Below are 143,698 nucleotides of genomic sequence, written 5' to 3'. Positions count from 1 at the left end.
AATCCACTCTCTTGTGCATTCTGTACTTGCCCTAAAACCAATATTGAGAAACAGATCAGTTGGGTTACACATTAGTTTAAATGGCTTTGAACATAGTCAGCAATACATTGTTTCATTTACCGTCTTCTAAAAGACTGAATGGATCTGAAAACAATGTGAAGATTGCCTTTTTGTGCCACTGCTCAGCCTTTTCACACTGTCCATAGTGATTGCATGGTGGTTAGAAAAGATTGATGTCTTAACCATGAGGTTCCACTGAAAACCAACAGCTGCCATGCTGGAAAATACAGTCTATTTCAGTGCAAAAGATATATCAGAATCTGAAGGAACAGACTTTAATTTTCAAACACTATACTCATGAAACTAAAATAAATGAATGAAAAAACAACTCTAAAAAAAAAAAAAACAGGCTTCATTTTTTGGTGCAAACCCACATTTCTAAAAATGGCTCTGTCCTGGCCTCATATAAATAGGAATTTTAAGCAAGCCATGACAGTACTTTAATTAGTGATCTGTGAGATCACTGAGGGCATACAATAAAGTTTATGAGACTTGCTGCGCATTCGGGAATATCCTGTTTTTCACTGACACTGAGGTGTGTGAGCAGAAGGTTGGCCAAGCAGAGGGACACTTACTCAAGTTGCCTGCAGCTTCTATCGAGGCAAAATACGGGTGACTGCTGCCTAGAAGAGAGACTCAGAGTCAGGCTTAAACGGGTCTTCAGCTATTTATGAAAGCGAGAAGGCCCTGCCTAGGGGAGGGTCCTCTTCATCCACTTATATGGGCACTCATATAATGTAACCTGTAATGTAACCGGCAAAGTTTCTCATAAGATACTGACATGAGCTGCTAGATATTTGATGCTGTACAGGGAGCACAATGATTCAGATGTCACTGTAATTATTTGCAGCCCTTGTGAATCACAGCCATTCTACACTCATGCCATGGCCCAGTCGAAACCTGTGTCTCTCTGCTTCCACTGAAGCGCCTGTGAAAAGTTGCTCCTCTGGACCTACCAGCATCCCTGACTTTGTACACCGCAGCATGAGGGTTGGCGGTGGGGGGCGGGAAGGTAGTGGATCTAGACACCGTGGTGGTCAGCTCTGGGGTGGTTGTGGTTGGCTCCGGGGTGGTTGTGGTTGGCAAGGGGGCCGCTGTCGTTGGCCTGATGGTGGTGGCCCAGGGGGCCCCGGTTTCTCTGTGATCTGCGTAAGGGAAGAAGAAGGAGGAGACAGCACATGACCCTCACAGAGGCTCTAGCATTTTACTGCATTCCTCGGCTGGGCGGCTGCAGATGTGTTGGACTATCTTAAGAGAGAAAACCACTGTGGTGCACACACTACAATCAAGAATAATGCTTAACTACGGGCAGGAAGAATACAGTCAGGCTACAATGTAGACACACATGACAGGCAAATGAGTATGACAATGATCAAAATACAAAATGTGGAAGAGAAGCGTTTGCTCAAAAGGCCATGATGATATATACAAAAAATGAAGAGCACAGCTGACACACAGTACATGCAATAGCTGCACATTTATAGTGGACTGTACAGACACAAAGTTTTCCCTCATGTCAAACTGTGAAAAATATTACTCTAGCTGTATACATAAGCAAAAAAGCTGATACATTTTCAAATATTACTTAAACTACTGCAGGCACTGGAAAATGTTAAATATGACAGCGCTATTGGTGTGCTTGTGCACTAACAATCAAATATTTATGAGTAAATGACAAAGACTGGTTGTCTGCTTCTGTGAATGGATTTTGAGAAACATTTGACTTCAAAGCAAGGTTTTCTGGTGAAGCGCCAATGTTCTTCACACTTTTTTACTGCATTTCTTCAAAACATCACATGAAAGCAAAAAAAAAGTGAAACTTGCCCCTTGCAGGTGGAATCACCAGAACCACCAAAGTGAATTTACTGTCAGCAGTGATGCCCTAGATAAGCATCTGTATTCTCACCCATTTTAAAAGGGGGACGTGTAGGAGTGTAGTCTAGCGTGGAGGGGTAAAGCACGCCCTTCTTCGGCTTTCCCACTGTGAAAGACAACCACAAGCAGGAAAACAACAGTCAGCGAAAAAACCAAAGTCTTTTACAGATGGCAGTCCCTCCAAATCAGCTTGCCAATAAATGCGCTTTTTTTGGAACATATCTTGACCACAGGAAGAGAGGCTGACCTGAGACGATGAAGGATTCCCTCCATTTGGGCAGAGAAAGGGAGCGCACTCCATGGGAGTAACTGCCCTTATAAGAAGACTGCCCCGCTGTTTTGCTCACGATCACCCTCCCCCCTGCATTGGTGATGATCCCACTGCAAAGCAATGCACCAGTGCTTGTTATTGAACTTCAGAGAGGGCCAGGCAGAGCTTAACCACCACAGCCTGTACACCGCCCTCTAGTGCTTCAAGTGATATGAAGCACTGTGAAAGCAGAACCTTCTCAAAACGTCACCACAATGTTACATAAATGTGGTCACAACATTTCAGCAAAATTGTAAGAATTCTTAGTGTGTACATACATTAATTGATGGGGTGACGCCGTCCATTTACACAAAGCATCCATGTGCTATCGTACACTAGAAGATGGGGACGGTCCATCTGCGAACCCATAGTGACTGAGAACTTAAGAACTCCTGAAGCCACTGAACGTGTGACTCAGCAGCGCCCCCTGCCCTCACCTGTGGATAGCAGCGTTGCAAATGCTGGAGATGGAGGCAAAGACACGCGAACCGTACACAGGCTGCTTGGTCTCCCTGCAGTTGGCAGGGCACTTTGCTATGAACTCCGGGAGGTTGATCTTCCCTGCTCGGACATCGCAATCTATGGGCGGCACAACTGTACGACAGGAGAGAAGGGAGAGCCGTCAGCAAGTGCAAAAAAAGCCGGTGTGCTTGAAGAATGCGTCACTAAAAACGGAAATGACTGGTCCCTGTGCTGTTCTCTGCTCACCTTGCTTTGGCTTCTTGTGGTGCTGAGTCTCGCCGTCCCTCACAAGCAGCAGAACTGGAGGAAAAGCGACAAAGTCCAAAGCCCAGAGGCATATTTAACACATATAATTATCTGGAACAGAGATTTTTCATTCATGTCACTTATTATTACTGGGCAAGCAGATTTCTATTGCATGTGCATGAGTCACTACAACCAGCAGAAGGTGTTAATTCACCAAGGAAGAAATCTGTGTCTCAATAAAGGTCAACAGCCATTGCTCGATCTCTCAAATTTTGGGATGCGCTGGCATCATGGATTGCAAGTGGGCTTTGCTGCATTTTTAGTTATGCCTGCACCAACGTCATATATCAGTCTACAGGTTCAGCTGCAGTTCAGTAACCGCTGCCGGCAAGATCCCTCCAATATTAGGCCTATTCCTCTATTCCCTGTCACCTATCAGCAGCTAAACAGCCACACAAACAGGCATCAGACCCCACCCTGAGAATCGACTCGCTCTAGATTTCAATTTGATAGATACATGTGGGAGGAAACACATTTTGCTTCATGGTTTCTTGTGAACGGATGCAGCCAGCATGTATATCCACACAGGTCACTGTTGCAGGATTGCTGACAAATGGGTTTTTACTATACTTGAAGACAAACAAAATGAACAAGGAAACTATGTGAGAAATGGCTAACGCCTTCGCATTTCTCAGGCAACACAGTTGCTTTCAGTGAGCAAATCCACAGCAAATCCCAGGATTGTGATTGCCATAAACCCTGTTGATAAGTCATTCTGCCTTGGTTGTTTAAATGACGCACACTGCCTCAAGATGCAGCGTGAAAACCTACCAACACAGACAGCAGTGACTGATGCTCTGTTCATATTGGGGATCTGGCTGTTCCAGCACTTCGGTCAGATGTCCACCCAGTCCTCCACAGTCACACCAGCTGGAAACAGGGACACACACACACCTGTAAGTCTTCTGACTGACCGCCATCCGCACTGAAGTCACTCTTCCTTCCCTAATGCCACATCATGTGACTCACTTCAGGCAACCTGACAATTTTGAAAACGCTCAAGCCTTACCATTTAACACTATAAAATGAGTCTCCCAAAAAGGTATTGAGGCTAAAAGCATCTTTTGAAAATCATTTCCAGTCATAATGAAGATAAGGATAATGGGGAAATAACGGGGATATTCAACATTTTGGATTAGTAAAGTATTTAATAAGCATGCTGATAAGGATTAAAGCCTCTGTATCAATACAAACACGATGTCAGAGATAATATTACATTTAAGACAGTTATGTCATTAGAAATGTCTGGCTTGCTTCAGACTGCATGGATCATGGGAGCATTGTAGTTATTTTTAATGAGGATCTTGAGCTGCAGGTGATCTTTTGGTTATGAGAAAGATATTATAAGATAAATTTCCCAGTGGGAACCACCACTGAGTCAAGTGTTGCTGTACACCTAATTGTAATTCTGCAAAGTAGAAGGGCAGTGTCTCATCACATGAAAAACAGAAGACTACAATCAGCCTGAAATCCCTACAGGGTCTAATTTTAATTTAAATCTCAACACATTTCCACTCGTATGTGAGTACGCTATATAGCAAAATGAGCTGTTAACATTCACAGGCAAGTGCTTCCCTTTTTGAATAATTATGGAGCAGCTCTCAATTCCAAATGGCCGACATGGTGAGTGAGGATTTTCTGGACTGTCTGTGGCGTACACACTGGGGTTCCTTTAATGGTTAGTCGGATGTTGCCTCCCCTCTCAGCCGTACAGACTGAAGGTTCAAGGCGAAGTTTGGAAAGGGCAAATCAGGGCCTGCAGTTGGGTGCCCAGTCAAAGTGTTCTCATAGATGAAGGTAACCGGAGGCATCATGTGCCAATCTTAATTATATTTTTGTCCTTGTCCAACACTTGCAGACCTCTCCCTTTCCCGCATTTCCAGAAATGCGACGCAACATGTTGTGTTTAGCAGAAGGTAAATCTATACATGCAGGAGCTGTACAGAACACTGTCTAGACAAGGGAAGCTCATCTCTGAGACTGATCCAGCATCTCAACATCTCAACAAAAGGGGAGTCTGGGGTGACGGCCATAATGGCTGTGCATTTTGGTGGAGTTTTGCCTGTCTGTGAGCTTCCTTGCTCGGCGTCTAATGTAACCTGTTGTGGCCTAGACAGAGAGAGGCTCATTCAGAGACCTTTGTCTTTAACCTTAGAGCCCCAAGGGCTTTAAGCTGAAAAACATATACAAAGAGGAACATTTTTTGTTAACTCAGTGTGACTTCAAAGTAAAAGGTTAACACACAGACAAAACAGCAACCAAAACACTCACATATGTCTAAAAATGCAATGCAACCATGACTCACAATTAATGAGTGCTCCTTATGTTATCTGACATGTATGTTAATCATTTGAATGTGATTAATCTTTTTTTAACAGGTTTTAACCATTCATCCATAAGCTATCATCTCCAAACCCATAAGCACAGTAAAAGTAATTACAGCAAATGGGATTCCTTGGAAATACAATGCATTAAACAACACACATAAAGAATATGACAAACGCCTCTTTGCAGAAAATATTTTATCATGGCTAAAAGACAAACACTGAAATTCACGGCTGTTGGGTAACTTGCTCCTAAAAGCACTGATCTGCTGTCATAACTGGCCTTTCACCATTCATTACTCATAGGATTACCCTTGCTTAGGTATACAAGCATACAGGAAGCCATCAAAGGCTGCAGATTCTGTACTTACTTGTAGCCTAACAAAGCAGCAACATTACTTTTCTCCATCAGTAAAGTAGGGCGGTGCGTCATTTCCTAATGGTTTCTATCCTTTGAATGGATAAAAGAACTGGGAGGAGAAAACTATGCATGTTTTGCAAGATTCAGTCAATAACAATGTCCACAAACATCGCTATAAAAGTACATACATCTATGAAAGAGCACTATATATATAAACATATATATGGGAAAATATTAAATATTAAATTCAAAATATGATGAAAGCAATTTCAATACATTTATGTAACCTGTATTCCAACTATATGAGTACTACTATATAGTACTACTTTATATAGTATATAGTACTACTTTCATGTATTCTTACAACATATCCAAAAATGTTTGCAAAAAAAGTGACATTTAAATACATGTAACCTGCGTAGTTAAACAACAGAAGAGTATACAGTATACAGTGTACACTTGTGATAACCACAATGCAGATCTGTTCCACATTATTCTTTATTTAATCCTTTGATGCAAATATTACTGCAGCAGCTGCATTAGCATTGCAGAGGACAGCATGAGTGTGACATAAAACATAATCTGTCACTCATGCACACTTGCTCAGCAGGGAGTTCAGGCAAGTCTTTGCTGCTGTGCAAGGGTTTCTTGTGTTTCCTAAACCTGGCCCCCGCGCTTGACATTTCCCTTAAAGGAACTAGCCTAGCCCCAGATCAAGCTGGTAACTTGTTGCTCATGTGTTCCACTGAATTCTGTTAAAAGGCAACACTTCTCCTGCCTTGGCTGTCAGTGCCTGTTGTTCATTCAGTTCTGAAGAAGGATTCCTGAGGCTCTCTCCCACAGACAAGCCCGGGAGAGCGTGACTGTAGCTGGTACTCATGCCAGCTTTAGCTGTACCACGCCACCACCCAGGAAGGCATCGGCTTTCATCCAGCTCAGTACAAAATGCCAACGCTTTGATAACAGAAGTGTGCTGACAGGTTGCTGCCAGGAGAGAAAGGTTGGGATTAAGCAGCAGTCTGGGACAGTTCAGGATGTCGGTTTCCCCTTTCTGGATCATTTCCGAAATGCCAGAGGTGGATCACGCAACAGAAGTGAGAAAACCATCTTTAATTTGCACGTAGTGAATTTTAAAATTAAGATATGGCAGACACTGTGGAATGTATTCAGTCTGTCAGTGGACCAGTGGTTGGAGCACAATAGCAGAACATTCTATTATTTTGTGTCGGTCTACTCAATGTGGTTACCTAGGGGGCCCTTCACCTGAACTGCAGGTAAAGCCTTCCATACGAGGGGAAAATAGTTGCTCATTTTTCAGCCAACTTCCATCCTAAAAAACAGTCTTGGATGAAAGTAGTACATTTCTGTGGCCACAGCGGTTTCAGTAGTGGGGAAATTTAAGTTTTAGTGTTCTACAAAAAATGTATCAAAACAAAGCAACCCTTGTGCTTACATTTTCAACTCTTATACTGTGTGTATAATACAATATTCATTCTGCACACTCTCAGTTATTAAGACACAGAGTAAGTGCTGATTGAGGATGAAGGGATCTGAGCCAAAAGAAATCAAACAATAACAAAAAGCCCTGAAAATCGGAACCTTTTAGCTTGTATGATTAATTAAAGAATCATTGATTGACAGTGCGGGAGGGGTAGCAGGCAGTTTCGACCAGTTGTGACCTGACAACTCACAATAATACAATTACTTTATCAGCCTAGACAAGGCATTTTAGAAAGACCAGGGAAGGAAATTTTGTTATAAATAAAGCTTAACATTTCCACTAGTTCATGGCAAGCCATGCCAAGTAGTTTGCATTTCATCCTTCGTACCAGTGACAGCATGCTGATATTTGTGTACAGCAGACACATTCTAATATCGTATCTTTTTTATAACAAGTCTGCTCAAGTTCAGTCTCTTACACAGGCATGGCTTGACTGACATGCTGTGAGTAGAAAAGGCGTTTACATTTATTAAGGACGAAGAGCGGGGTAAATAAATCGATACAATAATTTCACAGCCTTTCAATTCACAGTAGACTATTCAATACACCACCTCAAAACGACAAATGAATCAAATATTTTTTTTTTGTCCTCTCATACCTATGAACCAAAAAGTTTCTGTTCCACTCGTTGTGTCCGTTACTATCTGAAGGGGGTGCGATTTCCATAAAGTTAGTTTGGAAAAACCCAAGGAGAAGTACTAACGGTGTTAAATCCGATGCTTTGGGCCATCGAATCAAGTCTGTACTAGTCTGAACGGAGTACTTGTACAGATTTACCGTCCTGTAGAATTAAGTCAGGATCATAAATCCTACAGAGTTCCTAAAACACACACACAAAAGCATTTTCATGTCAGTGCTATAAAGACGCTACGAGCTTAAAAAGAGTTTCAACTCGTTTCAATTGATATCTGAAAAAAAGAATAAAACGTGTTTATTGGGGTCGTTTTTTGTATTCTTTACTATTTTTTACTCGAGTCAAGAATGAACCACAGGGTTAGTCATTTAAAGAGAATTTAAATAGGCTTTGTCCTGTCAATAACTCCAGTAATATCTCTTTTTTTCCTGTCCTGATTACAATATCTTTTGAAACAACAAGATACACAACTTTACCAATAACTTCACCAATGACAAAGACATACACAACTAAACACACATTTCTCACTTAAAAATTTGCGACAAAATGCACAGTAGCCCAAGGTTTTTGGTAATTGCACCCAACTGAATGCAACAACAAAAAACAAAAAACTTCACGTGCATTGAAAATGGGTACAGTGAGATAAACTTACTGTTCTTGGTCCTTCGGCTTTCGGGGGTATTAAAGTCCCTGAGGCTCAAATTCTCAGGGTCATGACTGGCCGTAAAATCCAAGTGGATGTGAGCAATAAGTGAACGATGTCCCCTCAACCGGTGCGGAACGGCTTCCCCAGAATGTTCACCTCTAGCGCTGCGTCTGAAAGCGCGGAGTTGCAGGGGAACGCACGCCGACTCCTCTGTGTCCGTCCCTCCCATTTACGAGGTACAAGTACATTTGTTTACTGTTTTAGGTTCAATACGCACAGAGTGTAATCACCAAGTGGATCACGTGGAAGGATGCCAGTGCGAACAGCTCTTTCAGATCAGAAGACTGGAACCGTTTAAGAGCGTTAAAGAATCTCTGAATTGTGTTTTTAGAGGAAAACTTAAAAATGATGTCAAACATGCGATTTTTATTGAGCAACGTATATGTACGTATACCGTAATATTTCTGTACATTTCACAATATTTAATACGCTTCTCTTTGCAAATGCATGCGTAGCTTATCAGCGTCCTCAGTCTTTAGTGGTTTTGACTTTGGCTTGAATACAGATCTTTATTGCAATACACTTCAACACACAGAGTAATTGTAATATTTATATGAATAACTTTTTCACATAAATATAGACATATGTAATTGCAGATTACGTCATATCTTCATATGATTGATTCTATTCTTTAAGGTTTTGTTACCAAAGGGACAATGGTAGTTTTTACAGCTGGCTGAAACAGAGACTGAACAATGAATAAAGCTCATTTCACAGGAGACCCAATGCGCCAAAGCCTATTGGAGGAAAGTGCAGTGGGAGGACCACTGTCTCCACCCCCTCCGTCTTTACAGTGGGTACACCATGTACTCTCATTCATTTCATCTTACACCAAGCTAACAAAGAATCCAGGTTATTGCTCCCAGGTGCAAGGGTAGCACCCCAATTATTGTTCCCAATCACAAAGGGTGTTGTGGAGGTGTGCACAAGCATGTGTGTTTTCTGAAAGATCACACACAACTGTGAGCAGCACAAATAAACCCCAGCACCTATGTGAAAAATCGAGGGTATTCATGCTGGCTTCTGCAGTTCTGGGAGGGAGCATACAGCTTAGACACAAGGTGGGATCCGTGCTTTCCCCCTCAGTCACCCATCTCTTTTGTCCAAAAATACTGTAGAATTGTCCCTGACATTCTAGAGCATGTCAGGGGGTGCAGTGAGGTAAGGTAACAAGAGGGAATTTTCAAGACTGTGTTGGACCTATTGGGCATTTTGACTGAATGAACCAAAGCATTTCTGAGAAATGACTAATGGCACCTTGGTTATGGTCTTTGCAGGAGAGATGCCACTTTCTTTAAAGCTTGACAGCATGCTTTTAAACTTTGAGCGATTACCCTCCTTCTGATTGAAAAATACAGTAGGTGCCACACCAACCTCATAGTTCCACAGTTGACAGTCAGCAGCTCAACATTAAAGAGCCCTTTAATTCTGTTTTTGTCTGCATTTGAGATTCAGTCTCACATTTTAAGGCTTTTAGGGAAGGAAAGGCTGTCATTTTCCTTGGTCAGGTTTTTTTCCCACCATGTTTTCAGTAAATGACACACTCCCCTCTCCCAGGGTGCCTGCAAGAGAAATATGGATTGAGGCATAATTGATAAAAAAATACCACGGAGCTGAAGTCAGTCATACGACCTTTTCTTTGATATTAGGTCATGAGAAAATGTTGCTTGTCTGTTTCGTGATTGGACAATATTCTTCTTTGTAGGAATATAATGTTGTTACCAAGACTTGCATTTGTATTCTTTATCATGACCGTATGCCCTCCTCCAGTCTGTATTTGTCTTGGTGTGCATTGGCATGTGTCGGTGTTTATTGTTGGTATGGGGGTGTGAGTGCCCAGGGTGTCAGGATGGACTTTCTGGCCATGTGACTACGGCTGTTTAACTTACAACAGAAATGAAAAGCATTGCTCTGGCAGCATAAGGGAGAATGGGGCTGGTGGCACAGCTGGAACCTGACTGGGACTGTTTGAAATCCAGCTGAGAGAAGCAGTCTATCCTAAGACAACCAACTGTTGTTGTGAGTGAATAGCACTTTCAGAAGGTCCCAGTTGTATGGGTGTGCACTGGACCTTTAAGCATTGGTCCATCGTTCCCGAGAGGTGAGATAAACTATAACTCATAATCACTTTGCACTAAATCAGGGTTCAATATTACATGTTTGAGTTGATGTGCCAGCATGTATGTAATGTTTGTCTGTATTCACTAAGCCAACATTGGGATCTATATGACACTTAAGAGAGTGTTGTGACTTGTTACCCTGTCACCATTAGCATTAGCTTGCAGTCTAAGAGATGATGATGGATACAGAATACATGATGTTTATTCTTGTATTTTACATATGTTACATACATATGCAAATTCTAAACAGTGACTAAACATCACACACAAGTGGAATTGGTATAACGGTAAGGAGCAGTGCAATGGTTGCCAGTTTGATTCCTTTGAGAGGCACTATTGTTGTCCCTTTCTACAAGGGTCTTAACCTGGATTTCCAGTAAATATCAGGCTCTCTAAATGGATTACATGCAAAAATGTAAGCACCAAACAATTTGGTGCAGATAATATTGTCTGTAAGTGGAATGTATAGCTCCACTATAAGTGGAATTTACAAGCTTCATTAATTCACTTGACTGTTTGTACAGAGAAATGTAGATATATAAATAAGTTTTATTCACATTGACCCACGCAAATCATCAATAAATCACCAAAGCACAAAATTAAATACACATATTCATCAAATGCAAAAAAGAACAAAACCGTACCTGTCCGTCTGTTTGCATGCATATTTGTCTAAAACTCACGTTGTCATTTTATTCATGTAATATCCCATTTACATTCACGGGAAGACAGAAGCCCCCTCATAGTCTGTCACATTCATACCCTGACCCTTCGGAGGGGAGGGGCACAGGGAGGAAGAAGACTTCTTTGTTGACTGGAGGAGGCGTGCCGGGCGGGCTTCCCACCCCGGAGTCAGGACTAGGGGAGGGCTTCACAGGCCGCTGCTGCTGCTGCTGCTGCTGCTGTTCTGCCTTGTACTTCTGCTCCTTGTGGTGGAGGGGCAGCCTGGGGCACGCCTGTGCAGGGGGCGCGGCCTCGGCCTTGGGCTTGAAGCGCTTGAGGCGGACGGTGTCCTTGCCCTCGCGGGTGCAAGGCAGCAGCACACTCACGTCCTTGCGGAACTTGGAGCTCAGACCGAAGTAGATAAGCGGGTTGTAGAAGCTGGCCGACTTGGCGAAGAGGCGGGTGAAGATGCTGGTCAGGCCCGGCACGTGGAAGCCCCAAGCCGACCACATGGACACCACGGCGTAGGGCGACCAGGCCAGGATGAAGGCCGTGCAGATAACAATGGACACCTGTGGGGTGGATACACAACCCCGGGATCAGGCGGCTGACATGCTTTAATTCACCAGGAGACGTTGTCATTGAGATTGTAACCTCACTAAACGTGATTTACGAGATCGGGGGGTCGGAAATGCAAACTGAATCACCAGCATTACATTATCATAATAACACAATAAATTTGACTTGAAAGGAACAAAGAGCAGAAGCATCTCCACCCCCTGTGGTGTATCCCTGCACTACATCACTCTGGCTTCATTCACTCAGTAGATCTTGTAATACATCTCGTGTAAAGGAAAAATCTATCGTTACCATATAAAATAGAAGGTATACTTTAATTTGATAATTTAGCTTCTAGTTATCTTAGAAGCTATCACTGGCTATCATAACAAATTTCCCGAAATACACTGATATAATCTTGTGTGTGCGTGTCTAATTTTACCTCTAATTGTTTTGTTTTGTTTTCAGTAGTTAAGAATACAATTTGAAGGCATTCAGAAAAGAATTTCATGGAATACCCAAGTTAGTCCAGAAAGCTGCCACACAGCAGTTATGGCCTCCTCCGTTATTGTTGGAGTTCATTATCTAATCCTGTGCTCAGTACTCCTGAGCAATGGAATTTGAAGGTTAACCGTCATGAATTGTTGTAAAGATGCATTATGATCTGAGGCATTATGACACTATAATTTGAAATTCTTCCAAATGGCCCTGCAATAAGCACTTTCTGGCAGGGCCGTTTGCCAGCTTGCAGACTTTTTAGCTAATGTTTTGGTTAATCCAGAGGGGTCAGTATGGGAATTGAAACTTAACTGGGGACTGAATTGGATAATGACAAGAAAATATGATGAAAGATCAAATGTAAAAAACTCCAAGAAGAGAGCTCTGGTTTTTATAGCACCACAGCTATGTCTGCACACACTTGCATGTGTAGTTGTGAGAAAATATGAAGAAGTCAGGCAATAGGGCCTACTGTGGAACAAATTCCCCACACTGTACACACGCCGCCCAACACTCACAACGGTGACGTCCCTCTCCATCTTCCTCTGCCTGTCCGTCAGGTCCCCCTCGGCTGACATGGCGTTGCCCCTCTTCACCGTGTTGATGATGGACACGTAAGAGAAGAGCATGACCAGCACGGGGATGAAGAAGCAGAAGATGAGGATGAGGATAATGTAGGACTTGTAGATGGTGGAGTAATTGGCTTTGGCCCAGTCCACTTCGCAGGTCCCATACCCACGGTCTAACGAGAATGAGAGACATAGTGCAGAGATTGGTACCAATACTGACTACATCAGCAGCTGTGCTGAGCATGTGGCAGTGTGGAGCTGTGGTTAATGAATGAGGCTTGTGGGCAGAGAGTTGATGGTTCAACTCCCTGCTGGGAAACCCCTGCTGTGCCCTTGAACATGCTACTTGGAAGGTGAATTTCTTTGGTAATATATCCAGCAGTGCACGGAATTTCTCCTAAATTGTTGTTGTATACAAAATAGATTTGCATCACTTTAAAGTATATGTAATCTCTGATGGTGATGGTGTAACTCAGTGTGACTTGGAAAGGTTCTTTCGTTCTTGTGTCTGACCTGTGTAACTTCCCCAGCCCAACAGCGGAGCTCCAGCCCAGAATATCGCCGTGACCCAGATGAAGATCACACATATGGTGATGGCGCTATTGGTGATGCGGTGGGCTGCAGACAAAACACATAATGATGAGCGTAGACACGACCCCTGTATGGATGAGGGAATTAGGAGCTCAATATCCATCATGGTTCCTTTCACCTCTTATTTCCTTCACACAAATATTTTTTCTCCTGTGTTGTAATGAACCGCAAAGGTGTGAACGGCACACTCTCGGATTTCCACTTTGCAGCTGTGTAGACTGTGAAATTGGCGTTGTCAGGAAAACAGAATGATTTTGTTTTCATTGATTGAATTGCAAAGGTGGAGACACAATAAATAAATTCTTTCTCCTGTGATGGTTTAACTTTGTGGATTTTACTCATCTGCAGCAAATACAGTATATGGGGAGGGCAATACAAAGGGTATTCTTTTGTGATTTATGAATGTTGGATTGTAACATTTTGTAAAAAATTATTTTTTAGCAAAGCTGGTGTTTTGTAGACCAGGAAATAACTTACATAACCTCTGTAGAATTGATGCACAACTACAGAACTCTTGCGCTCTAACACGATATAAGCTTGGTCATAAAGAAATTTTATCTGTTCATCAGTGCTATCATACAGCAAACACCATCTGTTTTTAAGATATACACAGCCTCTTGATAATATTGCACCTTTTGTGTTATTGCAAATAATACAATGGAAATAATACAATGCAATATTATTGTAATAATACAATAATACAATATTATTGTAATATTGCTATATTGCTATCTGTTAAGAAATTTAATAAAACATATATTTTTTGGGTAATGTTCTATATCTTTTTTCTCTTAATTTTCTTATAAGTTTCTGTCTTATACACAGGGAATGCCATGGGAATTGTTAGGGGATAATCATAAACATAAGTGGAAGATCTCGAGATTAAATCAAATATGCTGTGGAACTGTAAAAAACTAAAAAAAATCAAAGGTTGTTATTATGAGGATTATATAATGCAACCTCCTTGTAGACAAGTTGAGCTTGGTGTAATTAATTGTTGAACTAAATCCCTTAAAGCTGAAACATTACCACAGATTAGATGTTAATTACACATTCTTGAGTGGACTCTAAACTACAGCAAAAAGCAACCAGCACAGCTCAGTGACACACCACCATATGATCCTTTAAACAAGGCCTTTGTTGTTAACTGTGTCATGTCATAAAAATGAAATGGACATCAGCTCTCTCACTTGTCCTTCCCAGAGATAAGAGGTACAGAATTTAAATACTTCAGATTGTTCCCATATTATGATGTCCTTCATAGCAGACCACTGACTAAAGCAGAATAAGTTGGGTAAAGAAATTTTAACACAACATGCGGTTGAATGCAATGAAATTAAATGACAGGCAGCTATAGGTCCTGCCTTACCTTTGTTGGGATGACATCCCTTTATGTACCTGGTGACGCTGATGACAGTCAAGGTGTTAATGCTGGCCAGGCCAAAGAGCAAGGTGCAAAAGCCATCCACCTGAGGACAGAGAACATTGCTGTCAAGACTGGATCTTACACGGTGCGCTCACTTTTCACTGAGCGGCTACTGTCACCCAGGGGAGAGGATCAATCATTCACATGTTTACACAGCCTTCTCCCCCCCACCCCCACCCCCAACTTCCACCCACACACACACACTAAGGGGCCTCCCTTGACCTCCTCTTTGCGTGATAGGATCACTCCTGCATAGCCCAGGTGACAACATCATGCCTCAACTAGTATACCAGAATGGGAAGATCCTTCTGGCTGACGTCAGGGCTGTATGTTGAAAAGAGCTTTACTCAGTCTAGGACAACTGCTGAGTTGTCATGAGGAATGGTTGGTAAACCAAAATGCAAGCCCTGTCCAATTGGTATCTGCGCTGAAGGTCATAGGCAAGCTATAGGTGGGGCTACCCCGGTGACACTCTAATCTCCCCGGCCCCCCATGGTGGACTACATGGATAGATTCAGTTGCGCTGTCCACTCTTGTCCATTCTGTTCTGTCAGATTCAAGATCACACCTGATCTCCTTTGGATTATCTCATTATTGGACCTAATCCTGCCTCCATCTCACATTCTAGGTCTCCAAGCCTGGTCAATGCTTCCCTTCCAGGCAAAACACCAGTGGGTTAACAGCCATTAGTCATTATTTTTCTGACATTTATTCAAGATTTAAATGCTAATAGGTCGATGCCAAGTGTTCATGTCTCACGAGCTGTGATTGGCTAGACAGTGCTAGTCGATCACCTGAGCATTGCTGGGTAATTCCCCGCCAAAATATCCCTTCAGGGACACAATGCTCTAGCCTGACATGTCAGACAGTTCCATGGGTATGAGTGGGAATACTTTCTGCACATTATGGCCACTTTCCAAATTGAGCAGAGCCATTGGGGTGATGAGCATCACAAATTATACAGAGAAATATGCATGATTCCATAAGAGAGAGAAAGAGATGAGAGTGGGAAAATACAGGGCCCAGTGTGAATGACCCTCATGACCCACTCATCATTAAAACTCTCGACTGACTGAACTCTTCATTTAGATTCAGAGGACTCATCCGGGGTTGCGGTGGGATCAAAAGCAAATCTGCATTTATCACTGAGTGGCAGGGCAGGGTCGAGGGCCATGCATTCCAGCGCTGTGCACATAACCCAGGTGCACCTCTTTCACTTACGGGAGGGGAATGGTTCAGAAAAGTAATAATGGCATTGCAAGTGGCTGGGCCTGTGTTCCAGCATTTTCTTGAAGCTAAAGGCATGGGAGATAGCATTAATGAGATAGACATTTAACTGTGTCTGTTGTTGGTACGTTCCAGGGAAATAAGAGCTGAACTTTTCAATCGATTATTATGATTTTTTGTAGTTACAAATTGTCATGCAGGTGGTTGTAGGTAGGAGATTGGTTGTGAGATAAATAAATGAAATGAAATAATTCAGTGGCAGTGTAGCATAGTGGTTAAGGAGCAGGACCGAAAGGTTGCCGGTTCGATCCCCGCTGGGACACTGCTGCTGTACCCTTGGGCAAGGTACTTAACCCACAGTTGCCTCAGTAAATATCCAGCTGTATAAATGGATAACATTGTAAAGAACTGTAACCTATGTACGTCGCTTTGGATAAAAGCGTCTGCTAAATGAATAAATGTAAAATGTAAATGTAAAACACTAAGTATTTCGAGAGCCCTCTGAATAATAGTGTTGCATGCTGACCCAGGTATGAGTATTCTTCAGTCTAAGACCTGTCTGTAAAAATGAACAGAGAAAAAGAAGATTTCAGCCTAAAAAAAAAACCTTTAAAAAAAAAACCTTTAAAAGATAATGGTTAGTTTCTCCTATACATTTACTATCTACCTGTTTGAGCAACCCACAGGACTCCTCAATGTAAAAAAAAAACAACTTTTTTCCCTAAAAAGCAGACATTTTTCATTTCACGTGAGCTGTGAAGAACATATGTTTCCCTTAGTAGGATACTGTTTCTGGACCAAGGCCAAGTTCCCCCCTGTTTCCTTACCCCATCAATGTAGCTGCAAGCGAGAAAGAGTGTCCCGTTCCATCCCCTCCCACCCCTTGGAGCCCATTGAGAAGCTGGTGGAGCCTGCGGGCGTGTGGGCTCCCATGGACCACTGCAAGTCCTATCACGCCAGCGCTATAATCTGTGAAGATGTCTCGTATACCTGCAGTGCTCTCACAACCCCCAGAGCCTGGGGAATGTGACCCGGTCTGTCTCTTCCTCTCTGTCTCCTGACAGGAAAATGGCTGAACACACTTCCAGTGATGGAAAGAATGGCGTGCAATCACTTTTTCCATGCAGAATGCGGGGTTACTGGGGAGGAGGCTACGCTATACAAGTGATTTTATTGAAAAATGTGTTTAAGACAAACCCCTGTAAAAATTGCACACTAATTTGATTCTGGGTATCTTGGGCATATCTAGGTAAGTATGGTTAGTATCTACTCCCCAGGCTTGCTTGATAACATAACACTGTTATTTTCCTTGGTAACGTGAACACTTTTATATACACACTTAAGCTAATGAATATTTAAACGTTCAGCATATGCATGGATTACCAATGTTACAGTCCTGAAGTTTAACATTCTACTCCAGAAGTATTTTTAAAGTTTTTTTAGCCAATAATATTCTTGTTTATCCATCAGAACATGAATACTACCTGAATATATTAAAATATATTTGGTGCCAATATTTTGACCAGAAGAAAGAAAATGGGGCAAAATTGCACTGGAGTCCACATTTAAATGGGACTGGCAGTGCTATCTCTTGACTTTTCTGTGGTTTCAAAGAGCCTCCACAGTACAGCTGCATATCAACACATGCATATCAACACATGCAGCCTGAGACAAGATAATAAGCAAGGAATTACTCTTACAAAACACCCAGGGAAATAACATCAGTTTTATAGCAATGGAAAACACCCACATTGAAAGGTAATCATATTTACATCACAGAAACAATACTGAAAGAGGCCTTTACAACAATGTTTTCACAAAGGGTTTTGGTAACTAAATAAAAGACATTCTTGGGATGTTAAAGCACTGCACAAACCCCTCCAGGTATGGAGGCCGCATCTTGAGCCATCTCAGCCCAACAGGAACGGTGAGACAGTGATAAATGTCTTGTAGAAGTGATACCATGGAATGCAAATGATGAGCTGTGTGTCAGAAAGTGAAAATAAACCCCATGCGCCCCATGGACACCAAAGACACTAGTACAATGAGAGAGGGTACAACTGCAGCGCGGTAAGATGTCCACATTTGGCTGGCAGAATAGCTTTTCAACATGAGCAAGTGCAGATTCTCACACGCACCGCAGAGGGTATCAACGCTGGTGCCTGCGTGCAGGGGTCAACCTCAGGCCACGGCTCACTCGGCAGCCGTTGAATAGGCAGTTAGTCCTATAAGAAGGTAACTACAGGCTACGGCTCATTCTGGCCAGAGTGTTACTGCATTGTCTCTTATGCTACGCGATCAGGTTTCACACTGTATTATAACACTAGACTGCAGATTTTAATGCACAATGTTCTCCTATTATATTGTTTACACGGTAAACCCAGGCCCACAGCAATCATTTCATATCGCAACCAAAATGCCAGCCTTTGTGCTTTTTGTGGAATAGATCAAAAAGAGTGATGAGGTATTGCTCACCTGGAGCTCAATAGAGCTTGGTTTTCAGATATTGCTGATCTTGAAAGGTTCTACTGCTCTAATCTGATTACAAATGAACTTTCAGCCCCCTGTCAGTGCATGTGTAATCTTTCAAATCACTGCAAAACACCGCTCACTTCCTGGAAACTCTTATATTATCAACTGTGTAAAAGTAGAAAACAACTTGTTTTATTTAAAAAATATATTTTATTTAAAAAATAATCAAATGGCAGTGCATGTTGGTGTTTGTTGACTCTGAGTTGTCATTCTGTTTGGTATTGTGTTCTAACTGATAATTATGTTTTATTCAGATGTGTAACTGAATATTGATCTTTATTCAAAGCCTCTTTATTGAATATGTCATACAATCTTTGTGACAGAAATCTGCACTCGTTTGCAAGTTCTTTTATAAAGTTGTTCATGCAACTGTTTTGTTGTTAATATCTGCCACTTGTACAAATTTGAACATGTCCATTCAATGAATTGTTCTTGGCCTCAATGAAAAAGACATTGCTCTCAGTCATTAAAGCTGAATATTGCATTTTTTTATTTTTCAACTGGTTAAGATAAACAGGAAAATCCTATAAATGTATGCATTTTCTTGTGTCTTTTTGTAAGAGAAAACACAGTTGCAACAACCCAAACCTGTAACAGAGAACTACCAAGCAATATTTGTTAAGTGATGTCAGCTATCTGAATCAGTATTCAATCAGCAGTTCAATCAACCATAGTTAAATAAGAGTTTGGCTAGATCGATAGCCAGAGTATTTGGTGGGTCACCCAGGGCCTGGTTTGAGAAATACTGTTCTAGATTGCATCAAGGAGGTATGAAAAGTAACAAATCATTTTATTTTATTCTGTATTTCACAAGAATGGTCTTATTCGCTGTACTGTTCTCATGCTAGGTTACAGTTAGCGTAGCTGTTTTGTGACCCAGTGGAAATTGTGTTGTGTATTGTTGTGTATTCAGCTTTAACAGTACACAGAGGTAATTTTACTAATGCATTGATTTTATGTAATTTAACAAAAATACTGGTAGACTCTGACTGTGGTCGAGTTGAATGCATATAATCAAGCCTGCCATCCGCCCATTCCCCCTTCCTTCAAAGAAATCTAAATTAAGAGTTTTCTTCAAGCAGGATCAGTGGCTTGAAGATGGGACACGTGAATGTGGAGTGCTCACAAGTAGCCATGAATTAAAAGATTTAATCAAGCTATTTTTAGGAAGTCTTAGCCTTCATTATATTGAGCTTGTTCTTTCTTTTTTTGTGAATTGAGCAAGAATACTTCAAAACTGAGAAAGGTAAAAAAAAAAAACATAGTGGTACCTTACCTGGCACGTCCAGACTGAGGTGATTATGTATCCATTGTCACGGAAGATGTTGAAGATCTCTATGATCCCGCGGGAGTATCCAAACACTGATATGCTGGCGTCGGAAATGGCCAGGTTGAAGGTGAGATAGTCGGTGGGTTGGAGGCTGGCCCTCTGCTTGTAGAGGACGAAGATCACCACGCTGTTCCCGAACCAGGAGAGCCAGCCTGCGGCAGGAGACATGGGCCGCTGAGATCTGTCAGGTAATCCTAACTCCATTCAGACGCACTGGACTCCATTCAGACCTTTTTCCAGCGGCATCAGTCTCAAATTCTTTAGCTTTGCTGAGGACACATTACAGCACAGGGCCACCCAGCCATTGAGAGGCCCCATGAAACAGACCTTTGTGCTGAAGGCTCAAATCTTGAGCACAGGGCCAGACGAGCCTAACCACACCACTGCAGTAAACTAGTAAAGACGGAGCCAAGCCGAGCCAGAGGCCTGACACATTCGGTTTTGAATGATAAAATTAAATATCGGAGCAAATTGAGCGTGTCTGTAACTTGCCAAAAGGCTAAGCATCTTTTGACACCACATGCTGGCATGCAAAGTGTTGATTGACAAATTAATTCATACAGTAAGCTCTTTGCCTCTTTGTGGGAGGGGATATTGTCCAAGGGTGAACTGGCATGGGTTCAACTTGTCCTGGACATGTGCTCCTTTATCACAGCTTAGACAGGATTTGAATGGAAGGGATCCCTCTTATCTGAGCCATCCCAGTCTTCTTTTAGAGGTAATGTAAATCTTGGTGTGCAGCTGAGCCAACGTGTGCACACAGTTTGCTTGGTGCATAGATGGCAACATCTCTCGCCAACAGCTTTCACTTACCCAGTATATGCTTCTCTATTATGTGCTTGACTGAGTGCTAGAAGTTGCAACAGAATTCTTTGTTTTATCCTCTGCCTAATCAAGCCTATGGTGCCCAGCTCAGGGTGAGCAACATGTTCACCCTTGAAAATTACATTTACAATTATTCACTTTTATTCCCTTTTTTATCCAAAGCGACTTACAAGTGAGCCAGAGTACAAAGAACATAAAAGCATTAAAGCACTTCATGGCCTTTGCAGCGTTAACCTCATTCATCAGAATCAGGTGATGCTGTTTTCTTTACACAGTCTCAGTTTACATAATTCTGTAATTCTGTTCAGCCACAATGTCAATATGTCATATATTTCTCCAGACATTCAGTTCTATTCTCAGTTCCTGATTGCCAGGTATTGAACAGACTGTTGTAATACTTCCCATTCAGATGTTTACTATTCTGAATGCAATAAGGACCCCTTCCCTGCATCTGTCCAGTTGTTTTAAATGTCAGCTTGGAAACCTCATTCATACCAAGAATCAGAAATCATCACTGAAATCTAGAAATTTGTATATTGATTGATCATAACTTTCAAACACTTGAACACAGTGTACACAGCATTACAATGAGCAAAATATGGTTGTCATAACTTTTCAGTCACAGAAATGGTCAAACCTGAAAGATTCTTTGATGGGTTTTCCTTGAGCGCAATTTATTGATCGTTTCATTTGCTCCCTAAAGCACTAAGAACCCAGAAATAGTTATGGAAATGTTTTCCTCAAATACGACCCCAGGTCTCTGCCTTCCTGTCCTTTTTCTCTTTTTCTTAAGATTTTTAGTGGCTTTGTATAAGTCTTTGAATTTGTTATAAATGGAAGAGATATTTTTGGAAGAGAGTATTTCCAGAGCCATTGCAATAGCTTTACAATGCCTCTTCAAAACCAAGCACCAGTATTGACATACTGTGATCATTTTCTCTGCAGCAAGATGACAATGAACAACAAAATTACATTTTCAAGATATGATACAGTCAGTTGAACTCAGTGATACCGGGTTCATTGAACATTGCTGTACTTAACTGAATACAAATATCCCTGTCTTGTAGTTAGTTAATAGTTATCCAGGTAACGGCCAAAAACATTTGATAGAATAAAAAAGTATGCATCAAGGAAAGACTCTGACTGACAAGTGTGAAATATTTCGTCTCCTGTAGTCAGAGTTGCAAAAGTGATCACAGAATAGAATTCCTTTAATATTCTACTACAGTACAGACAGGAATCGCAATACATTCACGCTCTTGTAATGGATATTTTGAAAATGAATAATGACTACATTTCATACGTTTTTCTGCAACGGGAATGCAAGTCACTGTTCGTTCCTATGAGAGCACACACATGAAAAGTAAGTTCCTTAAAAGGGTACCCACCTAATACCAACAGGTATACTCCTATGATGGTCTCGCCTTGATCCGACAAAGGAGGGTCTTTATTTAAAAGGCTGAAATTGTTGTTCCTCCATGGAATGTTGACTACCTGAAGATTATTCAGTGACATTTCTTTTCACTAATGTTATCGGTAAGGCATGAATCGGCGTTAGTCACCTCTAGAAGTATTCGTAGACGCTCGGTTCCGACAAGACACGCATGTGACTCCGTCACACAGGGAAACTCTTGACCGGCTCTTAAGGCTAAATCCAGTCTAAAAATACTCATCGCGATTCTACTTGCTGTACGCGAGGGTGACGTGTTTGTGTGTAATCCAATTTTTGCTTCGATGGTAAAACCAACGGAGACTGTATGAGACTGTGGGAAACTTGGTGTTAGATTGTTTTGACGTCCAAGGAGCTCATGTCAGAGTAAAATTTACACCTGGGGTCCACATACACATTTTGTGACTGATTATAGTTTAATGAACGAAATTTCAATAAAACGTTAGCGTATTTTACACACCCTTTGTTACAGCCTTACTGATTTTGAAAGAAGAACTGCTGTGCTGTAATCGTCCGTATCGTTTCCACTGTGGTGTAGGTGCGCGATGCGTGGTCGTTTGAGAGCCTATTTGTGTTTAAAATGTCATATGTGGACGAAGTTATTATTTGATGTGTTAGGTCATTTTCATGGCTACTGTAACTAAATGTAGTTTAAGTCATTCTTATGGACCAAAAGAAAGATAATGGGGGGAGGGGTGGCGGGCTCAGTTTTAAAAAGGGGGGGGGGGGGGGGGGGGCAGGGAAAAAACCGTCCTCAAGTATGTTTTAATGATTAAAATCATTTAACATTTATTTCATCGATTGCAGCATTAATAACGTGAACGTACCAGAGTATCTCTCTAATGCATGCTGTCATTCTTGAATTATGAATCTGCGACCAAGATAAACCATGCATTATGCATGTTTATAAAATATTCACTTACTGCCACAAACAACTTTAGCACATATTAGTTCTAGTACGAATAGTAGCCTACGAATTCACAATGTAAACAAATAAAACAACAGAAGAGCAGTTGTCACATAATCCACTACAGTACTTATGACAACACTTCTAGCGTCGATCTCCTCGGCTTTTTTCGTTGGACTGTCCAAGGTGCTGAAATGTGGGCGTATGAAACCATGACCAGATGGGCTGAGAATCAGTTAATTCGGTTTTCACAATATTATTGTTGTTAATATCAGATCCTAAAAAAACTTATAAGTGTTTATGCCTGCAGCCAGAAAGATTTTTTCTATTATTATTTAAAATAAAAGAGAACATAGTGTTTCCTGTTGGGATGTCTATAGTCTCATACCATTATAATAGTTGTACCCCTTTGAGGGTATGGAGGCTGGTATTCCAAGAGTCATGCACTATACTTTCTGATTATCTTGTTAAAGAGCAAAGATGTTTTCACTAAAAAGTTATTAAAGTGGACCTATAACTAACCATGGGACAAACAATGCTTTATACCTGCTTTTCTACACCAGCACCACATGGGCCATTATGCACACTCTATGGAGCCAGTCATGAGGAATAAATTCCAGGTCCTCTGGACTGTGCATCCCGCATCCAAAGAACAGCAGCCTAAAAGTCTATGGCTCTGGGCTTATTTGTGTACATATGTATACATATAAACCAGATCCTTTTTCTTAAGTGATCCCTTCACATTTTTATATGTTAAGCTATTGTAACGGATTTAATCAAAATCTATTTTGGAAAATAATATTTGGTGACATACTGAAAGTCAATATTGAGTAATTTTGTGTACAAAATGACAGTGAATACACTAGGAGCAATCACTAGCTTTAACATATACATTATTAAACAGTGACAGTTATATGTATGACCGTTTATTTTATGCACTCCCCTATATCCAGTCTTATAAAGGCTGGTCACTTGAATTGTACTTGCGTCCATCAAATTCGATACAATATTTTGATTAAATCATCATTGCAAGTTTCCAGGAAAAAAAAAAAATCTTGTCCTAAAGCATTTCAGAACAGCTTGCAATCACATAAAGGAATATTTTACTACTTAAATAAGTTGCTCCTTGATACATACATGAAAAAGAAACAACCATATTTACATAAGGAGACAGCAGATCAGCTGCAGCCAAGGAAAACACCACCACGGAGAGGGACAGCAGAAGTGAAAGTTGTGTACAGGTGGACAGCTTCATTGAGGCAGACTCGTTGTTGTGGCTGGCATGAAGACAGGAAGAGTTATCAGTTGGATTATTGGATTGCAACGCTAATGTGCCAAAGGCCTTGAGCAGCAGAGCTTGATCATCCGTTAGATAATCTGAGACCTTGTATCTAGGAAGGCGATGGGTCCCTTGGCACAAAAACGGGTGGAAAGACAGGAGTTGTGATGCAAGATAGCACACACATTAAGAAATCTCTGTAAGCGAAAGAGATGAGAGAGTAGGCAGTGCATCACTGCTGCAGACAGCTGCAGCAAATATGTCTGCTTGAAATAAGGGCACATAAAGACCTTACTGAGTCATGCTAAATGAGTATTTTTCGATTTTCATGTCCAGGTCTCTGATGGCGGACAGTGGTATTTTTAGAACTGTGTTTTAATATCAGAGTGCTTATGACTAACCACTTACCTGAGTAATGACTGCTCTTTTAATACTCCTTTCAGTGGTCTTTCATCGGTAATTTCCTTCATTTATGAAAATGTCACAATTTGTAAATCAGTTTAACATTAAATCTCACAAGAACACAATTGTTCAGAAGAATATAGCAGACAGTTGGCACTATAGTAATGGCAAAGGTAAATATTTGATCCATGACAACAATTTAGGAAACTAAACAAATTTCACAATTTTGATTTTTTTTTTTTTTTGAATCTTTAAGAGGATATTCCAATGTTTTTCAGAAATGCTTCTCTGTGTGAAGCAGCCAATCTGTATCTAATGAAAGGGAATATCAACATGCTGTGGACTGATATAAGAAGAAGCTAATTTGTTAACCATCATTTGACCAGGAAGGTCAACAGAGAGCTCACTTCTCTTTCAGCAGTAATGATGTTAGGAAAACAAGACAAATAGGTGTGCAAGGGATTGTAAAACCAATTTGAGCAGAGCACAGGTGTTAAAGTCCCTACTCTTTTTATTATTGCCATACAATCCTCAGTGACCACAGTGAGTCAGGACCCTGGTTTAATGTTTTATCCTATAGCACAATGTTTCTCAATCCTACTCCTGGAGGCCCCCTGCTCTCCACATTTTCCATCTTTCCCTGCTCTACCTACCTGACTGAACTCTTGAGTGGCACTTTTGATTAGCTAAGCACACCTGATTTAATCAAGCAGCAAGGATAGATAGAAGATATGCAGGACAGGGGGCCTCCAGGAGTTGGATTGAGAAACACTGCTATAGCACTATGTCCCCATCACCTCAGTATGTAAGGAATTTGCGATTGAGCTGTAAAATCACCTTCCAGAACTATCTGAAGGTCAAGGCTGAAAACCCAGACATGGAACAGCACTGGGACTCCATAAAAACAACATATGTTGAGTCAGCTAAGAAAATCGTGGGTACTAAGAATAATAATGAAAAAGAATGGATAACATCTAGCATGTGGCAAAAAAATCAACAAGCAAAAAGAGCTGAAAGCCAAGATTCTAAGTGTTAAGTCAACCAGGATCAGCGCCCACCTACAGAATGCATACAACTCCAAGGACAAAGAAGTAAAGAAAAGACAAAAGATCCTACACTAATGCATTAGCTAAGGAAGCCGTAGAAGCCACTGCTTGGGGAATAAACCTTCTGTCCCCATCAGAAGTAAATCTGCAAAGAAAATTACATCACATGAAGGAGAGGCTGCACGCTGGGTGAAGCACTTCCAGGGAGTTCTAAATCTTCCCAGGCCAGATGAACCAGCTCACACTTCTGACCCAACAGCCATATTGGACATAAACATCCATCCACCAACACTGAAAGAGGTTAAAGATGAAGTCATCAAGCTATGAAGAACAGCAAAGCAGCTGGCATTGATCTTACACATGCAGAAATGCCCAAAGTAGACCTTTGAACCATCCCTGAAAACTGGTGCAATGGTCTAATTATCAATATCCCTAACAAAAGGCAACCTCCAGGAATGCAATAATGGTGTGGAATCACACTGCTGTCTATACCAAGCAAAGTCTTTTGTAGAGTTATATTGGGTTGAATAGATTCAGTTATTAACAAGAAACTCCGTCAAGAACAAGCTGGATTCCATAACAGTAGATGGTGTATAGACCAAATCTTTGCATTGATGAGCATCATTGAACAATGCATTGAATGGAATGTCCCCTCCTTGTCAACTGCTGTCAGGGATCTGAGAGAAGGATCCAGATGCAGACCAGACTAGTGAAAAGTTTGTGTTTAATGAGGGTTTGGAGCCAAAATCGAGGTCGCAAACAGTCCAAGGTCAAAAGCCAAGAGGGTCAGAACACACACAACCAATCCAAAAAAAAAGTGAGGCAAAATCAGAGTCCTAGTACAGGCAGAGTTTGTCAACAAGGGATCAGATAGGCAGACAGGAACAAAGGCTGGAACAAAACAGGCAAAAACACTGGGACAACCTGACAAAGAACTGGGAAAACAGGGCGGTTTCAATACACAGACTAATAACGACAGAACAGGAATCAGGTGAGTGGAATGAGCTTCAGGTGGTGGGTGTGGCAGGAGGGCAGACCAGCAGGACAGAAGGCGGGATGATGGAACACATGACGTCCGTAAAACAAAAGCACATGCAAGACAATAACAAAAACAAAAACAAAGACACACCCACTAAGACAGACAGGGGAAAACACATAGAACAGGAGGAGCTCAGGCGGAGGTCCTGACAACTACATCAACTTCAAAGAAGCCTTCCACAGGATACACCGTGAAACCTTAGAGAAGATTTTGCAATTTTATGGCATTCCTCATAAAATCATAAGTATAATAGGGCTCTTTCACAAACACGTCTGATGCAGTGTTGTTATTGACACTAACTGGTCACCTTGGGAATCTGACACATCTGGAGTGTGCCAAGGCTGTATCCCATCCCCCATTCTCTTCTTGGTGGTTATAGACTAGATCATGAGGAAAACAACATCTGTTAAACCCCGTGGCATCCAGTGAACCCCATTCTCTTAGCTTGAGGACCTCGACTTTGCTGATGATCTAGCTGTCCTGTCTGCTACTCAACAACACCTGCTAAAGAAGACAGACAGACCAACCAAGTTTGCACAACAAAAGTGATGTACATCAATTCCACTGTTAGCACACCCACCACCATCAATGCTGAGCCACTTGACATCGTTTATGGCTTTGTTTATTTGGGAAGACTATGGAGCCCATAAAGACATCCACCAAAGACTGGAAAAGGTGCGCTCAACATTCCCACAGCTGCATAACATCTGAAGTTCTCTTAGTAAAACCAGTTCTCCGATATGGTACTGAGCGCTGGCAAGTGGCCAAGTGTGATCGTGGCTTTCTACCACAGCTGCCTGAGGAGGATCTGCAGAATCTTTTGGCTTAGCAAAAGAGCTCTGGGAATAGAAAAAATGCCTTAGTGTGATTCAAGAGATCAAGCGCCACCACCTAAGATGGCTTGGCCATGTTTTGAGGTTGCGACGAAACCCGAGGTTGCTTTAAAATGGACTCCCCATGGTAAAATACGAAGAAGATGCCCCGAGACAACTGTGCGGAGGACCAAGAACTGAAAGAACTGAATCTGTAGTGGGGAGAGGCACAAAGAGATGCAAAAGAAAAGCAGCGTTGGATGCCTTATGCTCCACAAGGAGCAAAGAGAATGAATGAATGAATGAATGAATAAATGAATGAATGACAATGTCCCCATCACTGCACTGGGGTGTTGTTTTTTGCTCTTGGTGTCTCTTTATCAAAGTACAGCTGCCCCTGCTTTCCTACCGACAATACATCAACATGAATCACCACTTGGTGTTGCAAGGTAGAGGATTTCCTTTTTTCAGACTTCACACGTCCCAACATTTTTCCCCAATGCAGATCACCTTGGTTGCGCCCTCTGAGCAGCTGTCTTGATCCATATTTCATAAGTTAATCACGAGAAGCTTTGGTCAGCAAATTTAAAATTAGTACTCTTCTAATTTTATCTTAAAAGTTGGTTAGGACATTGTTATTTAATTATGGCAAATCAAAAATGGAAGAGGTACTAAGACAATCTTCCTAAATTCAATTTATCAGAATGGCACATCCATGTGAGAAATAAGATCACTCTACTGAATGTTCAGATGAGACACAGACACGTATCATTCCTGATTTCAGTACACAACTGAATGAGAGAATAGATCAGTTGCAGCTTTAGAGAGCTGACAGACATGATTACTATGTCAGCAGGAACGAAATTTCCAATAGCCTCACACCACAAAATATCAGCACAATCATCCAATGAATTTAGACCAACGTACATGTTGTCAGTGTACTGTTCAGAAATCATGGTGGGGTGTTTGTGTTATCCATTTCCCATTACTTTTTCCATGAATTCTTAGATTAAGAACCATAAAGGCCTGCAGTAGTGACTCCATTACCCATTACCATTATGTTCTATTGAACAATACATTTCATTATTAGGTAAAATGCCTTCCCATTTAAATCGAACTACATTTACATTTACATTTATTCATTTGGCAGATGCTTTTATCCAAAGCAATTTACAAGTGAAGTAGAGTACAACACAAGCACAAAACCATAAGGAGTCAACAATATTAGAAACGCTGCATGACCAGGTTTCTGTGGTTGGCCAGACAAGATACAAGCTAGCTGGTAGAGGCAACGAGTGCATTACACCATTAGATTACTTTTTTTTTCATAGTTTAGTAGGAAACTGTTTTGAGACATGAGTAATTTCTTTAGTTGTTGTTCAGGTGGGAGCGGAAGAGCTGTGTCTTCAGATGTTTCTTGAAGACAGAGAGAGACTCGGCAGAATGGATGAACAAATAATAAATATTCTGTAACAAATTACTGGTTTTCCCTTGATTGGCATTTTTACTTCCACTCTATTCGCTTCATAACAGTGGGGAGTATTTTTAAGAGGTGAAAAGAAGTGCTCTGGGTTGACACATCCCAGGCGTTCACTCATGGGAGCTTTGTGTCTCAATCTTTGCTGCTCTTTTCTAGCATGTTCTCCCCACCTCCTGTTCCATTCTCTTTGACAGCCCTGCTTTTCTGCACCCAGGAAGGCATTTCCGCCCCAGGTCTGGAGCGACAGCAACAGGAAAGCGATGTCTCGGCCTCCCCACGGTGTGTATTTCCCCTGATGTCATTGTCGAACCCCTCCTTCCCTCCGGGCGGGTCGCAGCTGGTGGCTGTTTGGCCCGGGCGGGCAGCGATAACAGCATGCCAGGTGCACGCGTGAGAAGTGAATAGGGAGAGGAAGGGCTTTGATGATTTCAGCTTGTGAACAGCGGTGTGTCACTCGCGACGTGTCCAGATCGAGTGAAAAACGCAGCTGGTTGGCAGGTGATGAAAGCTGGGTGTTCACAGACCTGGTGGTGGGACAGTGAGACACAGGAGGAGTGCCACGTTGGCCACCACCGTGAGTCATTGTTGATATGGAGGGATCAAAACTGTTTTGGCAGGGCAGAAAAAATGTGTCACTACATTAATTTGGATCATGCTTTAAAACAAAAAAGTAGTAGAAGATACAGCCTACAGGAAACTTCTGTATCTACTCAGGGAAGAGTTTGCAGTATTGCAAAAAAAAAATTTTGGAAGCATATATCAAAAGGACATATAGGAAAACAACAAAAGGAAATATATGGTTGATCACCTTGTTTTTAGTGATCAAGTGTTAGCTGGTTAGACCAGCTCTCCCCTTTGCTCCCCACTTTCAATATACAAATTATAAGACACACTCTCCAGTGAAAGATGAAGTACTGAGGCACCATAATTCCTTAGAGAAACCAGAGTCTGGCTGATTGAGTGGACTGAGGGGACTGAACAACATGATGAGTCTCAGGTCCTCCACCAGGCGAAGATGGGCAAGTCAACTGCTGATGATGTGAGACCGTTTTAGCACGGAGACATATATAGCACCATGAAGCAGTGCAGTAGGGGATGGATTGTACTGTCTGGACACAAGCTCTCTCAGAACTTACCTTAGCAGCAGATGTGACATGATCATTATGGTGTTGACTGGCTCTGAGGTGTGGCAGGACCACAGAATCTACAGCACTGCCCCTCATTTGCCAGATGAGGAAACGGGATAATTAGGCAGAGCAATTGTTTACAGCAAGAGTTGTTCAGGCCTCTAATGGGTTCCCCATGAAAAACACCCCTCACAAGTCTGTTTTCATGCGGCAGCAAAAGCGCTATGTACTTTTATATTTTTTCTCAGAAGTGAAATGGAACTTTGGAACACAGAGGTTCTCTGTGTCCTTGTCTCCCCCAGAAGATGCATAGCACAGAGTGCAGAACTGGGCCACTTGCAGCTCCGTCTTAATGAAAGTGTAGTGGAAATAATAGATGACTTCATCCCATCTGATTATTTCCTCTTCTGTGTTAATGGGGAAAAGGTGTCGGGCAGCAGATATTGAATCTGTTATATGATTTAGCATTTCTTTGAAACAGCCCATTCTTTCTTTTGTACTCTCACCGTAAGGAGCACAAAGGAATATGCTTTCATTCAAGCGTTAAGGGTTCAGCCTTTTTTGTTATCAGTATAAAAAACTACTGTGGTAATTATAACAGCATGTTCAGGAAGCAAGATAGTATGTTTTATGTTTCATATAAAATGTTGTAGTTCTATCTGTTTACTTTACTATTTATTATAGAACAAATATTTAATAAGGAAAATGATTGATTTCTCCCAAATGGCTATGTAGGTATGTAGCTCATAGATGTATGAGTAGATGAGATCATAGCTCATAGACTTATTAAGTTATTAAGGTACCTTCAGCTCAATAACCTCTGATTGCATTCAGGGGCAAGGATAATACTTATTGAACTTACGGATGTTTTCCAGATATAAAATTCTATTGTATCCATGGCAACAACAACAATGCTTCCTTTTAGTACATCATATTGGATTGGATAGCACATTGCACATTGAACAGAATCTATATGGATCTAATAAGTCTGCATCTATGCTGTGTCTCCTGTTTTTTGGGCCAAGCTTCTTGCCAGGGTGTTTGGAATGGTATCTTGGTTTAGGTCTGCTTTCCTCTTTTCTTGACTTAAATGGACCACCCTCTACTTCTATCTACCCAGGCTACGATGGGGATTACTGACACCCTCCTATTCTCTATTCTCTACTATTGTTGTTCCTTTAATTCCGGTAGTCCAGAACAAGGGGAGCAAGATATTGAAGAAAAGCAAACTTGAAGCACATGCACATGATTCATGCACAGTCTATGCATATGCACCGAATTAATGACTCACAGGGCTTGACTGCTCTAATATGTCAATGTTGAAAGAACTCTTGCATAATGCAGTGACAACTTTCCTAAAATATGTGCAGGTATTTTTCTATGGCTACGCAGGATTCAGAAGTGGATCTGGACCTGAGTAATTCTGGACTTGTTGACCTACTGTCTGGCTTTATTAGCAATCCTTAAATCCATATCTTCATAAACATGAGATTTAAGTACCCATTTAAATGCAAATAGTTTCTCAAATTGTGTACATTATGTTGTGAGGCAGAGGCGTGTTTTTGCAGAAATAACAATTTGGCCATAATTAAGGTTCATGTTTTGTAATAAATAAAACTCACCATTGGTGTTTTGAAATGACCTAGTTTCAGAGTCATGACCAACATTTAGTCAATTTCCAGATGCTTGGTTTTGTGCACTGTAACTACGGTCACTTTGAGATGTTATGCCTCACAATATAATTCAAACGCACAGTTTTCAGCATTGAAGGTAACTCTTCTCTCTGTGTCAAAGGAAAGTGTTTGGATTCTTTCTCAGTTCCACCCATAGCTGCATGCTTTCGGAATGAGTAATCTACAGGATGACAAGTTGCCATGGATCAACGGATATGTCATCCGCAAAGGTTTATATCTTAGCAGTCAGCAGCAGAAAACAGCAGATCCCTAGACAGGGCAGTGTTACACATTCCTCACCAATCTCCTTTGTTAATGTTATTACAGTCGTAAAGGTGTTCCTTCATTTCATTTCAACATTGTCTCCCGTTGAGAACTGAAACACTTTGAAAATATGTCGGGGAACCCCATCCACTCCCCCCAAGCCCATTGTTGGACCTAATCCAATGGATGCTTTGAGGTGGGCCTCATAAACCTTCAAAGACTGGCTGCCATTGCTTTTCAAAGCAGGTTCTGCTCTTGCACTGCATTAAAACAAAGACATCACAGACACATGATGGTGTAATGTCACTCACTGAGTGCATAGGGATCATTAATAAGTTACACAGTGCTGTGAATTATTGATTGCCACTTTCAAATCCGTTGTACATCGTACATCAACGCCACAGACAATCTCAGTGCTGACATGAGGCTAAGAGTGAGTCAGCTCATTGAATTACTGTGCCTTTGGCTTTCATAGTATTGCAAGAGATGGGGCCACACAGTGACTTCAACACATAAAATTTACTGGTTGCTTAAGGCGGAATTTTGTCACTGATCTTTAGATCAGGGACCCTTGATTATTATCAATAGCTCTGAATATATGTGCATGCATAATTCACAAATGGCTTCTGATATCTTTCTATGACAAACTTAAAATACTGCACTGAAGGGCTGGACACCATTGGACAGGATTCTCTGGGATTAAACAGCAAGTCCTTAATGGACTGAAATCTTTTGGATTTCCAAAATGCCAGCAGCTGGATCCAAGATGGACATTTACGACTTCCTTGTTGCATCTCTTTTATGATATACTTGTTTGGATCTTTTTCCAAATCATGTCCACCTGTATGCATTTGTGTGCGTTCCATTAAAATGAAAACAAATCATGGAAATGTCTTCACCATTTTGCTAGCAAGGTCTGTGCTGAAACTAATCTCTTACAATGGTTGTCTCGGTCTTTAATGTGATTGGAAATAAGTTGGGCATTAACAAACAGGTAAATTACTGAGCCCCTCAGAAACCTTGAGAGTTGAAACAGTATCAAAAAAGCAACTGTTATAATAAAAATCAAATATGCTTGTGTACTTCCAGATATTCCTATTTACTGTTCAGATCAATTCAGACAGTGGAGTTGTGATCAAATACATAAACCTTTTCAAAGTAATTGTATTCTAGCAGATTTCGTATTCTGACCAACTGCAATGTGATCTCTAATGTGCGCCCATTTCTTTATCCAAGCGAAAGCATTTGAAGATAAATGTCAAAAATAGGGTAATTCATCAAAGCAAGGTGAAGGACCAGGAAATGTTACGTGAGCTCTGTCGCAGACTGATGCAAATTTCTGGCTGCTGTATTATGGATGGGTCCCAACCCTCAACTCTCAGGTTAAACAATTCTGCGCTGCAAAGCTAGACATCCCTCATTACTGCTACCTGCACTGCTTTAACCTGACTGAATGTGGGGCCCTGGCCCAATCCAAGTAAACTTGAGTAACCCTGTTGTGATGACATTTGACCATATGCCCCCCCTGGTCCTGCCTTTGTAAAGATGCAAAGGGAAGCAGTGGCTGTCTGCTGTCCGGCAGAGAGACGCAGAGCCAGATCTCCCAAGTGGGGTTTAATTAAGCAGGATATTCGCGTTTCAGGGACACGTCACCCATAACTGATTGTCCACCCTGCCCTCCCCTGCCCGTGTACAGGCTCTGCCGCAGTGTCTGCCAAGAGAGGAGTGGCGGAGGACGACAGAGTCTCTCCTCTACCCCGCTTCGCTCACAGGAATGCGTGCGCCCGCGGGACCGGCGTCTAGGATATCACCCACCCATGCCCCCGAGGCAGCAAAGGGCAGAGTGATTTGTCTCCCTCTGCTCAAACAAGCGCAGCTCTGCCAGGGGAGCAGTCAGAGGGCTGTTACTGGAGACCTGAGCCTCTCTCCCCCCGTTTAATCGTGAGCGCACCCCAACAAACGATCCGTGCGTTTGTCGCACACCTCAGTCTGTCTCCGCTGCTTCTCACTTTGGCAGAGCACACGCCCCCTGTTGTGCGCAGAGACGCCCCTCACTGTCCCTGTGCCCCATTGTCGTCCGTGTCCTCCCTCAGCATCGCGTCTCATGCACCGGGCCTCTAAAACGGGTCAACTGTTTTCCTAGGTGCCAGGGTGGCACAGGTGTCCTACCAATGCAAATAACGGCGGCCTGAACTTTAAATAATGAGCGCACTTTGTGGGAGTTCTAGTGAAACTTTACAGGAACGGGAGCGGAGGACATTTGGCAGCGTGTTGTCCTTTCCTCTCATATCTGACGCCAACTGTACCCTTTGTGCTTGAGTTTGTTATTCTGGAGAGCATTGCTTTAATTTAAGAGAAATCTGGGGGGGCTTAGACAATCAGACTTGAAAGATTCGAGCGACCTCCCCCCCAGGCCAAGTGCAATGAAACCCTCCCTTCAATTCAAACAGCAGGTCTATGCTGCAGCTGCCTGGGGTCAGATTACAGTCAGAGGGAGCTGATCCCCTTCTCTGATTATGGCTAGGTGGAGGATTTTGAAGGTGTGGCTTCATGTTGGACTCCCTTCCTGGGTCAGTAATACAGTTCACATGTCACGCAATGCGAAGGAGATCTGCCTGTGTCACTTGGCGAGGGGGCGTGTTCTAACAGAGGCTTACGTGCGTTGACCTGCTGACCTGAAGCATGCATGGATCTGCTCCAGGAAACTAGAGTCCAAGATTTAAAACTCACTCCACAAGCCCTTGGAAGGGTAAGAGCTGTTATCCACTCTGCTACTTTTCGTGTATGATGAGGGTCAGTCTATTCATGTGTGATAGGGTAACTTTTGGTGGCTTGGTGGCTAATCCCTCTTGCTCCTCAAAAGAGGACAAGGAAAGAGCAGGGAGCCGTACTACCAGGCCGGACACTGATTTAATCACAAGAGTGAGATCCAAGTTAACACAGGTGAATGGACATTTAAATGTCTCATTGCATCTGCGAACGGATACCACTTCGACTTTTAACTCTCACACAGGCATGTCAGGACGTGTATGGAGTGATGCTTTTTAGTTAAATACATCACTTTGTTTCCCACCATTGGTCTCTCAGTATGCCACATTTCCCAAGATCAGAATCATTGGTCTTGCTTTTACCATCCACCAGGGAATATGAGTCATCTCACCTTTCAAGAGTTAAACTACCCTCTCCTCTTGATGGATGACAGCTCTGTAGACATCACATAGCTGGGTATATCTGTGCACAGCTGGGCATAGCTGCTGCTTTGCACAGCACAGTCCTCTGACCACGTCCAGCCAGCACCCTTCCTGAATGTGGGATGCTGAACAGGGGTCACAGCAGAGGCACAGAGCCACACTGCTGCCCTAAATTCACCTTGCAGATGTGCTGCTGGCTCTGATCGTGACCACACATCGCAGGAGCTCAGTTTAATTGAACAGCTTATTTGCTGTCAGTGACAGCGCAAGCAAAATCAACCAAAAGGATACGCTCTTAAAGACTCACTCCTCCTGCGGCACTGCACTGCCCAGGGTGATGTTGGGCTGCAGGAATCCACCGTGCTGCCTCCGCTGGATGTAACATCCCCACACGGGGAGGAGTGGCTGTAGAGGGAGAGAGAGAGACAGAGAGAGAGAGAGAGAGAGAGGGAGAGAGAGAAGAGACAGAGTTTATTCAGCTTCATTCACTGAATGACTGTTTTTTTATCTTTGCAATAATTATACTATATATACATGTGTGTTTGTTGTATATATACACATAAAATCAACAGGTTAAAGGGTTAAAAATAACAAAATAGCACAATTCAGGTGCAGATAATAATACAAGTTCCATTGGTATTTTACATCAATATTAAGGGCTTGAGTAAATTTGACAGGATAAACATGGATGTAGGCAAATTGTACTACTTACAGCTGAGGGATCATGCCTCTGCCAACACACATTCAATTCAGCTTAGTACATTTTTTTCTCGCGGCTGATCTTTCTCTCCTGTAATTATTAGGTGATTTGCACAGGAAGCAGAAAATGTGTGTTGTTAAGTGTGCCTGGTGGTTGAAAGCTTTAATTTGGTATGCTGTACATGCCATACACTACAGGTTTCTTACAACTCAAATTGCTAGGACAAGAAACTAAACATAACATGTTCAGTGTGGAGGGAAATACCTGTTAATTATACTTATCAAACATCTTTACGAGGCAATTGAATATTGTACATGGAGCAGCTATGTAGAAGGGCTGCTATGTTTAATTGTTTCCTACTATTCTGTGCATTTGTGTCTATGTTGATTTATGAAAGACATTTCTCTTAGTGAACAACATTTAACAATATTGTTTTTCAGGTATAAATTTAAAGTTTTCACTAGCTCTTCATAAAATTAATGTTCTTTATCAGGCCATGTTGGTCATCACAATGTTGCTTTAGGCCAAGGTCTTTCACTGGTAGCAGGATGATGTCATTGTCAGCAGGGCAATCTGAAAGAACCACTACTTCCAAAAAAGACACGATTCAGAATGTCTTTTTAGGGGTAGGAAAGTTACAACCAAGCAAAATAAGTAAATTAAAAAATAAAAGTAGGGCCTACCCTGCAGGTGTCACCTGGACAGATGATAAGTATTGTAAAACTGAAAGGCACCAAGTATTTTTCCTGAACAAGGCTCCAAAAATTTTGAAGTTGCAATATAAATATTTATATATATATATATATATATATATATTCGTTCTCTGCTGTTTGGAATGTGATCTTTCAGCACTTCAGAGAGGCCTGACATGTCTTTGGGAAGATGGGTAAATTACACTCATAATCTGTCAGACTTATATGAACATGTAACAAAGGTAATATGCAGGTAGGAATTTATTTTGGTCAACATAAATCATCAATATTTTGGTGTTTATTCACGGCACATCATTTTTATGGCATGGCTCATTGCCCCTGGCCATTTAACTAGGCAGGTATTTATAGTTATAGGCTGAGGCTTGTTTCATTTGTGGCACCTCACCTGTGACCTTTTTCATGTCTCCTTAAAAATGATTATTTTTGCCATGAAGTTATGAATAACCTCAATCACCACCGAAGTCAAGCCAAAGATATTAGCTGTATGAACATCTTGTAATAAATTATCACCTGAATGTGTTGGCCATAGCTTGTTAATCTAACATGGACCCAATTATGATTTTTTTTTTTGTAACCACATGAAATAAATAACCAATGAAAACAGTTGTGGTTTCCTCCCTGTGCTTCTAAGGTATGCCTGGGAGTCCATGTGGTTCTATGTGATTATACTGGGATGTGAGAAATACTTATTCTAATTGACTGTTTGCTTATGTTGTTCCAGTCCAAACTGTGTACTGCTCAGATCCCCCTCAAAGGCACCCCCACTTATCAAGTCTAAAGCAGCCTGTAACAGTTGCAGCTGTAGCAATAATCATTATATTATTTGCCTGGCAGATGCTTTATCCAGAGAAATTTTCTCTGTTTACATATCATCCTTGTATACTTTATGTTGCTCAAAGGAACAACGATGGTGCCCAAAATGGGGATCACCAGCAACCTTTGGGTTACTTAGTCCTGCTCCTCATCACTTTGCACAGTCGGCAGAGGATGGAGCTGACTCTGACATATTTCAGACCAAGATGGTCAGATGGAGCATGGCTGTCTTGAAGAGTGTGAAACGATTGTTAACCGTTTTGTGACTTCTCACCTTAGGACTTCTGTCGTCATAGAGTTACAGCTCTTTTAAAGAAGTGCCCCTCTTTTTAGTGCACTCTATGAACATTAAAATGTCCAAGGAGCTCTAGTTTTGGCCAAGGTCAGGATGCATATTCTTGCACATTTCAAAGGAGGAGTGTCAGCCAAGAGGTCAGAGGTCATGGTGATTAGTGAGCCGGTGTTTTGTAATTACTGCCTAATTATCCCACCCTAGATGCGGGGTGAAACTCTGGGCCTGCTGGTTTTAATCAATCCCTGCATTCTGGGGCAAGAGTGCCTCACCAGAGTGTTTCTTTCTTGCGTTGAAGACTTATGTGCTTGTAAAAGTACAGGAATGTACAGGACGGGGGCCCAACACCCTGTCCTTACCCTGAGCACCGGCTTGTCCGGACCAGTCTGCTCGGCATGCCGCCCTTCACCCAGGAAGAATGCGCACCTTGACCAAACTGAAAAACCTCAATGTGATGGGGCAACCTGTCTCTCACAAGTACCATTTTGGACTCATGCTGTGAAGGGACGGGGGCCCTGGGCACTTTGTGCCGGTAGGAGAGGGTGTCATTCAAACCCAGCCAGTGCTGTACATACCTTATGGACACCTGAAACTGAAACTGCATTTCACATCCCAGTGCTCTATTGTGCTGAGGAGTACAGGAGAATAATCTCCCACAGTATGCTGTACACCAACTGTGTGTAAGGATGTGGCAGCAAAAGCAGCAGGCGTTTCCTTCTGGCTTTTATCTTTCAAAAAGTGACAGAAACAAGCTTATTCATGAGCAAGCAATAAAACAGTATTTTCAAACCTGACTATTTTCTCGACCCAAATGAAATGACTACATGATCTCCCCTCATTCTCCCGGTGAACTTACCACTTTTCTGCGTGTCCCCTCTCTCTCCCTCATCCCCTCTCTCATCTCCTTGGCAGTCTACTTTCCCTGCATTGTGGGCCTGAAGAGTCCTCCCAGCGTTCTGAAGACAAGCACCTCTGTCTGCCAAGTTCAGACACGACCGAACGGCTGTTTTTCTTTTCACTTCTTTTTTTGCCCTTTTGATTTATGATTCCGTGGCTATGGGGCATGGTGTTCCAGAGACTACCATAATGTAACATCAAAAGAGATACAAATCAACCGCCATTGGGTGGGGGATCATACTGACACAGTCAGTAACACCTTTATTGGGTTGCACGTCACCGTATTTGCATCTTGCATCTTGTTTGATCTGCACCAGTGGCAAGGTCTGAGGGATTTACTTTAGTGAATTTCAAGATGAACCAGAAGGAATGCATTGGGTGCAAAATAATAGCGCAAGGTGTTTAATCCCTGCATGAAGAAGCCCCACTGTTCACAATGAGGTAATATTATTAGCTTTGAGATAGCTGCTCATTTGCAGGTCGTAGATGGAGAGCTTTGGCTTTTATATGATCAGACCCAAATTTACTCCCCTCCAATGTATGCATCTAGAGTCATTTGGAGCCTGCCACTCAATGCACCAGAGATATGGGGGTCGAGCAGAATGATTTTCCAGCTGACCTTTTGAGAACAGAGTGTGTATGACTTCACCATGAAAAGTTGCTCTTCTCTTTGTTGAGTGGATAAAAAGAAAAAAATGCCCTCTGCACTCAGTCTATTTACACCTTCCAAATTGTTTTCTCTGCAATGCAAGCAATTCTATTATGGTTCAGAGGCCCCACTACTTAAAATTCAACCGCCTTTGAAAAGCAAAAGGTAAATTCTCCCAGTTATGTAAGGTAGGATACAGATGAGTTGCATGGCTCCAAATACATGTTTGCCCACCTCTCTAAGCTAGAAACTTCACAGGTTTCCCTTCCATGGGGTCTCTATTCTTGCGTATCTGTTGCCTCTGGAGTGTTCACCGGGGAAATTAGTGGCTTCATTCAAACTGGCATTAATTTTTTGGTCCCTACCTGCACCAAATGCAGGACCTATGCAGGGAGCTGATCTACAGGGACTAATTTGCAGTAATTCAGTGGCATGTTTCAAAACAGACTTTAAAGTGAATTTAAATGAGCCTCTTTTATAATTTAACAGTTTTTAACATTTCCTCATATATATATATATATATATTTTTTTTGTTAAAGCCCTGTTTATATTATTTCATTCAGTCTGTTTTCACCTTTTCATTTTGACAATATCTACATATTTCAGCTTGAAATTCAGAATAGAAAAGCTTTTTGGTGTTAACCAAGTTATGATTGTGGTTATTTTTGAAGTTCTTCTCTCCCTTTCCTACCATTTTCTGTTTTAAATGTGTATTCTACCATTTCATTATACAAGCCACAACTGGTAGAAATGAACAAGGAATAGGCCATAGGCATGCCAATGGCAGGACCCCTACTACTTTAATGGAGGACAAACACAATGTTGAAAAAACACTTTAATATCATACATCCATTACCACTTTTGCTTTTGTTCATGTGCGGCCAAAGTAAGCAGCTGTCTTGAAACAGGGTATGAGTGATATTTTAGTAATGAATAAAATATCCATAAAGTTGTGTATTCTCACTGATGATGGGAAGAAATATTCCACACAACAAAACAGCAATACCTGCATTCAGGATACAACAAAATATTTGGTATCAGTTCGTAGGCTTGGCTGTTAGTGAACAAGATGCACAATCAAGTACAAACAAGCAGAGCCCTGGCGCCAGAAGGCCACTGCTCCTACAGGCTTACACCCAACCGTCCCATTCAACCAATCAAGATTAGTGAAGAGAGCCAAAAAACATGGCGGCTGGACGTGCTCCAGAGCTGAGCAGTGCTGGTCCACTGTAACAATGCCAGACAGAAAACTCTGTCTCAGCACATTGGGGCGGACAGCTCATGTTGGTACGGAGTGTACAGAGTTGGTGTCTGGAGCAATTCTTCCACCTTTTGGTGGGACGGCATGGCGCAAACTCTAATTGCTAATGTTAACTCTTCACACTGAAGAATCTGTAAAGATGCTTCAGATTAATGAAGTCGCACTGCAACGTGCTTTGTCTGTACGAGTCACTAAATTTTTACCCTCGAATCGTTCTCATAAGCAATTAGTCATGTGACTGACCTGGGAAAATATAACAATGTTGGGAAGAGCTGTGTGAACTTATGGATGGACTTTATGGAGATTACTTTGCTGCTGGACAAGATAAGAAGAAGAAGTCAGCAATTAATCAGATAAAAGATAATGGGAAATGTGAAGGGAGAGCTGATATTTTTCAGCTAAAACAAAGAGAGTGCCACCCAGCTGTAGTCCCTAATGAAGACTTGTTTCATGGATAGTTGATGTGAATGACAGAACACTATGGATGAGATTAAACCTGACAGGTGAGGAGAACAGCACACTGTTCACAGGTACTCTCAAAGGCCTCCCTAAACAGAGGCGCAGAGTTTGACAGAAAGCACGATCTCCCAAATACAGGTTCTTTCTGTTTTTGAGGAACAAGCTCTCCATTTTCTTTCCCTCTGCCTGGGTGTGGAAAAGGCCAAAGTCTTACTGAACAGGATAAAACTCCACACAAACAGGCCTGAAAGCCTGCTATTTTACACATTCCAAGATAGCAATTTCATCATGATTTATGGGTCGCATAGCCTGCTGTTTGGACTGTGCCATCAGGACATCAGCAAGGGAAAGTGACTTGTCTTCTTTCACTGGGGGCCTGACCTGTGCCGAAACAAGCACATGTAGTACCGCTCTGCACAAGACAACATTCACAGAGAGGCTCAGAGACTGCTCACATTCATGGAAAACAAGACACAGACACTCATCTTACAGCGTGAACTTACCGTTAAATAACTACGAAGCATTCTTAAGGAGGCGGACCGGTGTTTCAGCCTCTGTCACAGTGAAAACTTATAGAGTGTTTACACATTTAAAAATCTTCCTAACCAGCACACACACACACACACAATACAGAATGGTAGTTATATTTTCCTGTTAGATATTATATATAGCTTATTCATAGATAAATGCCATGCCATCAATGGAACAATGCAGGGCAAGTGGACCCAGAGGAAAAAATCTAACAGACAAAACAAAACAAAAAAAAAAAACATTTGCAACAAATACACATTCCTAATGTTGGATCTCACATGATTTAAATGTGCACACATACCAGTAATGCATACGCAGAAAGCTAGTGAGTGTGTAGGAGAGACACTAGGATTATACCTTCCAGCCATTTGAATACCATGTCCACATGGGTATGTTACTGTTTTATTTCCTGATTTGAAATAATGAAATTACATTTTCTATTAGTCATTACTTGACTCAAGCATGAATACTCCACATTTACAAATAACCAAAATGCTTTTTTTTTTTTGAAAGCACAGATCAATCAGCTGCAGCACATGTCAAATTAGCTACATGTGCTGACACTGCGGAGAATGTTTTGGAAATCGCTAAGGCAAAGAGGATACTCAACACAGCCATTATACAGCGTTCATGTCGATTTGCGTTTAATACAAAATGTCAGTAAACAGGTGTACACCATGTCCCCCTGAAATACCTCCCTTGAATCACACCTCAACACAATGTTCATAAACAGCATAGAAAAAAACAAATCCAGCATAAATAGGTTTATTAGAATCACGCACGCGAACACGCACACACACACACCAAATCTTCCACAGGTCAGTCCAGTTCTTTCCTTTTTTATGATCAACACACATCTACTCAAAGAACACACTCTTCACAAAAAACAGTCAGAAAGAAAAAGTGAACACCAAGTACCAGACAGACACAGCATGTGCAATTCTGAATCAGCTACTGGCAAAATGAATTCACTTCTTTCTTGCAACTCATTTACAGTAGTATGTTTAGTGACCAATAGTTACAGAATATCCCGTAGAGCAGATTAAAAAAAAAAAAAAAAAAACAAGCAATGCTTGCATTGAGTAGGCCCAAACCTTTGAGCCATTATCAGAGGTGTCATTGGTGTGCATGGAAGAATTACTCCACTGAAAAGGGTTAAAAAGTGAAATAAGCCACAGTAAGTTATTGTACCCTGAATTTCATTTGTTATTTAGGTGTTTGCACAAACCACTGCTAAGCTACAATATGTTAAGAAACATTTTTTCAATGAAAAGTCTAATTTTCCTCATATTTACATGTACAAAAAGTGAGACATCTAACCAGTAATGGTTAATTTCTCAACCAGAAAATCTGAGACAGTGGACAGATCACAATCATTTCACTGTATAATATCTTACCCCTGTCACCCGCTGCCTTTGGAGTGGTGGGCTTCAAATTTAACAGCAGAGAATCACTACCAGTGCTTCCTAACACCAGCAATTCAATTATTTAATCTATATACTGAATTTAATCATTCAAAATATTACACCAACTACGGCGTAACCAGACTTAAGGCAGACCCACTGCCGTTTCTCCTCTTTACTGCACTCCAGTGGCTAGACAGCAAACCGTATGTTTTGACATTAGAAGGCTTGCTGCTTACTTCCTAAATGAGAGTGCTAATCTCTAAGGGTTAAATGCACCAAATACCCAACACATGCAACCTTTGTAAAAAGAAGTGAGAGAAGCAGAGGAACTCTACTGCAATGCATGTTTTTCTTTCTTTTGAATTCTTTTCAGGTATATTTTGTAGGGTTTTTCCATAGCTTTTCCTCTCCTCATTATTTCTGGAACTACGTGGCTAACATTTACAACGCAATTTCACCTCAACAAGAAAGACATAAGAAAAAAAAAAATACATAAGTGCACAGGTCATTTTTTTTAAACTGTAGTAGAAAAAGCCCTGATTTTTTTCATCCTGTCATTTTGAAAAACATTCCAAAAAAAATAGTTGTGTTTAACTACATGTCCACCCTCGGGGAACAGAATAAAAGTATACAGGAACTTCCTTTGGTACGATACCCTCTTGTGTCTAAAAGATAAGGCAGAATTTGCTTTTAAAAACTTGTGAGATTACTGAAAGAAGCAGGACACCATTAAAGGAAAGCAACTTGTCTCTCCAGGTTAAGGCACGAATCCTCCTACAGCCATGCAGATGTAAACGCCTATCTTACTTGAAGCGGGTTCGTGCAGGAACACTACTGTATGTACAAGGATCATTCAGCATTGCCACGGTTTCCTCACCTATACCAGATACTGTGGTCTGGAGGATTTCAAATCTTATATGGCTTACACTTAAATATGCTGACAGGATTTAAACCGATCGCTTTAGATTAACTCAGCAATATCTGCTATTGAGATCCTCTCAATAGAATGACTTAATGTAAATACAATGACGGGTTGTTCAATTGCTTGTTTGTTTAAAAAAAAAAAAAAAAAAAAAAAAATCTAACGGAAGACTAGATTGATCTCTACACAGCATAGTCCTCTTCAGGGCACAACACCTATTTTCAGTGTCCTTTTATTAAACAAAGGCACAGTTCATAATCACATCTTCACAACCTAATTAATGAAACATCAATCATCACCACTGTTCACTGGCGCACACAAGCCAGGCAAGGCTTGAAGATGTATTGTCTCAAACCCTTTAAACCTTCACATATTGTTCTTCACTACCAATATTAGGGCAGCGGTGTTATGTAGTGAATTCTGCACTCGACTCCAGACCTCAGTTACAAATTATAAAAATCCAGCTGTGTAAGTGAATTACAGAATGGGTGAAATGTAATTACTTCTTGTCACCCTGGAGTGAGACAACTACAGAGTTGTCTGTAGAATTTACATAAATTTCACCAAAGCCTTCCACTATTCTCCGTATTCTGTGCCCAGTCTGTAAGCGCCAAGGAGACCTGTGGCTGCCAATTGCTGAAGAATGCATCCAATATCATAAACAATGGGGATTATTCTGTGCATTAATGCAGATGTTAGAAGCACACATTGCAGGATAAAGAGGACAGACTTTTAAAAGTAAAGGGTAACCTTGTATGGTCTGTTGGTGCTTTATCCTTCTTTGAAGGAAAACCACAAAAAGAGAGCAGAGGAATCCTCAACATCCTCTTCTGCACTCTGTCCTCTTCTTCCTCCCCCATTTCAGCGTCTGTGAGCTTCCACGCAGGAGGGGGCGCTGTTTTACACCCCAGTGGTGTCCCCGTACTCTTTGTTCCACCGCACGTACAGGTCCAGAGTCTGTGGGCTGACGCTGCGCTTTATTTTTTTCAACGACTCCACAAAATCACTGAACTTAATGTTCCGCATCTGCAACATACAGAAATGGGGGACGGTTGGGAATTAACCAAGAGCCCAAACTACAGTTCACAGACAACATGTTGATAAAGAAATAAGGTGTAAATCTACATTTTAAAAACACAGCTCACCCCATATTTGTAGACAAGTGAAAATTCCTAACTCTAATGCTAAGGGGTGAAAGGTGCGGCCGCTGACCAAAGCAACGGCAATGGTCATTCAGCAGTTATGGTATGTAGCCATCTTAGCGGCAATTCAATGGATAAGCATACCTGAAGTGACCATGGCCTAAAAGAGTGGGTCAGATTTTGGCCGAACATCCCACAGATGATGCCAATTTCACTGTCATGGTAATTAATGACGCAGAAGCATTAGACAACTGTTGTGCTGCTAAAAAATGCCACTGGTGATGAGATGATGGTGCGGGAGGAAAGAGCACTTTGAATGCCAATTCTCTAAGGAGATCATGTCATGGACTTAACCCTGACAGGTTTGCAGATAGACAAGAAAGTTTTTAAATTTATGATCTAGAAACACCAAAAAAATTCAAACCCTTTTATTGGATTAATAACCAAAGCACTGTTGGAATGCTGCTACCTTACCTAGAAAATGCTTACTTTTCCCCATTAATTGCTTTGTTGTACTGAAGTTTTTGGGTTGGATGAGGTTTTTTTAACATTTAAAAATCTCCTCTTTATAAAGGGGACACCCTATAATAAGAACCACCTTAGCCAATGCAGTTCATTTAAAACAAAGCAAGATAATACCAATCTAACTTAAGACTGTTAAAGCATAACTGAAAATGCTATGTAACAACACATCCTAGAGACATTGTTCTAAGGGTAGCACTTACCTCATTTGCTGCCATGTTCTTCACCTGTTCTGGTTTTAGTTCTGTAGCAACACAAGATGAAAGCCATTGTATTCACGGATTTGTCACTGTAATGCAAATGAATTAGTCCAGACATTTCAGTGCTACTGAGCAGACAACTGGTGCTCAGAATGAGTTACTGATGCAAGCTACAGTGACTTCTTAAAGAAACAGCTAAAATGACAGTTGTGACGGACATACTTTACAAAGTACATGTCTTTAGTGTTTAAAACGTGCACCTCACCAAGCCACATATCCAACCATAAGGAAGGACAGTGGGTGCCACTAAATGAAAACTAAATGAACGACATTATCTAATCCTCACCTCTGATAGGTCCCAGAGCAGCATCTTTTGCCAAGGAAGTCAGGTCACTACCTGAGTAACCCTCTGTCAGTCTGAAATCAAGAGATTTTCAACAGTTAAATGCAGAAACAATTTTACAGGTTTCCACATACTTATACTTATTGACATATTTATATGGATATCTGGAGAGTAGTTTTAAGGGGGCGTTAAGAGTTTTTATCTTGTACGTGGTGCCAAAAGATGACAGTGAAATTAGCAAGATGCAGAACATTAAAATGGTGCACAAGTAAAACCTAAAACATGGAGTCTACTCTTTCAGGACACCAGACTGTCACAATTCTGTCTCTGACCAAGTACATCCTTCATATATCATTTGTATCGATAGTGTATTAATGTGAACTAATATGGCAACAATTGATCCAATAATGTCACCAAAGGTTTACATGGAGTAAAAACGCATTGCTTGCACTCCAGGTCCGGGACTACTTGCCCCTGCAGTCTGCACTATGTGAAAATGGCCTTACCTGGCAAGCTTGGCCAGCTCTTTTTGGTTTAGTGGGTTTCCATGCTTCCCCAAGAGATTCTTCAACAGTTTGAATCGTGTCTAAAACACATGGTACAAACAAATGGTATATTAGAGGTTAGTACCTGAGAGTTTAAGTGATTGCTAATGTGAAAGTGTATTTCCTGAAGTACTACTGTCAGTGATTGACATGGACAAGGCTGCCACTTGTAAGTATATATATGCAGCTGCGTACAAAGACATTTTGTTGAAATTTGTTGAAAACGAGCATTGTCAAATTGGATTCAACATACCTCTTCTGTTGGTAGAGCCACATAGACCCGTTTTGCGAATCGCCTGCACAAATGGCATCACAGATTATTATTGTGAAAAGGACTGTCTGTTCAAAATGGAAAAGTACAATCTGCATTCATGTGACATAAGGCTTTACACAGCAATTAAAACTTCTGTCTCTTCATCAGACCCAAAGAACCCAGAGGTTATCCTCTAGGGAGATGGTGACCTGTTTTCATAAGGCACACTGACACCGTGAAGGGCTTGACTGCCCTGCAGAGAGTAAAGGTGAGACAGGTGTCCCTCCTTACCTCAGCACAGCCTCATCCAGCTCCTGAGGCCTGTTGGTGGCCCCCATTACCAGCACCCTGTCGTCCCCTCCAGACTGGACCTGCACATAAACGGGGAAAAAAAATATGAAACCGCAGGAGCTGCACATCCCACATGCACGTCCACCCAGGATATGACAGGCGGCTGCGGTCCATTTTCAGTTCTCAGAGACAGACTTATCTGAAATCAGTTACTGCGTATCCTTCTTGCCATGATGCAAATGCATGAGTTCAGAGAATTGAGCGGCCGTGTATGAACTTGTCCTTTGTACAGTCTGCACTAAACTCTGCTTGTCTGTGGCTTTTGTCTTACCCCGTCAAACTCGATTAAGAACTCAGTCTTCAGTCGCCGGCTGGCGTCGTGTTCTCCCTCTCTCCTCTCGCAGAGGAGGCTGTCAATTTCATCTACGGTAAAGGAACAGTCAGTAAAAATAAAGGGGACTCGTTGCGGAGGTGCAGCTTTGACACGAAATCGCTCACAGGGGTTTTGTGTGGAAAAAAAAACGTCTCTCACCAATGAAAATGATGGAAGGCTGCAGCTCTCTCGCAACGGCAAACAGGGCCCTGACAAGCTTCTCGCCCTCTCCCACCTACAGGGGACAGAATATAGGGAGTCCATTAGCTTTTTTGCACCGCTGCGCATTGAGGGATGAATGAGAGTTTGCTTCTTCAATTCACTTACATATTTAGAGGTCAAGCTGGCTGCACTTATGTTGAAGAAGGTCGCGTTGGATTCCATGGCAACGGCTTTGGCCTGTTCATGAAAGATGACAAGAACATCAATATGGTTCAAACTGAATTCATTTGCGTCGACGCCTTTTAATTTAGCACTATAGACCTCTGTGGAACTAAAAGCCTTCAGGGTGCTCTCTGTAGGTGGTAAGGACAAGCTAAAAATACAGCGACAACATTCAGTCCTATTGATCACTTTATAACAGTGTATGTCCTGATCGAAGTTCATCAGAATTATTTTGCCAGTTTGATACAGCAGCTATCACAAATAATGCACAGTTTCTGACAAACTAATAGCAACCTGACACACCACGAGTGTGAAAATGATGTAATGTCATCAGTCACAACTGTATATAATTCTATGAAACCACACAGTTCTACCTGAATGAGTTTACTAAAAACTGAACCACTGGGGAAATTAGCTAATACTTGGGTCAACGGTTAATCCTTCAGGGTTTAACTACATGACAATAATTTAATGATAAAAACAATAAATGTAGATATTTAAAAGGCTATTTAATCTCACGTGTTTCAAGCCATAATCTGAATATCTGGAGAACTGTGTGCAGACTACTGAATGTCATGCCAGAACCTTAACAATAATAAAACAAGAGACTAACTATTGATTGAAATGCGTATTATTGACTGAGCTGAATATGGTTCTGCATCTATACAATAGTGTTTCAGTCAAATGGTTCTGCATGTATTCAATAGTGTTTCAGTCATATGGTTCTGCATGTATACAAGAGTGTTTCAGTCATATGGTTCTGCATGTATACAAGTGGTTCAGTCAAATGGTTCTGCATGTATACAATAGTGTTTCAGTCATATGGTTCTGCATGTATACAATAGTGTTTCAGTCATATGGTTCTGCATGTATACAAGTGGTTCAGTCAAATGGCTCTGCATGTATACAAGAGTGTTTCAGTCAAATGGTTCTGCATGTATACAATAGTGTTTCAGTCAAATGCAGGTGATTACAGAAAACAGGACAGAACAGAGACACCTTTAAATACCTGATTCAGAACTAACCAACTAAGTATGAAGGTAGAATTGTGCCTTAAATATGAAGAAGCGCAGAGTAAGATTTGCGCTTGTAAACGGCGAACTGTAAAAGCGAAACACTGATCGCAATTGCAATTCACAACTTATGAAACCGCATTTTGGAGTTTGCGACTGTAACTTCTGATCTGCAAAACTGCAGAAAACAAATTGCAATCGTAACTTCATACTTGCAAAACTGTACCAAGGGATTTGCGTTTTGTAACTTCCCGTCTGAGCGCTCTGGAGCGCGATCTTATCACGCGATTTTTGGCCATTTTCTCTCGCAAGTCTGTGTGCCAAAAATGAAAGAAGCGCGACTCACGATTTGCAACTTACAACTTGCTTTCAAGAAATAATGTAGCAACTGCCTTTCAGATTACTCTGGTATCTGCATTCTGAGAAACAGATTTGCATTTAAATGCTGTGGTTATATGACGCTTGCAAGGTTCCTGGCCAATCAATCGAGTATACTGCCACCTACTGGATGCTTGTGTTAGAACAGCCACAGCTTACTGTAACTATGAATTCAGTTTTCTCTTCAGCTATACATAGAAACTACTGCCAATATACCTGGCAGGCTAAGTGCTTCTGATGAAGTAAATATTCACCAAGGCGATTCAGCTATATGTGGTGAGAATTGTTCACAGAGATAACATCATTATTAATGTCATTAATTGGTTATTCTAACATTTAAAATCCATTGATCTGCATACTAGCGTGCATCTTGCCATCTTAAAAAGGTATAGTAAAACACATATGATCCATAAACTTATTCCAGTGACTCTTCTTCATGGTTTGGTACATAACCAAAATGCCCGGTGTCAATAAAATGTCTTGCACAAAGTCTTGTAGAATGTGCAGGAAATTACTGGAAACGGTCTGCCTACATGACTGCTTTATGAGAGAACTGTCTACTCAAAGCCTTACGGTCCCTCCCAACCCCACTCTCCTCCTCTGACTCACCAGCATGGTCTTCCCATTCCCTGGCGGGCCAAAGAGAAGCAGGCCTCTCGCAGGCGCCCGGAGGCCTGTAAACAGCTGAGGGGAAAATCAACACAGGCCACGTTCAAACTCGTGCTCTGACTCAGCCTACGTTCTTGTCTGATGCAGCTTCATATTTACCATCAACAGAACCATGTAGAGATAGGATACGTCTCCAGGCTATGCACCATAAGAAAATGTAGCCTGAGGAAACCCTTTGTTTCAGTCTGGTAATTAGTCTGGTAAGGGCCATTGAGATGGTGTATGCCTGAAAACCAATTACATGCATTTTAAAAATCCTTCTTCACAGAAAACTTTGTATCAAATTATAGCTCCTGTGTTGAAATACGATGTCATTCAGAGAACAATCCTCTGTGGCTAAACATGGCCAGACACGTGGCCTTTTCTTCCTTGGTTTCTCGCTAGGGACTCACTTCTGGCCTAAGGGCAGGCAGGATGACGATCTCCTGGAGGGCCTGCTTGGCAAGATCCTGCCCAGCGACATCCTCAAACCGCACTGCCGACCCACTGCTAGAGGCAAGACGACATCGGTGTTATCACAGGTTCCCTCTCGGCCAGCGACCAGGCTACACGGTCTGCTCATGGCCTGCCCCCACCTGTCCACAATCTCGTTCAGGATGAGATTGGCCAGCTTGCTGTCCACGTTCTTGAAGTTCTTCATGTCCCTCTTTTTGAACGGGGTCCCCGTGGGCGTGGTGGGCTTGCTGTTCTGCCGGTTGCCAGCTTTAGCAGGGCCCTTCAATGGGAAACAATGAGGTCACCAACATGGGTATGCCTCAAGCTTGTGGAGTGTTTGTGTCTCAGTTTAGTTTTTCAGCGCTGACTTTCTCAACAAAACATCCTACGAGAAGACCGGAGCTGAATCATGTAGCCATTTTTAGGATGTTGATAATGATGTATCCTATCTTTGGCTAGGCACTGCAGATAAAGTAGAACCACCTCATGACAGTTTCCTGACTACTGTGAACTTCTCATTCATTAGATATGCTTCAACATTAACAAATCAAGCCTGGTGCCTACAGATTAGGTGGATGAACGGGTGTCAGGCTCCTACGTGACGGGGTCTGGGTGTAGACAGGAGAAACTGGGGCCTCACCTTGTTACCGTGGGAGGGCTGGGAGGTAGTTCTGGCAGCGCTAGAGCCGGGGGGCCCACTGTAACTGGGGGAGCGCTGGTGCCCGTGGGGTCCCATCGGGGGGGTTTTGGGTACATGCTTTGATCGTGGTAGAGAGTGACTAGAGTGTGTCAGGGGATCCTTCCTTTTGGGCACCGCCCCACTCACTGCCAAGAACAGGAGAAAGGCTATTGATTTTTCCGCTTTCCCGTTCAGATGGTGATGTCACTTCCAATGCTGCAGCAATGTGATCGTCGTTTCTCAAGAGGCCGCTGAGTTTGACCAACAGGCCGAAAGGCTTTCTTCCACACCCCCTGTGCTGTGGTATAATCAGCCAACCCTGCCTTCAACCAAGTCAGCAGACCTCCATCATTAAACGGGAAAACTCAGAAAGCATAACGTTTGTCATAGTATAAAGTAGATGACATTGTAAATCCCTTATCAAGAGAAATCACTTTAGGTTTGTTTTAGTACTGCTGTCAACAGGATTAACAAGCGCATTCCTCGTCCAATGACAAGGGAGACTAAAATAAATACATCTCAGAGACATGGAATTTGATTCTGGCAAGCATCGGTAAATAATGATGACACCTCGAGCGGTGTTCTCAGGACACCTGAATCAGTCACTACGATTAAAAAAAAAAAGCATCTACTGTACAAGTCCCAACAAAGACATCCTCAAATCAGACTTTGGGAACTTCTGAATAACAAATGGGGGAAACATTCTCCTTTATCAAGTCTTGTTTATTTGTTCAATTTCTCAGGCCTTCCAGACTCTGCCACAGCAATCACTTCGAAATACTTCCTGCAAGGCCTGCCACACTTAATTATCTGCACCTAAAAAACAATACATAAGATTGATTATGTGGGCAGGCAACTGCTGCAGAGGTGGTGTGTGACAGGAATCTTGACTGGCTTCTAGCCCCAACCCTTGCAGCTTGGCAGACTTGGGCAGATGGTGCCCTGCTTGTCTTCTGAGAGCCATTTTGCATTCTTACTTATACAAATCTCTCATAATAATATAAAAAAAAAAAAGATTCATGCATTTCCAATGATTTCTTCTTTGACACTGCACATAGCAAGTATTCATATGTGGTATCAATATATATATTCTGAAACAGACACAAAGTGGTGATCACATAAGCTCGGATCTACTTTCTGGTAGTAAGTATGATATTCATATGACATTCTCAGGGAAACTGCCGCAGTACCAAATTTGAGAGAAAACCCAAAAGGACAGGAATCTACAAATTGTGCTGTGTGTTAATGTTTACAGCAGTCAGTTGAGCACAATGCACTCAAAACCCGAGTGCTGTGGTTTGCATACATTATGCATTATGTACTCCAATAAGGGCACAGAGCTGCTGATAGCTTCGTCTTTCATTCAGAAGGCTCAATTTTATTTCTGCCCATGTGATAAAAGTTCAGCTCAACTGAACAAAGGTAAGTCCAAAATGAAAATATCCTCAGAACTACATAAGAGGTGCAGTCAGGTGGGAATAGCTTTTGTAAGTGAGGAGAATTCTTTGAGTCAATCATATTTCCTCGGGACAAAATTTATATGAAAGACTAATGAAGACTGCACAACATTGTGTTTTTGATGAATTATATAAGTGTTCCCTTAGGTAGTACAAATGCTTTTGGATTAAAATGAAAACATTTCCCCATATTACTGATTGAATGCTCGTAACTCACAAGAGAGGCAAGTCCATCAGATATTTATTTCTTTTTACATTTAGGGAATGAAAAAACTGATGTTATTCAGAACCAACATCAATTCCAATATGTACTTCTCAGCACCAGAGCACATTCACTTTGAGAAAATGTCTGCGTTTCAACCCATTGAAAATTCCTCATTTAAATTCAAATATTAATTCCAGTCCAACGTATTTCCCCTTTCTTTAGAGGTACATTAATTCCGCTCTGGAAATACCAATTCACCATGCCTGTGAAGATTACTAAAAAATATGCACACGCGCTACAATTTGGTTTAAGACACTGAATAAAATGACATTTCCATAGCTAAACCTCAGGTCCCTTATGAGATTAGCAATAATTGAACCACAATTGAATCTCCACAGGGTTTTAGCAAGTGCTAATTGTAATTCATTGTACGCACAGCAATGCAATCTCAAAAATGATCTTCAGATACAACCATTGCACCAAGTCAGTTTATCTCAAAATGAACTTGGTGGCAAGAAGAAGCTCATACACCATGTCCGTTTTGCACGAATGAAGGAGCCTCGGCACCCACCTGAACGGAGATGGCCATTATGGTAGGGCTGGTTTGTGCTTTCTGTATAGATGTCTCTCTGAGCTGAACCTGGGGGAAGTTTTGCTACATAATTGGGAAACAAACAAAAAAAAAAACAAATATCGGGGTTTGGGAGGGTGGAGAACATAAAATCAAATCAACTTAAAATACTCAGGACAGAAGAATAACCAAACAAAAATAAGGGCCTTCTGGCTTGGTGACAGCCATGATATAATGATGATAATACGGAGGGTGGGGCTGACAATGGGACTGAGATGTGGTGACAGCCAGCATGCCATTCCGTTTGTCTCACACCAAGTCCAACTCTCCAACAAAACACAGCACACGTCCTTGAGGAACGAACACCTTGTTCATACTGGGTGATATTACTAATAAATACACTTGTTTGCTAAAAAAAAAAGTTTCATGACATAATTGGAATCAATTTTAGGCTTATGGGCTCACAAATGTAACAGTAAATTTCATTTCATTCCAAAAATAACACTGAATAACAAAAAAATAACACTGCAAACCCTGATGTACTAATAAGTACAGTTCTAAGCTCTGAACTGCAGAATACGAAAAAGTCAATGTGAGCAGTATCCAAATGCACCAGCAACTGGACAAAACCAATTGAGTAAATCTGGTTGCCTTCACACACAATGACAGACAATGACTCCTGTAAGAGCGAGCGCTGTGCAAGTGTTGGAACCGTGGCCGTGCTTTGCAAGGAGCGGCAGTGCAGTGGGATGTGTCTTTGCATCCACATGTGGCGCTGAAAGCCTGGGCAGCGAACCATTTCTATTCTTATGCTAATCGGCATACTCATACACACAGCAGTTGCACTAAACCAGAATAATGGTTTGAAGGCAAATTGCTGTAAGCTAGGAATGAACAAGACCTTGTGGTATTGCTCTGTCACCAGAGGGCAGATTTTCACATCCAGTCATTGTTTTGCTCACAATGCTTTCATTTGTGGATTTGAAATAAAAACTAAAAAAAAAAAAAAAACTCATTTTTATTTTGGCAATTTTTTAAATACAAAAAGCCAGTTCACAGACATCAATGTGAGCATATCCTTTTATTCATTAATATCCTGTTTATCGTGCAAATCTGCATCACCATCATAATCAATGACTCATTAAATCAGCCATAAAAGGCCATAAAAAAGCATGTGAACATGGTATTACAGGATACCGATGAGATGCATGAAATGTCCAGCACTTAATGCATCTGTACAGTTGACCCACTCACCTAAAAGCTCTAGTCGATCCTTAGCCATTATGAGATTGGTGGTCATCTTGGCCTGGAGACGCTTTGCTCGTTCAAACTTCTCCCCTGACAAGGGAAGGAGCCGCAGAGGAAATTAAGAAGAGGACAAAACTAAAGTCACTACAGAGATGACAACTGGCATAAAGAGGAGTGGAGAAGACAAAAAGTATAAAATAAAGGGTACGTGGGACTGGTTTACATACTAAGCACACATCAAGGCAAAGATCCTTAGAGGGATGATACATGAATGCTTGCAACATCCATCCTGCCTCTTTCCACAAGCTTTCCTTACTCAATCCATCCTAACTGTTTTTTAAACATTAACAGACTACGGCAAATGAACCGTAAGTATTTGACCATGATAAAGCTCATAAACAAGTCCTGGCAGAACCAAAAACGTTGGTTCAACAGCGAGTGCCAACCAAATGCAAAACTCACCTTGTCCTGCAATCTCGATGGCGATGCCCTTCTCCAACTCCGCAATTCCCTTCTTGTACCACTGCACTGCCTGCTCTTTATGACCTGGAAACACACAAAAGAACACAGGGGTCAGCACAGACATTCAAGCATGAACACGTTCAAGGAGCTTTTGAAACCACGGCTTTACGTGCCCTCACGTCATCTGATGCGTTCACGTGCGATTTTAGGTCTTTTAAAAACGTACAGAGCCTCCCAGTTCTATCTCGGCCATACCAGTTCTCCAGTGCGGAAAATTAGGGTTTCCCCTTCATTAAGCAAGAACTACAAAAACACCCTATAAAGGAATTCCAGTTTGCTGGTGACAGTCACGTGCTCACTGAGCTAAGAGCAGCTAACCAGTTCCACTTACCAAAATGGACATAGTGTTGAACTTCATATACAATGACAGCCAAGAACACTTTTATTTCCATTGAATATCTATTTCCTTTGTACTGGATGGAGCCTCATTCTTTCATAAAAAAAAAAGCACATTTATGCTCAAGCGTAATGACATAAATGAAACACCCACCAGTGTAAATACCTGTTGTCTCGCTCCTCTCTTTAATCTGCATGCAGTAAAAACATGCAAAGAAACTGAAACCCGAATTTCATCAAAAAAAGATTGATTTCTTGAAATAAACTTAAAGCAGACACAGGAGCAAACCTGACAAAAACAGAATCTGCTGAACAGCAGCAATTTCAATGTCATTTCAAGACGTGAGAGGCTTTGAGGTCTTACAATGTTATAAGTTACAATGAAAGGCCATAGATGAGAGGACGTGGAAGAAGCCAGTGAAATACCCAGCTGGCATGTAAGCAGTAGCCTGAATTGAGGGAGGAAGACAAGATCCAAGACCCCAGCCCTCTGTTTCAAAGAAAGAAAGAAAAAAAAAAACACCGTCTAAACTGCAGACACGAGCCACAACCCAGTCAAACGTCCTTGGCTTCAGAAGACTAGAGTACTCAAGGAGTCAAAAACCCAGAGCATCATATTCATGAAGGTCCACTTGATAAGAGGAATTTTCTCTCTGTTGCAAGGTAACACAAAGATAGGCAAACAGATGTGAAGCATGATACGCTAAAACTAACGTTTTTTTGCATCAATATCCTGAGGCGTGCTTGTCTCCTTTCACTGTTTTAATAATTCAGTAAGCTTCACCACAACGCTTTTAATCAAAACAGGTATTGGATTATATGTTCCCCTCCAGTCTCTCAAACTGTGGACACTCGTGGGCATGCCCCTGTTACCAGGCCATCATTAACCGTGTCACTACCAGGCCTCTCTTTACAAGGCTCTTCATATCCAAAATATCTGGAGCAGTTGGACTGTCACTACACATGTAGTAGTGATAAGACCAGGCATCAGAGTCAGTGACTGCTATCCGTCCCTATGTTATATCAAAATACTAATGTCATACTGCCACCGTTCATCACTGAGAATGAAATACTGTCAAGGCCAGCGTACGGAGAGGGATTTTCAACACGACGCTTCTGTATTCCCCGGGGAAGGACGAGCCGACAGCTCCAAACAAGGGAGTCAGAGATGCTAAATGAATCAGGTCCTTTGTTCCGGCGTATCATAGTCGGTTTTCCCACTGCTGAAACAACGGGGCTACACAGGGAGACTTGGAGTCCAACATAAGTGCTGGCCTGGTGAAACAGGAGTGGCTTCCTGCAGCTTGGAGGAAAGGCTAATTGCACAAATCTCAGGAATTATTCACTCCATTCCACGCTCGGCGAATGGGTGGCTGCACGTTTCATTTCTGAAGCAGGACAATAAATAGCTATGCTAGATATGCATAACCTTATTCACCAAGTAACCTTATTAACCCTACGTTAACCCCAGCCATTACAACCAGCGGCATGTATGTGTATTGAGCAGGCTGTTCATGTTTTAGGCTGTTCCTGAAGGTTACCCACAAAATCCTTTAACTTCTGCCTGCTCATAAAAAGATGGTGGAACGGATGAAAACTTCATTTAAATTATTCGTTCTAATCAAAGCACGCACATCTGGGTGACAGCCATAGCAACAGACAGGACATTACAGTAATTTTCAACTCAGAGGACCTCAATGTGGCAAAGGAGGACATGGGCGGGGATAACCTGCTTGCCTCTGCGCTTTGACCATTTCATACCGCATCAGCTGGTGTCTTGCGGCACTGTACTCTTTCGTTAGGATAAATATGACATGAGGACAAAAGTCACACTCAAACGGTTTAGACAGCAGTTCCTGCCAGCATGCGCAGTCCCCGGCCTGGGGGACAGAGCAGCGGCCACTGCGGCATCAGCTGAGCACAAAAAAACGAGAACAAAGCCGTGTGGCCTCCGCGTCCACTGTAGCATCACCACCAGGCACACGTGGCTGCACAAAGACTACACAGCGAAAGTGACTGCCTTCGAAAGGGGACGCAAAATTCAAATCTGATGTGGAAATTCAAAAAAAAAAAAAAAAAAAACAGAAGAGAATATGTTTCTCTCCGGAGTGTAGTAACCACAGGCTGTCTGAGAGAGAAAGTACAGCACAAAATCAGCCTTATTTCATAAAGGCTGAACTTTCAACAAGCTTAAACGGTGACAGTCTATTGTGCTGGAGATGCTGGGCAGGGACTGACCTCTTCCATGGGGGGGAAAAAACATCATCAGACAGCAGTTAATTGAATTTGGTGGGACTTGCATTGATTTGACTCCCGTTCCACATACATGCCTTTGGGGAGACCATGATTAAAAAAAAAAAAAAAAAAAACATGTAACATCCCTCCACTGACAGTATAATCCAAGGACAAACCGCATTACATAAATAATTGATGCTAATCCATGACAATGAAAGAAATGGGAAATGAGAAAAAAAGCCCAATCATCTCAGGGGAAATTGTTATGGAAATCAATAGAGCCAGTGACCCACAGGGCCATGCCAGTTTCTCAACACAGTGCATGGAAGGGGGAAGCAAAATTGGATAAAGACAACAGCAAGCACACAGCTTGTGCGGCCAGCCTATCTTCAGACTCAGACAACACTGAATATGCACTATTCTGGGTCCAGTTGCAGGAGGAGGTGCATGTTCCATCTGCATCCATTATTTTGCTACCGCAGGACAAGCTGAGCTTCTCTTTTTGATGCTCTCAAACTGGACACTCACACTGGACAGATACGACCTCTGCCTTCACTTACTACACCAACCCAACTTATATTAGGGCAACCCACTTATTATCACCAATTCTACCCAACAGACCACTGGCATATCACCATAGTTCTCTAGTCAGTCAATTCAACTGCAATACGTTTCTGTGATCAGCTAACCCATCTGATGCGACAACCTCCTTAATGGCACCTGCAGAGAGATGGGATACGCACAGCAATATAATTCAGTGACATCAATCACCTCGTCTGAGACAAAAACACAACCGGCAGTCAGTCTCTGAGAGTGGAAGAGGCTACCGGCATAGCCTTGCAGCGCAGGCGTTTCCACCCACGTATTGAGGTCTCCTCGGACAGGGGCGGCCTGTTTCCACGCCGCTAATGACGGCCACTACCGTCACGCAGCATCGCGCGCGGTAACGTTTGCTTGTTCGCTTGTGGCGATCAGGGCTCTACGTGTGTGTGCCCCAGGTGGCTGCCCTGCCCATTCGCCTCCTGTCCGCAGGGAAACGTCAAAGAGGCGCCGACGGGGAGGGGCCCGTCAAGGATAATTTCTCACACTCGAGCAGCATCCTGCGGTGCACAGAAGGGTAACTGATGCCACTTTTCGAGACTCAAATTCTAGTCTTTGGTAGAGGATGCTCTGTTGTAGCAATAAAGTGGGTAATGCCACTGTTAGAAAAAAACAGAAGAACAAAGAAAAAACAAAATATGGTCAAGCCTAACGAGCAGTCAGCAAAAAATAACTGTATACTTATATCATGCTATGTTGTTTCTAATAGTGGTAAGCTTAAACACATCGCACTAAATCACAGTCATAACCATTACAGACCTATATGTTTTGGCCTGGTACTGGACCGCATTTAAGCCACTTACCTTTCTCTGACAGGCTTCATAAGGTTCAAATGTACTCAGCAATTTGGATGCACATTGTGGGAAAGCAGATTGATGCCTATTGACCAGCCACTGTGGCTCATTGCCAGCTCAGCACTGAGCCCATAGCATTTTACATAAGCTTTTGTGAGAGCCAGGAATCTACACAGAGATGCACTGCAAAACAAGGCCAAGACACTGAATGTGTAATATATGGATAGTGGATATGAATACCAGTCATTACAATGCCTTTCATGTACCCTTGGAGATATAGCAATGCCTCTGTAATCTGACATTTCTGTAAATTTACAGCAGTGGTGAAAACACTCACTGGATCCCTCCGATATTCTGGGTGCATGTCCATGCTCCGGGCTCCATTTCATATACAGTATGTGTCCCAGTCAAATAAAACTGAGGACCCTCACATACCATTTTGCATTGACACATTCACATGCTAGGGAAAAAAAAACTCTTGTTATCAAACAAGTTAATAAACCCAACGTAACTCAACCCATAGGCATTTTAAGAATCAGTCCTTTGATTACAGAAGGCCAAGCAGCTGACATCCTCTTTGCTTCAGGCATCAACCTCCAATCACCATGGACTTCACGCATTTAAAGAGGAGACAAAAAGAATTCGGTTGCCCTACTTCCAACAGACATCAACACACATTTAAAAAAAAAAATCAATATTTGCTAACAAAGAGAGAAATGGATTGCTGACAATAGACATGCAAAGCCTTTACGGCCTAAAATATTATGGTATGATATTTAGCCTAGCCCATATCAAGCACCAGTTGGAGAAATGTCATGCTGAACTTTCATTTGGTAGTTTGCACTAAAAGAAGTCTAGTAAAAATGTCCATACTTATTTCTTGAAATTGGTCAGGGCAGTTTGCTTCGATATTCACAGAATTTGAAACAAAAATCGTTAGTATGATGATGTGCCCAGTATTATGTATAATTATGGGAAAAACTTAGCTAAATCGTATCGACAGCTGGCCGCATTGCATTATTGATGGCGCATTTAAAATGTAATATTAATGGTTCGTACGTGAAGTTGACCCCGCACATAAAAGGTCTAGGCTAGAGGGTCGTCTGGAAACGGTTACAGTACTGTAACAAGCAAGCTGGTTCACGTTAAAGGGACAGATTACTTCCTGATTTTGAGTTGCATAGACTTCAGCCTTACTAACTTGTAAAAAATCATTTTCGTGCCAGTTTCCCATGTGTTAGCTAAGTTTATATCTACACACTTACATGTATTAGTGTTGCTATAGTCTAGCAATATATATAACTGTCTGCATTCCAGCACTGATTCGAATTGGCAAAAAAACCCCTTCATATCCACTAACTCACATCATGTTATATGACAGACGCTTGATAAGATAGGTAACGCTAGGATGAAATTAGTTTACGCCATATTCAAATGATGCAAGACATGTGTTAATTACATTTACAACCAACTGTACGGTCTGACCGAAAATACAAACCAGTCAGCACTGACAGTTGGTTAAGCAAGACAGAGAGCTAGCTAGGTATGAAAGCTAAAAACAGGAAGTACCAAATGACAAGTTGTCGCTCGTCTGAACAGTTAGCTCGCTAGCAGGGGAATGTTTTGAGTTTGAAGGCAGACCTCTGCTATCTTTCTGCTATGCAAACTAACTGGCTACCGCCGCTCGATACACAACTGACAGACAACAAACAAAGGCAATGCTCATCATCACTCGCCCCTCTGATACTGGAAGGAGAGATCTTTAATTTGATTCTAACCTTTGTCATCCTCGTCGATCCTTAGGGCAACAGAGATGTACTCAAAGGCCTGCTTGTGGTGGTTTCGGATCAGCTCGCCGCTGTCTTCATATTCCTCTTTACCGATGTCCTCCGGCCGTTTAGCTCTGGCCGCCATAGCTTGGGACAGCCGCTCGCAAATCCAGGCGAACAGAATGCCCAAGTACAGGGCGAGGACTCGGAAGAGCGCAAACACAGCCAGCAGTGGGTAGGAAAAGTAGTACAAATTCCTCTTATGGAGCGACACCTGACTGGGGGCGTCGCCTTCGGGCGGGGAGCTGGCGCTGGCTGAGCCCTTTTTCTTTCTGCCTCTTCCACCCGGAGAATTCATTCACCTGGCTCGCCGTCGCCTCCATAACACATGGCTGACTAGCTTGTTAGGCTCGGGCGGTATTCCACTCCTCTATTTCCAGCAGCTAAGCAAGCATCTATCGACTTATCCCAATGCCAACCAGAGATAAAGGGGGCGTCACCTATGAGGCTATTCATTTTAACGCCTTTGCTCATAGGCTGTTGAACACGCTGTCAGCAAAAAAGAAAAAGAAAAATGGAGGTGGGTTTGTAAACTAAGGGCGACTCGCTAGGCGTATGTAGAGTGGATTAACCAAAAACTGGTCTGCCGCAACCAGTTTTAGCTACAGACTTGTTCATTGGTGTTGGACTCTTTTCATGAGGATCAATATCCCTAAACCATGTTTTTGAGCATCGAATACGATAATCAGTTTTTTTTTTCATCAAGAGGGGATGAAAACGTAGTAGGCCAGTTTCGCCAAGTGAAGTAGGACCCCTGAATGATAAACGTGTGCTTCTGTATTATTTTAAAAAGGAATACACGAACCGATGGGTCTGTGAAGTGTATGATTTTCAGTTTCTGTCTGCACAATAAATATGTACTAGCGAATATCACTAAGTAAGCCAGATCAGTGTTGTGATACGTGAAGCCGACAGAAACTTAAGAACGCGCTAGTTACATGAACTCATCTTGAGGAACGCTAGATATAAGTATATGAAATCACTTAAAACCTATTTTATGTCTACTTATGTTGTAGGTGTCGGCCCTTGTTCATATCTTTTGAGGCTTTGGTATTGTGCTTAACCTCATTTTAGACACAGCATTTAGGCTACTTGAATAAAGGTTTTCAGGTCAGGTGTATCTTAAAGTGAATTGCAGCCATTGTGAGTGAGGATTTTTAATCTACTCTTTACTTTGTTGCCACTGTTGCTCGGATTTTGATGCTTTCCTTATCTCTTAGATTCAAGATGTATGTTCTGACCATTGCTATGGTTGGCTCCACTGATGTCAGATCCACAGTGATTTGGTCAGGACAGCTAGGGAAACTAAATGATCTAGAAGGTCTCTTTGGATGCAGGAAGCTCATCTCTACATCACATTGCCTCTGATCCAACAGACACTACAAACCCAAGCCACCAGTCCCTGGCACATTGAATTATAAAGTAGTCTTTAATTTCTCTATTCTTCTCACTGACAGAATATTATTATCTTCTCAGAAACCCCCTCTAAACTCCTCCCCTCCAACTCCTCCACCACCACTACCACCTTTGGATTTGCATTTGCCAATACCTACATCAGTTCATTGAACTGTAACCAAAACACAAACGATGCTGCTAATATAACAATATAATCTCAACAGCCTGCAAAAATACATACGCTAAATTATTGTTCTGTCATGTTTAATTTAAGAATTATATCATATGGTATGCTTGACAGTTGGCTATCCGAAAGGCTGACTTCATCTCGGCGTACACATCCCCTGTCTCCCTTCAGTTCTTCCCTCTCATGAAAACATGGACCACCTCTGACAAACATGCCACACTTGTTGCCCTTTGCCCCACTTAAATCTCCACCTATCTACCCAGACTATCTAGATGTGGTGGTACAGGTTCATTCCTCTCTTTTCACTTGAATCTCTTTGTACTCCCCTCAACCAGCTCTCTATCTCCTCTTTTGAATTTCATGCTGTCACCAGTCCAACTGCACTATTGTCATTCTCTACTGCCCTCTGGATCCTTTGGGGTGCTTTCTAGATGAGCTGTATGTCCTGCTCAACTCCTCTGCTGATGGTGGAATGTGGCTTATTCTTTCTGGTGACTTCAAAGTCCAGCTTTATTCCTCTCATGCTTCTGGCTTCAACTACTAGTTTAACAGTTAGTCCACTCCATCTTTCTGATCACTATTTCATTTCCTTTACTCTTCCCCTTTCCACAAAACCCCCTATGACTTGATCCCTCCCTTTCAGTCACCCATTGACTGTTACGGGTATGCCACATGACGTCAGGTAAAGGGTGCATGTAAGTAGGGGTTATGGGTCACGTGACATCAGGGTCACGGGTGCACGAAGGTGTGCACCTCAGGTATTTTAAATGTCTATGGCGGCAAGCACAGTCGTCGGGGAATTAGAGTGAGTACCAGCGTGGTATATTGTGTGTATCTAGCTGTCTCTTATACAGAGTTTAAGAGCAACTGTATGTATAAAGTTCATGAGATGGTGGTGCATTTTTTGTCGCATTTATATTCTAATTTTGTTTAGTTGTTTTGGGTAGGACGGTGGAGCCGGTCCGACGGTCTATTTGCAGATCTTCAGAACTCATCTTTTCTCGACTCCACATTACCTTCTTCCCTCTCTCAAACCACTCTTTCTGAAATTCCTGTGCATTGCAATCTCTTCATCTACCTTTCCTCTGACCCGTATCAGTACTACCTAACCGGTTAAGCTTCGAAGCACTTCGCCGCTGCGTCGTCTGCCCGGCTGGACCAAACACTGAAGAGTGAGTAGCCGGGTTGTTGTGTTTTTATGTGCGGAGTATTTATCCTGCTAACTGCCCTGTGACTGCCTGTAGTCACCTTTGGCAGGAGTCTGGCCGTAACACAACCCATTCCTCTATGGTCACTGCTTCAGTCCTGTGTTTGGGGTCATTCTCAAACTTGTCACCTGATTCTGCCTCATGCTGTCTCATGTCCTCCCTTCATTTGGTCATGTCTTCTTGCTAGTTACAATCAATCAAATACTGAAGACCCACCTCTTCAGACTGAACCTCATTTCCCCTAACTTAGTGTGATCTCTTGTTCCCCTGATATGTAATTTCTTATACACTATATGGCCAAAAGTATGTGGACACCTGACCATCACACCTATATGAGCTTATTGGACATCACATTCTAAAACCATGGGCATTAATATGGAGTCCCCCCCCCCCCCCCCCACCTTGCAGCTATAACAGCCTCCACTCTTCTGGGAAGGCTTTCCACAAGATTTTGGAGTGTGTCTGTGGGAACTTGTGCCCATTCAGCCAAAAAAGCATTTGTGAGGTTAGGCACTGATGTTGGACGAGAAGGCCTGGCTCGCAATTGGTATTCTAATTCATCCCAAAGGTGTTCAGTGGGGTTGAGGTCAGGGCTCTGTGCAGGCCACTGGAGTTCCTCCACACCAAACTTGTCAAACCATGTCTTTATGGACATTGCTTTGTGCACAGGGGCACAGTCATACTGGAACAGGAAAGGGTCTTCCCCAAACTGTTGCCACAAAGTTGGAAGCATACAATTGTCTAAAATGTCTTTGTATGCTGTACATTAATGTTACCCCTCACTGGAACTAAGGGCCTAGCCCACACCCTGAAAAACAGCCCCAGACCATTATCTCTCCTCCACCAAACTTTACAGTAGACACTGTGCATTCCAGTAGGTAGCGCTGTGCTGGCATCTGTCAAACCCAGATTTGTCCATCAGACTGCCAGATAGTGAAGCATGATTCATCACTCCAGAGAAGGTGTTTTCACTGCTCCAGTGTCCAGTGGCGGTGTGCTTCGCACCACTCCAGCTGTTACTTGGCATTGTGCATAGTGATGTTGGGCTTGTGTGAAGCTGCTCGGCCATAGAAACCCATTTCATGAAGCTCCCGACGTACAGTTCTTGTTCTGATGTTGCAGCCAGAGACAGTTTGTAACTCTGTAGTGAGTGATTCAACACAGGATAGGCAGTTTTCAAGTGCTAAGCGCTTCAGCACTCAGTGGTAAGCACTGCTCTGTAAGTTTGCGTGCTCTACCGCTTTGTGACTGAGCTGTTGTTGCTCCTAGACACTTCCGCTTGACAATAATAGCACTTACAGTTGACCGGGGCAGATCTAGCAGGACATAAATTTCGCGAACTAACTTGTGGCAAAGATGGCATCTTATGATAGTGCTCCGTTTAAAGTCACTGAGCTCTCCAGTACAACCCATTCTACTTCCAAGGTTTGTCTATGGAGATTGCATGGCTATGTGCTTGATTGTTAACAATCGGTGTGCCTGAAACACGTGAACTCAATAATTAGGAGGGGTGTCCACATACTCTTGGCCATATAGTGTATGTGGTAGGTTTGCTATTTCATGCTGTATTTTAGAATCTTTTGGAATGTTGTAGTCATTGTGTAAAGCTAAGTATTATTTGGTCAAGCATAATTCTGGTGAAACTGTATTTCACTTACATGTTGAACCATGTAAGCTTTCGAGATCTCAGCACTGTGTTTGACACTGACACATGTTTTAATATGTCTAATTGTGTCCTTGTTTTTACAACATCCTTGTGACAGAGTGCTGTCACTACGTTTGAGTCTGCACTCTGACTGCATTCTACACAAGGGTACTGAGGAATAAATGACTACTATTGTGCAATGAAGCTTTTTCTGATTTGGTTTTTAACATAGGATTCATGTTAATTAATAAATATCAAAGATAAACTTCATTTTCAGATCTTTAAGGGACACATGTCAGTTTCATTTGCCTGAAGGGCTTTTTGTCGAGAGAAAAAAAATCGCATTATCATACCCCTCCAAGTTTGTATGACTGACATGTCTGCATTTACACTGGCAGTTGCTTTTATCCAAAGCGACTTAAAAGTGTGGTACAGTACGACACAAGCGAAAAACCATACGGAGTAAAAAATATCAGCAGCACTGCATGACCAGGCTTCAGTGGTGCTTGGTTCAGGTGGTCAGGCGAGAACGGACTCGGCAGAACGAATTAAATGTGTCTGTACACACATCGCGTACTGTGAATTCACTACTAGTGAGTTTGGCCAGTCAGAGGACAGTGTGACGGGAAAATTAATTTAGGTACCCACTGTCACATAAAATACATCTAACCGAGACTACACACATGTGCTCTCTGATATAGCGGGTCGAAATATCCCATGTGACCAGTTTCAACCAAAACTGAAACGACCCCAGCTTAGTGAAAAGAACAAAGCACGCTACATTACTTGGGAGTGATCGTAATAATCACACATGACCAGACCTTCGGGTTCCGGGTTTTATAATTAGCCAATTGGAGGGCGCTGTCCGTATCTTTACTGTGATTGGTTTATGGGCTGTTTGCTCAGCACGTAGAAACAGACAACAAATATGGCGGACGGTAAGTAAATGGCTGTAACATTTAATGCATGTTATTATAGTTATAATGAGTAGTGAAAGTGAAATCATGACCAGAAAGGACATAGATACAACCAGCGTATGCTTGTCATCAGGAAAAAAATGGGGACGATGGACGGAAAGAACACTGCTGCTGTGTTTCAACGTTCGTTTCGCATCAGAACAAACGAATGGCTGAATGGATGTTAGCCAGACAGCTAGCTAACCTTAGCTATGCCCATTCTAAACATGAATATCGAAGTAGCTTAGCCTGCCTGCTTGCTATCTTCTTGTCATTGTGGTGGGGTTTCTGCTTTACTTCCCCCCAGAGATGAGTACAGTAAATATTGTATGGAAATGTATATGGCTACGGAAATACAAACACAATCGTACACTTGATTAGCTTCTTTCACGATCATTAGCGAGCAAGGTAGCTAGTTAGCTTCCTATGTTGCTAAAGTTACCCGTTAAGAGTGGGTAGTCTGTAGTTTGGCCACTCCTGTCAGAAGAAATTTTGCATTGGTAAAATGCATTTATGGCTCTATTAAAACTGTGGCGTATTGTGCGTCAGTCATATTTCCATGGACCTAACTAGCGAACGTTAGCTGATGAAGGTTTTAGCACACTAAATGGACTGCGGAGAAACGGGATTTGTTGTGGACTGGGTAGTTGATGATGTTTAGTTGTACGTCTTCAAAGAAAAACGACAACTCTCACCCAGAGAAAAAAGTCCGTTTTCGCTTTCATTAACGAAAGTACTACTTCGTTACGTTCTTTTGGCTGCAGGTTGAAAGTAGCTCAGCAACAGGGACTTCAACCCTAAGCACTGGCTGCGTAGCTGTATGCACGGAATGTAAAAATAGCTTTTAATTTTAACCATTGTGCTATAAAAATATTAGCTTTTAACAGTTTATAATGTATTTTTAATTTTCTTTTGATATGCCCGTATTCCTTTAGACCACACTGATGCGGACCAAAGCATGGAAGGGCCAACACCAGTAAGTTATCTTAATGCAGTGACCACTGATATTCGTGTATTGTATAGGCGTCATATAACAGTATCTCTTAATTTCCATTTAAGGTTGCAGAAAACCCACATGCAGAATATGGTCTCACAGAAAACGTTCAGGTACAAAACATTGATCTCATTATGGTGCAAACCGCATACAACCTGCAATTGCACATAGCATTGTTTTAGTCCCTCCTTCTTTCCTCAGAGAATAGCGGAAAATGAGAAGTCCAATGCAGAAAAGGTTTCAAAACAGAAAGTGGATCTACAAGCTCTCCCCACAAGAGCGTATTTGGATCAGACAGTGGTGCCGATACTTCTACAAGGGCTCTCTGTACTGGCCAAAGAAAGGTACATTGTAAATATATGTTAATGGAAGAGAGAATGGTGAATTGAATTAAAAAGCGACTCTGCTGCCTTGCCAACGTTCAATCAAATGCTGAAGAGAAACCCTGTCAAATAACTTTGCAAATTGAGTTTCCGTGTTTTGTCTTTTTCTTGCAGACCCCCGAATCCCATTGAGTTCTTAGCAGCGTATCTCCTGAAGAACAAGTCACAGTTTGAAGATCGGAACTAACTTTAACACTCATCAGTGGACATCCATAGACACACCTCATTTTAACACGGACAAATGGTATTCTTTGTTAGGCATATTGACTTGTTTTTAAAAGTCCTAAATAAAGTAATGTTGCAGAACACTTTGGGTTCACAGTAATGCTGTAGGTGGAAAAAATAAAACGGCAAAATTTTCTGTCAAAGAGAATGTGCGGTGCAAAGGAATAATTTTGGCAGCTATAGAGTTGCATGAACTCTAAATGAGTGATTGTTTATTACTTTACATGCTCTGATAATGACAAAAAAGTGAGATTTGCTGAACTCACAGTTTGTCTTTTTTTTACAAACAAGGCACATTTAATATTGATGGCTAATAGATGTCTGATTAGATAGGTTCACGTGAATGAAATTTTGTGAAAACTGGGAGGTTCAGTCCTATTTTTCAGCATTTGTGCAATTTGAAAGAGCATTTCACTTAAAGCTTGCCTACATTTCTGCATCACTAAAACCAATAGCACAGTAGTTCTAACATAATGCATACACAGACTATAAACAAAAAACTATACACAATGGCATGTTCTAAAAGAACCACTGAAGGTGCCAATATTTATTTGCTTGAGGAACGTATTTTATTGTAGCACATTACATTTAAACAGTACATGACAATGAACCCACTGTAGGGACAATTCACTTCAACTGTAACAAGAATACCTTCAGATACAAAATAAATTTAAATATTACACCTTTATTAAAGTCTATAAAATATATTTTTCAATACAAATTTCTTTCAGAGTTTTTAATGCCATAATTTAACCAGCAGGTCAGTATTACCAGAGCTTTCAAAATTGCTTCAAACTGTTATCAGTTAATCACAGGTGTTCAGTTCTAACCACCATGCATTGTTGGTGCTTGGCAGATCTTTTTTGGTGCAACTCTTCGCTGTAATGGCCATTCAACAGAGAAAAGAAATCATAACCTAATCCAAAGCTCAGTTTCTTGTTGGAAAAGAAGGAATGGGAATATAGGCAGACAAAGTCTCTCCACACAACCCTTCTAACACCTACCCCTTAACAAATGCACAACCTTCTACCTTAATCAACCAAGACAAAAGATGCAGTTAAAAAGTACATTTTAAAAATTGGCATTAAAACAAACAGAATGTAACTACATTCCAAGGCATTCAATTAATTCTTGATCACAATGTATTTCCGATACTGGTGGAAGTGCCTTTTCATTGGAGGGGAGGGGAGGGGGCGGGTGGGATTCCCCACTTAAACCGTCACATGCATGAATTAAAGAAAGGACTACATCGATTCAAAGCTCTAAATAATACACTGTAGGTTGTCTTTTCTTCCCCTTTGGAAAAAAAAAATAATGGCACATAGTGGAGATGGACCACTGCAGACCTGGAGCCCATGGGTTGCATTATGTCCACCCGTGACTCTCCTCCCCTTGGCAGGCGTCAAATATAGAACTGGTGAGCAGCTAGGCTGTCCATGAAGGGACGGACCAAGTTGTCAGTGGAGAAATAGAAGATGAGGCCAAATGTAATAGAGATGGGGAGGGCAGGCAGGGCCTTTTTGAAGATTGCCAGCAGAAGGAGAGTGAGACAAAGTCCCTGTAAAAGAAGAAATTACAATAACTTCAGCAAACAAAGTAGGGACGAGTGTTTGTGTCTCATTCCAACTACGACACAAGCTCAGCGAATAAAGGTGTCATTAAAATTTAACCCAACGTCTTACATTCTGCTTGTGGAGAAAAAGTGTTGAATGCATGCACATTCATTATCTGTGTGTCTCTGTGCACAGTTGGTGTAATGAAAATGTAGAGATGTGGCACAGTTTGCCCATTAGTCACTCACTATGAGAATGGCCACAAAGCAAGCCAGGGTTGTGTTCCAGTCTCCACCTGTGGCTGCAGCTTTCCCTACCAGAACACTGTAGAAGATGAAGTCCCCCAGGCCCAGTTTTACTCCTCCTACAGAAGACACACAGTGGCCATTCCGCTATTGAAACTACAGCAGGCTCATGAGAAATCTGTAGAAGTCTGATTAAAACATTTCACAGTACAGTCCCCGATGTACAGTTCTTTGTCAGAACCTGAGCAGCAATCGATGAATTTGTAATTAGTATGAAAAGCTAATCTAATGAAATGCGACTCAAACTATTGTAATGAGAGTGCTGTACAGTCCAAAGCTACCAATAACAGTAAGCCCCCAGTATGGCAGGGAAGAGACTTGTTTTTTTCATACTGTTCCAACCCGAGACCCAAGGACAGAAAATACACGAGCCTACATATGCTCTTAATAACCTGCACTACATTGGTAGGGGATAATTACCCTGGTAATTACCCTGCCTGAGCTTCAGTTGTAATCTAAGCTAATGTGTGATTTAACTTGGACCTCAGTGTATGAATATAATGTTGAGGGTGTAGCACTGAGGGAAAAGGTGAGCTTACCTCCACCCGGGCCAACACCGGGCCTGCTCCTTGGGGTGACAGCAGAATAGGCCAACCCTCACCTCTTTGTTGTGGTTCATTCAGATTTTTATTAAAATGGGCTAAGTTCGTTTAGACGATAGTTTTAATCAATGTGACAAAATAAAAAAAAAAAAACGGGTCAAACATCTAAGAAGTTCTTCCCGCGAGCACTTTGTCTCAGCTTCTCCTCGGGGCTCCACCCCCTTCCCCTTTGACACCACTGCCCCTTTTATCTATTTTCCCAGGAGGCAAGCTCCACCCTGCCCCCCAGTGCATGAGGTGTGGTATTGTGGAAGTGTGGTGTCTAAGCTAAGGTGCATCCCTATCCGTACTAATACTTTCACTAATAATACCACTGAGTAGGGTCAACAGCGGTGGTGTCAGTTTCCTTTAGTGGCAGTGTGAGAAGCACTCACTATCCTCCTCTTGCTCGTCCCCCGGCGCATATGCTCGATCCCTCCCTGACAATGTCTGGCACTCTGGCTCCTCCTGGTTTCTCTCGAGGTCACTGTGATCACTCTGGTGTCCCTCTTCATCTGTGGCACATGGGGAGGGAGTGGGAGGCTTGTGAATTACAAATCGAGCGGAAAGAAGCCAGATCGCTAAAAAGCACAAGGGATTCATACCAACTCAGAATTAAATGAAAGTGAAACTAGTTGACTAGTGAAGTCAAATGCGAGTAAAACATACTGTGGTTGAACTGAAGGACATGTAATCTTCCCTGAACAAGAGCATCTACTCTGTAAATACATAATGTAAAGTTCACAGTACTAATCTGTGATAGGGGTGGAGGTGCTTTTTATCCTCAAGTTAGCTTGCATAATAGGATGCACTGACCTGTATCACGGTCAATGGGTTCAGCAGCTGTTGGTATTTTGGCCATTCCCACCATCCAGACCATGGCAGCTACAGGGTAAAAGGTCAACAATGCTAGACTATGAGCTCAACACTCCAAAGGCACTGGCCTTAGTTCAGTTTTTCATCTCAGGTTCATTGCTTACACACACAAACTTTTACTCCTACCCTTTGTCAATTCAATATTATACACAAAAGATGAAATTACACAAAACAGTATAATCTGGATTCATCCTTACTTTCTAGCACTTTAGTGACAAACACATAGCAAAACCAATGTAAAAGGATCAGAGCTCAGTCAACAACAGAACAAGGCTGGCTGACTGCCAATGTGCTAGTGAAACCACTGACTAAATATCCCATTGTTACTTTAGCAAGATTGCCCAGTTGTATTATGAATTGAAATCTCACAAAGAAGAAAGTAGCTATGTCTACATAGAATGTTTTTCTGTATACAGTTTAACAGACAGTTTTGTCCGCAGGCTTTGGCTGCCATTGTTTACCAAATGACTTTTACAAAAGCGTACGCGTGATCAAATTTCCTCAGGAGCATGGTAAAAGTGGAATTTAACAATGAATAAAAAAATCTGAGGTATAGCTCCTAAAATACATGATTTTATCCATGATACAAGCACTTCCTCCTTCGTCAAATTTATATTGCCCTTGATACCACCTTTTCAAAATGGAAAGCAACAAGACAAAACACCAATTACACTGGAAATACTGGAGGGCCTAATTTCACATTTTCCCCGCAATTGCTACTCTCCCTTTCGTCAACACGTACAGGAGTATATGAGAGCAGGGAAGATGGGCTCGTTGCGCTCTTGGGCTGTCTCCACCAACATCCTCAGAGGTCCTTTAGGGCACAGCACTGCAATCAAGTCTGCAACAACCAACACTGTTTCAAGACTTTCTTCACCAAGGAATTCAGAGAAAAGACAATTCTAGGTGTGGATTGATTGGGTTGCAAAACACCACAGGCTAATCAAGCCAGAAAACAGACCCACACCTGGGAGGGTTCAACCACAACACATCACTGGGGGACACATTTGAGCTTTTAATTTAAAGTGTTAGTGGAAAATAGTACATAACAGGCCATAACCTAAAGATTAAAGCATTCTCATGGGGCTCCTACCATACACAGAGATGGCCCCCAGGATGACCCAAGCTGACCATTCAGGCAGGTACTTGATGAAGACCAGGGCCATGAGGGCACTGATGACAATCAAGTAGGCCTGCTGAAGCTGCAAGGGACCCTTCCAGTGGATACAGATCATGCCCACTGCCCCAAAGTTCCAGATGATCATCACCAATGTGGGGTAGTCCATTGCCACATTGTAGGTCTTAAACACCTCACTGTAGGGTTGGGGTGACAGAGAGAGAGGAGACCTCAACCATCTTTAAAGGCTCTTCAGTGCCCAACCGCAGCGTGCACTATGCATAACATCAAGGCCTTAGATGTGGAAGCAAAATATGGCTGAAAGATCCACCTACTGCAACACGTTCTGACCACACTTTGGCTTACTTCCTATTTTCAATACCCTCCAGTTGTACTTGCATGTCTTAAGAAATTTTAAAAAATGAAAATCTATACGGTAGTTTAAAAAATTAAATTCCGAAAATCTTGAATCGTAAATTCCCGTATTGGAAGATCTGTCAAGCCAGATCTCCTGAATGAATCAGCTATTGGTTTGAAATGGACTCTCCTAGTCATTGTGATACATTATTGATAATGATGTTATAATGACAGTGGAGGAACTGACCCCAGGTACATGAAGCTAAACCAGAAGAGTAACATCAGGGAGGAGAGAATCAGCCATCCGTGAATGAACTGCAGCAAAAAGAAAACAATTGTTGCAATGCCAAGGTTAGTACACGTTCAAAAAGTGATTACTTTCACAGGCTGTGACAATTTTATTAAATACATGAACCACTAATGGCAACGTTCTCAAAAAAGATGTCCTACTCCATATCAAACAACTCATTTTGCATTTTTGAATATACAGCAGAGACTACAGATAGAGTGTCTTGTACATCTCTTTCTGTTCTCTGGTGGTACTGAGGCAAACAATGTCTTGTTTGTGTTGTCCTGTCCTCTACAGCATGAATATGTGTGGGAGACATACTGCTAACCACTGCCAATTCCCGATGAAGCCATGCCTGTGCTGCGCATTTTAAAGTTTCCTCACCACCACTCTGTCCTCTGCTTGTCCAGGCAAGTTCTGAGCATATGATCATCCACACACAAAAGCCGTGTCTCCTCTCAGAGTCAACTGATGGATTAACACTGGCTAAAAGGTTCTCTCTCTGTCTATTTGTCTGTCTGTCTGTAACAATTTCAATACTGCAGCTGTTGCCATGCAATGCCTTGCTACACACTGACATATAACTGACATGAGTTCTCATCCTCTCGCCCTGGTAACAAACCACCTTCTCTCTGTTCAGTAAATTGGTGATGAACAGCTTCTGTGTCTTTCATTAATGAATACAAAGATTTCACTCTGCACTGCAGACTACTAGTGCTGTCAGGCGCTGCTTGAATCTCTCTCACTACAACCCCATCCTTGACAGCTTTTGATTGGACCACTTGAACTGTGAGTGGAACACTACATTCACTACAATAATGAAAGCTAGCTTCAGATCAGAAGCTACCTTACATCAGCTCAGTAAAACACAATACTCATAATCAAACAGGGAATACACATCAGACTTACTGAACGGGCACCCACCTTGTAACAACGATACTTGTAAAGAAGCACAAGGAATATAGTCATCACAACAATGACACTGATCATGATGATGGTGTTTAAAACTGAATTGAGCAGTCGCTGTCCCACTGATGTTGTGTCCTCTGTGAAAGGAGTATATATCCTGCAAACACCACAGCACAGATCTATTACTTCTATTATATCAAAACCCAATGAATACAATAGCAAGTCATCTGATACACAGTGCCACTGTAATACAAAGCCAGTTAGCCAGTTCAGTGATGTACTCAGATTATATGGCCTACATAAAATAACCACAGGGTGACAGAGACAAACCATGCTGACAACTGAACTGTTGTGTAAGAATACTGCACAGTGACAGCAAAGACAAGGGGATCATTGTGCCCAAGAATATAAAAAGCACTGAATGAAGAGCTACATACAGCTGCTGGCCATTCTTCTCCGTGTAGAAGCTGACTGACTTGATGGTTGCCACGACGACCACCATGCACAGCGTAACAGGGACAAACAGCATGATGACATGCTTGGCCCCATACTTGAGAGTGAGTTCCTCATCCTCACTCTCCCCTGTGGACTCCCTCTCCACCAATCCCTGGTCTGGCCTTGAAGACATGCCTGGGTCAGCAGCTGGTCGACGCTAAGGTGACAAATGAGGACAGTGAAAAAAAAAATATACAGATGGCCCCCCTATGACACACAGTGACACTCCTGACCATAGCGCACATCACCAAGTAGCACCTACCCTTATGGTCTCTGTGTCCACTTGCCTAAGAACCTCAGGGTCCTGGCTATAAGGTGGCAATGTCGGGCTCTCTGATGGCACCAAAGCTGTCCTCTCATTGTAGGAGTCTTCTTCACTGTCTGAAGTATTCATTAATGGAATGTTCACGAAGGCGACACCTTAGAAGTTCAGAGTGTTGCAAATAAAGGTAGTCATGTGACCGTGAAAGCCGTGAAGAAATCACCACATCATCCAATTTGCTAACGTCAGTCACTTTACACGTACAAATCAACCTGGCAAATAATAACATCTGTGATAGGTAACGGCAACTGGCTGCCATGGTAACTAATGTGTCGATGTTCAAAGTTTGCCAGACAGCTAGCTACTTATGGTGTTTCACAGGATACGCTACAACAGCGAGATGCCAGCTGACGTTGAAGTCGGTAGCAGGCTAGCTAACAACAGTTCATGTTACTGTAGACATAACTAAGGCTACACTACGATGCTAAGTACGACAGTACTACTTACGATAATATGAAAAGTATACAACTACCTTTATTTCCCACAGTTTGACATCAACGAGGACAGGGTAGAGGTAGGTAGGTATTTCGATTTTATTCCACCGTGCTGCTGGTTAGATAGCTCCGTCGGTGGTTCCTACAGCCGCGTTTCTCGGAGGCACTGAGAAAGAATCTGTATCAGCTGACCAAGAAGGAAACCACGTGACACGGGCAATGGAAATGTCACCTGACCGGTCAATTTTCTTTTCCTAGGGGACTGGGGAAATAAATCCCAAACAGTAACTGGGTTAGACTAGGGTTAATAACTACGGACCAAAGTAATGTCCAATTAATGGGAATAAATAGACATCGTTATCCACCATAAATAGCGTATGATGGGGCTATGTGTAAACGATCATAAATGATGTGCAAAACTAACTAGGACAGTATCAATCCGTTTCCACAAAAGGCAATGTGAAAATGGATCCGTTAGGAACCACGTTTAGTCGATTAGAATGACTTGATATTGCGTTTATCCTACTTCCATCAGGGGAATCGATGATTGGATTACTGATGGACATTATCCAAGCATTTTGAATAGTAATACAATTCGGGGCACTTGAACACGTGTTAAAACACTAGACACCTAATGACAGCGTGTTTTCATAATGTTCCTAATATATCTGGGCATGTGACATTGGTAGTTCTCACTCATGATAACGGCATACAGTTCAATATAATCATTCATTATTATTAGAAGTAGAAGTTATTAATTGTTGGTGACTTTCCAGCTAAATGTTTCGAATAATGATTTGAACATTTTCTTATTTTTCTTCTTTTGAATAATGCTAAGGTTTCTGTACAAATACTTCCTACTTTTTGTCTATTTCAGCATTGTGTTTGTATGCGATAGCCCCTAGGGTTTTCTGGTTAAACCTATTGTCGCCATGGTCATATTAGCCTATGGTATTTGTCGGGCAACTACTGGCCTAATCTCACTTTGCATAGTGATAGAATCAACCTATCTTAGCTCTGCCTGTTCATTATTCCTGCCTAGTTGTCAGCCACACCCACATCTCTTTCCCAACAAACCAAAACTCCCACAGCGTCTGCTGTTAGCCAATCCACTTACCCTTACGTATGTTACTGAGCCTCCCTAGACCACGTTTCTCACCTGCCTCTAGTTTGTAACGAATAGAAACATTCCGACAGATTCTCGACCAATGAGAGGTACCTGTCACTACCATGGCACGGCAGACGAGTAATGTCAAACCACTACCGGTGAGCAGTACGCTTCCAGCAGTACATGGATAAACTCGTTTGGGCTTTTGTTCTTACCCACTCTCCAGATTCAATCTTGCTCGATTACTCAGCTTCGAGGATTTCATTTCTGTTTATTTCACTGTAGTTTCCAAACATTAGTTAGATACCCTAACAAATTTACGTTAGTTGGCCGGATAGCGAGCTCGCTTTCTGAATAGCACACTATATATTTCTCGTTTTCCAGCTAGCGTTAGGTGGTACACCCCACTTCTAGTTGTATCGGTGGTAGCTGCTTGTATTTTTCTTCTTTTCGTCTCATTGCTTCTTTTCTGACAAGGTGTTAACTGACCAAGATAGGCGGATTTGGCACTAAGATGTCGAACCGAGTGGTGTGCAGAGAAGCAAGTCACGCCGGCAGCTGGTACACCGCCTCAGGTAGAACCGGGGACAGCGGGGAAAAGATTGGGTTTCCAAGGCAAGAGCCATGGTCCGGGCACAATGTAGCTACTGTACGGTGGGGGTGGGGGCAGCAATCAGCTGGGGGTTTATCATCACAAGAGGATTTTAAAGGGAAAGGGACAGGCCGTGGTTTACAGATTTAACATTGTTTTAGGAAACTGTTTTGACAAATACTATTCACACGTGTAAACGGACTTCAAATCAAAACTTTTGACATCGTAACTATAGCTAGGTTTCTAGTAGTTCCTGGCGACATATTTTAGAACCCATGTTTCACAAATGTTTGTTTTTGTTGTTTTCAGTATGTGGGCCGCTTCCTTCTGCTGTCTTTACTGCTGGCAGACTGGCTAATTAACTAGCTAGTTAGCAAACTGGAACCATAACGGTCGCTTTCAAGCAAGCTAGCCGTGCTGTTTTGAGAGCGAGTTAGCTAGCTAGTGCACGATTGTTACTAGTTGTCTGCTAACTAGCTCGGTTTCCGGGTAGCTAACTTGAGCAAAAGTAACGTACAGGGCTGCTGAATTGCTGTTTCAAAATTGGAGTATTTAGCTAATAATCTTGCAAATTAAAATTTCGTTTCTTTGATAACATTATACATCTTATGTATCAAACAAAGCTAGCTAATGACTTGTAGCTAAAGCCGTATTATTGAGCTGATTCAGCGCTTTGGTTTCTTAGCCGGCCAGAGACTAAGGAGCTAAAATTAAAAGAAATGTTTGTGTGCTTCTCTGGCAGTGCTAGAATAGGAATAAGCCTTTTCGCTGGATAGATATTCAGCTATTGTTAGTGAGCTGCACGTCTAAGTGTTTACGCTTATGACGATTGAATTCCAGTAAATGTTAGCATGTGCGAGTTAGCTCTTCATCTTGCCGGCTGGATAGACATTTGCAACAAAATTCTCAGTTTGATTGTTTTCTAGCTAATAACTCCTGTAGTGTCCACTGTAGCTGACGTTAGAGATAAAGGACCTGGCACGGGCAGCCGTTTGGAGTCTCTATTCAGGCGAAGACAGAACTCGGGTGTCGGCCAGAGAGTTGAGGCTCTCTGCAAAGCCTAGAACAAAGGACTGCCTGGTCAGTTGTCAAACAGCCAGAATAAGTTAGGTAATAATATAAACAAGACAGAGTAGTACGCAACAAAGTAGTCAGGCTGTAAGTAAGAAATTATCCGTGTCCAAATGATATAAGAAGTATGTAAATCCTGTATCATGCCCCCCACAAAAAGTGCAGTGAATTCATTACAGAAATGGTAGGTTGTTGATGAAGCCGAAGCTGAGAAGGTCCCTCCCTGCCCAACATAAGATGTATGTTTGCTATAAGTGAACGGGGGAGGGGCGAAGGGGGTCGTTGCAGGATCGTTTTTGAAAATGGTTGAACACAGAAGTCGGGGACAATGGTAGCTTTACACTGAAATCCCAGTCAGTATAGCTGTACAGCCATATCCCAACATATCCCAATGAGGTTCGTTTGGACAGAGCATTAGAATGTAACCCAATTTTTGTCAATTGAAAATGAGTTTTAAAAGTGTTTTCTGTTTATGCAATTGTATACTGTTCCATCTACTTTAGAACAACACTCATTATGACATTGCTGGGAGTATATATATCAATGCACGTCTGTGCAACACTCTGTGTATATGTGGAATTGATATCTGGTCCCATAATGTAATACAGAATTTAAATGTAAGCACAAATACTGAGTGTTTTAGGTGGGTATTTTACCTTAACAACGCAGGAAATCCTGCATATTAGAATGCCACCCCCACCAAGCAAGTGTTACCTCTCAGGCTGTCAGTAGTCTAGTTTGAGGACTTTTATTCATAGGGATCAATGAGCTTAGTGCCCAACTCTCAGCTGGTGATGTCTGCTAGCAGCATGGAATTTTCCAGCTGCCATGGTTGTTCTCAATGGATAGCACAGGTACCACATGCAGGGCTGTCTGGTATCAAGCCTCTGCTCTTTTTTTTTTTTTTTTTTTTTAATGACTACATTCTTGCTGCTTCTTGCCAGTGATTTGGACCTTGAGGAGTGCAAGGTATCTGTTGGTTAAGTTATGAATGATGAGGCACCATGGGAAAGATGCATTATGCCTAGAAGTACACATGCAGAGGTCGGGTGTCCAGTGAATATGACTGAAAACAGTCTGTCCACAGAGGCTGTGTCAGACCACAGCTGCCTTGTCTGTAGTTTTGGTGCTTTATTTGCACTCGGAAACTGAATGAGAGTATGTCCTGGTTTCTCCTTCTGTGGGTGTCGTACTACTTAAATGCTTTCCGAGTCTTTGCTTAGGCTGCATGCGCTGGTGTCGTCGTGCGACTGTGAGAGGATGAGATTGTGAGAAGATGAATGAGTTGAGGCCGCAAGCGCATCACATGGCAGAAAAACACCGTTAATGAGATAGCCTGGCATTGGTAATGCGTTAAAATGAATGGTGTAAAATGGTGACATCGGTACCACGGTCGAAGTCCCACAGTCCACACGTAACTGAGTCATTCACTGTTCCTCCTCTACTACTGTCAGTTTCCGAAGTGCAGGTTGTCATCTGCGCTGAGTGTAAATTGGATTTCACACGAGTGTGTCATGAAATGAGGATATCCAGGGCCAGCCAGCCAAGCTGTTGCTTGGAGATTCTCCCTGTGGTGGTGAAGGGGAGGAGGAGTGGCGTTTGTCTGCAGTCAGGCTGCTGGGTCCCTCCAGGGAGAGGAGACTGGCAGATCACCTGCCCCAGATGAACAGCCTTTGACAAAAGGTCACTTTCAAGCAAACGGACAGACACCTGTTTTTCTAAATGGTGGAATTTGGGGGGAAAAAAAGACCAGGCCAGTCATGTTTTTGAGGTTTAAGAGGGAGAGAAGGCGCAAACTGAATAATGCGAGTACAGTATGATGAGACAGGCAGCCGGCTGCAGGAAAGCATTTGTGTGATGACAGGTGCCATTGGCCTGTAGATGTAACACAGTGGAGTTCTGAAATGCGTGTACAGCTTTTTATATGTATTGTAGGTGCTGTGCTCACCCCACAGCATAGCAGCAGGATTCTAGAAAATGGTAATGTAGGCAGCCTTTGCCCTGCTGTACTTTAAAATTCATATGTTCTCTGTGTTTAATGGTTTCCCTTGTTCCCTCTTCAGGATCCCAGCTGAATGCACAATTAGAAGGCTGGCTGTCTCAAGTGCAATCTGCAATAAAGCCTGCCAGAGCCATTATTGCACCGTAAGGCATAACATCATCCTTTCTTAGACCAGGGTCACATCCATGATGCTACTTTGAGTTGAAGAATAGCCAACCCTCAAAAATGGAATGATTTCAGAATGGAAGATGGTACTAATGTAGCGCTTCAAGGTGATTTATCTGAGCACTATCTGTGGTCAAAGAAGGTGGCAAAACTTGCTAATTGTAAACAGTTTACATTTAAAAACGTTTGTTCCCAAATTGAAAAATAGTTTTTTCATAACATAATAAGAGGCTTTTAAGGTAGCGAGTGCTTTGCCAATGCTGAGTACTACATGATTTGTGTAAATACAAAGATTAGTCTTATTTCGTAATTTAAAATTTCACTAAAACATGAACAAACCTGATTTATAATTGTCAGTTTCCTATGTCTGATGCAAGATACCGTGTGCTTTTCCATATTAGGTTGTTCTTTCTTTTGTGGTTTATCACATATGTCAGTTTTTAATACAAGTTGCTGCTGTTTTGCAGACATGCTGGGTATACCTATTGTGGGTCTTGTGCTGCATACGCTTACAAACAGGTGGATCCTACTGTCACGTGAGTTCTTCATCACATCTGTCTCCATTAATGCATTAACAGTTCAATCTAGACTGGAACAAAAGGTGACTTCAGTGTTGCGAGATGATGGAAAGGCTCTTCTTTTGAAATGCTGAATGGATTTTTACATGTCTTTCCATGCCCTGTTATAAATATAGAGGCCCATTTTAGCTTCCAAGGTTAATGAGTACTTGAAAAATATCATTTTCTTTGCACAATGTTGTAGTGAAGTGAATGTTTATCTCCAACAATTTGCTGCTTGTTCATGTCCATAAGTTCAGGGCAGGCACTGTGCAAGCCCTCCAATCTTTAAAACATCTGGATGGGTTGATAAGACACAGATGATTATATGGGTGTATCCATACAGTGTAAATATTAGTGGATTTCCATAACATCTGCTTTAAACTGGTGCTCATGAGGAAGTCCTTAGGCTGCCTTTAGCGGGCTGTGGTAACAGTAGCATTGCTGGCTGATAAGCTATCTACATTCCCCAGGTAGCAAAGACTCAGACTCCCAAAATATTGAAGCTCATTCCCTATTTGAAATGCTGATAGCTTATCTTTTATATATGTAATTATTGTAGGAGCAGAGTATGATGTTTACAGCGGGAGTTATCTGTGCCTCAGTCAAAATGGGACAGAGTCCCAAAGTGAGAGCATGTGAGAGAGTGAGAGAGCATGGTAAGCGAGTTTAATTCCAAGCAGAGAAAAGCTTTCCTCGTCAGGATTTGATAAGCCAGGACAGAGACTGTGAGATACTGAATGCCATGTGGATTATGAGCACAATTGTATACGGGAGCTATCCGAACGTCTTTGTTTAAAGAAGAAAGCCATTTGAGCTTGTAATTGCAGTGCAGAATTTAGTTCCAAATAGCCAAGTTTCAGTTTCATATAAACTGCATTGTGTCCCGTCTACCAGCACCACCTCACAGGAGAATCACACTCCGGCCCAGAGCATAGGCCAGGTCTCCCAGACAGGAGTGAACGGTGCAGGGTTGTGTGTGACCGGTTTGACCACCTGCTCTCGCCCCACAGTCGGAGAGTGTTCATCCTCGGCCCCTCGCACCACGTCCCCCTGTCCCGCTGCGCTCTCTCCACAGCGGAGATCTACAGAACGCCACTGTACGACCTGAGGATTGACCAGAAGGGTAAGGATTCTAAGCAGCAGCCACTCTGCAGCTCAACCATTTCATCCAGAATGATTTTACCAAGAGCTTTATACACGTTGTGTTTGAAGCACAGCATTGGGCCCACAAACTCGTTCATGTGGAGAGAGTAACATTGGAGCCCTGATAAAAAATGAACCGTTTTACCACAGAAATGTTAGTGGTGCTTCACAGTAACACGTGACCATCTGCATATTGTTTTTTTTTTCCCAAAAAGAATTCACACAGTATGTGATTTTTGACATAACTGCGTCTCATGGGAGTGCGCTTTCTGCTTTTGCTGACCGCAGTTTACGCCGACCTGTGGAAAACCGGGATGTTTGAGCGGATGAGCCTGCAAACGGACGAGGATGAGCACAGCATCGAGATGCACCTGCCATACACTGCAAAAGCCATGGAGAGGTGAGAGGAGGTGGCGAGGCGGGAGGAGGTTGTTCTCCTGCTGCTGTCCCTGTCAGTGAACTCTGGCTTTACTGCAAACCACTCATCTTTTGTGAATGACGTGGTGTCAGGCAGAGCGGTGTTGCAGTGCTTTCAGCTCGCGGTTTAGTGATTTTTTTTTTTTCGACGCACAAATAACCATTCGCATTCATCAAAATCAAAAAGTCCTTTTTTTAAATGCAGTTTCCAGTGGTAGCCACCTGTAGCGAAGGGCGAGAGCAGTCACCCCACCCGGCCTTGAACCCGGGTCTACAGGGTACCAACCGTGCGACTTTGACCGCGACGCCAAAGAGCAGGGGTGACTGCTCTTTCCCTTCGCTACACCACCTCTCCCAGGTCCTGTCTAGAAAGACCTTTGCATTTTATTTTCAGGTTTCCTTCTGTCATTTCAAGAACAAAATTAAGCCTCTCAGCCAAAGCATACGTAAACCTGCGGCAAAATCTTTTTCTCACGAGGGCTGAAGGAGGATTGTGTCATATCAGTTATACTTGAAATTCAGCTCTGAATTAAAGATTGAAAATGATTCGCTCCCCTGTACTATATTTTTGATGGCCAGTCGCAGTGCAAACGGAATTCATTTATGAGAATCAAAGTTTTATTCCAGAACGGGTCATGTTGGGAATGAATTTTACAGTGCAAGGAGTGCTGCCAGAGGTAGAGCCAAACACCTTTGTGAATCCTACAGGTATTGTGGAATTTGAGGGAGGGTTACATTTCCCATTCTGCTTCCCTTTTCATCTGTCAGGTTTTCCAAGACATTTTCACAGCATCACATTGCCGCAGCAGTGACACAACGGAGTTGCTATAACTTCACAGGATCAGTATGAGTTATGCCTTAGCTGTACATCTCCTTTTTCTGGGCAATGAACATGGCTCCCCAGCAGCTCTGGACATTGGAAGCATCCGTGTATCCTTAGCATTCGAAAAGCCAAGCTGCCATTGACCAAGATTTCCCAGTCTCTTATTAATCCATGATGACGTTAGATCTGAGTGTTCACGATGTGCAGAGGTTTGATTAATTGGCCCCAGTGATGGATGCGTGGCGATTAATGATGCCAGCGGCTACAACAGGAGCAGTCGCGAGCTTTTCTCCTCATTAAAAGAGTGCACGCTCAACGGGCTGGTTCTCCAAGCAGGTCCGCTCATCTGTATTCCTGTTTGGTCTCCTGTCCCATTATCTCTTCGCAGCCATAAAGACGACTTCGCCATAGTCCCCGTGTTAGTGGGCGCTTTGAGCGAATCAAAAGAGCAGGAATATGGGAAGCTCCTCAGTAAATACCTGGCTGACCCCTCTAACCTCTTTGTGATTTCATCAGATTTCTGTCATTGGGGTGAGTATGATGGCTTGACCATTCCCACAAAAAAAAAAGAAATTTGGCAATAAAACTCCCAAGAGCACTTGTTGTAAGTTACATATTGTAATAATGCATGCAGTGAAGCGAAAGAAATCAGAGTGCTCTGAAGTGCTGTTGGTATCTATCACTAAATACCTTAAAGACTAGAAACTAGGGAGACTATTATTTAATTGATTACCATATGATAGTGCCTCTATTTATTGTACTTTGACATGTTATCCTCCATAGTTGTTCTGTCACGAATGGTTAAAAAGTAACACTTGCTTTAATATGGTGGTCGAAGTAAAGAGACAAACACATTGCATGAGGATTGAAAGGTTTTGTTATTATACAAGAATGGTATTTGCTGCTGAGACCAACCAAATCTGCTGAACCATGTTTATGCTTATGGTGTTGAAAGCCTGTGGTTTTGTCCATCAGAATTACAAGAATTACATTGTAACGATCCTGTCAAGTTTCATGATATGAAATATTTAGCATGTGTGGATACAATTACATCTGAAGGTGAACTGCTGTTGTGCTAATCCAGGCCTTGGGAATGACTATCTATCATGTGGAAGTGGGGCTTCATGTGATGTGAATTTATTTCCTTTGTAATCTCTCTTTTTTTTTTTCCTTTCCTGAAGGGCAACGGTTCCGCTACACATACTACGATGAATCCCAAGGGGAGATCTACAGATCCATCGAGCACCTCGATAAAATGGCAAGCTGCCTCCATTAACATGCCCATGGCCAGACTAGTGTAATTATGGCAGTTCAGTCACTGGGGTTTGGTATGTCTTGGACAGAATATCTGTGCTGAAAATCAGACATGTGGTCTAAATTGGGATCACAGCAAGCATTGACTAGCAGATTTGTATGGCCTATACTCCTGTGTTGTATCCTCTATATGAAACCTCAACATAGTATAGCGTGTCGTCATACTGAACTTTGTGGTCATCAGTCAGACTGAACTGTCACTCTGATATTTACAAGATCTGTCACTTTCCATGATTTTTTTTTTTGCTTTGGTTGAGTAATTTGCTAGGTAATTGGTTCACTTTTAATGATAACTATTTTATATTGACTGCTTTGTCCAGCACACTTGATCTATTATTATGCTGTGCAGTAGTCTTATTGTATATTTGTCACAGGGTTGTAAATATATCATATGCACCGCATTAATGTCCATTAGCGTTCTGCGAAGGGTAAGCTGTCTATCCGATTTTAGCAGCTACGTACGTGCATGATTATAATAAATATGGGTTTTGTATGTACATTTGTAATGAACCCTTTTGTTAGGCATGATCAACATTATCTAGCAGTAATAGTTGTCTGTTGCTGGTTGGGTTTGCATGTTGTTATAATGTTTGTGTCAGTAAAAAGGTACTCTGAATGTTTATGTGCAGTTAATTAATTATTTATTTTCGTTTCTTCTTCTTTGCCTTCAAGGGCATGGGCATTATAGAACAGTTAGACCCTATATCCTTTAGCAACTATTTGAAGAAATACCACAACACGATCTGTGGACGTCACCCCATCGGAGTGCTGTTAAACGTAAGTATTATCCACAGAGATACATCTGGCATTTTAATTACTGTCTCTGCAGACAGGAAGAAATTGAAAGAATGACTCACAAGGAAAAAGCAACATTAATTAATGGGAATAGATTTGCATGATAATGTGCACTTTCATCAACTAAGGTAACGGCAGCACATTTGATACACTGTCAGATGGTGATTAAGTGCCGTGTACTTCAGGAATGAACTCATTCCTGAGGAAGAGAGATGTTTCATGGGTAATTTTAGTCACACACGCTCTAGCTTTGGCTGCCAGAGCTGTTACATGGCTTTTGACTGATTATTAGAATGAAAACCGGTGTCCTTCAAAATTTCACTTGAAACTTCACTTTATCATTTGTAGGTGTCCTATCAATGGCATTTGTTTTCAGCATCCCCCACGGGCAGTGTTAAATGACTGTGGTCATTTTCTCACTGATCCCAGTGTTCCTTGTGGTGTGACATAAACAATGAGCCCCATCTGTAGGATAATGTAAGGTCATTAAAGTATCAGTGGCAAAAGTACCCCAGGCATACCAAAGACTACTAAAGAATGAGTCACGTGACTCATGTTAGATTGTTCACATTTAGGCAACATGTATGAGGAAGTAGTGGTGCTTGCTGTCCATGAAGGTGAAAGTGGTGACTGTTGTGATTGTTGGACCCTGTGTGTGTGTCCAATTGCAGGCTGTGGCTGAGCTGAAGAAGGTGGGCCTGGACATGAACTTCTCTTTCCTGAACTATGCGCAGTCGAGCCAGTGCAGGAACTGGCAGGACAGCTCTGTGAGCTATGCGGCTGGTGCGCTGGTCGTCCACTAAAAGCCCCCTCATCCTCCCTGCTCGCCTCAGGAAGCCACGGCGGCTGTGGATCCCCCCCCCCCACCCATCCCCTAGCCACGAGAGGCTCGCCGTGCCTGTGGGGCCTCCCCTTCCCCCGCCACCTCTTCCCCTCCTCCTTCAGGATTGTTTCTGTCTGAAGAGCCTGGGTATCTCAAAACGCACAGCTCCAATAGCAAACACGTCAGAGAACTGTTCACTCTCATGTGTCTCCACCCCACGCCCCCAATAACCCCCCCCCCCCCCCCCCCGTTTCTGTCCTACCCAGCTTCAGACCTGGTTGAAACCATTGCTTGAATATTTTTATATATATATATATATATATATATATATATATATATATATATATATATATATATATAATTATAATATAACAATGGGATGGCTGGTGTTGGTTTGTCATACACTGCATACACTGCATCCCTAATGATGAAAATTAGAGTGGGGAGAAAAAGTACATTTATCTTTACATTTGCACTTTGCAAACCTGTGCACTTGTATACCGTTAAAAAAAAAATGGGTTAGTTGTGTTGGATGTAAATCGAAACTCCAGAGAAGCTTGTTTTAAAGGAATGATACCAGACAGTAAATGAGAAATGCATTGACTGCTCTTGCATCTTGTTAGAGCCTATGAAAAGCAGTATAGGTAGCTACTGCCAACACTGTACAACAGAAGCCTACTGTTGTAGTTACTAATAAAGGGCTACACACAACCAATTCCGCTAACATTCTGCTGTGCAATCTATACCAAAAACGAGAACTCCTGTTTTTAGATATTGTTTTCTTATTATTCAGTTGTGTGATTTCAGTTTTTTTGTTTTCTTTGTCTTTGTTTTTTTTCCCCTCCTTTTAATTTCTGTTTGTGCTTATTCTGTTCTTTGTTGATGTTTATGTACAGGTTTAAAGTTTACCTATAAGCATTTGGTAGCACATTTAAACATATGCATTAATGTAATTTAGTCTTTTTCCATTTAAAATGAAATTTGTTTGTATGACTGGTGTATTTGAATTAATTTGCCCTGGAAAACATATTTTGTTGGTCTCACAGTTAAAAGACTTCATGTTCAGTGTATTGTGCCAGTAGGATTCCTACTTGCCTGTTTTGGTAAATCGAGATTTTTCGAACTACCTTTTCAGCTTACCATAACTTCAGAGTTGTGACAGACACATGGATTGTTCTTCTGCTGAAATTGATACAGTTACAAAGTGCAAGGTGCCACAAACAACATGTCATTTATTTTAACCATATGGGCAGAGGGTATACATACATAATTTGGGTGTACACAAGTGTCGGATGGAGACTTTTGACGATCAAATAATTGGCAGACTGAGCTGTCTTTGGTTATTGTCACCAGAATGTCTCTGTTTTGTCATTTCTCTCTCTATTTCTCTCTCTCTCTCTCTCTCTCTCTCTCTCTCTCTCTCTCTCTCTCTCTCTTTTTATCTGTTTGATTCCAAAGCTGAGACAGGGAAAGTGTCTTTGTTTTTTTTTTTTTTCAGTGCTCAACAGCCTGCCCTCCCCCTTGCAAAGTGGTTTTCACGTCTGTATATGTCTCCCCTGTGTCGAAACTTCCCAAGTTGTTGGAAAGTTGGTTATTAGCACAAGGTGTGTGCACGGGTCAGCCTTGCGTCTGCCTTGCTGGGCTCCCAGACGAGACTCCTGTCATCATTTGTCACCTGACTATTCTGTTACGTTTGTCGTTGTCAACCGCAGAAAAGGTAATGGAATCAACGCTTGAAGTCAAGAACCTCTCGTTTGTAAGAACAACTGCAGCACTCCAAAGTGGAGTCTTATTATCTCAGGTTACATTGATTAAGCACCCAGTATGCTCTGCAGATGTTATCCAGAGATTGTTATGTTTTAAAAAGAGTAAAATGCTGAAACTGCTGTTTTGCCTGAGCGTCTTTTGTTTACTTGATTAATATGTTCACTTTTTTCTCCTACATTTACATGTACATTTTGTCATTTAGCAAATGCTCTTATCCAGGGTGACTTCTAATGTGCAAATACTTCTGAATTCCCAGAATTGTGATGTTAACATTTATGGAGAATGTGTTATTACTCCTTATGAATCATATCATTATTTATATATTCATAGCAAACCTGACAGCTTTTCCATTCAAATGAATGACTAATGACTAAGCTGAGGGAAGAGGTTTTCAGAGGTCTGCGTGATTTATCAACTTGTGAGAGTTGTTTGCTCTGTTGTATAAGATGTAAATCTCTTGTCCAGTTGCTGCCTCTTGGTGACACTTCATGCAGATTGTGTTTGTGCATCTTCGCGTACATAGTTGTGACAAAATCTACATTCACAATAATAAGGTAAACACAGTACAATAATAAAATTCAAATTCAAATGACACACTCCAAGTGAAGTCATAATTTACCATTTATAAAAGGGCTTATTTGGACCTCCCTAATGCAAATAACATAGTACAACTGAATCATTTGTCAAGGTCACAGAAAGGCACTGAGGGTGTCCACAAGTTCATTTAGTAAGGAGATAATGGACTCATCAGACACTCAGTTCATATAGTCTAAAAAACTGGACTTTTGAACATACGCTGTTGTGCATTGGTCAGGAATGTTGTTAGGTTAGAAAACACACCTGATTATGAGCTACGTAAATAAGAGTGGTAATTACATTTTGCTAGAATAGAATATCTGATCTCTACTGAAAAGCTAAGAAACTGTAGAGGAATATATTCCATTGATTTTCATGTGCCTATATGCACATCACGACCTATACTGTAGAGATCTTTCTCTATTGAAGAGTTTCAGCATTCACTAGAGGGAGCTGTGGTTCCTCTCTGGTGCAAGGGAATTTCAGTAGCGAAGAATGCTGGAGTTGCTGAAATTTGATGTAAGGTTACACTGGGATACAGTCTGCATACATGTCTCTGCATGTCAAATATAAGGAGGAGAAACTGTCCCTTTTTCTACCTTCTTTTTTGGTAGCTGTGTTTCCTGATAATCTTAAGAACTTTGAACTCTTTGAACTTTGATGGAACTGAGGTCAGGCACTACTGTGAGTTCAGCAAGTTTCAGCCGTAAGCTGTGGATGTTCTAACACAAGCATCCAGTTGGTGGCAGTGTACTCGATTGATTGGCCAGGAACCTTACAAGCGTCATATACCCTCAGCATTTAAATGGAAATCTATTTGCAGTGTTTCTCAGAATGCAGATAACAGAGTAAAGGCAAGTGCTACATTATATTATTTGAATGCTATTCAATGATGAGTAAAAGGTAAAAGGACATTTATAATTGCACAACTGAAATGGCCTACTGTTCCCAAATTTTATAATGGGCAGTCCAGGATAGCACTGGCCTAAACACACAAGGGATATTGGCTGATTCTCCAAATAAAGAGAAATCAGCCAATTTGACACAAAAGTAGATTTTGCCTTGTTGTTTTAGCTATCCCATTTTCCCCAAGAAAATAACTGAACCGCCTTCAGTGATCTGTATTTCTCATATCTCATTTTGTACATAAACAGTACGTTATATGGTGATTGGGTAGACTTTGTATTCCATACAGACAAGTTTATGTTAAAGCTGTCTGCCTTGTGGTAGCTTTATAAGCATTGGTTCTGGTTTTCTTTTCACTTCATTATTCATTTTGAACAGCAAGAAGACTCCAAGAAAACTTAAGTGGAATCTCTTTTTGTGAGAACTGAGTAAATAAATAAGTATAAATTGGCTAATGACACTAGATACTTTTTTGTTCTACATCATAGTTCCAACTTCGAAATGTCTCATTTTCATCCAAACATTTATGAGCAGATTCCTAATGCAAATAATCATAGCCTATCTACGCTGTGGAGCTTCTCTTCCCTCTATCTTGCATTGAGCAGAATAACAGTGCATGACGCTTGCAAGGTTCCTGGCCAATCAATTGCGTACACTGCCACCTACTGGATGATTGTCTTAGAACACCCACAGTTTACGGTTTCTTGACAGCAAGTTGTAAATTGCAAATCGTGAGTCGCACTTCTTTGATTTTTGGCACTCAGACTGGCGAGAGACAGTTTTGCGAGTATGAAATTACGATTACATACACGATTATAAATTAAAATTACGATTGCAATTTGTTTTTTTTGCAGTTTTGCAGATCAGAAGTTACACTCGCAAACTCCAAAATGCGGTTTCATAAATTGTGAATTACAATTGCGATTAGTGTTTCGCTTTTACAGTTCGCCGTTTACAAGCGCAAATCTTACTCTGCGCTTCTTCGTATTTAAGGCACGATTCTACCTTCATAAGCTTTGTTATGCTTAGCAACAAAATCAACAAAATCATCGTAGTTGCACAGCCACCACCAGGGGGCCTCAGCCAATCATCTGGGGCCACGCCTTATGGAAGAACATTGTGATTGGACCACATCATCACTCCAGATGGTCTTGGACGGCTTGACCGTTCGTGGAGAACGACAGCTTGACAACCTAATGTAAGTGTACTTTGGAAGCATGCTTTACACCAAATTACCAAACCCAAAGTCTTCACTGTCAGTCTGTTCGAGTCACCACTAGGAAGTGTGTCCACCAGACCTCTGTGGATTAGTTTATATGGAAAAATCCTTCTCTAATCTCTAATCTCCTGCTTTATAGGGAATAAATACACAGGTGAAATGTTCCCTATTGTTAGTAAGAAGCAAACTATTTGTGTGACACTATTTAAAACCCAATGTCATAGTGACCCTGATGAAAAAATGTGTTGAAATATAAATATATTATGCTGCATATTATAATGAATTTTGCAAAGGTGTGTGTGACAAATGCAGCCTTAGAAAGTTACAAATTTTATACGATGTTAGGGTGTTGATCACACATACCAATCAATGCTACCAACTTTACCATGATATATAAAGATATGCAATTCTGTAGAATACAATCAGGTTGTTCAAGAAATGAACTTATGTTACATTTTATCTTTATTTAATTCCTGTCATGAAAGCGCTGTATCTAGGAAGACTGAGAACTGTATGCATACTGATTACATCAGCAGTAAAATACTTGAATAAAAATGCCTGTTAGGGACAGAGGGAAGTCCCCATTTTCTGCATATGGTAATTAATTCATTTACAGAGTAGTGTAAAATGAGGTTATTTCCCTGTCCTGCCCTGAGTCTTAGCCCTGAGTCCTGCTTATGCAATTATCAGCTGGGCGGGAAAGGCAAATGATAGTTTCTGTTTACGTAATTTGCTTAAATGCCCTCAGGCTACTCCACAACAGTCAAGAGACTGGTGCTGAATTATCCCCGAGGAGCTAAAACAACATTTTCTGCCTCTACAATTTTGCATTTGCAGTGAGACTGTTTGTAACCATGTACTGTTAAGATATACATCTGGATAGCTGATGTAGCTTTTGAATGGCCACTTCTTGCTTTGATGTATTTTCAGTTTTTGCTGGATGCTTTTTTTGTGATGGCAGTGTGATATTATATGGGCTAGTGGTTCAGACTTGTGTTCCACTACTCCATCAGGGCCACAATCACATCTTGTGTCTATTTTCTGTTAGAGGATGGAGAAGACATGAAGGGCCCTGGGTCATGACCACCCAGAAGGCTGGCTGTGATTGTTATGGTGATACATCTAAGAATACACTTGATTACAAACAGCAGGCAACAGCGGTAAATAAATGCTGGCCTAAAGCCTGAGTCGTCTGTAAGGCAACCTATGTCTTATGTGTATGTGTTGAAGCTGCTGGCTGACATCTAAAATGTCACACTTTGTCAGGTATGTCTGTCCTTAGCCTCCCTCCCAGTACTGTAGAAGAAGTAGGGTACAACACACAGGCTTGAATCCTACTCCACAAACAAGAGGGCAGTAAATAATGTTGTTATACCCTTGAAAGTGGCGGCACCATTGCTGTCTACTGAAGTTTCAATTATTGTATTTAGTTATTGAATGTGAGTTGCTAGCCCAGTGAACAACCTAACTCTTTTCTCTACCTGGGATTGAGCCTCAGTCAGTGGTGGCACTTGGCAGGGAACTAGCAAAACAATGACTTTTTATGACACAATTGTACTGTTTACTGCTCATTATTGGTACTATGTGGCCAAAACATAACAGGAAGACTTCTGGGCTGTGTGGTTCATCTCAGTTCTTCCCTAAACGTCTTAGCTAGACAGCATGATTGGAGTGGCGATGCATGCAATTTGAGACTGCGAAAAATTCCTGTACGGCACATCAGTGGAAGCACCAGGGGAGACCAGCTGTTGTTTGGTCATGGCCAGACAAAGTTCATTTCAGGAAATTCCATTCAGTCCATTATTTGGCAGATTGGAGCAGGAGTTAAGAGAAAAGGCCACAGCCAGTGCCCTGCTAATGGAGTAATTGACACACATTACTTCCAAGAGGCCTGGCAACAAATGTTTATCAGTGCACATTACTAATGTTTTTTTCATTGGAAATAAATTGAGTGTTTATTTTGTGGGGGCGGTGGGGGTGAGGCAGCATAGCATGGAACATAAATAAGTACAGAATTGTGCACACACACATAAGTTTATGTCATGTCCTGAATGTTCAATTAAACTCCAATTAATATTTAATTTCAATGTACAAAACCCATACCAAGTAAACTGTCTTTGCAATAATGATTTTTAATGCATAGCATATCCATTCAATACATTATTTACGCTGGAAAACAAGTCAACTACTTTTTCACTGAACAATTTTAAAGTCATTTTAGTGTCTGGGGCACTTAAAGGAAATTAAATAGCTGTATCCTTAATCCTCTCCTAGTTTCAGAAAATTTTCCATTCATTTTTACCCAAATTCTTGGGATGCAGATCATTAGACCAGCCTGTTGAATACACGAGTCACATTTCTGGCCTTCCTCAAAAGCCATTCTAGAGAATCTCTTTTTGGAAATCTAATGGCCCTCATTTAGAGGTAGTTGGGATGCAGAAGTGCTTCAGGTTTCTGGAGGCTGAAAGCTCCCCTTGAGGGTACTGGAAAACTTGTTGTAAATCCTTTTCCTTCCGTTAAAATAAACAAGAAAAGAAGCCTCCATGAAAGAGTTCCAATTGAGTTTTAGCCCAGCTTCTCTCTTTCACACTATTTTTAAACACAAAGTGACTCTTTCATCCCTTGATAAAGCGCTTGTGTAAAAATGCAACAATCTGGGAAGCCACAGAGGTAATACTGCAGGTAGCTGAGATTGTTTCATAAGATTGGGAATTGCTCCTTGGTCTTGATCTTTGAAAGCTCGGAACATGCAGTTGCTCTGAAACATGTCTGAAAATGCCCTTTAACAAGTTGCTGGCAAATATTACTTTTCAAATCAATAAAAACAAAGTGCAATTTAGAAACATTTTAGAGAGCAACACACTTTTTCTTTTATAATTTTAATAATTATTTTATTAATTTTTATAATTATAAAATTATAAAATATTTTTTGTAATTTTAATTAACTAGCTAGATATCTTTTTTCTGCCTAAAAAAAAAATCTGCCTGAGAAAGATTTCCTATTCTTTTTGATTGAGAATAAAACATTTCTTTTCCAGAACCACCTTTGTGTGAGAAACTCTGTAGATTTTAATTCTCACAATAGCACTAGTCTCTGACCTTGCATTGCTCCACAGGAAAATCTTATGAAATGCTGTGGCAGCCAGCAACTGAAGTAAACCTTTACAAGTCCCAGTGTGGCTTTCCAAAGAGCAATAGCAGAGAGAAGAGTCAATCTACACCAGCTGTTCTGATAGAAGGTGGTGGAGGAAGGCAACAGGTAATTATACTTGCATTCACATTTACACCTGTCTGCTGTGTCCTGAGGTACTGTTCCATGGTTTGTAAGACTGTGCCAGAAAATAGAGTGATTTCAGCAGATCACCTTTTCCACTAACATTTTATTGACAAAGACACACATTTACTGGTCTGTGTTGCTCATCCTAAAATGGAGTCATGTGATTAGTATTGCAAAACATGGAATTGCAATGGAATATAAGTACTGTAAATACATCTAAAGACTAAAGACTTATCTGGTTGGTGGTCTGGGGCACATGTTTTTTGCCTACCCTCACATATCCTTTAAAGCAAAGGCTCTCTGCAAGTGAGGATCTAGTCTCACCTTTATGATTACTTCAGTGCTGCTTCAGATAAAGTAACAGCGTCTTCGGTGAAAGTGAACTTCAAGCCGAAAGAGAAGTTGTAATTCAGTGTACACTTGTCTTACTCAGGCACTGTCACGCATTTACATTTACATTACACTCATTTACATTTACATTACACTCATCAGTTTAGGCCACCAAGTTATCCATTTCAAACTCATCCACACGGCCTTCACGACACCACTGAAATATTTCCAAATGAAACTAGCCTTTTCTGTGTGACCTGTAATGAAGGCATGATGAGTACTACCCTATATATGTTCCAGGAATCGTCCAGCCATTTTTAAGCTCTGGAATGATATAGCAGCTTTCATATCTGTACTGTATGGACAAAAGTATTTGGCCATACCTGTTTTTCAGGGTTTGGGCTAGGCCCCTTATCTCCAGTGAAAGGCAATGTTAATGCTTCAGCATACCAAGACATTTTGGACAATGCAATGCTTCCGACTTTGTGGCAACAGTTTGGGGAAGGCCCTTTTCTATTCCAACATGACTGTGCCCCAGTACACAAAGCAAGGACTATAAAGATATGGTTTGATGAGTTTGGTGTGGAAGAACTTGATTGGCCCACACAGAGCCCTGACCTCAACCCCATCCAGCACCTTTGGGATAAACTGGAACGGAGATTGTGAGCCAGGCCTTCTCGTCCAACATCAGTGCCTGCCCTCATAAATGCTCTACAGAATGAGTGGGCACAAATTCCCACAGAAACACTCCAAAATCTTGTGGAAAGCCTTCCAAGAAGAGTGGAAGCTGTTATAGCTGCAAAAGGGGGACCAACTCCATATTAAAATATATGTATTTGAATACAATGTCATTACATTGTAATGGTCAGGCGTCCCAATACTTTTGTCCATATAGTGCATGTTAATCTGTACCCCGACCACACTGTCACACACACTATGACACTAGTCTGGGGCTTTCTGGCACAAACTGGCGATTACTCCTTTCAGTGCTCACAGCAGCAGCGAGGAGCATGTTATAAGCTTGGTTTGCTCTTGACCTTCCAATTTCTCCCAGTTATCCTATTTCCATCCTTTTGCGGCCCTTCAGAGGTCCTTGACTAAACTGAAAGGAACTGAGAGTGGACCCATTTCATTTCGGATTAATAGTACAGAAATGATCAGGGAGCTGCTGTGGTGCATCTTTTATGCTATTATTTCTCAGATTAAGTATACACATAATAATTATTGTCAGATTGTTATGATTGTCTTGCCCTCCATATTGTTACTGCTGTAAGCTCTTTGCTGTCCTTATTTTATAACAACAACAAAAAAGTTCTTGCCTCCCTTCCCCAACATTAGTCCACATCTAATTCCCACACAATTCTCACAACGCTAATCTTAAACAAATATTAATAGCTAAACATGATTCTGTGATAGCACAATACTGTATAAAGCTGTACATTCTCCTTCTCTCACTTGCATTGTTGCTTTCTGCTTCAAGAAAAGACATATTACATTCCTCTGCTCTACTAAAGTATCCAACTGAAACACACTAGACACTAAGATTGCAGACTGAGACTGAATTAATTTTTCTACTTTTAAAGACACAGCAACAGGACCTCTAAATAATTTGAAATTTCCATAGCCAACCAAAGCAAAAGCAAAAGTATTGAGTTCTCCCTAAAAGCAGTGATCATAGGCATGCTCCTAGTGAGATGTGAGATCCCATGCAGAGTGCTGGCTGCTGGTTGTGAAGCCCTCTCATATTTCAACTGGATTTGATTTTCAAATGAAGCATTCATTTGCTGGAGGAGTGGTTTGGAATCCATTTTCATCAGATGAAGCAGGGGAGAGGCTTCACCAGATATCAACAAGGCATAAAGCCCGATCGCACACCCTGGCAGCGGTGACAGTATACACTTAGCCACAGAGGATGACGTACCAGGAGGACATAGTGCAATACTTCAGCTGGGGGCTCATCCTTAGTGGAGTGGCATTCTTTTTCAAGCAGATGAGGAGTCACACACCCTATGGGCGTTATGTGGTCTCCCCTGAGCGAGCTAGGATGCTTCCTGCTAAGGTGGCCTGGTTCCTCCAGGAGCTGCCTTCCTTCCTGGTCCCTATGCTCCTGCTCCTCCATGCGCACAACCCCTCTGGCCTGGGACAGACTCTTCTCATCTGCACTTTCTGTTTCCACTACTTCCAAAGGTAGGTGCCAGAACTCTCATATTGTCCATTGGATTTTCCAAGTGGTGGCATACACCATCCGTTCTCTGTCAGATTGAGCACACGTTTATTCTTTCCCCCCTATCCCCTAGAGTGGATAATTTCTTTCATTTGCTGCTATACACATTGCGCTATCTTCAAACACTGGACTTTGAACACTGTGGATAAATTTACAAAGGCTCCTGTGTGAAAGAGTAAAATTTACTTTTGTCCAAAACTGGAGAAAGATAAGCAGAGGAATGAAAGATAAATCACGCTGCATTACCAAAAGAGGTTTTTAAAAATATTGTGAGGTTTTAAAAATGACTATGCTGATACTTTGTTAAACACAGTCTGGCTGTATCCTGGTGTTGAGAGGGATAATTGCAAATGTAATTGAGCCTAACAAATCAAAAACTGCATCTATATGTAGGATTATACCTGACTTATTTATCTAATTAATTAATTAATTAAGTAATGTGTTTATTGTCAGTGTTTATTTATTCATATAATTATTCATTTATATATTATTTATTTTCAAATAAGTTAAATAAAATTATTTTAAATTAAGCTATTGTCCTGCACACATTCTAGACTGTAGCAGGGATGATTGCACAAGCTTCCTTCTGTTGGGCTGCTGTCAACTCTTTCTGTGTGACACTTTAGGAACTTCCCCTACTCTCAGGGAGGATGGCTTGCTGCATGGCTCTGATTATGTACTGTTGCAGCATCCTGACCGTTACAGCAATTGGTTTTGATTACAAACAGACAGTATGGCAAACCCCATACGGGCGTTATTTTAGAAAGTCCAGCTTTAGAAGGTGCATGCCAGCAAAAGTGGCCTGGCTATTCCAGGAGAAGCTCTCCTTCCTGGTGCCAGTGCTGTTGTGGCAGGGGACGGAGCAGGGAACCAGGGTAGGGAGGGTAGGTTATGTGTCATTTTAGCAGAGGTGGAAAACCCCGGCTTCAGGAAGTAAAAGACCTACCATGTTTTTGTTCTAGCCATTCACTAAACAATGATTTCACTAGCTCCTCTACTTGCCTGAAGAGTTGTGCTGATTAAATTCAGCTGGTGTAGTGCATGGGTGGAACTATTATGTGGCAGGATTTTTACTTTCTGAAGCCGGGGTTTTCCACCATTTTAGAGGGGGAATATCAGGAGAAAACCGCACAGAGTGTTGACTGATGTGTGGCACGGCACTACGCCTGAGACAAACAGCAGTTGCCAGAAGCAGACTTGGGCTGCCATTGTATGATTGCCATTTTATTGTATGTTTAGGAAATATTTCAGACTTTTGTTACACATACTCATATGAAACACACAAGCATTCACATGTGAAACTTTCACACATGCATCCACACTACTGAAAACTCACACACATGTATGTGAAATGCTCATATAGACACATGTGAAACGCATTCACACACACACATAAGCCTATGCATCACATTTGTAGCGTACTATGTCTACATTAACAACAAATAAAAATACGACATCACTGACTAGGCCTACAAGTATATTAAAATGTCTGGGCTTGGTTAGTTCAAAACTTGTAAAATGAAGTTATTCGCTTCGGATATAAGCGTGGCTCTTTTTTCCTCAGTGCTTTTTTTAGTTTTAGCAAATGACATGTATTTAGGCAATTATACGCGTCAAAATATGGGGTTCTATTACCTTCCTAAAGACGAAGTACACTTTGCGGCTGCATGATTGTTTGAATAGCATGGTGCAGCTTCATGTAGTGAATATTACGATTAATTATTATTAATTTCATTGACATTTGGTTTCACACGTGCTGTTTTGCCGCAGAGCAGGCTAATAATGGACATGATATTTGGAACAATGTAGAGTAACTTTTAAAATGCAATAAAACTATTTACAGATTCGTGTATGCCGCCCCACCGGATATGGAAATGAACGAATCAGTGAGTCAAGATTCGAATCATTTTATTGAACTGAACGAAAAGAACCGAATCACTAAAAAGAATCGTTTTGAACACCACTACAAGTCTATATCTGATCAGCAACTAGTTTCAACTTTCTGTGAGGCGGTGCCAGGAGGTATTTGTGGGGAATGTATCAGTTGTTTACTGCAAGCTAGCATGCATTGAAATAGATGGAGCATAGAAGCGAAACTTGTGAAGGTTGGCGCAGACACAAGCACCATAGAACGGGAGATGAAAAGTCCATGGTGATAGCCTTGGTTAGATGAAAACAGTAATGACGGACGAATGATGACGTTCGGCTTATGTTGTCACAAATTAAACGAGTAAATGTAAATGTTTATTCCAACTTGAGTTACTGCGTATTTAAAAATGATGATAAAATTAATAATTAAAAGGTTAAATAGCATTGACAGCTGCTGTAGAGAATGTGTGGGTAATTTCAATTTATCAACAGTTAGAAGGCTTGAATTTATATAATTGGGCCAAATATGATAACCTCCTTCCTGATATGACATGTGTACTACAAACACAAGACATTTTTATGCAGACATTTTTGTGCTGACAATGCCATTGATAATGTGAGATCCTGCTGGAATGACATTAAAAAAATTAAATATGAATCTGAACTGGGTCCATTACATGTAGTCAGTCACAGCTAAAAGACATATAACAGCTAATGTGTGCTAGATTGCAACATACATGCATTTGGAAAGCTGCTTAAGCATCCAAATGCTGCCTGTTAATGGTCTCATTAAGTAGATATGACAAAAATCATTTCTTTGAGCAAATAAATCTTGCATTCTTACATTGTGTGAAGACACAGGCTTCTTCTTCATGAAAATGGACTTGATCTAAATTCCCCAAATGCATGCAAAGACTGATGCTTTTCATTTTGACTGCCTGCCTAACCAGTCACCTGTATGCAATGCGGAACATTATGGCAAAATTCTTATCAATTCTTTACATCCATTTTAATTTGAATTATAGTTGTTTGTCATTGAGAACATGAAGTATTAACTGATAAATTGTTATATGCCTGATGCCACTAGGTTATTTGCAGTATAACAATGGCATGTATCAGATGTCCCCTGTGAAATATTTCAGTCATAATTCAAAAGGGATAAAGCAGAATACATTTAGCAATATAATTTGAAACAGATTACAGCAAAGAATGAGCACTCCAAGAAAGGAGACTAACAGAAATGGATATAAGGAAATAAATCTGTCAAGACAGTCTTACAAAAGCAGAAACAAGGAAGAAAAAAAAATCCAAAGCCTCAGCAAAGCCTGAATGCATTCCTCAGAATATCACCTCTGTCTTTTGAATGAGTGTAAGTGTAAGGTGATGGGGGATGGTTAGTGAGGGGGTGTCAGATGATCACATCCGCCTCACCCTGAACTCCTGCATGAGCACAGAGGTTGTCAGGGCGAGATGATCCCAATCTACAATTGCCAATTCCGAAAACATTTACGCATTACATGTCAAAAAAATCCGACAGAACTGGTATAGCATGCCTAGATCTTATCTTCTGGCGCCTGAACCCTTCTGGCCCCTTGTCCCATCTGAGAAATGATGGCAAAGAAGATCAGTTGGCAAAGACACACACGCCAAAGGCAGTGAGCTGTGTAGCAGGCATGATTGTTGCTGCAGTTCAAGCCTGAGCTGTGCACTGTTGCACCACTGCCTCCTAGTGACCTCACAGAAGCACGTATCTCATTGGTTGTCATCAGTCATCCAATCAGTGTTTTCTCTCCAGTGTATCATGAACGGTAAGTGTCACAAATGGCTGCTCGTGCTGTGGGTAGGTATACTGGAACATGCCCCCTCCCTTTGTGCTCCCTGTGTGGGTGCAGAAGGCATAGTGGAGAATGTTTTATAGAAGAGAAAATCATGTTATCGTTTATAAAACCTAGTCTTCTGCACTCTGCAGTGTTAGTATTTTCATACCGTACTGAAATAATGTGACAGATATGAAACCATACTTTCATATCCACAGTGTGATTGATAGTCTCATTTACTTTGGCAGAAATCCTTTTTTAAATTGATCATTTAAATTGATTAAAATGTGTGCCTTCTTAAATTGAGTGTTATTTTCAGATTACCAAGGTAAAGACCTGTCACATTCTTGTCGCCTATTTTTGCAGAGGGGAAGCTATGACAGTTCATTGTACACCTGGGAATTAGGTGAATGACACCATGAGCCTGTGACACATATTTATCGAGTATATCCATTCTTAATGTATGCGCTTTGTTAGTATCTTCTCAAATTTCAAAACACTGCACACCTCAATAGGCTGTCCAGTGTGTGATAATACACTAGATAAGTGTGTGCATTGGTATTTGATGAAGGAAATCTGACTTAGAAATGGCCAGTGGCGTTGTTAGGCCTAGGCGTCCGAGGCTACAGCCCCGAATGTTTTATGAATATATGAATATAATAAAATAAGCATGGATTGGCATGGGAAAGTACTGAATAACCTGTCGATGAGAAATTTCCTAGTCATGCCAGGTAGTCTAAGCACTCTCAAACCATGGCAAACCATTACCTAAGCAGTTCAGCTACCTGTGAGACTCAAATGATAGATTATAAAAGGATTATATCTTTGTATGTTAGAATCATAGGATTATGCATTATCATAAACCATCTCTTCTTACAGACAGGAATGGAAATGAATGGATGTCTGAACTGAAATGATAATTGAGGTCCAAGGGCTGTTGGTGCTGTATTTTATGGATTTCATCATTCTGAAGATATATTATTTTTAAATTGACAAAATATTGCAGTCTGAAATCTAATGTGGGGGCTTCACTGACTTCATTCTTTTCCTTTATATGAATGCAATCTTATGTTTTTATTTTTTAGGACATTCATCTTTTCTTTGCTGACCAGAGGCCGCCCGTCCCCTCTCTTCATTGTGATTTCGGCTTCAATCTTTTGTTCCTTTAATGGCTTCCTCCAGGGCTATTACATGCTGTACTGTGCCAAGTATGACAAGACCTGGCTGTCCGACATTCGTCTGGTGACAGGTAAATGGGACTCTAGTGAAGTGGGTTTTTATCACAACAGCACAACATTCACAGAAGTAGATGTGAAAGCACCTTGGCTACACTCTGGCTGAAGTTGCTACAATGTGTGTTCCATTGTCCACAGCACATATCTGATTGCACAAAAATAGTCACATTATTTTTTCATGGAATATGTCTTTAGATTGTGTAATATATTCACAGTTCATGGAGTATGTCTTTAGATTGTGTAATATATTCACAGTACTACATTACCAGGCTTGTGTTTTCCTGTGTTTTTTTTTTTAGGTCTAATCATCTTCTTTCTGGGAATGGCCATTAATATCCACAGTGACTATATGCTACGCAACTTGAGAAAACCTGGAGAAGTCACTTACAAGATACCCAAAGGTAACTCTCCTGTAGAGATCAACACTGAACAGCTCCCGGACAATTGTTAGTGTGACCACCTCAGGTCTGAGGTGCACACTTGCACCTCAGACACCCACTAAGCACTCATTCTTCCTGTTCATTTGTTGTGTTGTCTGTGTAATGTGCTGCACTATAGATTGACTGATTGTTTGCCTATATTGTGGTGATATATCAAATCTGCTGATATTGCATTGTGTTTTATCTTTTTCTGTCATCCTATTACATATACTGTACATGTGATGCTGTTCATGGCTGTGAAAACAAATATCCTCTCTGATGACAACATAAATCTATTCTATTTGATTCTATTTTATGGGTAGGGTAGTTTTCAGTGTATCTTACCTATGAGTCTGGGGTATTTTTCAGTTCATCTTGCTCATAGGTTTCTGTGCATTAGGCCTATAGGTAGGGATGGTTTTCAGCGTGTAATTTTCAGTGCATTGTGCCTAGTCATGTAGACTTTTTTTTTTATAATCAAGAGCTTTCTCTCCTTTCATCTACTTTCAGGGGGCATGTTTGAGTATGTCTCAGGTGCCAACTTCTTTGGGGAGATACTGGAATGGTATGGCTATGCCATAGCCACCTGGTCCCTGCCAGCTCTCTCATTTGCCATCTTCACAATGTGCTCCATTGGACCCAGAGCCTATCACCATCACAGGTACCAGTTACACCTCTAGCCAGGCTCCCGGTGGTTTATGCTGCATGTTTGCTACTTGCACAAGGTTATTCACGGTTATCAAACTCCATCTACAAGGTTATCTCTTGCTCATGCAGGTAGGTCCGCTGGGAGCAAGAGTTTGTTTCCATTGATGGACTGAGCAAGCAGTAAATAATGAAAAAAAAGCTATGTAGCAAGAGGGCAAACAGACAAGAACTGAGCAAACAACACTGAAAAATATGGTACAAGGGTAAGATAGTGAATAACCTGTAAACAGACATGCACAATTCATGTTAACTGCTATGACAACCAGCTAAAAGAGCATTTGCAGTTGCTAGGCGCAGAGAAAAACGTACCAGGTTGCTAGTATTGCTGCAAGAATGCCATGAATTCCGTCCAAGTGCTTGGCTGTGCATTTAGGTTTCATGAGGTCTTTGGGGAGGGGACTAATTTGCGGCCATTTGCCAAAAACCTTCAACACAGTTGACTTCTGCAATTTCCTCGTGGCCTCCAGTAACAGCTATGCCTCACTCTGCTGGGTTCTGAGTGGCTGAGTTTGTTTTGTCTATTATTTTCAATACGTGATCAAATGGTCCAATATGGAGGATACTCATTTTCTCACACATATGGACTAATTCAACCATTTTTTATTCTCTCCAATGCTTTTTTTTTGTAAAGTGTGTGTTGTTTTTTTTTTTTTGTGTTTTTCAGGTATTATCTGGAAAAATTCACAGATTACCCCAAATCCAGGAAAGCTGTGATACCATTCATCCTTTGAAAGGAAGAGAAGGTCCTCAAGTTCTCTGGTTAAATGAAGTGCAAGCACAGTGAAGAAGTAAACATATCCCTCAGAGTGCAACGTTCAGGGAAATTGGAAGAGGATCAAGTTTAGATAACATATTGCTATATTGTATATTAAGTGTTTTTCGTTTACATGGTTTCTATAATTTATTATGAGTATATAAGGAAAATCTTTTTTTGCATAAATAGATTAACTAAAAGATTAATACTTTAAAAACTACTTTATGACATCTGCTGTCTTCACATGACACAAGTTCCAAATTCTACTGTAACATCTTTTTTTCCATATCCAGTGTGCAAACTGAATACCACTTCAAACAGGATTCCGTAACAACACAAAGCCTTCAAGCAGCCATTTAAAAAGAGCTGTCATTGTTGTTAACATTAACAGGTATCAGCAGAACAGTTCTCATCATTCTGAGTAGGCATGTATCCCTTTTTATGAACTGGGTACGCATTTTTTCCCACACAGTAATAAATGCTCATTTATTAGCATAAAGCAGGCAGTATCCTCAAGAATTCTTTTAGTGCCTTACATGACCACAATATATTGCTGTGTTTTCACAAAAAATTCCCCTAGTGGTTTGATGTGACAGTTCTTTGATATTAAATTAGTGACAACCTAAAGTAGCAGGGAAGGAAGCTTATAGTTTTATAAATTCACTTGCTTGAAAAATAGGCACAGAGAAAAACAGGTTGCTGGTACTCCTGCTAGAGCGCCGTGAATTACATCTAGGTGCTTGGCTGTGCATTTAGGTTTTGTAAGGTCCTTGGGGAGGGGACTAATTTGAGGCCCTGTACATATGAGACAAACATCCATCAATCTCCCACAAAGATTTAGAATTGAAGTTTTATTACATGTTGTACATCACTATTCACATTTTGTTAAAGTGTGATATAACTATTTATTTCATTCAGATTGACCAATTTAATAGCTGTGGCTTAGTATACATGCATATCTTGCTGTTCTCTGATCTCCTTTTGATCAGTGAAAATGATATAAATCATATACTGCTCAGGACATTAGAGTGCATGCACAGTTGCACACACACACACACACACACAGCTCTTTGCTGTGTGTATTTTAAATGAAGCATGTTTCATTTGGAATAATATCTCGGCTGTGTAGCCACCACTTTCCAAGTGTTATTCTCTTCCGAGTGCTGACTTTGGGGTAGGTGTTTTTATTGTTAATAAAAGATCATTTGAGTAAAATTTCTCCTTACTTCTATTCTGTCTGCTTTGCTTGTGATCCGTTATTGATCCATCCAGTTTATAGCACCTTAATACCAGATTGTGTGTATTTTTCTCATTACACACAAACCATGTGATCATTTTATGTGACTATTTTAGGGGCATGATTTTCCACATATTTAATCTGGTTTGCCGGTATAGCAAAACTGCAGGCATATAAGGTTTGGTGTTTTGGTATGTCTGGCATCCTTTGCAAGTAATATTCTGATTTAATTTTATCTGTAATGATGTCATGTACACGCATCACTTGATTCATACTTTTTCTTGTCTGTGTGGGATGATTCTTTCTCCATCTGTAATTAGATCAGCCCTGTGTGAGGATGCAAGTGAAGAATAGGTGAAAAAGGGGGTGGTGGTGGGCGGTGTGGTGGTGGTGGTAATAAATTGTAAAGAAATAAGTGAAAGAAATAAAGGGGGAAGTACCGCTTTAAAATAATCACTCCAACAAGACATAGATTGTAAATACTTCAAAATTATACACAATATACAGTAGCTTGAAGCAGGACCAGTGCTTTATTGATAACATTTATGAATTGAATTGCCCCAACTGATACTGACTGACAAAATTCAATTTGCCTGGGACATAGCACTGTGTGAAATACTGAGTAGAAAGTAAATGCTAAAGAAAAAAATGCAACTTGTTCACTAGCTAGGTAGTTACATTTAATGATAAAGGCAGGTGCATAAATCATTAGCTAAGTAGCTAGCTAGTTAGTTATTTACACAAATCAGAAAGCACATTTAACATTCTTTGTCTCAGTAAAGTTGTTTATCCAACCTAATTGCTAGGTAGTTCTCTCATTCTTGCACAGTTAATGGAGATGTACAAATATATATTTGGACATTTCCATTAATTCTGTCATATGAGCCCAGTGGCTTTGGACTGTAAGTTGCTTTGGATAAAAGCGTCTGCCAAATGAATAAATGTAAATGTAAATATAAACAAATAACACAGCTATTACTAGCTGTTACAGCTATTACCACTGGATCTTCGCCAAAAGGTAGTAGATGCGTACTCCTTCGTGTAAAAGCCACTGCTTTGTGAGCCCATGGTGCGTCCATAAATGCTTTACCGGGGGGGGGTTCATTTTCAAATGCCAATTTATTTTTTTTTTCCAGGAAGATTAAAAGTACATTTTCATTTAAGAAACTGATAATACGGAGTGTCAGGTGTCATTTAATACAACTATGGTCAGCGCCATCCCCTATGGCCTTCTATCGTTGGCTTCACCATCAGACAATGCCTCCTTGTGAATGAAACTCTTTTGTGATATATCAATGCAGCCTCAGTTCACCAACACTGGCTTAAAAAAAAAAACCTCATTCACATGCTTCACTCCTCCATTGTCTTGTGCAAGCAGTGCTGAGGCTTTCAACAACAAGACTGTGGTGAACATTGAAGCTTGCAGCCAGTTGAGAAAGCTTCTTGCTGTTCAATGGTTGTGTGACAAATAGCATTTTGTAAGGGGGTTGTGGTCAAACTGTAAGGGGTGGTGAGGGAGCATGACATGTGACTGACAGGAGATTAACGTATTTTAAAAATGTACTGATCTGGGTTCACACGACAGATGTGACAGTAAATGGTGTGTAACGAGTTTAAAGTAGCACATTTTTGGTCTCCGGTTTCCCCCAGTATTATGAAACTTCATATTACAGGAACTCTGCCACTTTTATTCTGAATGGGAGGAAATCCGAAAGGTGGTTTGCTTCATTGACAGCCTTGTGAAACACTCATCAAATGGTCCCTTAAGGCAATACTTAACTAAAATTCCTGAATTCTATAACTTTTTAAACCTTGAAAACAGTGAATATAAATATCATAATCATATAAAATAAAAATAAATAAAATCATAGTCATTAGTGATTCCTTAGAACAATCTCTGACAAGAAAATCTATCAATGAAAATCTTTAAAGAAATGATAGCGCAAACTCTCTCTTTAACATGTTAGCATTTAAGTCAAATGTTATCCACTGGAACATTCCATCTACATTTTAAGTTTATGCAACTAAATTCGACCAAGGACATCTGAATGATGGATGAAACCTTTTATACTGTTCAAGTGTATTGTTTTCGGTACCAAATGTCAGGCAGCCCTCTGGTTCATTCAAAATAACATTGCAACTCCAGGGTTTTCCCCAAGTTCACTATGGATGCATTTTGCAGCAGCTAGTGGTTAAATTGGAGTACTACATGTGGATTTTAAAGCTCTCATTTCTACTGGTAAAATGATTTTCAGGCCAATGCAGACACCAATGTTTCAGAGAAAAGTTAGACAGATGCCTGCTATATTGGCAAATCCTAATGTATCTGGCATCTATTAGTAGCTTTTTGCTGTTTTGAATCTGTAAGATGAAAAATGAAACAGATGGATTTATTTAATAAAATCTATATTTTCTACTAGCATTTGGTTGGTTTATGAATCACTGAATTCATTTCTGCATCTGACAACAAACTACAAAAAGCACCTCAGGTCAAATGCCAGAACTAAATACAAGCACAAGTGTGTATTTCACCCAAGTGATAGCTTTTCTCTGTCCTAGCATTCTTTCATTACATGTGCTTGACCTCAGTAGCTGCTGTGTCATTAGCTGTCAATTCTAGGTCTGCACCTCACTCAGTCATACTACTTATTTAGCCAATTACACCTGGGATGTCACTTTTTTAACCTGAATAAATGTGAATCAGTTTGATGCAAACTGCAAATAAATGTTAATAATTTCTAAGCAAATTATTATGTATTACTGCTGAGTTTTCCAGCAAACTTTGGCTAATTCCCAATGTACTGTTGATCTGTTCTACAGCTTTATCATGGATGAACACTAACATAGCAGCACACAGAACAGAACGGGAAGTGTTAAATCAGTAAAATGGAGAGGAAAACTGCTAGTGATGTGTTACAGGCCCATGCCAATAACATAGCGAAGGCTTCTAATTGGCCAGTGCACCTGTACACATCACATCACCTCTTACATTATCTAGCAATGGAAACATGATCGGCCTGTGCCCCAGTCTCTCCAGAACTGAACAAAACAAGCAACACCCACTGAAAATTCTGGAAGCACACTGAACATTTCATTCCTAAAACCCATTCCGGGGACCTCACAGTTGTTGGTCTATAAGAAGGGCTTGACCACCACACATTGATGTGTTGGGCCTCTGGGGGTTAGCAATGCACGTTGACTCTATTCTGAGGGGTCGACTAGGAACAAGCAATGTGGCTCTTGATCTTTAACTTGCAGTCACTCTCCCTATCTGCCACTTAAATGGGAGATGACCGAGAACCAATCCTGCAGGCTTTCAGAGAAAACGGGGTATTTTGTTTGCAACAAGGTAAGAAAAAGGAGTGTGATTATAGCTTTAGCATGAGTGGATTTAGTAAACATAACTGTACTGAGCTTCTATTTGAGAGGGAGTGACAATCTATCCACACAGAGCCTCCTACAGGGTGATGTATTCTACCAATCTGTCAGCTAACTCCCTGTGCAAACAGACGGGGTTCTTTGGTGAAGCCATCTTTTCATGCCCCACACCAAAAACGAGTCCCAAATAAAGACAAAACCATGTTTATTCCAGTCCATTGAGGAATATCAAACAACAGTGATATAATGTTATTTAAAGAACTACCTCGGCAGAACCACTCCCCCCCCCCCCCCTCTCCTTTAAAAATAATTGCACAAATGATATCAAATCCAAATCTACTAGTGCACTGTTTCAATGTCAGTCCATGGCGTCACTCTTCAACACTCTTCTGTTTCACCTGCAAATGTGACTGAACAGAGCTCTTCATTGCTCTCTGCATGAGCCACGTCCCAAAATGGATGCCGCAAAAGGCGGCGCCTGCCACCCACAGCCAATTTTTCCGTAACCAGCTCGGGTTCTTCATGTTTATGGTGCACCACGACCCTTCCTGGGTTGATCGTTCGAGGGAATGGCGTCTGGAGAGAACAAAAAAAAAAAGTGATGAAGATTACTTCTCGTTCCCGGTTACTCAGTCCTACATGAGACAAAGTTACGAATAAGGCAAAGTTTTGCCAAAGGACAGGTCATCCAAAAGGTTTATTTTTTAATGAAAATGGGTTAACGGTTTTTATCTGCATTATTGCCACGAGGATGGGACTTGAGCTTGTATTAACTGACATGGGTTAAAACATGATAATAATAACCGCATGTTAATGACATATCAAACTAAAAGGAGAAAATAATACCTCAATATCTCACGTATCCTCTACTTCCCCTTTGAAGGCGCTTGAGGAGGCGCAACGTAGGACACTATACCCGGCTCGGGAATGTACTGCTCTCCTTGCTTGCGCAGCAAAGGGTGCGACTTCACAGTGTACCAACCCCAGTGAATCAGCCCAAGACTTGATCCCATCACAATCAAGACTTTGTAATTTTTCCAAATATTTCTCAGGCCCATAGCAAAACTGTGAGAGAGGGGAGAGAATTTCACGAGTTAGACAGCAGGCACGCTTTTAAATTACTTACACTGTTTCCTTTTGGCAACAGAGGTACCACATATCTATAGCCACTCCGAGAGAAAAATGCATGTGTTTAAGGCCTATACTGCTAAAACAAACAGCTACCATTACATATTGCTTCTATCCTCCTTGACTGAGTTGCATAAGGCCGGTGCAGCTATCTATCTAGCAAGGATTAACGAGGTTTCACGAAGGTTCATAAAGTAGTCTGCGCTCCAAATCTTTAAAAAGGAAAACGGCTTTACTTTTTTTTATATATATAAATGTTTTGTCTAATGTTTTACGTAGAATGCGCAATCATAAGTAAAATACAACCATAATAAATTGCGATGTAAGACTCACCTTCAGCGATACCAACCTAGTACATAACATCCATTTTGGGGTCCTTCTACACAGACGCAACCCACAAATGAGTTCCTTGATGGCAGCCTGACGAGCTGCCGAATCACATTAATGAAATCACCTGAACTCTCAAGTACAATTTTGGTTAAATATTGGGCGTATTCCACACAGTAGACATTTTGACCTATCATGGTAGCGAATAGTATAATTTCTATTTTATTTGTTTTTGAGTCGGTCAAAATATGACTATAGGCTAATAACTTTAAAATCGGTGTTCGGTAAAATCGGTTTGCATCAGTATTTCTCAGAATATGTCAATTAGAGACATTAACTTGTGGTTTGATGCATTTGGTTTTAATAAGTCTGGCACTTTCGCGTCCTACTTTTCGGGTCCTCATGTTCACGTGAACTTTCAAAACAAACGGCGGAATGTCAACATGGACGACTTCTCTGCAGTATGTGTGTTACTGACAAATCATAGTATTTTCTCCCAGCTTCACGGGATTTTAATGGAGCGGTTTGGGATAAATTCCAGTTTTATAAGAAACTGGAGCATTGCCTTGGGGCATTTAGACGACATTAAAATAAGTAAATCAAAATGAAGCCAGATCTGCAAAGCTAGGTAGATAGCTAACTTCCTCTCCTCCACCCTGAAGCTGCTCTAAATGCCCAGCAAGAGGTCTGGGAAAAGAATACGGGTAAGTAGAGACTATTATAGTGGGGAATAAAATGCCATGACGCTATAGAGTTTTAGCTAACTAAATATCTTCTTAAATGGATGAATACTGTAGCTAGCTGGCCTGGCAATATTCGCTTGGTTCGCTAGGTAGCCGTTATAGCTTGGTTGGCAAGCGCTAACTAGCCAGCTAGCTGCCTAATGATTACGCACACATTCAGATCAGTAGAACTAGGGCTAATGTAGTGCTAGCTACGCCTAAATACCAGCAAGCTAAGTAAAGCAATAAAGCCTTTCGTGGTCCTGCTCTTTCAAGCTGCCATCTAGTTCACAGATTGTATGTCTGTATGTATGTATGTCTGTATAAAATACATATTTCACACGTAAACTACATATTTCAGCACGTATTTGTAATCTTAGCACTATGTTTAGCTCTGACGCTTGTTCATGCGTGGTTAGTGGTGTCCTGTTTGTACAACTTTTCATGCCACTTTATTAGATGAACTGTCTAAGTTGCTCTGGATAACAACAATAATGTGACAATAATGTAATGTAATACAGAAACACTATTTAAACGGCGGACGCCATAGTGTTGATTCCTTAGTTGCTTAGCCCGTTACTGTGACGCGATAAGGGATTGACGCGGGCATAGAATGTGAATCCAGTATGACTTCACAGTACCTTACAGGTACCAACAGAGCTTAATAAGAATGTGTCAGATTCCAGTCTTCTCAGTTGTTGTACATCATATGTAGCAGAGATAATGGCGTCTTCTAGAGCAATTTTGAGCAATAGTAAGCAATTTGGAGAGCATGATGACAGGCATTGGCGGCGTAAGGATAAGTGGATGAAGCAAAGGCATCATCGAAGGCAAAGAGGAGGTCGCAGGAGCTGGTTCAAGATTACAATCCCTCATGGGAAGAAGTATGACAAGAAATGGCTTCTGAACGCTCTGCAAGATGAGTGCTCCCTGTCCTTTACTCCGGTGAAATATCACACACAGGGCCACACTGTGCACTTCTTCATCGATGATGCCACCATTGCCAGTGCCCTGAGTAAAGCCTCACGCAAGATCATAGGCACAGAGGGCTTTAAGCTGACCGTGCGGATGAAACCATGCTCAGCTCCCTCCTTCATTCACACAGAACTGACACCAGAGGAACTGGAGCGTCTCAAACAATGTATGTCCAAGCGCTTTGATGGCTCAGAGCAAGCACTTGAGCTGAAGAGCATTGGGACAGACCCAGACCTAATGTGCCAGAACATTGAGATGCTCCTGAACAGGAAGAGCTGCATGCAGGCCGTAATTAAGATCATTGAGGAGAATATTCCCACCCTGACGAGCATAAACCTGAGCAGCAACCAGCTGTACCACCTGGATGGTGTGGAAGAGCTGCTCAGTAAGGTGCCCAGTCTGAAGGCGCTCAACCTCTCCCGCAATGGGCTGAAGACAGAGCAAGAGCTGGACAAGCTGAAAGGTTTCAAGCTAGTGGAACTGTGGCTGGATGGAAACCCCCTGTGCGCCCATTTCAAGGACCAGGCCACCTACATCAGCGCAATACGAGAGCGGTTCCCTCAGTTACTCAGACTAGACGGATGTGATCTTTCTCCACCCAAAGACATTGGTGTGGAAGCGTCCACTACCCTGCCCTTCTATTCAGAAGAAATCAAGAAGCTCATCATGAATTTCCTAACTGACTACTACCGCTTTTACGACTCGGGCGACAGGCAGCCCCTGCTGGACGCCTACCATGACGGAGCTTCGTTTTCCCTCAAGGTCCACATCCCTGGGGGGAGCCCCACTGTGTGCAGTCTAGGTGACTACCACGGCAACGCCTGTAACTCGGAGAAGCTCAGCGATCCCACCGCGCAGGTCCACATCCTCAAGCGCACACGGCTGCACGTGGTGGCCTTCCTCAACAAACTGCCCAAGACGCAGCACAACCCTTCCTCCTTCAGCATCGCCGTCAATGGCTACACCGACGCGTCACTGTCATTCACCGTAAAGGGGATCTTCAAAGAAGTGGATGGAAAATCTCCAGACTGCCTCAAAGCGTTCTCTCGGCTCTTTGAGGCCGTGCCGGCCGGGAATGGCGGTCTGTGTATAGTGAAGGACGAGCTGTGTGTGAAGAACGCCACAGAGGAGAAGATTCGAGGAGCCATGGCCCCACCCCACTCCAGCGGCCCTGTGTGCACTGTCTCTGCATTCCAGCAGGAAATGCTGTCGGCCTTCTCACTCCAGTCCGGCATGAACCTGGAGTGGTCAAAGAAGTGTCTGGAGGACAACAAGTGGGATTTCAACAGAGCCGCTCACATCTTCACCAATCTGAAGGCCATGGGGAAGATCCCCGATGTTGCCTTTATAAAGTGAAGAGAGGAGAGAATATTTAAAAGTAAAGCAAATTTTGTAAATATGTCATCATTACATCCTATTTCAACATTTGTTTTTTGAGTTATATTTTCCCTATGTTTGTTTTCATGTTGTTTTTTTTTTGTTCAAGGGTGTTAATGCATTGTTTAATATAATCACAGTTTTACTGTTCCAATAAAAAGTGCATATATTTGAAATTAACTGTTGTCCTGTTGCTTATTTCAACTGTGTACCAAAATTCGCCTTAAAAGTAGTTATGGAATTCAGTGAATCAGTCAGTAAATTGATGAGAAAGAATGAACAAATAATCAGACTTCATAAACATGAAAAAACAAATATAAAACCAGTGTATTTGTTTGAATTCACAACACAAAAAAGTAACAGCATACAGTAATAGGAAAGAAGTGGGCACAGTTTTGTTACGATTCTGAGGGAAACATTGTACCTAAAAGAAATGACCTCAGTGCACTTAACCTAACTCTCCTGCCCCACCAGAGAGCAAAGAATTCCTAGGAGGTGTATAAAAAATTCTGGTTTTAAGCTACTTTCTTATTTTGCAGTGAAAGGCTTTTTTAATATAGACTGGCAAAGGTGGGGTGACATGGCAGATCTATTTCAGAACAAAAGGCCATAGGAAAGATTCCCAGTCCCTGATGTTGCTTTCATAAAGTGAAGATTGGAGAGACTAGAAACAACATTATCCAGCTTTTGTGCATTTGGAGAAGGTATATGTGAAGCCACAAAAGTGCACTATATTGTAGAAAGTCACAATTAAAAATTAGAATACAGTACTACCATCCCAGTATGTTGTCTGAATTGGCATTAGCATTGCATGCCCTTTACCATATTGAAACAATGTGGGTCTTCAGCTTTTTTTTTTTTTACAGCAGAATTGCAAGATCAAAATCCAGCCACATTTCTTGTTTGCACAAGGCTAATAATGTCAAATGGTAAAATAAACATATATTAAAATTTGTGGATCACTGCGGTGTGAGTCTGCTCCCACATGCGTACTGTATACAGTAACTGATTACACAGTGGACATGACCCTAAAGCACTGATTCTCAATCCTGCTCCTCAGGCCACCCTGCTCCCACCTACTTGACTGAACTCATCAGTGGCATCTTTGATTAGCTGAGCACACCTGTTAATCACACTAATTTCAATCAGGTGTGTTCGGAGCAAGGATCGATAGAAGTTATGCAGGACAGGGGGGCTCCAGGACTAGGACTGAGAAACACTGCCCTAAAGTAATTGCGCTGACTGAGCTGAATCACATGCACAGGGGAAAAGGAAGGAATCACGAGTACAGGAGTGTAGTTTTGGATGTTTGTTTGTATCGTTCTCCCAGCTTCAAGTGAGAGTGGCTGAAGATTGTGGCGAGTCTTCATTCCAGTCACCCGATGTTCCATGAGTTTGAGATCAGAATGTCTGATGTCAGTGGTGGCTGGTGAGCTGGAAACAGGAGACTGAAACATTCCCTTTAAGTCTATCATTACTTTCAATCTGTTCCCCTTTACCCTCCTTGATTAACAATAAAACAAATCATTCACAGAGTAATTGACATCAATGCCTAAATAGAGTAAATGATCATGCTCGCGAAACAGCGCAGATTGTCTGTAGTTTGTGCGCTATTGCGAAAGCTACAGCATGAGGTTGTTTAATTAACAAGGATGGCAACTTGAACAATTAAGTGGCAAGTAATCCCAAAGCTTTCTCTTAAATCGCTGATTCTCAATCCTGCTCCTGGGGCCCCCTGCTCTGCACATTTTCCATCTTTCCCTGCTCTACCTACCTGACTGAACTCAGGCACAGTGGCACTTTTGATTAGCTGAGCACACCTGATTTAATCAAGAGCACGTTAGTCATTTCAATCAGGTGTGTTTGGAGCAAAGCTAGATGGAAGATATGCAGGACAGGGGGGCTCCAGGAGTAGGATTGAGAAACACTGTCTTAAATGTTTCACATCACAGCTTTCTTGGTTTACAAAATTGAAATTACAAAACGGAGCTAAATTTAGTTAGATCGATTTAAATTACTGAGAATAAACTTTTAGGTTAGGTTGAGTGCAATGAACAATAACGTTTAGAACACAGACTTCACAAAAGCTGTGATGTGTCATGAGCATTTAATGTAATTTAAATTGATAAATGCCATCCTTATTAATTAAACAATCTCACGTTGTAGCTTTAGCAAGCACACAAACTACAGACAATCTGCGCTGTTTCGCGAGCATGATCATTTACTCCATTTACGCAATTGGTGTCAATCGAGGAGGATAAAGGGGAACAGGTTGAAAGTAATGATAGATTTAAAGGTAATGTTTCAGCCTCCACTGTTTCCAGCTCACCAGCCGCCACTATCTGATGTGTCAGTGGCAGTGTCTCTGCCTTGCACCAGAGCATGTGGAAAGGACACCTCAGTCAAGTCATATAAAAGACTTTAAAAACTGTAGATAAAATCTCTAACATTATAGTAAGGTCGGATCCCTACAAAGGATGTACTTAACTTGATCCAGCAGTTAATAGAATACTTATACATAACATATCTGCATTTAATATACTAGAAATTCGTTGTGAGAGAAATGTTCTATTGAAAGTGTATTTGCTAATAAAAAGAGTTTACTCAACATTTCTTGCTCTTGAACACTTTCAGTGCAACTGTCACTTAAGCAGAATTAGTTCACAGTTACACTCTTCTCTGGCCCTTTGAACAATAAGTTGTTTTTCATAAAGTTCATCTTTTTACGTTACCTTTTTCTTTGCAAGTGCAGATAACTTGCAGAAATATCTTTATGGGTATATGTTCTAAAAGAAAAACATCACTTTCATAAGCCATATCTGTAACAAAGAGTTACTGAGACATACTTCAGTGATGTCAAAGCCAGATCAGTATTCACTTCGACAGCTCAAGCAAACCCAATTCATTGAGAGCAGCTCTCAGCTGGAATGAAAACGAGCACTCTCACAGTGCCCTGAGGACCTTGGCTGGGAAATGGTGATGGACAGTGAAATTAATATTTTGCTTCCTCAGTGTTCATGCGAGCCCTCTAGTGGTCGTTGGAGGAACAACAGGCATAGACTTGCGGTGTACTTCCGTTTCTTTGCAGGTGTGCAAAAGGGTGTGACTCTAGTTTTCCATACTATCACACTTTTTCCTGGCACAGCACTCCAGCTGCCATAAGCATATACTGTGCATATACATGTGCATATACTGTGTGTTTCAACAAACTCTAAGCTTTGGAACTTTTGTCAATGACCTTGTAAATTCGTAGCATTTGGCAAAGCATTTCCAGCAACTTGCTTCACTTTTGTAGTCATTGTAAAAAGCTAACATTAGCTAGATAGATAAATTCCCCACATGTACACCAAACAGCAATACAACTAGCTCCTCTGCTAGTGAAAACAATAGCTTCATTAAAAGCCAATAAATAACCCAGTCTGTTCCCTGTAAGTGTCATCTGGCAAGCTCACTGGAACCAGTTTTCTCTTTTGTAGTAATATCAATAAATATAGTTTCTGTACCAAATTCTGTACTTCTTTTTGTAAGTTCCATTACCTGAACTCCTTAACTCCTCAACAACCTAAATAGCAACTAAAACCACTTAGTCAGGAAGGAATGGTGAGTGTGTAGTATGCTCGAGAGATTAATCGTTTGTGTGACAACCAGAGCACTCTTTACTGAGCTGTTGTTTATTGTATTAACTAACTACTCATTTGGCCCAGAAACTGCAGTAGATCAATTTTATACCTGTTTAGCTTAGCGATTAAATCTAGTTGACATAGTTGAGATAAAGAAAATGCTTCTGTCATTTTATGTAATAGAGATCACGCTAGCTAGTTTGTTGTGTCTATGGATTGCTGCCTGTTGAAATAAAATGAATACATTTTAGGGATTAAGATCAGGTATTTCCCCAAAAGTCTGCACTCTGGAATTATATTGTTACATGAGGATCAATGCTGGGGTCAACACGTGCTGTAGGCACCATTTTCAGCTCTGACCAGAAACAAGAAGGTATTCCTGACCCATCCTGGGTATGTTTGTGGGCAGAATGGACAAAGTGCTTTCAGCAGAAAATAGTATATTTACCTTTCTCTTCTGCTAAATTTACACAAACGAGGTCCCTCATCAGAATGATTATTGATGACCAAAGATTGACTTTTTGCATGTGAATCCATAAACTCTTCCATGTAACCATGCTATTCTCAGGCAAATGTATATAAAATTTTATTCATGCATAAATAAATGCCATTCAGTTGTTTTTGCAGTTTTGTATGGATGCTTATGTATTTGCATATGGATGTATTCCAGATGTATTGCACCATCCTTCATTGGTGATCAACATGGCTTAAGTTAAATTGCTCTGTCACGTTTGACACTTCTGGCAACCTCATCCCACTTTCTGTTTTGAAATTGAGCCAATGCAAATAGATTAGTGTTCTGACAAAGTAGTATTCTTTTTTTTTTTTAACTCAATAGCAGTTTTGTTTATTTTCCACTAATGGAGTTTCGACAGTACTTTGACTGAGGCACATGTCGTATCATATTAATATACAGAAGTTAGGAAATAATAAACACCGTGTGCATTAAGGATTACTTACTTTGTTCATGTTACAAGCACATTGATAGTACATGTACAATAATGTAATTATGTCTTAATATTATTGAATACCTGAATCTGAAAATTGAACGTGCATTATGTCTCAGCTATTATTGACAAGATCTACCTTTCAGCACATTTCTTTCCAGACACCATTAATGTATTCGGTTTCTTTTTCCGTTTGTCAGTTGAGAAGCAGAAAGAATTTTAGGCAAGGCTAGCTGAAAAAAACATCTGCAGATGAGTGTTGTTTTCACCAGTAGAGGGCGATGTTGGTTAGGTTTTAAACTCTTGTCAATTTCCCCTGTGACAAGTACAAACCATGATTCCATGCAAACAGCCACATCAGACTTTGTTTTTGTGTCAATAAACTTTGTCTTTATTTAAAAATGTATAATATAAAATTTTTAGGCTGCCTGCTTTATCAGTCAGTACAGTGTTTCAGTAGTACCAATAAATTGCTGGTCCCGCTGTGTGTGTGTGTGTGTTATATATGTACATTTTACATATAAACATCTGTGGCCACTTGCTAAATGGAAGAAGAGAAAAGTCAAACGGAGAGATGCGCTGATGACCTCCAGGAGTAAGTGTAATGTTATTATTTTCATGGTTAACTGTCAGGAATTCGCAGTGGTTTGGGGGGGGGGGGTGGCTATCAGACAGAGTGAAGCTAGTGGAGCAGGCCTGGGATTCGAGCTCGGCGGAGTCTCTTCTCCTGGTCTTCCCAGCGATCCCTGGCTCGGACGAGCACCAGTAATAATGAGTATCAGATGTATCCCCATTAGCTTCGGTAAAAGCTGCTTGGGCCTGCGTGCTGATGTCGGATTTATTGCAGTGTTTAGACTTAAGATTACGGATGTGCGCGTTGTCATGTACCCTGTAATTCGGTGCCCATCCCGTGGAGCAGGAAGCCATGTTTGGTGTGAAGGAGAGCCGACACCTCCCATGGAAGCAATGTTAATTGCTAGTTTGTGTCAATTGTTAAATGTTAAATGCTCATGGGTCCTTTGTCATCTGTACAATTTAAACCTACCAATAACAGAATCATATTTTATCAAGTGCATCCAAACAATGTTAATTGTGTGCCTGTTTGTGATTTTCTATATCGATGTGAACCAGCCCATCGGTTGATATCCCACACCTGCCTAATTAAAGGCCTATTAAATACAGGTGTCTGGCTGGAGAGCAAGGAGGTTCGTTTTATTTCTGTTGACTGTTTGCTCAGACTAGTTGCTTTTTTTGTATTTAGAAAAAATAATTTATTTTTTTGCCTCGTGGCCAGCTTCTCCACTTTCAGAATATAGCTGGGGTGGGGGAACGCGCACGGTAGATGAAAGGTAAAACCGTAGGCTGAAACTACTGCTACACCAGTTACTCGTTTCCCTGGTTGTGTAAACCGCAGTCTACTGGTTGAACATGTCGCTCCTTCTGAGATCTGTTCTCTCCTTCTGGGCAGAGTCGGAGCTGAAAAATGCGATCCCGTTCTCACTCTAACAGCCTTTTAGTTTGCGGCCCGTCTCAGATGGCGGACCCTGACAGCACGGCAGCACTGCTTTTTACGTTTTAAAGGTCCCATTTAAAGATTCCTTTTTGAGCTCTGGCCTGTGTAATGGGAAGACGTGTGAATGCACTCCTGCCGAAGCGGGCTTAGCACAGAGAGTCTGGTGCACTCCAGACCTTGAGATCATGGCCGGGGTGCTCTCCGCAGATTGGGGGTGTCTCTGGGGGCATCCAGCATTTATGCGAGGGCCTTCCAGTCTGTGTTCCATTAAGCCATTACGCAAATCTGACGGTGACATTCGTTTGAACCGTCTGGTGAACAAAATGTCGAGTCAAGACCTTTGAGGAGGAATTTGGAGTGTGCGGCGGCGCGTCAGACGTGTGTGTGTGTGTGTGTGTGTGTGTGTGTGTGTGTGTGTGTGCGCGCATGCATGTGAAGGCTGCCTTTCTGTGTTCTTTGAGAGACGATGATGGCGGACCACACAGGGTTTTCAGTCAGGAACTCCCCCCAGCTGAATGTGGGTGACTTTTAAAATTTTTTTTTATTATTTATTTTTTGTAGTAATGGTGAATCATATGGCACATGCATAGGGCTCAACTTTTCACGATATGCCTGCTTTCGGAAAGTGCTGTTCGTGGGTGCCTTTTTTTATTCAGATGTTTTCCTAGCCCACCCCTCCCCGAACATTCCTCTTCAGCTTTAGCCATTCCTATTGAGGCGAGCCTGCTTTGAAAACGGAACCTTCAGGAAGCTGAATGCCTTCCATGGCCCAGCTTCTCACTTGCCTGATTTATCAGTGTCCAAGGGCTGTTGTGACTCAGTATTGTTTGCTGAGGATTAACCGAACTGTGAGATAGTCATGCCTGTTCGTGTTGCAAGAATTCCATTTCTGGGTTGTGCCCACTTTAATACAGGTGTGCTAACATATTTGATAAAGCAGGCGCTGCTCAACAACACTTTCACATGGCCTGTTTGCACGTGTGTGTGTGTGTGTGTGTGTGTGTGTGTGTGTGTGTGTGTGTGTGTGTGTGTGTGTGTGCGCGCGCGCGAACGCATTGACCTCTTTGCAAAATACTTACTGACGAATGCTGTTCAAACCCAGCCAAGAGATACCGGTGTGTGGTGAAAGTAATCCTGAAAGCCTGAGCGCCCACAATGTAAGCAGATCACCTGGACCGACTTAGAGTCATCCCCCCCACCAAGACCTGGATGAGAGGCACGGGAGTTTTATGGGGTGAGACCGCATCTGTTGCGTTCTTTCCCCGCTGTAAACATCTGCGGCTGGTTAACATTAGACTCAGAGCGATGCACGGACGGGGCTCTGGTTCCTATAGAGTCTGTACAGGGGTGAAAAAAATAGAGCTTTGATAGTTGTGGCAAAGGGCAGGGAGGTGTTGAGCAGCGCTCCCGTCGATCTGGCCAGCTGCACCGGGCTGGAACAACACCAGCTAACGAGGATTGGAGGTTTGGAGTTGGTGTGGGGGGGTGCATGGAGGTAGAGAGAGAGAGATAAGGAAAGGTAGGGTGTTTGGGATGAGGTTTGGGTGTTTGATGAGCTGGGGTCAGAAAGACACTGGAAAGAGGCTCTAGCCCACCATTGCCCAGCTACTTACTTGCTTACTGATTACCCCCAGAAAATGGAACTCGGGGCCAGACTCACACTTGGCAGAGGACAAGGAGCGAACAGAGGAACTGCAGCAATTTAGGCTTTTCAGCTTTTTTGGCAGGTCAAGCAAACCGGATACTCGCTGGGGGAAAGAAACAAAAAAACAAAACACAAAAAAAAAAAACAGGGGATGCACTCGGCATGCAGGGGGATTCGGGCTCATTCATAAACTGCCAGTGAACAAAGGCAGCGCAATAAAGGAATTGGGATTAAGTAGCAGTGACAGCAGAGTCTCTCTCTGTCCTCACGCCCTGCATACAATGATTATTGCCCTCTCATTTTGGAGGGGAACAAAACAACTTTGGCCCATTTTTAGGGCCGTGCAGGAAAGGAGAACTTCCTTCAAACGCTCCTTTCAGGGCTGCGAATGTGACACCCGAGTTTGCTCTCAGCGGCCGGGCCGTCACCGTGACACAGTCGCAGTGTCACCCCGCGCGCTTCAACAGATCTACCGTTTCAAGTGACGGCAGCAAGACCAAAGAAGGGTCTGTGCTCTCGGGCACTCGCAATCGTGGGGGTACGCTGGCTTCCCTGTGCATTTGCTTGTTTACTTTCAAAACCCCAGCGATCTACTTTAACGATTTGGTTTGGAATGAGCAGGAATGCATTTTGGAAGGAACGATCGAATGCGAACTGCAGCGGGCACGTCTGACACTTGGCGCTCTCACTCCACCTCCTGGAATGATTCTCCTGCCTCCCATCTCCCCCCCCCCTGAATGAGTAGGGATGGGGGTGGTGTGCTGCCTCAGACCCTCCCGTGGCCTGGCGCATCTCAAGGAGAAGCATCTGTCTGGTCATTTTCCACGGCCAAGGCCAGAGTCTGTCAGGCTCCAGGAGGGGCGGTCTGTGCAGGGCCAGTGCTCCAAATGCGTGACAGTGTGCTACAGTTGTTAGAATCAGGGCTTGCGACCAAAAGATCAGTTCAGTTCAGCTGGGTCAGTTCCCAAGCAGTGCACTGCTTTCCACATTACCTCAGTCAAATATATGGGTGGGTAAATGCATGGTCTGTGAACTATATACGTTGCTCTGGATACAAGCTGAGCAAATGTAAAAATGTATTGCTCAGCATGTTATAAGGTGTTTGAGCTTCCTGAGAGAAATGGTCAACATGTCCCAGGGCATCCCCCTCACAGGATGTCATCCCTTCCCAAAAAAGAAGGGCACGAGAGTGAGTGGCATCTGCTGGAGGCCAAATATTTCTCCTCATATTCCTGTGCTCTGTCTGTAGCCAGGGGAATGTTTTGTCTTGCAGCAGGGGGCTAGAAGTCACTGTGCGAATTCACACCCAGGTTGCGCCATCAGTCCAGCTGTTTCTGATGGGAGGAGAACTTGAAGACAGTCTTTTTTTAGATCTACTTTCTGTGAATACATAGGGCATTATGGGAAAAAATAAATGTTCGCTTCAAAGGTATTATCATTAGCCTGTGTTTCACTTTATTTTTCCCCACACAGCCTCAAAGTCAGTGTTAATCTGCAGTTCAGTCGAGCTGGGTGCAGAGCGCTCCGAGCACGCCACGGACCTCTCCAGAAATGCACGCTTGTTCCAGTGTACGGGACGCTATGCAGAGCTTCAGGCGAGAGCAGGTTTCTGCGTCACTGGTGTTTCCTGGTAGAGCAGAGCCTTCTGTTTTCGTCAAGAGCCTGCTCCTGCACAGTACCACTTTTGTGAGCGGAGACTTTCCTCACGAGACCGCGAGGGAAGCGGGAGACAACGGAACGCCAGCACATGTGTAATTTACTGCGACCGTGCGAAGAGCTCAGGAATTTCGCACTGACCAGAAAGCCCTGGATTTCTGGTTGCACAGACTGTGGTCCTCTTGAGCCATTGTCTGCGCTCAGCCGCAGTGAAGTGCCTGCCCTAGAAGACACACAAAGGTCCCCGTTGCATCATTCAGTAATGTGAATAGTACCATGCAGCCCGGGACATAACCTAGCTTTATGAGTAAAGTCTACATAAGGTGTACATGACGTGCTTAATATCTACACAGAACTTAGCCATACAAGAGTTACACTCTGTATAACCTGAAGTTAGTTACCGCTGAAAACTTTTTTGCATCTTGATTGGCTGATTTTTTTTTTTCCCCTGAAAGGAGAGACTTTGGTGTCACATGCTGTTTTTGTGAGCTGGGGCTGACCTGGGTGCTTATGGCCGGAGTATAGCTCCGTATCAACCCTTGCAGCCATAATTTGATAAAAAGGAATTACTCCGAGCGCAGCCATCTGGATGTCTCCCGAGCGCTGCTCCGAATCGCTGTGGTGTTTCCTGCAGCAGCCCCGTAAGCTCGCCGGTTAACTCCTGTGCAGTGTGTGATCAGGACAGACCCGGTGCTGCAGGAGGCTTTGTGCTGACACCGCAGGCCCTCTGCTTTTCCAGTAGCAACATGTTTCATCTTTGACCAGGAAGCGTTGTATCCGTCTCAAGTAGCCCAGGCCCATTGGACCTTTGCTTTACTCAAGACAGATTCTCAGAACTCAGCGCCATGGTGCTAGAGCCCCTTTCTGTCGTCTTTAAATTCTGGGTACGGGTATGCACATCGAGGTAATGCTAAACTGATGTCTAACTGAAGGCTTGGGAGCTGCTCTGCAGCTTGTCAGGGGAAATGGAAGAGCATTCCTTTCTTACATTGTAATGAAATATTTCAGATTTCAGAAAGGGATACCAGAATGATTTTGTGGAAGCCCAAGGCAAGAACCCATTTGCTGGATTTTCACCGGGTGATTGACAAGGCAGCTCCAGCCTCCAGTCTCCTTTCCCACGCCACGGTAATTGTCAGAACCAGTCAACCAAAACCACTGGTCAGTAGTGGATGGTCACAAGACAAAGAGCAGGGAGGGGAATATGCAAAAATATCTGCATGGAAAGATCTTGCTGCATTTGAAAAGCAGCTGGTTGCTGCAGTTATTTGGACTTTATTTTAAAAGCTGCTTCTTCACAGTAAAAAAAATAAAAAAAATCTTCCATCTTTTTGAGAACATTTTACCAGCACTCACTCCACAAAAAGGCAGGTGTGGAAAGTCATTACCAGTATCAATACGGTGATTTATTTCTTAGTCCTGAGGCAGGATTCTTTCAGAACATTGACCCACCTATGCAGTTGAAAAAGCTACTATCTGATTTACTGTTTGTTTTTAGCAGGGAGCTCAGCTTAATTTTGTCCCAGCACTTGTTCTGGAGAAAAAAAAATCCAAAATTGGAGCAGATGTTGCTCTCTAAGATTAAAGGAAAAAACTTTGAAGGCTATCTTTTTAATGTATCCAGATGTCCAAGCCCCCTTGAAATCAACAAACTGATAAGTAAGAACCATGCAATACTGCTGTCTCATGAAAAAATATTCTGGTCTGTCACAAGGGGGAGCTCTCACATTCTTTCCTTTTTGCGATGAGTGTGAGACAAGTAAAGCTAGTGTTCCAGCTTGTACAACTTTGTTTACAGAGAAAAAGTAAAATTGAGGGAAGAACAACATGTGACAAGAGGAAATTATTTTTTTAACCATTTGGTTATAATCTCCTTGCCTGTAATGTTTTCATTTTTGCCTTGGTAAAACATGGATTCAGCATCCACTGCTAATGTTGCCTTAACTTCAGGACAAATCATTTCTCATGAAGGAAATCCCCAACCCCACCCAGCCGCCTACAAATGACCAAGGTATTGCTCTTAATGGTTCCAACTATCTGTGCTCATCCCAAAGTCTGCTAACCCATGAACAGACAACCATTTCACATGTTTGCTAGAACTTTTGGTTATGTGTGTTCAGGTCTTTGAGGGAGTATTGTGGTATATTGTTTTTACATGAAAAGTAGGTACACTTTCTCTGTTTTGTATTCATCCAGGAAGCTACCCTGGTAGCTACCCTTCTCATTAGGAAAGTGTCACATAGAGACAGTGCTACACTGAAGCCAGTGGATTGTTTTGCTGTTTACATATGCAGGCGTTTGTATCCTAGATTTGGGGGCTCCGATCAATTGTTTGGCTTGTCAGAACAGTAGCTTATGGAGTCTGTCACCAGCATTGTCCTTTCAGGGCATGGTCTGAGTCACCTCCCTAAAAGCATTCTACATTTTGTATCATGACCTAATATACTTAATGCAGAAGAGCACTTTCTGTCTCTTACCGCTTCATTTTGGCATAACAGGCACTTCTTAAGGACATGGACTTATTAGGTATGCTATACCTGCTGTTTTATTGGTGTAGAGAAAACATCAAAGTGCATATTCTCCGGTGCCCCTTTAAAGACAAGGCACAAGCGCTTATATCGCTAGCCCTCCCGTATTTGTTTTTATCTCAAAAGCGGGCGCCAATTTGAACTCATTGGGGGAAAGGCATAAATACAGGGAGAGGTCTGTGGTTCTTGGAGGCATAAATCACTCATTATTAGCTGCGAGAAACACCAGCAGGGCAGCGCCAGAGTATGATGTCGAACAATTGGTTCTCCCTGACACACCCTGCTAATTTGCTTTCTCACGTCATTCAATGTCCGCAAGAAAACAGAACCTATTACTCATGCTGTTTTGTCTGGTACACTGCTATATAAATCAAGAGTTTCGAAGTTGAAAGATTGCACTGTTAATGGCGACTCTGCCCACACTGTACATTACATCTCCGCATGCATGAAGGTGGTGTTGTGCAGGTATTCCATTACTGACGTTCTATAGAGGACTTTTTTTGTCACGTTTCCTATGACTAATGACACCTTTTTATTTAGTAATTTTATTTAATAGATACCATTATACACTGCATATGTTACGTAGCTCACATTCTCTACACAATTTCCGCTTGCTGCAGCTGTTTACATAAGCAATTCAGAATTTGGACCTGCAATCCCTTGAGGGGTTAGTTAGTTCATCTCTGAAGACCCAATACGGCTCAAAAACGTACTCATATTTTTGTATAGGTGTAAATCAAAAACGGGGCCAATTAAGGAAAGATAGTAGCCTCAACGGTCCTTGCATTTCTGGAATGTGTCCCACGTAACACAATTTTGGTGATTTGGTGTGATCCAGAGCTTCAGGAATTTAAACATCACTAATTCTAGCCTGAGGTGTTATTCCCTGAGAAATGTCCATAACTACTCATGTAGCACTGCATGGTAACAGAATGGCCCTTGAAGGTGTGATGGTGGGTACACAGTCAGGTGATACAGCTGTGGCCATGCTGGTCATTCAAGAGCTGTTCACATTTTCCTGAAATGTGATTAACTGGGAAGAGCATGTACTGTTCATTATGTTCACTAGAAGTTATCAAGCCAGACTACTGCCAGCACAGTTAAACTTATCGCAACACAATTCTTGCACAAACCTCAAGAAAATGTTAGATATGTCTGGCTGCATACGTGAACAAGCCTGACTCACAGCAGCAGCTTTGAAAAGTAACCATAGCTATACAGTAAACAGACAGACATGCATGTTTGTATAACCCATTGATTGACCAACTAAGGGAGTCTTGGTTTAATATTGCATTTATCCATGAATCTTGATCCTTGTTGTTTTCTGTGAGAGCTAATATGGGTTGGGAGGTGCCTCGCTTGCTTATTCATCTGCTCTATCTTGGACCCGGTCACTCCCAGCGATTGCCTTTGTTGTCCCCAGGCCACTGGCGTCACCACAACCTCCATGTGTCCCCCCCCCTTTGTGCTGTAGTGTGGGAATGTCTCCTCACTCCTGGATCCTCACGTTATGCCTTTGGGCTCTGGTGAAGACGCCAGCTGGTTTGCTCAGAAGCACAGGGAGGTAGAGTGGGGTGGGGGGGTCGAAACTGAGGACTTCAAAAGGGAGAAGCTGCAGGGAGGAATCGACCCTAACTACTATGACGTATACGCATTTCTGGTTTCATTGTTACAGGGAGACAAACCATTACCTTAACACCTCCCCCCCCACCCCCACCTCCACCCCGTCTCATCCTTGCCTCCCTCCGGCGCTTAACAATTGAAACGGGACTCCTGTGGACCCCGTGATTTGCTCCCTCTTTCCTGGGTCACTCTGTTCATGCCTTTGGAATGGGGTCTGGTTTTTAAATACCACCAAAGCCTCAGGCCCCATCAGACACGGTGCAGAGAAAGGCCTGTTGTGTATCTGTGGGCCTGTGGGAATCAGAAGCTGGCTGATGATTTACATTAATGCCCTGCACCTCATTGCTGCAAATTGCTTCTTGCTTAAAGGTGAAATCCAGCTTTAATTACCTACCTCAAAGTAAATACACCAGTGGAAACCTTTATTGCATTGCCGCTGCTGCCCTGAATATGCCTCATTGATCTGTGTAAAAATGTATTTTTCTCTATCATTTTCAAGTAAAGAGGATTTTGAGTTGCATGGCAAAGGTGTTATACGGTCTAGGTCAGAGATGCAGTTTGCCAGAGAGGCTGTCTGAGCTTGGAATTATGGCTGTCAGAGGGTGAACCTGAAATCACCAGAAAGGGTCACCTCTCCCCGATCCTCTGTACATTAACAGGAGGTCAAGATGCCTGCGTCCTGAGATTGTTTTCCTCCTCCCTTCAGCAGCAGCTGGTTTTCTTTGTGCTGACGGGCAGTACGATTTACTGTTCATTCTCATTCATTATTTGTTTGTTTTTGCTACAATTTAGACATGAATAAGGAAGTAATAATTGATTGATCAAGGTATATTTTAAACATGATTGTGGGTTGAGATTTAATATCCTAAGCATCCCAAGAACAAGCAGCTTCTTGTGCCTGCTGATCTTATCGAGAGCAATCACAGATATGTGTTTCCCCTTGGGGCAGTACTTGGGAGTATAAACACAGCCCAACTGGCTCTTAGCTACAACGCTTACAGCATTACACAGCACAATACATCAGCACCATGTACTGTAACTGGGGGAGAGAAGCCAGTGCTTAATATGTGTGCAATTCATTTGGTGTTATTTGGAATCAGTGGATGGCAACATTGACAACGGACACAGTTCAGACAACACAGCTGGAAACCCAGAGCACATCTGGGTAGGTATTGGCGTGGTGCGTTGTAGCTTTTGTCCTGGTGGTTGTGACTCGGCTGCGAGTCATCCATCTTTATACTCAGTGTAAGTGGGCAGAAGTGTCTGGCTCCTGTATCAGCCTGTAGCTGACTCAGCACACCTGGACCCCACCCCTTCCCCAGCCCATAACAAAGCAGAGACGCGGCTTCAAGCAAACGCCAGGGGTGGCGGGCGACGTCATCGCCACTGTCTCCTGCTGCCGGAACCCTCCCATTAGATGCGGATTAGCGTGCATTACCGTCTGAGAGGATAATCACCCGCAGCGAAGATAAGTTTAGAGAGGGGAGGATGCCGTTCCTGACGCAGGTACTACTTAGGTGCAGTTAAACGGTACTCATCCAGTGCGACAGTGGAAGGGCCTTGTTGCGTGTGTCGGGATTACAGGGGGATGTTGAGTTTCTCTGCCGCCACCCTGTACAGACCGCCCACTTTGTCCACTCGGCGGCCGCAATCCTCACAGGGTCACGGATGTGGCGTGATGCCTTCTGAACCCCTGGACTGAAAAAGCGCCGCCACCTTCCCCAGATATCACCTGAGCCCCTTTTTCCTCCTTGTCAGTTCACAGTAACCCTGTGAAGATCTACGCTCTCATTACGGGAGCTGTGGGAGAGGGCGGTCCCTTGATAGCCTGGGGCTACGCGTTCCTGTAGAGTTCTCTTGCACTGTCACCTGAATCTCGCATCAGCCCCGGCTCCTGACAGAAGCGGATGACATGATTGAACACCGGGTCTTCAACTGACGCTGCAGGTTTTATGTAAGTCGCCGCGGCATGCGGAAAAAAGGATTGATGCTTGTAATTCTTGTAGCGAATGGAATATAGCAGTGTGTAAAGCTTCACCGCCTGGTCCTGTGGATGTAGTCGCGGTCTGTGTGATAATATCCCCTCTCTGGCTCAGCTGAAGGCAGGCTCACTCTGGGCACATAAGAAGTCTGACTCATTCTCAAGAGAGGGTGGTAAGACAGACGAGACTATGATGAGTAGTTACTGATGGGCCAAAAGAATGGCAAAGGAAATGAGAGCTTTCTTTCAAGTTCATTTGTTTGTTTATTTATATATTTATTATGTCTGCCAAAAATTATTAAAAAAGGTTACCAAGATTAATTGCAGTTGTCATCCCGATTTTTAAACTGTGTGAAATTTTATATGATATTCTTTAAAAAGTCTATTGCTAGTTGGATGGTTTCATCTCTTGAAGTGTGATGGTTTTCCCCTACATACAGCCATTACTATTCACATTACCATTTTTTGCTTGGACCTTTTTTGAAAGGGTGAAAATATGCTCATCCACAAAAAATCACATATTAAAACACTAAAACAAAGCATTATAAACTAATTTTCACATTTACAGCTATTCATATACAGAAGAGAACGAATTGTTCACTCTGCATCCACTGTATGAAATTTTTATTACAGGGAACAATAGTTTTACATTCTTACTCTCCTAAAATAAATGCTAACAACATTAATTCCCCACAGTTGATTAATCACTGTTTCTTCTTGTTTTGACAGATGCTGAAATACTTCTATCCTCCTCTTCTGTTAAAGGTTTCCTGGGTAACAGAAAGCATTTGTAAGCTTCCATTCTTGTAGATGTTTCATACAAACACATTGTACATGTCAGAATGTCACAGGGTTGTCCGTTTCATGAAGTATGTTAGCTTAGTAGGGTCAAAGGCGCAACCAAGTCCAATCAGAGAAACAAAGGAATGAGTTAGCATATTGACAGACTGTGTTTTATTTAAAATGATTTTAAGGTATAGTAAGGCTGGTGAGGTGCCCTTCAACATCACCGCGTGGAGCAGATGACTCTGGCTCATTACGCTAATGAAAAGCTCAGGTCTCTTGCTTCTGATTGCAGTGAGGCACAGACCCAGCAAAAGCACAGCTGGGACCGGGCTTGGTCCCTCCTTCTCCATTCCACTGGCAGAACTGTACTTTAAGCCCCTGCAAGAACCAAACTGGGCCTTGCTGACAAGGCTTCCTAGATACCTAAGCAGGACAGGAGAGTGTAAGCTTACAGAGTTACTACACTTGTGATGTATTAGCTAGCTTGTTAGCTCACAGCTACTTCTTACTTACTTCTACTTCTGCTTTCTGTCATGAATGTTACTGTAGCTATTGGTAGCAGTAGCTATCATGCCTGTTTTAGTAAAGAGGACAAAGATCAAGCAAATCATTCAGGGTGGTTTAAACATGTCTTGTTTTGATTGTTAAACTGTTAGCTACGCTTCATGTAGTGACCATAGTCTCCTATAACATTCCTGACAGGCTGACACAGCATCACCATGCAGCTCACTAAGACTGCCCCTTGACTATTTGACACCAGGCCAGCACCAGATAAGCAGTGGAGCCAGAGGTTGGTTTTGGCTGGGCTCAATAGAAAAGAACTGGAAATACAAGTAGAGCCATAACTAGGCCAGGAAGCCTGGTTTTAACATAACGGGGATCTCTGACTTCAACAGTCTCTGGGAGTTTTGTATCACCCATCCGTCTTGGAAATCTCTGCCTATGCCACATTTAGAATTGAATTTCCAAGATCAAGGGATTAACCATCCATATGAACATCAGTGTTCAGGGTAGTGATTTTGCAGATGTCCCATGGATGCATCTCATTATTTTAATCATATCTTCTTATAACCAATATCCCACAAAATCAAAGCAAATCATTGAAACCTTTTTATTACATGCCTCTTGAAGTCCCATTACTGTTCCAGCTGGAATTTATAAAAGTAAATTTGTTGTGTGGATTATGCCATGTTTCATTACACACAAATGTCATTGTTCTGTGCATATTGATTAAATGTGTATAATGAGGTTAAACGCATTCATGTGTAATTTTCTGAATTTCAATTACAAGATTAGAAAAAAAAATATTTCAACATATTTACTGGCTACATTTTCATTTGGTGATTTTCTCATGAACAATCACAGGAGTGGGAATTAATTGAAAGCAGAAATCTGACCTGGATGTGTAACGTTTTGACCTCCTTTTCTGTGGTTTCCTCTATTTGTTTAAACACTCCGTGCATACCGAGGTAGCAGAGCGTTCTGTCCAGCGGAGGTAGGCGTGCAGTGGCTATATTAACAGCCCCACTGCCGGTGAGGAAACAATGGCTCGCATATCCCGTGGCTGCAGCTCCTGCACCTCAGGCTTGTGACGGAGGACTCCTAGCAGCAGGGGTTAATTCTAGAAAAAACATCTTATCACCAGTATACAGCCATCTGTATTTATCAGCCAGTTGATAGATGACTCTATGTTCAAGCATGCATGTCCATTTTATTCAGCACATTTCCTGTATTTGTCTAAGTAGCCACTTTGTAAGCACTTGTCTAGATGAGAAAGAGGCTGTGGTGACATGTGTCCATATATAAACATTGTCCTCCATACTTATCCATAGCCCTGACTAAATAGTAGCAAACATGCTACAGAAGAAAAAAAAATAATAATACATAATAATACATATATTTATGTTTTCCTCCACAAAATTTGTATTGTTGAAAAATGATGAATTCGAACCCACGCACATTTATTTACACCTTTAAGTAATCTTTAAAACAAAATCCGACAAACAAATCTACACCAGCTTTTTTGCTTTTTGCAACGCTTTTTAATTGAAAGCTCAGGCACTATGTAGATGCATCCAAAGGCTTCCTGTTTCCCCCGGTATAAGAAAGGGTGACATAAAAGAGATTCTTCTGTAGAATGAGATAGTTATAAAAGAATTCTAAAGCTGATTCTACCACTTTCTTCAGACAAGTGGTTCAAAAGTCAATGGTGAATCCTCAGGCAACAGTTGGGGATATCTCAAACACACTGGCCTCTTCAGGTGATAAAGTGTCAAAAAAACCTGTTGAAAGTTGCATGCACAAATGTTGCATTCATTGACAGGCTGCAAGGTAGAAGCCCTTTTTGAAGGCAGGCCATAAAAAAGTAGCCAGAGTGTACCTGAATGACAATGACAACAATGTCCCATGACCGAATAAACATGTTTAAAAGTTCAATTTCCATTTTATCAGATTTTTGTTTTGCAAAAGATTAAACATATGTTGAGAAGCCATGTCCACTGTGAAATATATTGGAGGATTTATGCAATGGATTTATGTTCTGTAGGTGTTTGCATGCATGGGTCCTAGAACCCTTGCTAAGATAGAGAGAGTTATGAACTCCAACACATACCAGGACATTTTGGCTAGAAACCCGTTTCTCTACACCAAAAAGCTCAAACTTGGTTGAAAGTGGACATTCCACCATGACAATGATCCAAATTAGTCACCCAAATCCACAAAAAAGCAAGCAAAAAATAAATGTTAAGATGATCATATACAGACCAGTCAAATACAAGAATGTCATTTACACAGGAAAACAAAGGATCTGAAGAACCTAGGAGCAATTCTACCAAAAAAAAATCCAAAAAAAAGAAAGTATTACAACTTTTTTTTCTTATATGTGTTGGGCCATCCTGTGGAGGGTGGGGAATGCCCAGAGGCTCAACCATTAATGATGATAATAATGAATATGATTTATACAGTGCTCCTCTTTCAGGCATTTGAAGCTCTTTCTATTTAATATAAAATAAAAGGTGACAGTAAAAAATAAATACACCCATATATTGTAAAAATTAAACATAAGCAAGTATTGTGAGCAATGGAAATAACACAAGTGAACCAGGTCAAACAATAAAACTAATTATGATAGCATATTGGGTGAACTTTTCCTGACTGAGAATTATCCTATACTACATACCTGTCTGTTGGACAAGTTACTGAGGAATTGCCCACAGATTAATTTAGATAAGTTAAAATAAACCATTGCAAATCATCTCAGGCTTTCAACCACACTAATCATTTTTTCCAGTATGAATTGATGACAGATTTATACACCTAAATACAAGTGTGTAATGCATAAACAACTGCTTTGTAAAAGTGTATCACTTGATGTACATCTTGTGTGTTTTTCTGTGTAGAAATCTTTAACTTTTGGCATGCCAGAGTTGAAACGTCGGTGTATGTGTAGTGTAGTGTCATAACCATAACTGTAGCAGGCAGCAGGTGAGTTGCCCAGTCACTGGCAGCCAGCCACAGTGAAGATGAGTTGAAAGAGGCTCATGGACTGAACGGCTCAGTGCAGGGTCTTCTTGGGCTATCTTGGTCTATCACAGTGAGTAGTTACAAGATCATTAGCACTAAAAAAAAAAAAAAACAGGGAATTGAGCAAAACAATATTTACAGAAGCTGCAGATCCTGTACTGAGGTCAAACAGTGACACGATCATCAAGAACAGTCTGTTGCCACATTGAACCAATCATCACCAGCTATTAACTTTCTTCAGCCAGATATAGGTAAATGCTACTTTCTGAATCTAGACTGTTCTTTTCTCAAATAGCAAAAAACATTTGCACATGCCAGTTCTGTTTTGGAATGCACTCCCATAGGAAAAAGTTAGTATCTATAAAAATGTAGATAAACATACAAAATCTATTTTTGTCTTACAACAAATAAGAAAACAAAGATATTAATAGCAAAATGTATGGAACATGATTGTATTTTATACATGTACTGTACCATGTTGTTAAATATGTGCCATGTACCAAAAATGTATCTCTTATATACTGGATTTTACAATTAACAACTATACTAGTAGAGATGCACATCACTTTGTCATAAAGATTTGAAAGGAGCAGGGATGTTTTTTTCCCACCCAAATAACAAAGCTCCGAAGCTGGGCCTTTCACTGACGTGTTGAGGGGCAGGGATACTGTTTACATGCTGGTGCCATCCATGTTTACAGAGAGGAGCTAATTAAGAGTGAAAAATGAAACTGTGGTATACCAGGCGCCGTGCTACCCCCCAACCCCCCCCCCCCCTCCCAGTGAAGATCGTGGATCACAAGTTAACATGCGGTGTCATGATAAAAAAAACAGCTAGGGGCAGAGGCTCAGCTTTCATTTTGGCAGCGCTGTACTCTGTGTCTTTGCCGGCTGCAGCGCCCGTCCCCACCCGCCCTCTGTCTTAACTGACAAGAGCTCCGTGCGAGATCAGCCCACTTATTTACCCGAGCTGTGCTGTGCCATAAACACCCTGACATTTGCTGAAAGCAACCGCCGTCGGCTTTTTTTTTTTTCTTGTTGTTTTGTTTTCCGCTCCCTCCTTGTTTTGATTTACTTTTGCGGAGGAAATGGTTACTTTGTGCCTGACATGACCAGCGTGGATTTGGCTTCTGAAACGTAAACTGAGAAGCCCTTAAACCTGGATTTAGTTAAACATGCAGTCGCCATAGGACAAAGTGTACGAGCAGATGTGTATATTTCTGCTCCCATCAATCACATTATTGATTTCCAGCTTGTGGCAGTCATGGGGTGGCTGGGCCCGCCCCTTTCAGTCATGTGACCATTACTGGGGAACTAATGGGTCTTGGGGAGGAAGGGGGGGCTTCATTCCTGTTCAGAAGCCTCAGTTGCAGCTCACTGGTTATATGCAGGTGCCAGAGCCTGCTGGGAAGGGAACACCTGCCAGCCTGCTCCCGATAACTCCCGGACTCCAAGACACTTTCCCAGGCTCCCAGCTGAATGGTCACTAATAGCCGTGGGAGAGGGCTTTCCAGCGTTGCACAGTGTACCACTGACTCAACTTGGCAGTCCTGCTCAGAGCTTAAGTCCGCCTTGCTGTGACCGTGGTGGAAAACAAGTGTTGCTGGATAGCTTTACAGGCCAGAATGTGTTTATGAGGAGCTGTCTCATCGAAGCGCGCGGAAGATGTCGGAAACCCCCCCAAAAAAAAAAAAAAAAAGGCCTTCTCGTGTTTTCCCCATTAAGTAATTAGTCTCACACTGTTTGGCGCCCAAGCATTCTGAAAATCTTTGCATATTTCCTAATTCGATATCAGCTATAAAAGCCTCCAGAGGCTCCCTGGGTTGGATTTCAAAGAGGCTGGTGCGAGTGCAAAGCGTGGAAATTCTGAAAGTGAGCTCCCCCTGCCCCTGACTGCCGCTCTGCCTCCCTGCAAAGCGGCGGCCTGCATCGCGTTTCTCCCTTTCTTCCTTTGTCGCGCCCCGGAGGCGCTTTTACGAGCTCTGTGCGTCAACGCTGCTCTTTTAACTCACTTCCACCGTACCCAGCAGGAGCTCGCACTAATTTCAGGAGCCGAGCTGTTCTTGTATCGCATTAATAAACTGAGCCGCTCAGATGGACCCCCAGAACCCTCCCCCTGCCCCAACCCACCCGGCCTCCATTGTTATTGTTGTTGCCAGTGGTAATGGTGCTCACTGCTGGGTCGTAAATGGAGAGCATGTGGCAGAATTACCTGCCTCATAGCGTGTGGCCCAGCGGGATGTGCACAGCTTTAAGAGAGGGGATATCTTAACCCTCTAGGGCTAAAAAAAAAAAATTGGACACCTTTTCGGAAAGTAACTTCCCACAACACCCTCCCACTGTCACCAGCTTCCTACAGCTTCCCACCACTGAGGTCTTTGCTCTGTTGCTTTGTAAATTCTACCCACGAGCCTCTGGGGCTGGCTGTGTGTCATTCCGACCGCCCTCACTGTCACCTCCTCCTACTCAGTGCTGTGACCGAAAAATCCCCCATTGCACAACCCTCCGTCCTTCCATCCCTGTATGTGTTTCACTTGCCTCTGTTAGCCTTAGCATCATAGCTTGTTATTATGTGGCTGTTATCATGATTTGTGGACACCTCCGGTCCGTGAGCTGTCATGGCTGAAACACATTGAAGTGTGTTTGTGAGTTTGTCTTCATGCCCATGTTTCCCTTTGCTGAGCAATAGCCTGCATGTGCCAGTGCCTCTGCTTTAAGATTTTCCCTGCAGAGTCAGTACCAAGCACTCGGGACACCACCGCGACAGTAACCACCACTGTCGCACCACACTTCTAATACGGAGTTACGGCAGAAAAAATGGTAGTGTAAGCAGTAGCTTGTCCCTTGCTGCATTCTGGTCAGGGAGACTTTGTGAACCCGCGTGCTTGCTATTAAACTTGACCAAACACTTACTGTTTGAACTGGTGAATCACGTTTCTCTTTTTTTTTTAGCCTTAATGCCTCATAAGTAGAGGTCAAAAGTTTATTTTGTGAAGGATGGTTCATATTTACTGAAAATCACCAGGTCGTGGCCTGGATGTGTGCAGTGGCAACAAAATCACATGCCACGTGTCAAATGTGTCTGACCAGTGTGTCAAAACAAAAGTGCCCACAGCACACTGGTTACTGGGGTTATACAGTAGCTGACTTTATATCTTAGCCATTTTATACATTTACGCCCCCAAAATTTAGAGCGCAATGGAGCACAGTGTTATTGGCCTTTTACCTGTACAATATATAATGATGGATTTTTTCCATCGTTGTACAGATGCTCCTTGACTTACGATGAGGTTACGTCCTGATAAACCGATCGTAAGTTGAAATATTAGATGTATTAAAAATGCATTTAATACATCTAACCTGTCGAACATCATAGCTTAGCCTGGCCTACTTTAAACGTGCTCAGAACACTTACATTAGCCTATAGTTGGGCAAAATCATCTAACACAAAGCCTATTTTATAATAAAGTGTTGAATATCTCATGTCATTTAATGAATACTGCACTGTTAGTTTCATCTCAAGAGTAATTGCCTTCCTCTTCTTCTTCTCACCAGAGCCGGCAGACACAGATGGGCGTTTTGTAGACATGATGGGATGTGAAAAGACAAAAGCCAATATCCAAAAAACGCTGGCAACACACTACACTGTAGAGTAGCAGTTGTTTACCCCCTTGTTTACGGCTCGCTGCCGTTGCCCAGCTTCATAAAAGAGTATCGTACCGCATATCTCTTGCCCGGGAAAAGATCAAAATTCAAAAATCGAAGAACAGTTTCTACTGAATGCGTATCGCTTTCGCACCATCGTAAAGTCGAAAAATCGTAAGTCAAACCATCGTAAGTCGGAGATTATCTGTACTTCTTACTCTCACATGTCTTCATAGTGGTTTGAGTGGGAGTTAGATAGAGATTTTTTTTTTTACCCCTGCATGGCTCATGTGCCTGTTTCACGTGCCTGTTTCACATGGTCCTATTAACACACACCTGAACAGATTGACTAAAAGAAAAGGGGGAGAAGTCTGGAAGCAATGAGACCTTGATCTCAGATTTAAAGGACCAATGCACTTGCGACAGCCCATTACTCAGCTCTCTGAACAGGCCCTCACATCATTAATCTAACATCCCAGGGAGCAGTTCTATTCCAGGCTGTACATACATGGGAAAAATGTAGAGCATTTCAGTCTTATTATTTGGAATACAATTAAGAATGTGCTGCTTTCTTTCTGGTCTTAAAATAGTAATGGGTAGGAAACCAAAAACAATGTACAGTATTTACAAGTTTCTTGTGTCTCCTAGTTTCACTGCCACAATACATTGGGGTGGATTATTCTTTTTTTTTATAATGACAATGTTGGGAACCTAAAGTAGGTCTAAAGCTAGATAGATCTTTTATTTAGGCATTGTTGTTACCCAGATTCAATACATTTTTCAGCTGATTTTACTTGAATTATTTGTTAGAGGGAAATTGTGAAGTGAAAGCTTCTAAGGAAGGAATTGTGAAAAAACAAAAACAAGTCAGGTAAAAAAAAAAAAAATTCATCAAACTCTGAATAGTCTACAAGGGAGTAACACTTGCCTTCTCCATGCCAACAGAATGTTTCTGGTCACAATCACTGTTCAAAGCCAAAGTGTGGTGTGGATTAGCCACTGTCCACAGAGGTATTATCGGACTTGTTACCAGCACACTGTCAAAACTCTTACTCTGTGAAATCCTGCTGTGTGTGTAAGCGGGGAGTCACCCCCAGGAGTGCCTGTCACAGTGCCAAGCTCACAGTGTCAGACCCTGAGCTGCCTGTACCTGCAGGCTCAGCTGCGTTTCTTGCAAACAGGCTGCAGTCAGTTTCCTCGGCTTCCTCCTCTAGCGCCGAATTCTGCAGCTGGGCTGTATTGCCGCCGCACCGTGTTTCGCAACCTGGGGAAGAAGGGTTACTCCAAACACTAAATCAATTGCTGATGTGCAAATATTATTTCAGGTGGACACTGCAATGGTGGGGCATCCTAACGTTACAGGGCCCGGTGTGATGTTCTTCCAGAAAAGCCTGTCAGCTTGTCAGGAAAAGAAGAAGAAGAAGGGGAAGAAAAGCTGTTTTTGACATCAAAGTTGTAGACGCTAGGGTAAGTTCCCATGCTCGGATGACTTGCATTTCCCTGTGATTCAGCCATCACTCACAATGAGGCGTGGGGGATTCTGAAAGGGAGGATCACTGCGTCACCTTGAGATGACTTGCATGAAGTCATCATTAAGTGTGCATTTACCAGCCACACACCTATATATACATGTGTCAGTAGGCCACTCAGCTGACATGCAGGATGTCACTAACGTAATGAAATTGCTCATTTATTCATGATTGAAAAGAGATTTCTTTACTTCTATCCATTCCAATGATTAAAACAATTGTCACAAAATTTCCCATACATTGTTTTTATTTATTTTGTAGTTGTTATTGTTGACTTTCACCCCCCTCTATTGTGTCCACAGGAAATGCTTGAAAGCAGGATATGTTTCCTGTGTTGTTGTGTCCTGGCACTGTGTCCAGTCTGCGGGGAGTTAAGTTATATGTTGGTTTTATAACCGATGCTGGCAAGACTTAATGCTGGGCACCCTACTCAAAATGATGGAAATGATTAATGTCTTTCAAGGAAAGAAATAAATATAACTTGATCGAAAATAATGACACTATTTACTCTTTGATTTCCCCCTTTGGAAACAGTGCTTGCAAAACATGATCCTGTTTGCTAACCTCAAATCCCTGTTGCAGTATTGCTGCGCCGTGCTCCTCTTGACTACGCTAGCCGTCTGGCCTATCAGCTAGCTATCATGGAAAAGCTAGCTGCTTTGAATGGTCTCTGAATGGTCTGAAACCTGTACTTTTACCATATGAATGACACTTACTCTGGTTTTAAATGTCGAGCAACACAATTGTACAAAAAAAAATGGTTAACTCACTGCCAAAATGAGACTAACAAGCTGTCTGCTAAACAGAAACATGACTGTGCTACACAGCAATACGCCCAGGCGATGAGCCAAAACCAACGCCACACTGCGCAGGACTTTTAAGGTTTAAACAACAGCTGATGTCTTAACTTGAGCTTTTGCGGTTCCCAACATTGGGTCCAGACGTCCTGGGCAGCCTTACCCTGGGAATTGGCGAGATCGGCTCACCAGGGAGGAGAGCTTGCATACTTCTGAACTTTGTGGAACGCTTTTTGCCGAGTTTAGTTGGGAAAAAAACACAGCTTTGGGAAACGCGTTAGCTTGCCGTCAGCGAACAATGTTCATTCCACAGTCTCATTTCCAGAAATGGGTAAAGAGCTGAATGTCAGTCTGGATTTTCACATGTGAAGGCATCTGCTGACGTAAAACTATAAACAAATTATCCCGGACTTTCTGTCAGTCATTGTATTCATCAGCTGGGCGTGTGTTGTCCATCCAATTTTACTTCCTACCACTCAAAAAGTCATAGTTCTCTTAGCAGCCGTAAATGGTCATGAAAGGTAATGAGGGTCCATTGACTGTCTTCCTTTGGGAGTCCCCGTAAAGATATGATTAACACTGACAGCTTTAAATGTGGTATGAACCTCTACCCTGAAATTCAATTATTCACCCTGAGGTCATCAGTCACACGAGTTCCTGTTTCTGCCTGAAGTATGCGCTTACTCAATGTTAAAAGCACAAAGGGTACACGTGTCAAGGCAGACAGCAGATCCCGCTCTCCCATGTGATGTACAATGTGCAGCTTCAGTGTAACCTGAATTTATCTAAACCTGTCTGGTGGCTTCTTTTTTTCATCTTGGTGTCTCTCTTTGGCAACTCTTCCTCATGCTGTCACTGTTATCAAACCTTTATTCCCATTGGCACTGTCACAGGAGGGAGCTCCTTAGGGTGGGCTGCGAAGAAGCCATGCAGAGGTTATCATGGGGACCAGTCAGTCTAGTGTAAGCAGCATGCAAAAATAATCTCACGGTGCTCCTGCTATATTATACCATGAAAATAATGACAGTAATTAACTTGTGTCTTGGTAACAAAGATTTAGCAACTGAGTTTCATAGCTAAGGGCTTTTCTCACTGACATTCTTCTGTCTGTTTTAAGAGAACCGTTTGCTTATGGAATGCTGATGCTAAACAGATTCCCAACATTTGTGTTTTTTTTGCATTTTTGCAAAAATGAATGCATTTTGCATTTTTGCATGAAACATGTCAAAATTAAATGAACAAATGTTCTATTAAATATAAAAATAAATTGAATTAAATGACATAAATGATTTGATAACTAATAATTATATGGATATTTTTTATTCATGTCACTATTCTGTGATTTATTTTGATATCTAATACGAAATTTATTAATTTATTCATCTATTTATTCATTTATTTAATTTTGATGGATCATGTTGTCTATATCTAGGTATCCAATGATACTATTTTTAAATGCACGTCAAGAGAAAAATGGAAGTACTCTACAGCTTTGACACCTAAGTTCAATGTAATACGTAAGTCAGTTGGTTATTTGCTCTGTTGCTGTTGAGTTGCTGTCATACACTCTTGAGGAAGTGCAGGTATCTACAAGTTGACACTACAGTCGATCCACAGTTTTACCACATTATGATTCATTTATCTTGAGCTATGAAATACAACCAACAACATATCCAAACAGCCCTGTAACAGACCAGTATCTGGCCAGTTGGTATGCTTGTGCATTAAGCTGCTTCATTTTGCAAAATATCAGGCTCTTTGATGATCTGAGCCCCTCAGACTCAGCAAGAACAGTGACATCCATTGATGAAAGCATTAACTAACACTACTTCTAAACATTCAGTTACTGAAACTGACTGTTTTTGAGACATGTTTTTTTTTAAGTCCAATCATAGGACTTAAAAGGACTTTTGCAGTCTAATGTAGGTGAGCAAGTTTGTGCCCAGAATAAACATTATAGTGACAAAGGTTGACAGAATGCTCTGACTGTCTGCTATCTGAGGAAATTAACTGGTAAAACAAGATAAGAAAATAGGAAATAGACCATTGGTCTTTTGCTGAAGGGCGTAGCTTGTCTACCTGTGGCAATTTTGTTGAAAGCAGACACCTTAATAGTGCGTAATTATCAGGATTCCCGGCATGCTTCATTTTGGAACTGCTTGATATGAGCTACTGTGGCTACTGTGCAAAACTGGTGTCAGCTGGCATGGGAAAAAAAGCAAGCGCTTTGATTAAAACATTGTCTGTTTAAAAGATATGCGGTCATCGGAATGTATCTTGAAAAGCAGTTCATTCACATTGCCTTGTGCAGACTTACTCCCTGTAAACATTTTCTTTACGTTAACTTGAAATTAACCATGTGTGCATATGTATTATTGCGTTTGATCCAGAGACATCAACATTTATCTTACAACCACCCAAATAGTAACCAAGATGTTTACTATAGCGATTTCTAACCATTTCAAAAAAAAAAAAGCTGGGGGGTACATTGTAATGGAGTGGTAGACTGGAGGACTGAGCACAATGCTATTATGGTCTCAGTATCAGCCTTAGGGGAACTGTCAAACAGATGAGTAGTCTGGAGGACTCTAGGGCAGAGATTGAGGTTGCAAGACTTCTCAGGCAATCGTGTTGTTTGCAGGGAAACACTGAGAATGGAGCTATAATGTGTTAGCCAGACCATCTCACTGTCAAATTCCAATGAGATTAGGAGGCAGTGTTCTGTCTCAACCGAACACATCTTGCTTTCTTCAAGAGTAGACAGCCAAAGCCACTTCATGGTGGGTCCTTACACTTGCTTCTTTTTTTAGCAATCTGAAATACTGAAATACTGAAATCAGCGTAGCTTCCTTTGCACAGATGAAGACATCACAGAACAGCCACCCGAACAACACACGATCACTTGCAGGTTCGGACTTTGGCACGGCTACAGGGGAACATTCTCAACTTGTCTTGAAACATGCAATGTCATCCTTTGCGCTGCTTTCAAAGGACAAAAAGAGTCATTGCTGCGAACCAGCCAATAAATTTTGCTTTTTGTTTTTGAAAGATTGTCCATGAAAATGCAGGAGTAATAATTTACAACATAGCCTGTATATAAATGAGGTGAGCTAATCGCTAGATTAATCGCTAGAGTAGGTGGCATTGTGGCATAGTGGTTTATAACCTGGGCTTGTAAACCAAATGCAGAGGTTCCACTCCTAAGGAAGTGAACCAATGAGCAAAGTGCTAGACATGAATTGCTTCAGTAAACATTTAACTGCATAAATGGATATATGTCAATATGACAGCTGACCTAGATAAAGGTGTCTACTATGGAAATAAGCAAATGACCTGCTAACTTGCAAATGTCTTTCCCTTACAATGACATAACCTAACAATAAGTGTGTTGTCGTAATCACGTGGGCCCTATTTTGAGTACCAGGATCCTGTGACTGATTCACCCGCACAAGTTTACACATTCAGGCATGCCCCGTAATTCTTAAGGATACGGCAAGACTGTATTAAGAAACAGAGACGGAAATGTTGCTCTGAAGTGAAAAAAGAAGAACAGAGCCGTGTTGAGTTTGCAACACCTTGTCAAGGAAGGATTTAATAGATGCAGAGGACAATATAGCAGCTACATTGATCTATGGGCTTAAACATGCATATGATAAAGCAGAAAGAAAACAGACCCATCTGACCAAGGTTCTAAATGGTCCAGGATCTGGTCTGAGCCCCATCTCTGACAATTTCACAGTTCATTCTTGTCCTTTAAAAGATGTTAATTTCCATTCATTTCCCAAGCAAGATTTTAATTTGCCTTGACACTTGGTATCCCTGAAGGACTGTGTTGGATATCAGGTTTGCCAAATACGATCTTATCAATAGCTGCGCCTCGGCTGAATGCTTGAGATGTGTCCAATAATAATGATAATGGTAATGAATATTGGATCAGGAACACAAAAACATGTCCAAGCATACAGAGAGGGCTTATTTGCATGATAATCTAGTTTAATTTGATTTTTAACCATATCGTTCCCATTTACACACATGAACAGCCTTTGAAAACCAAGGTACACAGTCAGTTGCAACTAGGTTCATCTCTGTTTAATATGATGTTATCAGGCGGAACTGTGGAAGCTCATTTCTCCCGCACAAAGAAACACCTGCCTTCTAACGGCAACTTGACCTGCGTGCTGAAACATATATTACTTAGCACAGTCTAGTATCTCTGAAATTTCCATTTTTCTGTTCTGCGTATGTTCCTTTTTTCCGACGATTAAGGGTGAGGAAGGCCCACGTCCCTCTTTATGTGCCCCCCTACCCCCCACCCCACCCCACCCCACAGTCGGTGCTTATCTCTGTGTTTTGTTTGGCTGGGGGATAGGCGGGGGTCAGGGGTATTCACCTTGTGGTCTGCTTTATGAAGCGACATGTCAGACTGAGGGGTATGGCAAGATGCAAACACAGAGCTGCATAATTAGATTGGCCTGCTTGTGTGTCCACTGAGAACACATGATATCTCTGCAGGAGGGGAGCATGTGGACATAATACCAAATAATGCATTGGCATTGTGTCTGTATAACCCTCTGAGAAAATTCATACATTTGTCTGGGACTTTTTTTTTGACTTGCAGTCCTTATCCAATGTTACCTCCTACCCCTTACTCCCAGGAACTGTAAAAGCATTGCAAGGAATGTGTGAATGGTTAACATGATGAGAAGACTTTTCCGGTTTTCCAGTTTCAAAAATAACGGAAAGGGCTTCAGCACTAGAAAATTAGTATCAGCAAAAATTGGTAGATGCATCCCTGTTTCAGTTAGTTTCCGGCCAAAATAATTCCAAATAGATTGGCAGTATGTTCTTACAGGCAGACATAAACCCGGTTTCTCTTTGCCTCATTCATTTTTATGCCGCTTTGTCTCGGTACTTGTCTGAGACTGCCTAGGAACAGGCCCTTTGAGGGCCCTATGAGAATGTGTTTTAAAGGATGATTTGAAAGGGTTGGGAGAATCTGTATTCTCCCAAAAGAACTTTCTTGTCCCCCTCTCCATAGCCCTTAAGGTTGGCCTGACCTGTGACCACCTCCAAAGGCTCTGCCTATGGGGCCAGTAAAACCCATTTTCTTGGTTCTACTGGTGTGCAGTTTCAGCAAGACTGGGTTCCTGTTCATTAAAGGCTGCCATCTTTGTATGGGAAAAGTTGTTCTCGTTTGAGAATGAGAGGCTGAGAGACTCCCCCACAGTGGTTTTATAAATAGTGAAATACAGTGTGTAGTGAGATGAGCTCTGCGGGGATTGATCTCCGGTGCTTAGTCCTTTTTGATTAAAGCTGGCAGAGAGAAATAATGACACTAAAATTGGCTAAAGCCTCTCGCTCTTTATTCCGTAATTTCCCACTACAGTGAGCACACTAATGCAC

At 41.8% G+C, this 143,698-nt stretch overlaps 8 protein-coding genes across 12 annotated transcripts in view; 4 read left to right on the top strand and 4 right to left on the bottom strand.

Annotated features, from left to right (window-relative positions):
* The window catches only part of LOC118794149 (vitrin-like), an 18,063-nt gene extending 9,355 nt beyond the window's left edge, over window positions 1-8,708 (bottom strand). The window contains exons 1-7 of the mRNA XM_036552370.1: window positions 8,636-8,708; window positions 2,954-3,007; window positions 2,683-2,839; window positions 2,183-2,316; window positions 1,967-2,041; window positions 1,017-1,205; window positions 636-683 (exon numbers count right to left, since the gene is read on the bottom strand). Coding sequence (XP_036408263.1) covers window positions 636-683; window positions 1,017-1,205; window positions 1,967-2,041; window positions 2,183-2,316; window positions 2,683-2,839; window positions 2,954-3,007; window positions 8,636-8,708 — 730 coding nt within the window. The remainder of the gene's footprint in view (window positions 1-635; window positions 684-1,016; window positions 1,206-1,966; window positions 2,042-2,182; window positions 2,317-2,682; window positions 2,840-2,953; window positions 3,008-8,635) is intronic.
* A 2,691-nt stretch (window positions 8,709-11,399) lies between these two features.
* Window positions 11,400-22,393, bottom strand: opn6a (opsin 6, group member a). Its single transcript, XM_036552146.1, has 6 exons — window positions 22,267-22,393; window positions 20,000-20,205; window positions 14,908-15,007; window positions 13,461-13,565; window positions 12,897-13,120; window positions 11,400-11,894 (listed from the first exon to the last, which is right to left on the bottom strand). Exons 1-6 carry the CDS (start codon window positions 22,391-22,393, stop codon window positions 11,400-11,402), a joined length of 1,257 nt encoding a protein of 418 aa, XP_036408039.1.
* Window positions 22,394-44,332: 21,939 nt separating this feature from the next.
* On the bottom strand, window positions 44,333-61,631 carry spast (spastin). 4 transcript variants are annotated; one of them, XM_036544356.1, is made up of 17 exons: window positions 61,165-61,631; window positions 55,362-55,445; window positions 54,906-54,989; window positions 53,652-53,735; window positions 51,380-51,564; window positions 50,880-51,019; window positions 50,697-50,793; window positions 50,245-50,319; window positions 48,188-48,259; window positions 48,020-48,095; window positions 47,819-47,910; window positions 47,488-47,567; window positions 47,197-47,239; window positions 46,905-46,984; window positions 46,402-46,472; window positions 46,059-46,099; window positions 44,333-45,217 (listed from the first exon to the last, which is right to left on the bottom strand). In XM_036544356.1, exons 1-17 carry the CDS (start codon window positions 61,511-61,513, stop codon window positions 45,092-45,094), a joined length of 1,779 nt encoding a protein of 592 aa, XP_036400249.1. In that variant the 5' UTR covers window positions 61,514-61,631; the 3' UTR covers window positions 44,333-45,091. The 4 variants fall into 4 exon arrangements, with proteins under 4 accessions (XP_036400249.1, XP_036400257.1, XP_036400265.1 ...); XM_036544364.1 differs by having other exon boundaries at window positions 50,697-50,790; XM_036544372.1 differs by lacking the exon at window positions 53,652-53,735.
* A 4,924-nt stretch (window positions 61,632-66,555) lies between these two features.
* dpy30 (dpy-30 histone methyltransferase complex regulatory subunit) lies at window positions 66,556-68,289 on the top strand. The gene is made up of 5 exons (XM_036548065.1): window positions 66,556-66,588; window positions 67,542-67,582; window positions 67,666-67,713; window positions 67,802-67,944; window positions 68,098-68,289. The coding sequence occupies exons 1-5, from the start codon at window positions 66,579-66,581 to the stop codon at window positions 68,168-68,170; spliced, it is 315 nt and encodes a 104-aa protein (XP_036403958.1). The 5' UTR covers window positions 66,556-66,578; the 3' UTR covers window positions 68,171-68,289.
* Window positions 68,290-68,522: 233 nt separating this feature from the next.
* psen2 (presenilin 2) lies at window positions 68,523-75,601 on the bottom strand. 2 transcript variants are annotated; one of them, XM_036548044.1, is made up of 11 exons: window positions 75,485-75,601; window positions 74,953-75,110; window positions 74,633-74,847; window positions 74,211-74,352; window positions 73,245-73,312; window positions 72,617-72,837; window positions 72,266-72,364; window positions 71,464-71,532; window positions 71,043-71,162; window positions 70,010-70,125; window positions 68,523-69,766 (listed from the first exon to the last, which is right to left on the bottom strand). In XM_036548044.1, exons 2-11 carry the CDS (start codon window positions 75,082-75,084, stop codon window positions 69,611-69,613), a joined length of 1,338 nt encoding a protein of 445 aa, XP_036403937.1. In that variant the 5' UTR covers window positions 75,085-75,110; window positions 75,485-75,601; the 3' UTR covers window positions 68,523-69,610. The 2 variants fall into 2 exon arrangements, with proteins under 2 accessions (XP_036403937.1, XP_036403945.1); XM_036548052.1 differs by having other exon boundaries at window positions 74,953-75,071.
* Window positions 75,602-76,736: 1,135 nt separating this feature from the next.
* On the top strand, window positions 76,737-86,491 carry LOC118782960 (protein MEMO1-like). The gene is made up of 9 exons (XM_036536601.1): window positions 76,737-77,129; window positions 80,281-80,362; window positions 80,852-80,920; window positions 81,955-82,067; window positions 82,376-82,487; window positions 83,716-83,858; window positions 84,509-84,585; window positions 85,314-85,418; window positions 86,108-86,491. The coding sequence occupies exons 1-9, from the start codon at window positions 77,069-77,071 to the stop codon at window positions 86,237-86,239; spliced, it is 894 nt and encodes a 297-aa protein (XP_036392494.1). The 5' UTR covers window positions 76,737-77,068; the 3' UTR covers window positions 86,240-86,491.
* Window positions 86,492-96,231: 9,740 nt separating this feature from the next.
* On the top strand, window positions 96,232-104,554 carry srd5a2a (steroid-5-alpha-reductase, alpha polypeptide 2a). Its single transcript, XM_036535034.1, has 5 exons — window positions 96,232-96,521; window positions 101,330-101,493; window positions 101,779-101,880; window positions 102,409-102,559; window positions 103,271-104,554. The coding sequence occupies exons 1-5, from the start codon at window positions 96,247-96,249 to the stop codon at window positions 103,335-103,337; spliced, it is 759 nt and encodes a 252-aa protein (XP_036390927.1). The 5' UTR covers window positions 96,232-96,246; the 3' UTR covers window positions 103,338-104,554.
* Window positions 104,555-110,959: 6,405 nt separating this feature from the next.
* Window positions 110,960-112,483, top strand: LOC118794071 (nuclear RNA export factor 1-like). Its single transcript, XM_036552250.1, has one exon. It carries the CDS (start codon window positions 110,960-110,962, stop codon window positions 112,481-112,483), a length of 1,524 nt encoding a protein of 507 aa, XP_036408143.1.
* The last annotated feature ends 31,215 nt before the right edge of the window (window positions 112,484-143,698 follow it).

Source organism: Megalops cyprinoides, chromosome 1, assembly GCF_013368585.1.
Source record: "Megalops cyprinoides isolate fMegCyp1 chromosome 1, fMegCyp1.pri, whole genome shotgun sequence".
In the NCBI taxonomy this organism is placed as follows: domain Eukaryota; kingdom Metazoa; phylum Chordata; class Actinopteri; order Elopiformes; family Megalopidae; genus Megalops; species Megalops cyprinoides.
Note: the sequence above shows the minus strand (reverse complement) of the source record. Positions and strands in the feature narration are given on the sequence as shown.

Bases quoted from the DNA above. Each gene is read 5' to 3' on its own strand.
- opn6a (XM_036552146.1), bottom strand. From the start codon at position 22,393: ATGTCACTGAATAATCTTCAGGTAGTCAACATTCCATGGAGGAACAAC. The intron at 15,008-19,999 runs GTAAGGTACCAC...CTCTGTCCTCAG, and splicing joins CCTCAGTCTGGACGTGCCAG to GTGGATGGCTTTTGCACCTT. The intron at 13,566-14,907 runs GTAAGGCAGGAC...TTTTGTCTGCAG, and splicing joins GGGATGTCATCCCAACAAAG to CCCACCGCATCACCAATAGC.
- spast (XM_036544356.1), bottom strand. From the start codon at position 61,513: ATGAATTCTCCGGGTGGAAGAGGCAGAAAGAAAAAGGGCTCAGCCAGC. The intron at 55,446-61,164 runs GTTAGAATCAAA...GTGTGTTTCCAG, and splicing joins GATCGACGAGGATGACAAAG to GTCATAAAGAGCAGGCAGTG. The intron at 51,565-53,651 runs GTGGGTGCCGAG...TGTTCTTGGCAG, and splicing joins TAATGGCCATCTCCGTTCAG to TGAGTGGGGCGGTGCCCAAA.
- dpy30 (XM_036548065.1), top strand. The intron at 67,583-67,665 runs GTAAGTTATCTT...TTTCCATTTAAG, and splicing joins GCATGGAAGGGCCAACACCA to GTTGCAGAAAACCCACATGC. The intron at 67,714-67,801 runs GTACAAAACATT...TTCTTTCCTCAG, and splicing joins GTCTCACAGAAAACGTTCAG to AGAATAGCGGAAAATGAGAA.
- psen2 (XM_036548044.1), bottom strand. From the start codon at position 75,084: ATGAATACTTCAGACAGTGAAGAAGACTCCTACAATGAGAGGACAGCT. The intron at 72,838-73,244 runs GTCAGTTCCTCC...CCAACCCTACAG, and splicing joins TTTAGCTTCATGTACCTGGG to TGAGGTGTTTAAGACCTACA. The intron at 70,126-71,042 runs GTGAGTGCTTCT...TGTCTTCTGTAG, and splicing joins GGACGAGCAAGAGGAGGATA to GAGGAGTAAAACTGGGCCTG.
- LOC118782960 (XM_036536601.1), top strand. From the start codon at position 77,069: ATGTCGAACCGAGTGGTGTGCAGAGAAGCAAGTCACGCCGGCAGCTGG. The intron at 77,130-80,280 runs GTAGAACCGGGG...TTCCCTCTTCAG, and splicing joins CAGCTGGTACACCGCCTCAG to GATCCCAGCTGAATGCACAA. The intron at 80,363-80,851 runs GTAAGGCATAAC...GCTGTTTTGCAG, and splicing joins GCCAGAGCCATTATTGCACC to ACATGCTGGGTATACCTATT.
- srd5a2a (XM_036535034.1), top strand. From the start codon at position 96,247: ATGACGTACCAGGAGGACATAGTGCAATACTTCAGCTGGGGGCTCATC. The intron at 101,881-102,408 runs GTAACTCTCCTG...ATCTACTTTCAG, and splicing joins CACTTACAAGATACCCAAAG to GGGGCATGTTTGAGTATGTC. The intron at 102,560-103,270 runs GTACCAGTTACA...TGTGTTTTTCAG, and splicing joins AGAGCCTATCACCATCACAG to GTATTATCTGGAAAAATTCA.
- LOC118794071 (XM_036552250.1), top strand. From the start codon at position 110,960: ATGAAGCAAAGGCATCATCGAAGGCAAAGAGGAGGTCGCAGGAGCTGG.